Genomic DNA, 135,500 nt, shown 5'->3' on the forward strand with positions numbered 1-135,500 from the left:
TCTCGTCCCGCGGCGGCTGGTGGGGCGCGCGCCCGCCCGCTTCTCCACCCGGAAGAGCCACCTGAGCCGCCAAGTTGAGGCAGTGCACGTCCCGGCGCCCCTCGGGAGCGCGGGGCCGGCAGAGCCGCCCGCGTGGCGCCTATCTCGTCCGGGCGCAAGGTGGGCGCGCTGGAGCCTGCGCGCCCCCGCGGCCGACGGCGCCCCGCGCGGCCCCACGCGCGCGCCCCGCCCCGCCCCCACCCGGGCCTCCTCCCGCCTCTTTGGACCCCGCCGATCGGCTTGAACTCTCCGCGCCCCTCGGCCTCGGGAGCACTGCGCCCTCGGTGACTTCTTACACCGCGTATCCGCCAGTAAGTGACAGCCGCTGCCTTGTTGCACCATTATTATTTTTCCCATAGTGCGTCCCAAGTCTCGCCCACACCCTGGTTAGTTCCAAAACTATTCAACTCTGGGACCAGGCCGGCGATGGAGCTGCCCGCAGCCGAGCCTGGGAAGTGTCAGAGACCTGCCGAATTCTTGTAGGGTACGGGCTACGTCCAGAGACGGAAGTGTGGAAAGCAGTTCTCTGGGCACAAATCGCCTCCACGTTTGCCGAGCGCCCGCGGCGAGCCAGGCATGAAGGAGGCGCCGACCTGAAGCGGGCGGGCGGGGAAGGGGCGGTGCCAGCGGGGAGGGTCTTGGGACGCGGAGGGGCGTGGCTCCCGGAGGGGCGGTGCGGCGGGGGGCGGGCTGGCGCCTGGGAGCCAGCTAGATTGCCGCTGATGCATTCTCCCGGATTTTTCTTGTTGGCAGTTTACTCAAGAGGATAAGGTAGCACAACTTGTCTTTATTGATTTTGTCTTCAAATGTTCCATAAGGAAAAGGAAACGGAACTTGAAAGTTGTAAAACACTGCCACCAATCAATCTGGGTGAGCATGTTTCTAGCGTTTGCAAACTGCTAAGAAATATTTGATTAGTCAGTTGTGTCCAGGTATTGAAAGTGAGTGCTATTTTTTTTAGTGATGCTATTTCAGAAAGACTAGGCGAAATTTAATCTGATCTTAATCTGAACCATGAATTCTGCGGCTGTCTCCTTCCTGCCCTATGTGGAACTGCCTTTTAAATTGCTAAATTTGTGGCTCCAAATTTAATATGCATTTATAGAATCTTAGAGATTATTTTATAGCCACTCTTGGGATTCCAGATTTTTTTTTTTTTTTAGCAACGGCCACATCGTGAATATATTGTATGATTAGCTGTTCCTTCCCAAGTGCTTTTTCTGCTTTATGCTTAGGTGAATTTATATTACCTAACCCAAACTAAATACTTACCAATATAGTGGCCTACACATCTCTTAATCTCACATTGGCATCCTCTAGGTGTCAGGATTCTTGACCTAACTGTGGTATACCATGCCCCTCCCCACACACCTTCTAGTAGAAGGCAAATATTGCTAATAGCACGTGTAATACATATTTAGGATGCTAAACTGTGAATGTCATAATCTTCTTTAATCTTTCTGTTTCTAAAGCCTAGTACAATAAACGTTGGTTGAACGAAATTAGTCAGAGGACACTTATCCTTTGACTAATAAGAATTTCTTAAATGATCCGTTTGGACAGTTTATTTGTAACTGTCCATTGTCACATCTGGGATTATCACTGCATTTAAATTTAATCCTTCTCTTCTTTGTGCTCCTATTTGTATTGCATTTTTGCCACTGTTAGAGCACCGTTTCATTTGATCTGTACCTTGGTTCTTTGAGGGCATAGAGGACCTTTTATTATGCTTTTTTCATTTCCCAGAATAGTGCCTTGTACATGGTAGATATCTACGTGTATACATGAAAATAGAATGGGGGTAAGCCCTTTTAATCTGTAGATACAAATTTAAAAATATATACATATAGCCAGGAATTTAATATACTGTATTTACTTTCAATCATAGTGATTTATTAGAGACCAATTTCCTTTCCTCAGTTTAATGATCTAGTTTTTTTAGACTCTTGACAGCTGTTTTTGCTGAAGCTAATAGTTTTCCTAGGTTAGAAAAAGAAAATAGGAACAAGTTCACCTCCAAATGTAAATTTCTAAAGCCAATTTGTTAACTGTTTAAGTCAGAATTGCTGACCAATCTGAATAGTAGTGTGTGTTCTGTTTAAGTAGCAGAATACAAATGAATGTGCGCTTGCGTGCGTGTATGTAACTAGGTTGTGGGGAGACAGAGAGAAAGATACGTTTTTTATGTGACTAAAATGTAGAACCAGGATGCTTGCAAAGAACTCTACTAGGAGTAACTTAAACCAAAAGACTGGCATTTAAGATTTTATACTTGAGAGCAAACGCATATATGGAATCTGATTAAAGAAAAGGCAAAGGACTTTTACATGACGTATTATAGGGTTAAGAGGAGGAAGTTTGGGGAAAAGATATGGGCAAGGCATTGGACCATTTTGGATTTCGGTTATCAGTACCAACATAATTCTTTGACTTAAAATTAACTTCACTCACTGAAAAAAATAAATTTGATAAGTGACTGTGACTCTGTCAGATCTAATTAAGATTTGAATTCAGATAGTATTTTGAGATTAGAGTGTGGCCCAAAGTCAGAATGATTTATAACCAATCTTTTTGTAAACTAGTGTATAAGTCTAGAAAATCAAAGGTATAATACAGTCCTTTGTCTTTCTTTTGTTACCTAGATCCAAGATGAATAGCGATCAAGTTACACTGGTTGGTCAAGTGTTTGAGTCTTATGTTTCGGAATACCATAAGAACGATATTCTTCTCATCTTGAAGGAAAGAGATGAAGATGCTCATTACCCAGTTGTGGTTAATGCCATGACCCTTTTTGAGACCAACATGGAAATCGGGGAATATTTCAACGTGTTCCCTAATGAAGTGCTAACTATTTTTGATAGTGCACTTCAAAGATCAGCCTTGACAATTCTCCAGTCCCTTTCTCAGCTTGAAGGTGTCTCCATGAAGCAGAATCTTCACGCCAGGATATCAGGTGAATCACTTAAGGATTTTACTGTCATGTTATTGTTTAGAAAGATTTTGAGAAATCCCAACATATATTGAATTTAAGCACTAAGAATTAATTGACATTTATACTTTAAAATATATCCATTATGTAGTTGATGGTCACTTTTGGAAAAGAATCATGATTTTATACTGTTTTCTCTGGACATTTGGGAGGCTGGGGTACTAGCCATGCCAACTGAGAGGAGGGAGAATGTGTGGAGGCAGTATATTTGTGTGCATATATACATATATGTATGTGTGTACAAAACTAGTTCAGCTTTCTGAGCTTTTATGACTCCTGACAATGAAAGAATTGATAATTCAAAGAATTAGCAAAGTGGTAGATGCTACCTAGTGATCTTCAAAACTATTTTAGGAAATTCATTATTTTTATATATCAAGTTTAACATTGTGCTGGCCACCTATTAGGCACTCAATAACTTTTTTTGAATGAACGACAGATAAAGCCTCTTAACTTTAAAGAAATCACAGTGGAGCAATCAGCAACTTGTGGTGTCAAAGCTGTGTCTTTGAATTCCTGCACTCTTTGATTAAGTTGGAGAACACATGTACCATTTTGTTTAAAAATAAATATTTACTTTATAGTATATTTTAGAAAGGTGGGGATTTATAATCAACAAAAATGATTACTGTGATTCCAAAAAAGGTTAGGAGTCACTATAGAATTTCTTGGAGATAAATTAAGATTCAAAAAACTTCCAGACATTTGATTTAAGTGAAAAATTAGTATCTGAGTGAAAAAATAGAATCTGTGATTGCACTTACTGGAATAAAATTATGAAGATTATTAATATTCATGCATCAGACACTAGGTAATCTCTTGCTAGGATCAAGAAGAAATGTCCTCTTCTGATAATGTTGCAGAAGGATTATTAAAAGAGGCTTTAGTTAATGTTATTGAAATGGTATTTAGCAAATGGTTTTAGGCTGTCCTTACATTTAGAAACTTTTCCATGCTCAGTTTAAATAGTAAAGTTCTGTCTGCCTGAGTGACTCTATTGGTTTCAGGTGAATTTAGCCTAGTTCTTCATTATTCTCCAAGAAAGTGAGTTGCAAATTATGTTACTACCATAGTAACATTCATTCTACAAACATATCCCGTGTAGGCATTTGCTAGACACTTGGGAAACCAAAATGAATATGGTATAGTCCCTCATCTAAAGGAGTTCAAGGCTGTAGGGGAGACAGCTATATATTCAAATATTTCCATATCGTGTATGTATGCCCACAGGTATATGCATATGTACATATTAAACATAATTGTAAAGGAGCTTACTGGCAGCTTTTACTTATGTGATGCATGCATCACTCAAGGTACGTGTGAGATATATTAGCTCACTGGGCAGGGAGTGAGTTGTCCTAGGGGTTTCACCCAAAGATTCAAGACTAGATGGTGAGATTAGGGAGGGATGCAGATGTCCCAGGCAGTGAACCAGGGATGGGAAAAGTCTGGTTTTAGGTATATCGCACCTCCATCTTGGACTCCAGACAAGTGAATTAGTAAAACCCAGGATGCCTCTGTGGTTCAGTCTCCTTAGGAACATTGCATTGCTCTTTGTCTTCTGGGATTTTTATTGGTCGAAAGTTTACTTGCTATTCCCAGTGGTTTTGATGAAAGGTATTCAAATACGCAGTTAGCATCAAAGTATTGAATAAATGAGGAAGAAAAAAATAGCCTTCACGTGTTATTTAAAGTAGTGTTTCTCAAACATTAATGGGCATCAGAATCACCTGTAGGGCTTATTAAAGCGCCGATTGCTGGGCCCCACCCCCAGAGTTTCTCACTGAAGAGGTCTGGCCTGGGGTCCAAGAATTTGCCCTTCTCAAAGCTCTGAGGCTGATGCCGATTTCTAGGGACTGCACGCTGGAAACCATGGACCTGAAGTAACTGATCTGGACATGTCTCTAACACAGATGTGGACATGTCTCTGTTTTAAATAAAAATTTATTTACTTATTTTGATCAGTGAATGAGTCAGAGAATGACAAAGGTCTTTGTTGCTTAGCACTAATGGTGGCTTAGTGCCTGATGTACCCTGCTTCACTGGGATAGTTGAAGAACACACTTAGTAGCATATAGTAAGACAGAAAGATTTCTATCAAAACACTGTCCCTTACCCTTTTTTAGTTCTAAGGTTTTGATTTTTGTGGTCAGTTTTGCTTAACATTGTGTTACTTTTATCTCTGTCTTTATATTATAAATTTACTTTAAAACTTCTGATATGAAAGTAAAGAATCTGAAGATCCAAAAATGTACTCACCTCTACTACCCTTTTCTTAAAATAATATAGTTACTTTATTATACAAAATAAACCACTTAATGGTAATGATATCATGTTTTAGACTAATTTGCTTGATTCTAAAAAAAAAAAAATGTTTATCCTAACAGGTACCATATACATGATTCCATTCAGTAAGATAAGAACATTAAGGATGGCATATTGCCCCATATTATAAAAGTATAGAAGATAATGAAAAGCTAATCTTAGAAAAATTGGTTGTAAATGTTTACATAGTTTTTTCTTTAGAGGTGCTGTAATTGGGTTTAGACACAGGCCCCTTGTTGGAGGTGGGCGGCAGGGAATTCACCCTTGCTGGCCACACTTCAGGAGGGACACAGAGAAGGTTGGTGAGCATATGAGGGACACCTATGGCTGAGCCTGACGCCCTCCACCTCTCACCTGCCTTCTTCCTGAGTGTGTAATATCTCTCCAGCACATCTCCTTATGCTGATTGAAATAAAATCAGTATTGCATAGACTTGTCATGACCCAGCATGCACAGGCCTAAGTTATCATGTGCAAGGAAAGGAAGGTGTCTCTGGACCTAAGGAGTATCTTCTTTTGCACTCCTCCTGGCAGAAGTTTCCTCCAGATATAAGAAGCATCTTTTATGCAATGATGCATTCATTTGACCATTTTGCTTAGCTGTTCCATTTGTGTCTGTGTGAGGGTGCTAGCCTGGACTTAGGGAAGTTTTCTTGCAAAAGGGTAAACATGAGTGTACTCTTCCTGGCTGAGTGAACTGGGGAGAGTTCTCCAGACAAAGTAGCATGCCTAAGGAGAGCTACAGAGGTACCACGAAATGCACAGAAAAATTCATGCACTTTGTCTGGACTAGGAGATTGGAGGCCAGATGTGATAAAGGGAAGGCTAGAGAGAGAGGGAAAGCCCATTTCCCCTTCCCTTATTCTCTAATTTTCTCCTTATCTAAAAGTGCTTAATAAAGCACTGGGCTGGGCACAGAGGAGCATGAAAAGGATCTCAAGAAGTGACGCTACCCTCCAGATACAAAACGGTTAAGGAGCAGGCGCAAAGCAATGCGTGACTAAGGTCCTAAATGACTGGTTCAGGCAGTAAGTGATTATGAATGTCCCTATCATGTTGTCATAGCATTTGGGGCAGGTCGTGTAGGATGTGATCTAAACAGGAGCTGAGTAGGCAATAAGAGACGTTAGGGCATTACTATTAAATGAAAGGAGCGGAGGGAGGTTTAGCGACCGTTCCCACAATGTAAGCCCCTTTTTCTCTTCTTAGAGGTATTGATATGCAAGTCAATAGAACTATGGGACTGAGGATTTAAATAAGAGGTTCTTCAGGGTTATTATGTTGAGAAAGTTACAGATCCTCTTCAGAAAATGCAGGTGTATATATATTTAAATGTCTGCCTGAATTTCAAGAGGTTCAGGGCTTTCCTAAAGCCCAGCCATGGCCTCTACTCAAGAATCTGGATTTAGATGAGACATGCATCCTGGTAAGTTACCATCTTAGGGAGATGGGTAAGCCAGGTGCTAGAAGTCAGTTACCACTCATACCAGCACCCTGGGGGGAGGCATGGAGCCTATGGGGGTGTGGTGGGCGGTGGCCAGGATGACCAGGAATCCTTTCTGTCTCCCTTTCAGGAGAGAGGCCCCTCTTTCAACTCTGTGTCCCCTCTACCCTCCATCTACTCTCCTTTCATAACAGTGTTTTGACAGAGTTCATGCCTTCTTTAGCATAACCTTCTCCCATTCACCCTTTCACCTCCACCACACTGAACGCACCCTCCCTCACCTTCCCAGTGGCTGCCTCATGGCCAGACTGAGGGACGAGCGTCGGGATTTCTCTTCCTTTATTTCCCTGCTGGATTTGATACTGTTGCCTCCTCCTCCCCCCTTATGAAACTCCAGCCTTGGCTCCACTGACAGCACTGTCTTGCCCTTTCCTCCCTCTCTAGCTGTGGCTTTTCTCCCTGCTCTGGGAGCCTCTTCCTTTACTGGTCCTGTAGGTGTGAGGTCCTCAGGGTGCAGATGTGGCCATCTGCTGCGTTCTCTTCCTGATGGGGTGGCCTCCATTCTGAACCTAGGCTTCAGCTGCCACTTATAGAGCAACAAGTGCCAACTTGATTGATTGATTGCTTGATTGCCAGAATCTGTCTCTTAAGCTCTGTATTCAGATATCCTCTTGTCCGTCAGATGTTTCAAACTAGAGATATCTTCTTGCAAACGCAGTGTATCAAAAAGGGTAGTCATGATTTCCCTCCCCTCTCTGTGCCCCCCTCCATCTGAAAATCGTATTTCCTTATTTATTCTTTCAATAGATATTTACTGATTGACTACCATGTGCCTTCCAGAATTCCCTGACTTGGTTAATGGAACCAGAGAACTAGGAGTCGCTCTAAATTTCACCCTCTTCCTTATACCTTATCTCTAATTGGTTTCAAAGCTCATGTAGTATCTTTAATATCTATTCCTCCCCTCTTCCTTGCCTTCCTTTCATCTATCTTTCTTTCGAGTTTTTTCTTTTTTAATGCTTACTATTTATAAAGCGATGATAATATAGTAGTGAATAAAATTTACCTCTGCCCTGCCCCCATGGAGTTTATATTCTAGAGTGGAAACATAATAATTATGTATCCTTTTTATTTAAATTGTGGTAAGTGGTATGAAGGAGAAGAACATTGTGTTAAGGCACATAAAAGAGGGAATTTAACCTGAAATGGGTTAAAGAAAGATTTCATTAAGAAAATAATGTTTAAGCCAACCTTTTAAGGGGGAAAATGATAAGATTACATATAAGAACTCTTTAAATGGTGCTTGCTATGTGCAAGTTACTTTTCCAAGAAACTTTATATGAATTCTTTTAATCTTCTTGTGATCCTATGAGGTAGGTTTTGTTGTTATTGCCATATTACAGGTGGGAAATCTGAGAGGTTACAATTTGGCCAAGGTCACACAGCTAGTGCGTGATAGAGCTGTGACTCAACTCACTCATTCGGGCTCCACAGTATGTATTCTGAACCCTTATGTTGCTTCTTAGTGTGGGCATTTTTGAGGGACAGAGTAGGGAGGAGAGTGTCAGGCAAAGGGAACACTGTATGAGAGCATTTGAGTGCCCAGAGGGCTTGGTGTGAGAAGAAGCCCGTCACAAAACGTCCTGTGGTCCAATCCCACATTTGGTTCCTTATTCTTAGATCTGGGAGCAGCATGGAAGGGTTTAAGTGGAGGAGATTAAAAGTTAGGCCTTTGTTATTTCTTGCCTGGATTACTATAGAAGCACCAGGGAATATGGTGTTTCACTCTTCCACTTGAAGATGCTCTTCAGAGTAAGACACAGAATCAATTTAAAAGTAGCTTTTTAGGAAAAAACTACAATAAAATTATACATAGCTTCATTTTTAAACTGAAGTTTGTTTTTAGGACAAAAATAGCAACCATCTAACTAAATGATTATGTTAAGACCTCATTCGTTATATGTATGACTTCATCATACTGAACATCCAGAGTCTGCTGAATTACACTGGCCAGTCTGTGGTTTCACTGGGCATTCTGCTCTGTGCATGGCATCGGAGTAACATAGCACTCTCCCTAACCCACTTCTTGTGATCTTAGTTTTTCTTAAGTTTTAATATACTGACAGTAGAATTTAAACTGAACAATCAATTTGCATCTGAAGCAGAGCTAGGAATGAGAGGAGAAGAAATGGGATGCAAAGTGTTATTTCTTTAGGAGCCAAGAAAGAGAGAATGGATGTTTCAAACATCTAAGTGTTTTCAAAAATATAATTGTTGTTAAGTTCTCTAACCCATCACTTTTTTTTCCTATTCTCCTCCTCACTTTACTCATCTTTCTCAGAAGTAATTTTGATAGATTTTGTTTATACTTTAAGAAGCAAATTGGGTTAATAATCCTGTTTCCCACTTGAGTATCCTTTTACATACTTACAATAGAGAACACTTAGTGATTCTTTGAAAACTTAAAAAGTAAAATTATTATAAAAAGTATATTCAACCCAGCAATCCTACTCCTAGGTGTATGCCCAAGATAATTGAAAACAGGTATTCAAACAAAAACTTGCACATAAATGTTTGTAATAACATTATTCATAATAGGAGAAAAATGTAAACAACCCAAATGTCCATCAGCCGATGAATGTATAAACAAAATGTGGTATATCCATACAGTGGAATATTCAGCCATAAAAAGGAACGAAGAACTGATACATGTTACAATATGGGTGAATCTTGAAAATGTATGCTAAGTGAAAGAAGCCAGACACAAAAGGGTGCATATTTTAAGATTCCATTTACATGAAATGTCCAGAATAGATAAATCCGTAGAGACATAAAGTAGCTTAGTGGTTGCCAGAGGCGCAGGGGAGGGGGTATAGAGACTGTCTGCTACTGCGAACAGGGTTTCTTTTTTTTTTTTTTTTTCTTTGCGGTACGCGGGCCTCTCACTGCTGTGGCCTCTCTGGTTGCGGATCACAGGCTCCGGACGCGCAGGCTCAGCAGCCATGGCTCATGGGCCCAGCCGCTCCGCGGCAGGTGGGATCTTCCCGGACCGGGGCACGAACCCGTGTCCCCTGCATCGGCAGGCGGACTCTCAACCACTGCGCCACCAGGGAAGCCCCCAGGGTTTCTTTTTGAAGCAGTGAAAATATTCTGGAATTAGATAGTGGTGATGATTGTATAACCTTGTGAATGTACTAATAACCACTGAATTATATACTTTAAAAAGGCAAATTTATGGTACCTAAATTATATCCTAATTTTTAAAAAGCATTCATGTGGGGAGCAAGAAAAAGGTAATTGAGAATCTGCAAGCGTTGTGAAGATGTGTTGCCATAATGTACATCGAATTAAGGCCAAGTAAGAAGAGACATCTCCACTTGGTGGATTTTTGTTTCTTAACATTCTAGGATGGGAACTAAAAGAGGACATTGTACCCCTGAAACATAAGCAGTGAGGATATGAGGACTAGACCTGTTCTTTTTTTTTTTTTTTTTTTTTTTGCGGTACATGGGCCTCTCACTGCTGTGGCCTCTCCCGTTGCAGACCACAGGCTCCGGATGTGCAGGCTCAGCAGCCATCGCTCACGGGCCCAGCCTCTCCGCGGCATGCGGGATCCTCCTGGACCGGGGCACGAACCTATGTCCCCTGCATCGGCAGGCAGACTCTCAACCACTGCGCCACCAGGGAAGCCCTAGACCTGTTCTTAATGAAAAGCTTTTGGTTGTTAGTTTGGCTTTTACTTGGTTGTAACTAGAAATATTGATGTGTTCTCAACATTTAGCTACATGCAGCTGAATTAACAGATGCCTGAGATGAGCACTGAGAAATGAATACAGTGGGTATTTTAATGGCTAAAACCTGCTTTATTCCTGCCCCAACCTCTCTGTCTATTCCTGCATGTATGATGTAGCACTGGTGAGCCCCAGGGTGTTTTAATGAAGCGTTCCCTAGGAATTTGGAAATAGGAAAATAAGTTTGTTTTCTGATAGTTAAACTGTAAAGTTGACACAGAACAGAGCAGAGATACACAAAATCATCGTAAGCAAAAGTATGGCTCCCTTACTGGCAAAGTGTGATACAATCCAAGTTAATATAAATAAAGAGTATTTCCATTAGAAAACAGGCAAGTCAGCCTTGGAAGCATAGAAAAAAGAGTCATAGTGGCAAATGTTGCAGTGCCCACCCTGTTTATACAGTATAGGATATATGGAGAGAGAGTCTCAGCCAGCAGCAGAGAAAATTCAGGTCTGTCTGTAGATGTCTAAGCTGTATCACCAGATTAATGTAGGCTGGCGCCTTAAGCATTCAGTTCATCTAACCAGTCTGCTGCTTTTTTTTTTTCCTTAAATTCCTTGCATCCCAAACTGCCTTCTGATGACAGTGATGATGATAGTGATGATAATGATTTGGCTTTCAGAATAGATCTATAAACAGGGAGAAAATGTTCTGACCATAGAAACTTAAAGTGTAATCATGCCTATTATGGTTATTTCTTATGAGCTTGGCAAATCCAATAGATCTGTCTTCAGTGTTCATATTTATCAGGTTTCAGAGCTAAGTTCAAGGACAAGACGGTAGACCACGGGACATGAACCAGTGTAACAAATGCTCCCTTGATAAACCTGTTAGGAGGCAGCCTTTGGCCATCACAGACAGCATCTCTCTACTCCAGTGGTGCCTTGTAGCCAAATACGAGAAAGAGGGCATTTCCACATAAGAATTTTCTTTGGCATTTTGCACCTTTTAAGTTGCCTGTTTATTAATGGTGAAAAACACAAGGTTTTTAAAGGATGAAGTGGTGCTGTAGGTAAACCTCTAGGTAATTCAAAACTTGAAAACACTATCCGATTTATGTATTAATAAATCCTGAACCTAACTAGAAAAAGCACTAGCCTTTGTTCATTCCACTACCATCTCTTTATCACTCAGCTTTGATTTTATGTGTGGCATGTGGCAGTATATTCTTCATTGAATGAGGTTAAAATTATATACTGCGTTTACATCCTACTGAGATAGCCCTCTTAAGAGAATCAGTTCTTTTTTTAATCCAGGTTATTATCAATATATCATCTAGATACATACTTTTATAGAGGTCCATTGATAATTGTTATTTGAAATAATTCTTTTATATTTTCTTGAGTTGATCTTTTTTCTTAAGTAAAACACAAAGATTTCTTTTTCCTGAAATTATACTTTCTCCCTCAGGAAATATGAGAAAAATGTATTGCATGGAGTCACATCCCAAGTAGAAGTTGATGTGTTTTTGTTTTGTTTCTCCATCAGGATTGCCTGTTTGTCCTGAGCTGGTGAGGGAGCACATCCCTAGAACCAAGGATGTGGGACACTTTTTATCTGTCACTGGGACAGTGATTCGAACGAGTCTGGTGAAGATCCTGGAGTTTGAGCGGGATTACATGTGCAACAAATGCAAGCATGTATTTGTGGTCAGGGCCGACTTTGAGCAGTATTACACCTTCTGTCGGCCATCCTCATGTCCCAGCTTGGAGAGCTGTGATTCTGCAAAATTCACTTGCCTCTCAGACTTGTCTTCATCTCCAAGTAGGTGTAGAGATTATCAGGAAATCAAAATTCAGGAACAGGTAAGTGATCAAATAAATGCGAAAAATAACAAATTAGAAGAAGTGTTTTTCATCTATGGGCAAATTGCCAGGACTAGGGAACACATTTGTAATCTGTTACTAAGAAATAATCAGAGGAACCGAGTGATTTGTCTTATGACTAGATGCAGGAAAGAACTGCCTCTCTTTTCTAGTTAAGTAAATGTTACTGTGTTTAGTAGTTGGAGCATGTGTGTATTTTGCCCATCCACAAGGTAGATTATATTTTGAGATATTTTCCATATGGATGTTTTTATTTTATTGTAGTTTTAGTGAATTCTTAAACTGATAGTAGGCACAAGTTTCAAGAAAATTCCACAAATCCCCATCGTAATTAAATTGTGTGATAATACCAGAGAAATAGAAACAGTAACTGCAAGAACTGCTAGGCTTCTGAATACTTAGTATGTATCTGAGCATACTCAGTGTCTGCTTTCTTTTCCCTGCTAGGTTCAAAGGCTATCTGTTGGAAGTATCCCACGAACAATGAAGGTTATCCTGGAAGATGACTTAGTAGACAGTTGCAAATCTGGTGAGAATGTTAGCTTATATAGTAGGTCCTAAAGTATTGACTAGGAAAAGCCACTTTTTATTTTCCCAAGATCACTGGCAAGTGAGTGTGGGGAACTTGAGAACAGAGACTGGCATGAGGAGGTAGGTAATAGCGGGAAAGGAGCTGGGCTGGAGTTCAGCGATCTAGTCTAGCTGCTTGTTTTACAGATGAAGCACCTGATTTGCCCATGAGAGCTTATCCTTTGTGTTTCCTCCTCTTATTCCAAACAGCTTAAAAACTGTTGCTTTTACTGTTTGCCTAGCAATTTCCACTGGCTGTTTAACATTTAATTTAAATTGAAGGTGGGTCAGAAAATGCAAATGATTGTTGTCAACGATTGCCTTTCAACTAACTTCAACATTTCCTGCTTTAAGTATTTCCCACCCTCACTAAGAACCCCTTAATCTCTATTAAAAAAAAAAAACTAGCACCAATGTGTCCCCTGGGCAGTAACAGGTATGTCTGACCTCTTATTTCATATCCCAGTGCTCCCCTACTGGACAAGTCGAAAATGCTTTATGTCTCTAAATTCCATCATTTCCTTTTCTTAACCCTAAGCTTCTTCAAATGCCTCATTTTTACTGAGCTGCCGTTTCATTAAAATGATGAGGCAAAGGCTCTATGGAAACAGAGTTCAGTATCTAGAGTCAAGAATAATTCCTTGTCAAAATATTCTCCCCTTCCACCAAGAATCATCAACCCATAGTTTGAAATTTATGTCAAATATATTAACAGTTCATACTTGTCTAAACAGTATTCTAAGTAAATAACAGCTTCGATCATGGTTTGCCTGCTAAATGGACAAGGCTGTGTCAAAGTACCTTGTTCATATAAGACTCTAGATTTTAACCAGAATCTGTAATGTCTGGATCAGCAAAGCAGTGCTTGTATGAGCTTAGCCAGAACATGAAAATGTCCTTTGATAGAGATTAAGATGTTTTCATGCAGTTCATCTAAACTAAATTCTTTCTGCACTTAAAAAAAAAAAAATCTGGGCTTCCCTGGTGGCACAGTGGTTAAGAGTCCACCTGCCGATGCAGAGGACACGGGTTCGTGCCCCAGTCCGGGAAGATCCCACATGCCGTGGAGCGGCTGGGCCCGTGAGCCATGGCTGCTGAGCCTGCGTGTCCGGAGCCTGTGCTCCGCAACGGGAGAGGCCACAACAGTGAGAGGCCCGTGTACCGCAAAAAAGAAAAAAAAAAATCTTAAGCTCTTTTTCTTCCACATGTCACTAACAATAGAGAATGGATGGAAGCAGTCTGTCATCAGCTGTCTTTCATTTATCCATTGCTACAAACCTCTGTGAGAATCAGAAGACATAAATGGCATAATCCTTGCCCTTCAGGAATTTACAGTCTAGTTAGGAACCCCAGTCTGACGTTGCAGAGTAATAAAGTTGGAGGTTGTGTACTGATAACTGTTAAGTGCTGCAGGAGATCAAAGATGGGTCTGACCAGGGTGGCTGCAGTGGTAAATATGCTGCAGAAGATAGAAGGGACAAAGAGATTGGATTGTAAAAGTAAGAATTTTAGCTTTCTGAAAATAACATTTTTTCCAGTAACATTTACTATGGAAAAACATGCAAGTTTCAAATTAGTATCTATTGCCTTGGACTATCATGTATACCTCACAGTTGTTCTGATGATCATATGAATCTGTCTCTCAAATATCTGAATAAATGAAAACATGTATATATTAAAGGGTGTTTAATGGTATTAGTTGCTTTACAAATGTAAAGTAGGTTTACTATAATAATAGCTAATATTTATTGAGCTTGTATTCTAGATATTGCATGAAGTACTTTATATATATTATCTGACCCAATTCTCACTATAGTTCTGTGATGTAAGTATAATTATTCCCATTTTGTAGGTCAAGAAATAAGCTCAGTTTATTAGGTAGCTTGCCACACAGCCAGTGAGTGGTGGAGCTGGGATTTGAATCCACATCTGATGAGTCAGTGCTCTTGTCCATTCTTGAGCACTTCACATTTTCCACATTACTGCTGCTTAGTAAAGTCAGGTTATTACTAGTGGGTGCAATACCTGAAAGTTAAATTTCTCATTTCACTTAATGTAGAAACAACCTATATATAACCCATTAAAATGACCGTAGTAGAGAATTCTTTGAAGTGCTCATATAAAGTTGCCCTGGCCATTTTCATCTAAAAAATTGGGGGCAGACAATATAGTAAATGATCACTATTCCTGATTGGATTTGAAAACCATCCAGCAGTGGTTGAGGAAGTATCTTGAAAATGTGTGAAGATTTAATGTGTTCATCACCATTTACTGTGAAGTTGCCTTTGGCTAGAAATATGCCTTCTATTCGGTGAATTGCTACCACCAGTTCCATGCATTTAGCATTCACAGAACACTTTTCTTCAGGAAATCAAAAGCCCTGCAGATTACACATTATACATTGACATTTAGAGAGTGAAAGGCATTTTGTATCAGCAGATATCATATATTTGACATAGGCTTGGAAATGAAGACTTGCCTGTTAGTTCAGAGTGTAAATACTAGGATTGGATTTAAGGTATGTCCAACATCTTATGTTCAACAAGATTGAAATCTGGGGGACTAGGATTATCTTTCCTTTTTTGCCCCCTTTTCTCCAGTACCAAAATACCGAATGCCAAGCACTCACCTATACTCGTTAATTGAATTGTATGTAATAATAAAAACAGTTGTCATTGTGCCTGTAAGTTACCCAAGGCCTCTTAGGAAAATCTGTAAAAGTTTAATATTCTACCCATCAATTAGGAATGGGAGAGTTTCCTTAGATGGGAAGGAACCAGCCAAGAAAGAACAAGCAGAGTTGTATCTTCTGCTTGTGGTAGTAGCTTATGGAAAGGAGCTTTGAAGTAGAACAAGTATTCATTCATTTCTTAGTGCACTCATTCTTTTGTTCATTAAAAAAAAAAAAGGCAGCGAGTGAATGTTAACAAATGCAGTTAAGTAAAAATGAAATATACAAGAAACTAAAACTAGTATAGTATCCATTATCACGAGATTGTCTCCTTTCCTGACACCAAATTGATTATGCAGTTGACCCTTGAACAACATGGGTTTGAACTTTGTGGGTCCGCTTATACACGGATTTTTTTCAATAGTAAATACTACAGTACTGCACGATCCATGGTTGCTTGAATCTGCAGATGCGGAACCTCAGATTCAGAGGGCTGACTGTGGACTTGAGCATCCGTGGATTTTGGCATCTGAGGTGGGTTGTGGAACCAATCCCCTGCAGATACTGAGGGCAGACTGCACTTTAACCTTTTGGCTGCAATTCCCACCTCTTCTTTAAGTGAGAACTATATGGTTAGAGATTCTGAGAGGATGAACATTTCACCCAATATAATCATGATGAATAAATCATCCAGTAAACTATTTTCCCAGGGAAAGTTTAGAATTTGGTGTGATTATCATGTGGCAGATTAAGAAAAATTAAAATGCTGGCTTTAGCTTCTAGCCGTGCAAATACAAGTGCCTGTTTAAAAAAAAAAATCGGGACTCTGTGGTGTTCTTTTGCCCCAAATGGTTTCTGGAAGAATGTGTACTACTCTAAACCATGGTGGGGTAGTGGTTTATTTCTTGGTTCTGGTCCTTTGTCGAGTTTGTGCCCAAGCAGGCAGGATGCTACTGCTGGACTCACTCGGTGCTTTGTCCCAGGTGATGACCTCACTATTTATGGGGTTGTAATGCAACGGTGGAAGCCCTTTCGGCAAGATGTGCGCTGTGAAGTGGAGATAGTCCTGAAAGCCAATTACGTCCAAGTAAATAATGAGCAGTCTGCAGGGATCAACATGGATGAGGAGGTCCGAAAAGAATTTGAAGATTTTTGGGAATACTATAAGAGCGATCCTTTTGCAGGTTTGTGTTAAGGGTATAAAGCTGATAATTATTAACGGCATTTTATTCATTAGTTAAATATAATGTTTGTGATTTACATGCTATGTATCAGTGACTGTGTTCAAAGGGAGTAGCATTAGTCAGTACCTCTAGCTGTAGTCTCCCTTTGCAGCCCTTTTCTGGTATAATCTTTTCTATTTAGAGATCTTACTGGAAATTCCAAGAGATTTTCCATTTCAACTATTATTTTAACATCTCTTATATTGCCAAAATAGTTTCAGAGCTTTCTACCTTCTTTACCAATTAAATACATACATAGTTCTGCCTTAAATAGGCAAAACTCATCCTATTAGGAAACTTCATCCTATTAAAACCATTTCTTTTCTGATGTATCTGATACAGTTAAGACAGCTTCACACAGTTTTAGCTGAAGATTTAAAAATATGAAGTAGGAAAGAGATGCAAAAAATAAGCTTTGTCATCACAGCAAAAAATTTTGACTGACACTAAGATGTCATTACACAGATTAAAACATTATAGCCATTGGGTTTGTAGAGTATTTTTTATTTTAAAATCCCAAATGTATAAAACACCAATTAAATCTTCAAATGTCTATTTTCATTCTTCCTTGGAGGTATCTTCTGAGAAAAATAAACGGAAGCCAGTAAAAGACTATTTCTGATAAACCTCACCTCAAATCTAATACACAGTGATTACTTTATTCTTAAATCACATGCTGAACTGGACAGATATTATTTCACAAAAAAAGACTTTCAGGGACTTTCCTGGTGGTCCAGCGGTTAAGACTCCATGCTTCCAATGCAGGGGACGTGGGTTCGACCCCTGGTCGGGGAACTAAGATCCCACATGCTGCGTGGCTCAATGAAATAAAAATTAATTAATTAATTAACTTAAGAAAAGGCTTTCACTTGCCTAAATATAGGCAGTTTGCTTTTATTTTGTGGGATGATTTTATTTTATTTTATTTTATTTTGCTTATGTGTGTAACACAAGTATGGTAGTTACGGATTATTCTTTTATTTGATCCACACAGAAAGAAGCAAAGGTCTCTATGTTGTGGCTTTATTAAGCAAACCTTTTAAGAATCATGTATTTTTAAATAAGTTTTTTTACTTAAAATTGTTTCTTAGGCTCAAATCCTCACAAAAAATCTGTAACTCTTCCTTGGAACGTAATCATTCCTTATTAATTCCAGTGCCACAGCTACACTCCACCTAGTAACAGTGAAGGAAGGGCATCATACAGTGTTCCAACTAGGCCGTCAGAAGTTCTCTGTGCTGGTGATTAGTCTATTTTGTTTTAATTAGAAGGCTATAGCTATACATCTCATTTACTGGATGAAAAGAAGAAATAAATATAATATTCTGTGAGAAGACAGGGAGAAAACGAGGCAACTATTTTCTTTTTAGCATGAACAGATTCTGCTTTCTTCATTTCCTAAGTACCAAGTATCAGCCCACTATATTTTACCATTTCAAAGTGTATGTGTGTGTGTTGGGGGGTGTGGGGAGGAGGGTGGAGGTGGGGAGCTGCATCCAAAAGCGTGTCTTCATTTTGCTGGTCTAAAGCCAGAGATGACTTCACTGCTCAGCTCTGGGAGGTTGGCCTGCTTCATTAAGCTCTGGTGCTGTGAGTATTGACGAGGAGCTAAAGATTTTCTTCTGATCTACACTGATCTCAGGGATCCCCTGGCCCTGATGCATAGAGGCTGGATAGAAACCCAAATATAGGGGTTGGGGTCTTCTGGGCCATCTCAACCCACTCCAGGGTGACTCATTTATCTTAAATCCTAGAAGTTCTCTTCCTTGGGGTAACTGAAGGCCATGCCACAAGAGTGGATTACATGGGCACACTATTAACATGGTCTAGAACCAGAAATTTGAGAGGGAGGGAGGGAAGGAATGGGGTAGCATTCACCCTAATGCATTCTCTTCCATGATATAGTCATGGGAGCTTCTATTGCCATGACCCAAGGAATCAAGTTTTTCAACTTTAGATGACAAATTTAGGGAATGGACCTTCCCCTTTGCTTTTCTCTGGTACCTCAGACCTGACTTCAGAGTGTATCCTTTGTGTTGACCACAGTGTGAGGAAACCTTGAGATGAGAAACAAGCACAAGTAGTACAGGTAATATAATAGTTAACAAGTAAGTAGCTCCTACTGTGTGCCAGATACTATTCTGTGTGCTGTGCACCTATTAGCTCCTTAACAACCCTGCGAGATACCATCATTATCTCCATTTCACAGATAAGGAAATGGAGGTGGAGAGAGTAAGAGACCTGCCCAAGGTCAGACAGCTAGTGAACAGTAGCACTGGGCTCTGCCACCAGAGCCTGTGGGATGTGCTTCCTGTCAGCACATTAGTCACTGAATCCACCTTTACTGAAAAAGCTGGCTCTAACAGCTCCGGCTTGAGTGTCTTCCAGGCCAGTTTGCCTACTTGTTCCCTGCTTGCTGAGGCTATTCTTTCTTTCTTTGTATGTGTAATCTCCAGATTCTGGTCAGAATTTACATACCTGCTGTCGGGTCTTAACTATGTAGATCTCAGACCTTTCATCTTTTTTCTCTAGACTTTCTACCTCAGGAAAGGAGGGATTCCCTCCAGCAGTTAATGAACTTCCTTCCAGGATTTACTAATGCTTCTTTTTGGTTCCCTTTTTACTAAAATGTTTTCTTTCTTACCCATTTCTGCCATCCCAGGTCACATCACCATAGCTTAATTGCCGCTGAGTCAATTTTGATTCGTTAGGAAAAGTAGCCTTTGTGCATAGGGACACAAATTATGGAGGAAGGCCCTTTCCTTTATCTTGACAGAAAAGCTTCTGGAACTGGAATCATCAGCTAAAGTAGTACTTCTATGATTATTTTCCTCCTCAAAAGAGCTATCATTGAAACATGAGTACAAGCTCAGAGTTAAATATAAGAGCCCTCAAACGTGCAGATTAGTTACCAGCATGGGGACATTAATTTCTGGTAACTTGAATGCAGACATACAGAGTACCATCACAGTAGTGAATTCCATATAAGACAGACTCCGTAGGGGCTTGTTAGAGTCTCGTAGATTCTGTGGGCCTCATTGGTTGATTGGCCAATGACAGAATGAAATACCTACTTTATTCATTGATGGCATAGGCAGATCTCAGATTTGGTGTTTGATATTTCTGAAAACAGAACCTAAAACCGTGGTAATCGCTTATGTAAAGCATGTTATCAGAAGAATCCTGAGACCTCCAGCTTGGATTGCTAGAGTTGTCGTTTATAATGATCTTCTAAATATCCTGATACATTGATGCTTAGTCTAGATAAGACAATTTACCAAACTGCTCAGAGCAAATGCTGAATTGACTTGCAGGATGGGTTGATTTTACCTCTCTTATACCTCTGGAGAAGCTCCATGAGCTCCAAGTACCTTTTGTATTTAAAGATTACAGGCTTCTACAATCTGTCTCATTGTTTCTGAGATGGAACACCTTCCTTTTATTTAGGCAGTGGAGTAATTTTACTGAAATTATTGCACAAGAAGTGCAGCTGGTATTATTTTTAAGGGATAATGTTGGTCCAATGAGGGAGAAAAGAGATTTCTTTCTGTCCCTTGTAAAGTACGCTAAATTTATAGAAACAAACAGGGAGCACCCAGGAATAAAAAGAATTTTCATCTCATGGCATTATAAGAAGAAGAGGACTTTTAGGACCAAAACAAAGTTATTCACTCCTTTTAGTCATTTGGAAATGGTACCCTTGATCATTTTAGAGCATAGAGTGTTTCTAAGAAGATAGGATAGAAAGGGAAATTTCAGCTAGGATTTCTTGAAAATTATTGCTAACTCATCTTTCTGCCTTTCCCAGGAAGGAATGAAATATTGGCTAGCTTGTGCCCTCAAGTTTTTGGAATGTACCTAGTAAAGCTTGCTGTGGCCCTGGTGCTGGCTGGTGGGATTCAAAGGACCGATGCTACAGGAACACGGGTCAGAGGTTAGTACCCATTTAAAATTTTTGAGAAATATTAACACACAGAGTAAGAAGAGAAGCTAGAATTTTTCTTTCCTGAATAAAAATTGCTTGTTGAGCTTTATTTTCCAAATGTAATCTTTTAAAACTGACAGTTGTTCACTATGTAATATTCAGTCCAGCATCAGGAACTACTGTGTAGAATACCAGTCTTTCCAAAGACTTTCAATGAGTATATATTTTTGTTCCAGACTATCAGGGTGCCACAAAATAAAACCTTTACATTTCTTTTACTGTCTGTTTTTCATTGGATCCCCAGTCTCTCTCCAAGAGGAAAAGATAAGAAATAGTGCTTTTTAATGTCTCCAAGTCAGTGTCTCTCCATCTGTGACTGTCAGTGTGTTTGTCTCAGACTGCTGCTCTCAGTCATCTGCCTGCTGATTCCCCTTCTGCTGGTGGGTAGCAAACGTGCCATCTGCCAAGAGGTGCTGCCATAGGTCATGCATTCCAGCAAAAATTACTCTAAGTGTGTAATTACATCCAAATGGCAGAAAGCTCTTTTGTGGTTAACACACTTAACTGACCTGACTCTGGCATAAACTAGGTTTATTATGGCCCTCATATAGGCAATATGAGGGTCATAACCAAAGGCTTAACCGAAAGACTAAAAGGACATTATTGTAAATCAGACTGTTAGTAGGGACTCAAAAACCATACTGTACAGTATAGAATAGTAAGTATAATAAGGTTTATGTGTATTGTATGTTTTGATTACCTACTGTTTGCAAGGCCTTCTGCTAAATGTTGAGCTTATGTAGTATTTACCTATTAATGTCTTCAGAAAATACTTGAATATTACTGAATAAATTTGCTTGATCAGTGAGATAACATATGCTGCAGGATGCTCATATGTTCATCTATGTTATGTTTGAAAAATAAGAGTACTTTAAGATAGATATTTCATTAAACTACTAAAATTTTCATAGAATGAAAAGGTTTTCACTTAACTGTTAGAATCATAAGTGATTTGGTATTTATAAAGCACTTATGAAGTCCCAGACACTTAAAAATACTTATAAAAATAGAATAAAATACTTATATGGTGGGATGGAAAGATTTAATCACAGTATTTTGATACTTAAAATAGATTAAATAAAATCAGAAACTTTATAAGCCAAAAATTTTTTAAATGTTAAAGTCTTAAACATCTGGAAATAGCACAAAAATCTGTTAAAAAATTTAGATTTTAAATGGTATTCAGAAATCAATTAAAAGATTGTTATTTACTTTGAAAGTCAACTTTTCTAAGATATTCTGGTTAAATCCCTCCTTGAATGACCTTAAGCAAAAGCACCATATAAAATATAAATTGTGTGGGCATCCCAAGTGGACCATTTTCTTTTTGATTAATTACACTTACGAGTCTTTTCATAGAAATTTAAAACTACATTATTTATATTTTTCTAGGTGAATCTCATCTTTTATTGGTTGGGGATCCTGGCACAGGGAAATCTCAATTCCTCAAATATGCAGCAAAAATTACACCAAGGTCTGTGCTCACCACAGGAATTGGATCTACTAGTGCAGGTATTTTATGTGACAATTTCAATTAATTTAATGTTACTGCAGAAGCTAACACAATGGTTGCTCTCTTGTGAAAAAGTACCTATAACAGGATACATTTCAAGATTTTTGAGTTACTGCCAAAAACCTAAGTAAATATGTAGCATTACTTTTGTAGCTCCAAGAAAATATTTTAAAACCTCCACCTTCACTTAAAGTTATTTTCCAAAAGCTTATTCTATATATCTTTTTGTATCTTAAGTTTTGAATGATCCTATTCAATTTTCTCATTCTCTGATTACTTTCAAACATGTTTATGCAGTATCTGTTATTCTGTGAAGACCCAGCAAACAGTGCTGAAATTAATAGGGGGAAAAATCTCACTTCATAAAAGTACATAGCTGGCATAAAGCTTAAGACATTTTCATGCTCATGGATCTCACGGGCAACAGTAATTCCTACTGAAAATTCTTAGGTAGAAATTTTGTCTTAGTATGTGGAAAGCGTACTTTCATCATTGCAACGTGTAGCTTCATTCATACATTGTAATGATTCTTCAACAAGTATATTTAAAGCCTTTGCTGATATGTCAAGATTTGATTATAAAGTGACTTCAGGAAAAAATTATTTTAAAAAACATGTTTTGATGCCTTTTTGAATTTTTACACTGTTTTGATTGGGGAAATATTTCTCCTATTCTCCTATAATAGGCCTTTGGTTTCACACATTTTAAAAATGTTATTTGTTACTTGTTAGGGATGCCTACTGTCCGTGGCTTGTGCTCAGATTTCTTATGAGAAGCTTATAGTCGAAAACTTATCATAAAACAGCAAATGCTCCATTAATGGTCCTATGTAACAAGAGCCCCATTTTAATGGACTCTTAGGTTTTGAAATATAACTAAACAGTACATTAAGCACTGATAAGAAGGGATTTATGGATTGAGAGGCGTAGACAAGCTTTAGGATACTAGAGGCAAGCGTATATGAAGAACACTTCATGTGCATTTTAAAATTGTTATGACCCAGTGTTCTAGAGTTCTGTATTAAATGATATTAACAACAAACAAATAAAGGTGTTTCCCGAGTAACAATGTGGAATGTTTCCTAAGTTAATTATATGGAGTGTCAAGAAATGAGTCCAATTTGTGGACTATTAGTAACTTCAGAGTATTTGGACAGTTTTAAAGTGAATGGCTGATGAATTCACTGTATTAGCCCTTTTCCTTCTTTTTCTTATTGCCAAATTCATAATCCGAATATGAAAGAAATGACAGGTAGAGGGAATATAAATTTTAGAACTGTAGAAAAGTTATTGCTACTTCTTGTCTACCCAAAGGGCCAGACTAGCCTTTCTTTAAACTGTATCACAACCCATTAGAGGGTCATAAAGTTATTTCAGTGGGTCAAAACCAGCACTTTCAAAATAAAAGATACTAGAATATACTAGTGCACACAGTAAAGGTGCACAATTAAGGGCACATTTTCATGAAAATTGTTAATATAAATACATATTTGTGTTATCAGGTCATACTTAATTTTTTTTTTACCATGGATTACATAAAAAGTTTTGAAAACTGCTGCCACAGGCTTTCTTGGTAAAACTAGAAACCCCAAACCTGAGGGTAAGACCACATGGAAGCCTACGGTTGTATAAGGTTATAAATGAACGAATGCATGCACGTTTCTCAGACTTCTGCTTGTTTTCTCAGCTCAAATGATATCCTCATTCCCTCCAGCCTACGCGCCTATCTCTTTTGTGGCAATAACTAATTTGTTCATGTTTATCTTCTGAGGACACAGCTATTTACTGTGATCAGAAAGGGAAAAAACAGTTCTAAACTTTCTAGCTATAATTCAGGCAGCATCTAGCTAAACAGGAAAAATAAAAAACAACCTGTGCATTACAGCTTCTTAGTTCCTAATGTCTGAATACTAAATATTTTAATTTTTAAAATTATCTTATAGAACCATAAAAATTTTAAATAAGAGATAATAGTTTTTAAGTCTCAAACTTTTGTGAAAATTGGCTGTTGGTTTACAAATTGATATAAAAACCTAACCCTTTGATGTCAGTACAAACCAATCATAATTAATCAGAATAAAAACTCAGCAGTGAATTGATTTGGAAATTTGGCTTATATATGCTTTATTCCTGACAAGCACATATTGTGTTCTTGTTATATTAATCACTGAGCTCTTGGTTGGAAAGTATTACTTTTATTTTCATTTTAATATTTTAACATTTTCTTTTAATTGCAATTAGACAAAAATGAAATTTTCTTCATATGGTTTTAACAGCCGGATGTATTTTACTTTTAAAGTCTATGAACTAGTTAGTGGACAGTATTTTAATTATCTGGTATATTAAATTTCAAAGTTTAACATTTAGCAAAATTTTGCTTCACAAAGTCACTTTTTAGAATGACAGGAAATATATACAACTGAGAATCCATATGCAGACAAATGCCCCTTTCCCTTCCTCAAAATAAGCTTTAAAAAGTGCAGTATAAAAGTTTGAGATATGAAGGCACTGCATAACTCTGCATTATATGGCTAATGTCTTGCTTAGCAGCAAGAGTAATGAGAATATTCTACATTTAATTTACTGGAGCATAAGAAACTTTTTGAGGAAGGACCTAGCTCTCATCAGTGAAAAAGAACTTTTTGGCCCATTTAGTTAATGCATTCCTTTCCAAGACTGCTTTTAAAAAACTTACCTGGAAAAGCTATCTAAAGTATGTCCACCACAAATACGCCTAATCTTATTGTGCATGAGTGTCAGGGGATATGGAGAAGAGTACTACATGTGAAAATATATATAGTTCCAAAATAGTAACTTATCTATTATGATAAAGCTAAATATATCTTTCCAAATCCACTGCTTTTATATAAATGCTGCCAACAACAGATGACCTAGCAAAACAGTTTTAAAGAGTTAAGTTCATAGTATTATAAATCTAACGAACGGAACGAAGTCATTATACTCTCCTGCTCTTAAACTTAGGGAGTTTGTATCTGCTCTTGACCTGCTGAATTCACTGGGTAGTAATGATGTATGATTCAAGGAGTGTTCTGATGTCCTGAACTGTTATAAAAACAAAAATCATAGCCAGAGGACCTTATAAACAATTAACCACATTTGTTGTCTTAGAAACCAAACTGAATGCTGGCTAACATTATATGAACTGAACAGTAGCCGTTAAGAGGCTTCAAGGTGGCCTGGAAAATCAGATCCTAGAGTTCTTGGTAGCATACAGTTGACTTCAAATCCCTTCTTTAAGGGCATGCCGTAAAAAGAATGAAAACTTGCCCCTTAAATCAAACCAAACTATGTGTTATCACAGGAAGACACATTTTAGTTGAAGTTAACTTTGTTCTTTCAAAGATTAGTAAAATAGTGGTCCAAAGATTATTGTCCAAGAGGCTAAGACATCTTTACAACCTGGTCTAATGATTCACTTTTCTTTATAAGTGCTTTAATTACATATAGAGGAAAAGAAAATAATATATATGTTTTAATCAGATTAGTTTCAGAACAAATAAAATAACACATTAGAGGAAAAAATTACTTAAAAATAGTTGTATTTATATTCCACAATTTGCTCAAATACTGGTTTTCTTATAAACTTTCTACAGGATGTTTTTTAAACAAATTCTTCACATTGTATCTTGACTATGGACTTACGGAATTTCAGGGAAATAGTTCTGTGTGTTTTTATAGCTTAATTTGTACTATAGGGATGGCAGGTGGTCACATGCAGTCCATGTGGGATTCTAACATGACATTTAGTGAGTTTTCTGATGTGGACCATCCCTTTGATGCTGAAGGTAATGCATCTGTTGAAAGAAGTGATTGTAGATTTGGATTACTGCTCTCTGCATCTTCCAGTTTTTCTGTGTTATCTTCCCAATTAATGTGGAATCTTGTGACTCTGGGATTGGATGCCAAAATGTTCCTTTGAAGCTAGAGGAAGAAGGAAATATATAAATGGTAAACACTAAGAAAGTTAGATTACCATACACAAATAGACCTTAATAGAATGGTTCTTTATATTAGTACTCCTTAAGGGCTAATTCATATACAAAAGTGTAAGTCAAGTAAAGCACATTAAACATAACATAAACGAGAAATAGGGCCGAAGCAAAGAAATTATTTTAGTCTAATGGAAGCAAGATGTGGAGAACCTGAGGGAATTATCCAGCTCTTTTACTATCCAACAAAATATTCTAACTCTGTACTTGTTTCCTAAAGGGGAGAGAATCTCTTGAACGCTTCAGAGGATGCTTTATTTAACAAATTAACATGCTTTCTAGATTAATGTGGTGTTTCTTCACTAATATTTTCAAGGAAAATGAAAAATATTCCCACATATGACCTCTCATTATTAATAGTTTCCTATCTTTTAATTATTATGGCTCATTCTTAGAAACAATATTCTAGTTTCTTCTCTTTTTGCTATACGAGGATTCATACAGGTAACTAATAAATTTGAAATGGAACGTTCCACATCAGAATAAAAAACCTTCCAGCCTTATTATCAGAAAGGAGAACATTCCATTCTACTCCCATGTAATTTTTCTTGCATGGTCTGGCAGATAGGGTGTTATGTTCAATCTCACAAAAATCACCAGTTACTAAACTATTACAGCTCCCAATGGAAAATCATAAAGTACTTAGTATTTTTGAGAATACCGAATCACAGATTTTCAGCTTCTCACTCAGAAGCTACGCTGTTTTCACCACCAGATAATATTTAAGACCTTTAGTTTAACCTCTGAGAACAGCACATAAAGCAAGGCGTATAGGATTTTTGAGATAACAACGTTCCTATGAAAAACAAACACAAAACTTCCCCCCACAATTTTGGGAAGAGTTACAGACAAAAATATTATTGAATAATCAGTAAAACAAACATGAATTTGAATGTCTAAAGACTGAAATGGATAGAATCATGACGTATGGGGAATGCCACACAGGGAGCCATTACTAGAGACCTGTTTCTTATAGGAGGCACTTTCAATTTTCTAAATCATCAGAGACTCTCAAGGTGCCGAACCAACAGTAATTACTAATGACTAATCTGGAGGTAGGGTTTGAGGTCATCCATGGTAATGGAACAAAGATTAGTTTGCTCAGTTGGCACAAGGACCTCAAATTTATTTTGTCTCAAAGCCATTTTCATAGTGTACCATGAAATGGCAATTGCTTAAAAAAGTTGTATAGTAAAATTAATGAAAAAGGAAAAATCAGAGCATTACCTTAGAAAAGTCTGGTTTTACTGGCGGATTTTCCCTTAATTCTGTCTCAGTATATTCATTATTTACATAATAACCAACTCTAATAAATTCTTGACCTCGATAGGTGCATGTAATTAGCACAACTGTTACACCTACTGCATCTGCATCTGGAATGAGTCCCGGATTAGGTGCATCAGCCTAGAATAATTTAAAAAGAAAAGAAACACACATCACAAAAGGTTGTTAACCATAAGCAAAACTGGAGTTTTGGTTACACTGAGCACCTTTGGTTAAGGGTGCAGCAACTAAAATATGGAAATCATACTGGGAAGGCAAATGCTCACTTTTTTTTTTTGAAACTGACTTATAGCTAGAAAATATAATTCACGTGTTTCTCCACAGTATACCTAAGTACCTGGGCACCTGAAAGCATCACTACGTCTAGAGAAAAATAAAATTCTGGCTACAGTGTGTGGTTGTTCATGAGGGATTATGCAATATTCAATAATAGAACCTTTTATAAAATATAGTAAGCAAATCAATAGTCTTACTAATTCCAACCTTTCCCAGTCATAATTTTCAGACCTAAATTAGTAAATATTCAGTTATCTCCATATAGCCTTTTGGCAGCAAATGTTTGTTATCCAGTTTCCCAGGACACATATTCTCATATCCACTCATCCACCCTTCACAGATATTCTAATAGTAAATTAATATAAAACTGAAAATGGAATGGAAATAGTTATATAGCAGATTTTCAAAAAATACAAATAGTCCCACATATGGAAATTCAATGAAGGTAAAGATTGTTTGAGATTGATCATGTAATCAATGATCTTGTTTTGAATCAAAGTGCTGTAAGCTGAACCTTGAGGAACGCAGAAGGTGGGGCAAGTGAGCTAGAGGTGGCTGAGAACATGAGTGAAGGCTAGCGCCCTGTCCACAGCCGTGTGGAAGACAGTGAGGACACTGGTTGGAAGGAATCACAGACTGGGGACAGGCAGTGATGGTGAGGCATTGAGCATGACCTGAAGCAGCTATTCTGAGTGGTAAAGTGCATGAAGTCCCAGCAGATTGGCTTACTCTTGCTACAACACTAAGGACCATCCCTGGGCCTCGGTGAACACTTCAGCCAATGTCTTAGCTTGGGAACACTTCTGACTAGTGTTCTCAATCAGGCCATTATCATAGAAGACTCATAATTACAGTATACCTACCACATGTAGGTGACACAAAAAGGCATAAAACACTCACCTAGTTACCCAGACTAAAAATCTGTCACCCTCAGCTTCCCTACCTCCTCCATCTAGGCAGTTTCAATGTTTCCCATCTCTGACAGCAGAATTCAAGTCTTTATCTCTTATCTGGAATATTGCTAAAACTTCCCTACTGGTCTGCCCCAGCAGTAGCCTATTTGCACTGAGGCCAGCATTCGCTATCTAAGCACAGATCCATTTCCCATCCCTTTAAAACCTCAGATGATTACCCTCATTTCTGAGATAAGGATCTCAGTTTTTAACTTCATTTATAAGGCCCTTCACAACTGGTCTCCACCCAACATCACAACCCCTTTAACTCCACATCTCTTGGTCTAGAAATGTAGGTTCTTTAAAATGTAATAATAAGCTTTCATGCCTCTGTGCCTTGCATATACTCCTTCCCTAACATTCTGAAAAATTCATCTTTGAAGCTTGCATCAAATGTATCCTTTTTAGTGAAACCCTTTCTAACTCAAAGGTGTAATTAATAGCACTCTTTATGCACTCATATTATTCAACACAAATTCTCTTTTTTTTTTTTTTTTTTTGCGGTACGCGGGCCTCTCACTGCTGTGGCCTCTCCCGTTGCGGAGCACAGGCTCCGCACACGCAGGCTCAGCAGCCATGGCTCACGGGCCCAGCCGCTCCGCGGCATGTGGGATCTTCCCGGACCGGGGCACGAATCCGTGTCCCCTGCATTGGCAGGCGGACTCAACCACTGCGCCACCAGGGAAGCCCACAAATTCTCTATTAATGTATGTCCAATGATCTAAATATGTTTCCCCTTCAGTCTTCTCTGCGATTCTATGCTTTATCTTGGGCAGGCATCCCATCCAGCTCATCTTTGTGATCTCGAGTCCAGCATAGCTCTAGGCACACAGTATATACTTAGTATTTTGAAATTCATTCGTAACTCAGTTCCTGCCCTGACGTGGTTTATGATCTCTCTTGGAGAGATACCAGAATGGGGACAGAGGGCCTGTCCTCAGAATATGCCGTTTGCCTTTGGGTGGAGATGGGAAATAGAGGTAGTTCAGTAATATGGGAACTTTCCCCTCTATTGCTTCCCATCCCCTCAGCAAATTGGTTCTAGGCATGTTTGTGTTTTAACAGTTGTTTGCTAAAGGATTCAGCTTGAGCAAATTCAAGGAGAGAAGCCTGCAGGCCTCTCAGATCATTTAGGATGGAGAAGTGATCAGCAGAGATCTTTGACTCCAACAGGCAATACTAGGCAGACGTCCGGGCACCTTCCTGCTAGCCTTATTCTGAGGCAAAATCCTGGCAGACCAGGGGAATGCTATGGTAGTTTGTTTAAAACATAAAAACTGTTTTAGTTCCTTTCTGCTGATAATGGTGAATCCTAAAAAATGCACAGGCTGAACATATGATCTAAATCACACTGTACTTGCTTTGTACTTTTGGCAACATGTACACAGGATGCCAAGGTAAAAATCACTAGAGGGAAATAGTTTTGAGTAATTTTTTTCCTATGATACTTAAAGCCAAAAGCTAAGGAGTATTCTTAACCAACATAAACACATAGAAAAGATTTTTAAAAGTCTGTTTCAAAAACATGGCATTTATTTGCAAGTTCTGTTTTTTGTTTTGTTTTAGCAGCATAGAAAGGTATATTACTACCTCTCAAATCAAGTTTCTTGTATCATAAATTATCATCTGTGAAGTAGAGGTTCTCCAGGCTTGTGGGTCAGAGCAAATACTGCTTCTCTGTATAACAATTTCAAGAAGCTAAGAGAATAAAAGCTTAGTTCCAATTATAGAAATAGGCACTGTCTGTCAGTGATTATACTAAACTGCTTTATTCCTCATTTAATCCTCGTAACGTTCTTATGAGGTAGGCTAGTATCCACGTTTTAGGGATGACTGGAGTGACTAGGGGAGGCTGGGAGCCTGTCTGAAGTCACAAGTGGCTAATAAGCAGCAGAGTGGGATCTGAACCAGGTCTACAACTGCAGTGCATCCCCACACAGTCACACAACTCAGCTTCACAGCACTTTTAATATATTTGAGCCTTTAGTCAATATATTTAAGCTTTTCTTAACTGTTTATTTAAAATATAGTATTTGTTGCTTTTTATTTAATAAAAAGCACTAGGGCTAGGAGAACAAAATTCTGAATTCTATATTTAGGAGAGGGGAGGGAGCAGTAGCAGCTCTAGAGATACCATATGTCTGAGAGATTCTTAGCTCATATCTGGTGGGATTATTTGACCAACAGTATTTATTTAAATTGGTCCCATCTGTGAAGTGAGCGAAGTGAGAGGTCAGGGAGAGAAAAGTTAGATTTTCAGTGGGTTCTACTTAACTAATGAGACTCTGTTGGGTAGAAATACTTGTAACAAAATTAAGAATAATAGTTTTTTAAAAAGCAATGGCTAGTTACTCTTTGGATTATTATAAATATCTCCCTCTAATAAACATGGATAATTGAGAAGTGACTGAATAGTTTTATACAACAATTTGACATGGATTAAAAGAAGTAATATTTTTGAATGCAGAAGACAATGTCTGAAGACTTGGCACAGACCTAAATACTGTCAGTGGTATCTGAGAACATAATTATGTTAGCAGAATTTCTCCTCACAAATGATAAATAGAGTTGTGGATTTGTAACTGTAATCCTCTATAAGTACTGTAGAGTAGATGCTTTGGTAGACCACTGGACTTCATTTAGTTCCAGTGACCCAAGATCTCGTAGATCTCTATCTTCTAACATACCTGATAACCTAGCTGAGTTATTGATTATGCTGAAATAAAGTTGTTTTGTTATATCATCATCATTCCTAGTGGCTGAAACTATAATCTGAAAATGCATATTACTAACTATCCCCAGTTAGTAGTAAGCATTTTGAATCCCTGTTTGGGGCTGCTGGACAGCCACCCTGAAGGTCTCATACTAAGGGACTATTCACAGGAAGAGCCCAAAATTAACCACCACGTGGTCCTGACAGAGTATAAGGTTTACTGTATGCTGTGCAAACCCTGAAGTATAAACATCACAGTAACATCTCTCAGCACACAAAACCAGGAAGTGGCATTCCTTCATGACACAGAGACTTCTTAAAACATGATAGAAGCAGACAAAAAGTGAATGCAGCAGAACCAGAGTGATTTAACCCAAAAGGAAAGGGTTAAGGACCATTTAGAAATGTATTTGGCATACATGTTTACCAAGAATAATCTTACCTGAAATACAAACATATGCCTTCCTGCAGGAACAGGGCCCACTAAAACAGAGTCTAAAACTTGATCGTATTCTTCACTTTCTGCAGAGCCCACATAGATAATTTTCCATTCCAGGTCTAGGGTTAAAAACCAAAACATTATTTCATATTCATTAATTACATTATGAGATGACATCAAAGACCCTTTGAATGTCCACTTACACCATTTATTGGCTGCTAAAATTGGCTTTTCATAGCAGAAAACCCAGAAAGGCACTGAAGTGCTCCTTATAAATTTTGGGTGTGAAATTCTTACATTTCATAGCAGAGTTTCTCAAAATGCTGTTTTGTGAAATACTGGTCCCTGGGCAGGGCTCCTCACAAACAAAACAACATGGCCAAAAACTTGGGAAATACTACAACCTTCTCTTGAGGATTCATAAAGCACACTGGCAGAGCAAGGGGTCTGAAAAATCCTTCAGTAAGGAACACCAGTACCATTAATCCAGTGTTTCCCAAACTGATTTGGCTAAGGAATCCCTCCCCCCCCTTTTCCGTATGTCATCTTTTAACAACCTGCTAAGCACACTTTTGAAGGGCTCCCCCATGCTATGTTGCACAGATCCAAATCATCAAAGAGCTCCAAAGTGGAAAAATCATTACTTGCAAACTGCTCTTGTGGATCAGAAGCCCCTTAGGGCTTCAACTCATCAACTGTTAAGGGCCCACAGCGGGGTTTTTCCCTCATGGCACCCCTTCATGGCATACATTCTTTACACTGGGAAGAGGAAAACCAAGGATCCTTATACCACTTGATACATCAGAATATTTACAGTGGGAACAGGCACGAGTAACAAGACAGAATAAAGTGCAACCTAAGACGTTCCGTGTAATTCAGACTTTATTGAGCACCCTTTACAGTGTGCTCTGTGAGAAGAACCCAGAGATGAGTCAAATGATTGTTCTTTGGAAGAGGCCTCCTCTTTAGTAGGGGGAGAAAGACCACTCTACAAATTCTCTGAGACCTCCTGGTCCCGTTAGGGTGTTTGGCACTGTGTGGCCTGCCTCTTGGATTCACTCCACAGAGTCTACACCAGCAATCCCAGAGGGTGTTTCTGGGCCACCTGTGGAGAATCCAGTTAATGCCACCATGTATTGTCATTTTTCTGTAACTTTGTAGATATTTTTGTTCCCTAAACAGATAACAGAAGTGTAGTATAGGTAATACTTATTCATACTGTATTACAAACTGCAAGTTATTGAACTAAAAGATCCCTTAGGTTTATATTTCTTTTATTATGTCATGGTTCTCTCCCAGACCTAGACCACTTTATCTCCAGTTTCTAGCACATTTCCAGATGCAGGGTCCTACATCTGACATCTCATGAGATCATCTGTTTGTTGATGAAGATTAAGAGAGGGAACAAGCAATATGAATATCTAGTCAGAAGGAACAGCAAGTACAAAGTCCAGGCAGTAGGCACATGCTTGACATGCTCAAGAAAAAGCAAAGTCACCAGCGCAGGAGCAGAATGAGCAAAGGGGAAAACAGCCAACCATGAAATTGGGGGCAAGAGGCGTGGCCAGATGATGCAAGATCTTGAAGGCCATCATCAAGATTTTAGGCTTTTACACTGAGTGGCATGGGAAGCCACTGGAGGGTTTTGGGTAGAGGAGTGACATGATCTGACTTTCATTTTAGGAGGATCATTTTGGCTGCTGTGTTCAGCGTAGACTGTAAGAGGGCAAGGGAAAAAACAGGAGACTAGTTCAGCTGAGGCAAGAAATTATGGTGGCTTGGACCACATGTAGCCCTGGGGGCGAGAAAGAGTAATATTCTGGATAAATCCCGAAGATAGAGCCAGCAAGAGCCACTTATTTTTACAGGGGGCAGGGGAGGGAAACAATCAGGAGTTCTAGAGATAATGAATAAGTGGAGATAATGAATAGGTCTGGTAAAAATTTAGTTGAAAATAGGTGGGATCCCTAGGGAGTGAGCCTGGGCACTCTCCAAAGTTAAGAGGTTGGGGAGATAAGATCAATAAAGTCACAAAACTAGTGGCTAGTGAGGTAGGTAACCCAAAAGTCAGTTGGAGAAACGGTTTTAAGAAGAAAGGGGTGTGGAAGCTACTAAACTAGCTGAGTAGAGATAAGACTGGGAATTGTCACATACAGGTTTTCATAATGCTTTGTTCATTTCATGTGTATCTGTACCATTCTGTATCGTGCTCTTAGCTCAATTGGTATAAATTGGCATTTGTGGTCTGGCATAGTAACATGGTTATGACTTAAAAACTTACTTTCATAAAATACCTACTATGTGCTGGGCATTGGCCTTGCCACTTCACACCTGTTGTTTAAAACCTCAACAGCTTTGTATCATATGGATTTAATTATACCTATTATACAAATAGGAAAGTTAAGACTCAGAGAGGCTAAGTAACATACCCAAATTCATACAGCTAGTAAATCGAAGAATCAGAATCCAAGCTATGTCTCTGCTTGGACATAAACTCCAAAGCCTGGACCCAACTTGGACCCAACTCCAAAGCCTGGGCTCTTTCCAAAAATCTAAGGAAGATAAATTATTCCTTTTAGTTCTCAAATGAATAGTGAAATAAAGGAACTTAATTGTGGGAGGTGGGAAGGAATGGGTGAGGGCAGAGGCCATGAGGAGATAATCTAGCCTTAAGGAGTATAGGCTGTAACTCAGGGAACACCTGTAGCTTAATTTTTATGCTTATGGATGCTTGCTGTAGCTACTGAGTTTAAAATGCTCAGTACTTATTTATAAATCAGCATCAGTTGTTTTGTCCTTTTTTTTTTTTTGGAACCCAGCTTTCATTCCCTTGTCTCCTATATTTGAAACAAGAAGGGATATGGTCAGATGCTTTGCACAGATTATCACTTGAAGGAGTTTACTCATTTATTTAAAAAGTTAACTTTCATTTAATCATGGTAATCCCAGCCTGCAAATTATCTCCATTTGTGGTAGGAGTGAGGGACGTCACCAAGGGAATTTCAAACTAATTACACTACTTGGGAAGACCTGTGATCTAGGGGGAAGTATGTAGTCTTTGTGAATTAGTACAAGCCTGAGGTTTTAAAGTAGGAAGCACCATTCAGTTCTGGTACATTAGAAGTATTCAACTGACAGTAGCTATAATTATTGATATTGATCAACTTAAAAAAGAAAAAGCTCCATTCAGTAAAGAAGCAGAGAGTCAGCAATCCACAAGGCATAACAAAGAGAGAAATAAAGTCAATCAAAACTTGTACAGGCTTGGTGACCATCAGATCAAACACATCCAAGGTCTCCTATCTCCCAGATTTACAGGAAAGCCTCTGCTTAAATCTGTGGATTGCTGTCCTACCCCTGTATAGGTCTTACAGTAGAAACAAGTATATTCTCTTAAGAGTAAGTACTCCTTAAGGCTTTTTCTGAAGCAAAGCTACAGGGCAGCTTTTAAAGGAAAGTGAAAACATTTGGGGGCTATTGACAACTTAAAGTATGGAAAATGGCGGCCAACCTCTGACTTGGGACTTGAGACAAAATTATAAAGTGAAAATTTCTCTTCAGAATATTCTTTAGTTCAATTTCAAGAACAAATTCTTTTAAAGAACTGCAGTATAAAAGATGGGACCTATAAGAAACCTTTGCTAAGTAAACTCAATTTCCTTAATCCACACAGCCTCTAGGTGGAGTATGTAAGCATGGCACCTTTTTGAAAGATTCCTTTGCAGCTTTGGTATGACTCAGCTTAAACTCTTAAACAATACTAAATAAACACCCAGTATAGATGCCCTGGGAAGAGAGGTATACAAGCAGAAGTAGGTATATTCCTGACATTAGTAAAAACTTTGATGTGATTCAGCTGGGTTCTGAACAGATCCTAGTTAACAAACAGAACACATCAATGGCAGGTTTCAACCATCCAATGTCAAAGCCCTGTAACAACATCCTGAATCATCTAACTTCCTTGTTCAGAACTGACTCCTAAAATGGAAGGTATCACTTAGAAATACCCGTAATTTCAAGAAGTTCTAATGCCTAAAACACTGTAGTATAAGTTGGAAAGGACTCAATAGTTTTTCGTGCATTTGCCCATTTTTATATGCAATTGTTAATAAAAAGAAAATTAGTTTAAAGGGCATGAAAATGGGCCTGGTCGCTGAAGTGCTTATGGTAGTACTATGGGAAAGTAACCAAATAGTTTCAAAGTACCGTAATAAGAAAAATCCCCTTTAATGTTATTACCAATGGCCTATTTAGGAATTAGTTTAATAAATGAATCGTCTTTGAAAATGTGCCCTACTTATATATGTGCATTTGTGCTTTATATATGTAGTAAAACTATATGGAAGAGCACAGACTAAAGTGTTAATTATAGTTACTTTGAGTGAGATGGGGGAAGGTATTGAGTACAGAGGACTGTTAACTTTATATATGTATGTACAACTTTTTAAAAAGTCTATTACAATGAGCATATATTGTTTTTGCAATTTAAAAAGTTAACAAGTTAACACCCTACATAAAATACATTATACAGAGATTAAGAACTAATTTTTAAAGTGAAAGTGCTTTACATGCCTTGATTAGCATATAATTTAAAGTGCATTTTGCTAAACATACTTGTAAGTTCAAAGAAGTATGTCCCCTATTTAATTGTTGAATTACCATTGATGAAGTTAAACTTTTTCCCCCTCAAATTTTGAAAATGGAGCACTGGATTGTTTTAATAAAATCGCAAAGACCTTGGCAGATTTTAGCTTTTTAAATTTATTACTGCATATATTAAATATTTATCTTTTTGAAGACCTTAAAACGTACTTAGAAAAAAATAGTAAAAAATTTTGCATTGCCATCAGGACTTTACCTTTTATTTCCTAGCCCACTTTAGTGTTTTATGTTCAGGGTATTTGGATGTGGAGTTACTGTATTTAGATTTCAACACATTCTTGAAGAAAGTCTTCTTTCAGACTACTTAGAAGCCAGTGATTAAGTCCTGGAAATTATTTAAGTATTTTACTTATTTCTGTTCTCGGGTTAAATGTAACTTCCTAGCTTAGCAATATTTTTCTTCCTGAGAGGAGAGAAGATTTCGGTCATTAAGGATGAGGAGTCCACGCTGGTCTGGGCAAGCCTGAGCGCCAGCATCCCCAGGCGCCCCGAGCATCCCGGGCGCCGGCCGGGGAGCGCCGGCCCGCGAGCACCGGCGGCCCCCGGGAGCACCGGCCCGCGGCGCCGAGGGGCCGAGCCTGCGCCCGCCTCCCCTGCTGGTTGGTCCAGGGAGCCAGAAATCAGCGCAAGGACAGCCTCGCTCTCCTCCCCGAGGCGGCCGGGCATGGCCACCCAGGAGAGTACGGCAACTCCAGCGTAAGCCCTAAAAATGGATCTGCCTCTTGCTCGGGGGCAGGAAGGTGGGCAGGCGGGGCGCCGCGTTCGTCACCCGCGGAGAGGAGGCGTCGTGACGCCGGGGTCGGTGGCCCAGTTCTCTACTCTCGGTAAGATGGCTCCGCTGCGAACTCGCCGGCGCGACCACACACATATGCCTCTGCTTCCCACCTCCTCACTGGGGCCGTGGGGGCCGCGGAGGCCGTTGGCGGCCGGGGGCCAGCCCAGCGCGACCCCCGGCCGGCGCCACAGGCGCGAGTGCGGGTCTCGCGAACCGTCCGCCCGCCAGACAAAGCTGACAACATGGCTACCTCCGCTCGAACAAGTTCCTCGCAAGTTGAGCCGCGGCAGGCGCCCGGGCTGCGGCCGAACGCCGCGCGCGCCTCGCCGGCCGTCGTCCATCAACTTCAAGTTTCCCTCCGCAGAGCCGAGCCCGCAGCCCGCCCGGCGCTAAGCACCGGCCGCCCGCGCGAGGCCGGGCCCGGGAAACTTTCAACGTCTGCAGCCCGCAACTGACAGCCCGGCGGCGGGCGGGCGCCCGACTCACCTTCAGACAGGTCCTCGATGCACTCGAAGGTGATCTCGAACTGGAATGGGTTGTAGAAAGGAGAAGGGTTATCCAGCACCACTACATTGTTCACCTGAACCTTTGCCATATTTTGAAAAAAACACAAACAATGGGAACGGGGGCTTGTTGCGGCACAATAAAGTCCAGCGCGTGGCCGCTCGGGAGAGCGCAGACCCCCGCCCCGGCGCCGGCCCGACGTCGTGCAGCGGAGACTTGAGAAACTTTTTTTTCCTCTTTTTATTTACACGGGAACACTCCACAGTGTTTTGCAGCTTTCCTATTTCACTAAACTACAGCCCATTCTGCTCTGATAACTAGCAGCGTTGTCCACGATTGGCTGCACCCGAGCTCTGACCCTCCTCCTCCAGCGAGGGCCTCCGCGGCGAGCAAGATGGGCTCCCGCTCTCGGAATGGACTCGGAAACTTTAACTGCGGCTCCACCTGCTGGTGTGGATTAGGACAAAGGCGGAGAACAAAGTGAGTGGAATACGGGCTGTGAGGCCCGCGCGGAGGCCGCCGGCGGCGGCGGTGGGAGGGGCGGCTCAAGCCCCGCCTCCGGCCCGGCGGCTCCCGCGCCTCACGTCGGGCGTGGCCTCGGTGGGGCGGGGTCGGAGGAGGAGGCGTGGCCACGGCTAGGCGGAGGGAGGCGTGGCCACGGCGGGGAGGGTTGCTCGTCGTCCGCACGGCGGCGGGAGAGCGCGACCTCCGGCGAAGCCCGCCCCTCGGGTTTGCTTAGTGTGGTTTTTTGGTTTTTTTTTTTTTCTTTTAACGCTTTCTTTACGTAAGTCCAACGGCTGTGCCGGCTCTCTAGCAGATGTGAATTCGCTGTCTACACTAGGTTAGGTTCAGTTGTCTGTATATTGGGTAGTATTTGAGGTACAGGGAAGGGTTGGTTGCAGTGGAAGTAAATTGCATTTTATAGACTGATGCCAGCTCGAAAGGAGCAAAGCCATTTTGGAAATCTAGTTCTTGGCCAGTATGCGTTTGGGCACGACAGCGCCGTTAGTTAAATAGATACAAAATGAAGGGCAAGGAGACGCTTTTCCACCCACACTTTGTGGAATAGGTAATATTTGGGCTGCACCTGGGTCTTCCTCCTCCCATTCCAACCGGAAAGTCTGGAATAAGAAAAAGATGATTAAAGGTGGGATCAGTTACGCCCAGGTTTCTCCCGTGCGGTGGGCACAGCAGGAACATAAAAGGAGAAAATGGAAGTGTCAGGAGACCAAAGGGCAACAGATAAAACAGAGAAGGGAAAAGCAGAGGAGAAACCACAAAAGCATACCAAGACATGCAATTTTCAAAAAATTCATGACCTAAACCGTTAGTAAGTAAAAATTTATGGCAGACACCACAAGTTCAGAGGAACCTTTGCTTGATTATTCTCCATTCAGTGTCAGTGTATTTATGCTGCTTGACTACCTCCTTAGGGAAAGGGAGAGCTTGTAACACATTTTTAAGGTTGTTGAACTGTTTCTATTTACTAAGTGAGAGGGGTATAAAGGGATTTTTTTTTGCTGCTGCTGCATAAACCATTTTTTTCCTTAAGTATTTTGAAATGAAACAATTAAACGGCTAATTAAATTCAGAGAGAAAATTATTTAAGTATCATCTATGCTGGAAGTTTGAGAGAAAATTATTTCTTAAGTATCCTCTATGCTGGAAGTTTTCTCTTAGAGAATTTTTGCAGAGAATTTTTCAGTTATCATGCTTTGGACATTGTTCATACCTAAGTAGTTTGCTTTTGATGACTTTTGATGACTTCTTCATCTGATGGTCTTTTGAAAATTAATATGGGACAGCTAATACCAGGCCTCCCCGCATTTAGGGAAAGTACTTAGAGTGGGGATCCCATTTTATCGTCAGTGGATTAGCAGTCCTATATGACCTACTAGAAAAGGTTGCCTCAAGCCCAGTTGCTTGTGTGCATTAGACTATAAGAGTGATACTGTGGCGACAGATGCAGATTGCGTTGAGTGATAAACTGTATTTTCTGTTCGCTGTTATTAATGCTGGGCCTAACACCGCCTCAGATAAAGTATAAATTGCTGTATGCTGTAAGACACACTGGACATATAAGATAAATAACCATTTGAAGTATAAAACATGACTCCCTTGAGAATGGTGTATGGAGTTTCCTGATTACTGCAGGCACACTTAAGAGGAGATTCTAATCCACTTGCTTTATAAAAATGACCTTATAAGCTTGGTAAAATCAAGTGCATTTTGAATCTGACCATAGGTGTGTCATAATAAGGTGCGTCTTATCATAAGATTCGCTTCTGGTGGTATGCAGCATGAAGAATGAGAAGATTTACTGGATACTACTTGTTTGGCTTATTTTCTTTGAAATCTTTTGTTTAACATGTCGTATATAACAGTATTTAAGGGGAGAAAAAACCCTCCCTATTAGTCCACTGGAAGCCACAGAATTGGCTCCAGGCCTTTCATATTGCCTTTCGCCATCTTAACTCTCTTTGTTACTGCCCCTCAGAAGTATTAAAGAGCCTTTGGGTATGCTCTCCAATAGTTTCCTCACCGCTGACAGTGCTTTCTAGGAAAGGCCAAAGGGATTCTCAGACGTACCCTCGCATACCTCTAAATTAACTGGCATGCCATAGGGGTAAAGATTGTAAAAGCATTATTCTGGTTTCAGAGGCAGTCTATAAGATCTGTTGCTGAACAACTTTTTGGTGACCCTCAAACAGTTAACGATATTGCAACAGATGGGTCACCATGAATGCTGTCATGTCTTAGGTACCCAAGGGGACCCACATGATGCTTGGAGGTCTACATGGAATGTAATCCCCAAATCACTTCTCTCTGTACAGACTGATTGGGGGAAGGATGGCTGAAAAAGGATGCTTTGGCTCTTAAATGAACAAAGCCTAAATTAATGCCTAGGACAGAGATAAATGAACCTAGTTAGCTATCGTTATGGGCCGAATTGTGCCCTCCACCCCCAAATTCATATGTTGAAGCACTACTATGCCCTCAGTCCCTCAGACTGTGACTGTATTTGGTGACAGGGCCTTTAAAGAGGTGGTTAAGTTAAAGTGAGTCCTTTAGGTTGGGCCCTAATCCATTCTAACCGGCATCTATATACAAGGAGGAAATTTGGACGTAAAAAGAGACACCAAGGGCACTCATGCACAGGAGAAAGACCAGGTGAGGACACAGCAAGAAGGCGGCCATTTGTAAGTCAAATGAAACCAACCTTGCTGACACCTGATCTTTTATGTCTAACCTCCAGAACTGTGAGAAAATAGATTACTGTTGTTTAAGCCACCCAGTCTGGTGTTTTGTTATGGCAGCCCTAGCCAACTAATGGAGGTGTAATTTTTCCTCCCAGAATTAAGTTTATTTGGTACTCTAAGTGTGTTTAATCCACGTACTGTCCATCTATCAAGGGGCCATTTAGCCATGCCAGCAGGCCGTGGGGTGGGGTGGGGTGGGGTGCTGTAGCTGTTCCTCAGAGGAAGTGCCTGCTGTAGGGTGTGCACACCTTAAATTCTGAGCAGACCAGATGCAACTCGCGTCTGTGTTCCAAAGCTCATCTACAGAGGGCTCCTAAGTATCTTAAACTTGAAGTTAAATTGAAGTCACACACAAAACTAGATGAAGGAGTGAGTTAAAATGTACTAGAATTAAATTGGATTAAGTTAAAATATACTGGATTAGGGACTTTCCTCGTGGCACAGTAGTTAAGAATCCACCTGCCAATACAAGGGACACGGGTTCGAGCCCTGGTCCGGGAAGATCCCACATGCCGCGGAACAACTAAGTCCGTGTGCCACAACTGCTGAGCCTGCACTCTAGAGCCAGTGCTCCGCAACAAGGCAGGCCACCGCAATGAGAAGCCAGTGCACCGCAGCAAAGAGTAGCCCCCCCTCGCCTCAACTAGAGAAAAGGCTGGGTGCAGCAACAGAGACCCAGTGCAACCAAAAATTAAAAATAAATAAATTAAAATATACTGGATTAAAATGTATTAGAACTAAGAATTAAATCAAAGTCTCAGACCCTACCTGCTGCAGAAGTTATCATAGGTATGGAAATGCTGACCTCTTGCCTTTGTTCAAATCCTAAATTTCACCTGGGGTAATTATATTATCACTGTCTTGAATTCTCTTTGAGAAGACATTTGCGTTATCGTCCCCATCTCTTAAAAAAATTCTCATGTAAGGCTTGTTGTAATATGATCTTTAGTTAGTTTAAAGGGCTCCCTATTCTTATTATAGGATGTCAAAATTTCACGACAGTTTTAAATGAAAATTTCTGTATGAATGTAGAACGTAGAGATTTGCTGCAGTTTACAGACATTTCTAGAAGGAATAACTCCTAGAGTAATGATTTTAATAATAATAACTCATTATATATGTAGAGAGAGAGTATTTATGATGTGAATTATTGTGCTAAGCTCTGCGGAATATTCAAAGACAAAAACGTATGTGGACATTATCCTCAAAGACCTTATGGTCCAGTAGGAAAGATAACTACGTAATCAAGTCAGTATGGTACAGAATAGAAAGTGTTAGATGCAACTTTAACAGTAATGGTTAAAGTTCTATGGGAGGCAAAATATGGTATCACAATAAAGGCTGTGTGTGTGTATATATATACGGTATACATACAGATATATGGCATATATGTATATACCTATGATGTTTTCTTTACTATTTGTAAAAAATTTTTAAATAACCTGTTTTTGAGCCTTGTAGCAAGCACACTGGTATGGTAGGAAGGTAAAATATTATCATCTCCAGATAACAAATGAGGACACTGGTGCTCAGAAACCTGCTCCTTTAAGTGCTGACTTAGTGCTTCTCTGTTTTCTGTCCACTGTGTCGGATAATATTTAAAGTGGACTTTACGTGGTGCAGAAAAGCAATTGGTATAATTTCCTGGAAGAACCCACAGGCTGGCAGACACTGTAGTAATGACTTGATGAATGAACTCTTGAGGAACAAAGCTCCATGAATGAGGTTTGCTCCGGTATATACTGGGAGTGAGAGGAGGCTGCAGCCAAGGCAGAGCTGTGGGAGCCTCCCCATTGAGGCTGCAGATGCCAAGTCTCCTGTTGCGGGAGGAGTGATTGGGAGGTGGGGAGGATAGATCCTGGAATGCATCATTACACTCTTAATAAGGTTTTTATGTTTGTTACATAAAGTGTGTCCCCCTCCTCCATTCTCTGTAACAGTTTCACTGTTTTGTGTTCATTGCTACCCACCATTAGGTTACAAATTTGTTGAAGAGAAGCTGTGTTTGGCCCCTTATCCATAGCTGGACTATACTGTTAAACAACTTTTGGATGGACTATACTGTTAAACATCTTTTGGATCACTGTCAATACTAGTCAGCTTTCTGAAGCACCATAATCATGTTTCTTGTGGACAGTCTGCTGATGTCAATATCATGGTATTGTTTCTGACCAGAAGAATATGGATGGACATGCTTGATAATTATATTGTTTCTTTCTTTCTTTTTTTTTTTTTTTTTGCGGTACGCGGGCCTCTCACTGTTGTGGCCTCTTCCGTTACGGAGCACAGGCTCCGGACGCGCAGGCTCAGCGGCCATGGCTCACGGGCCCAGCCGCTCCGCGGCATGTGGGATCTTCCCGGACCGGGGCACGAACCCGCGTCCCCTGCAGCGGCAGGCGGACTCTCAACCACTGCGCCACCAGGAAAGCCCTATATTCTGTTTCTTGTATCTAGTTTTTAACCATGTGTTCTTAGTCCTCTTATAAATGAAGCTCCTTCTAAACTCGTTTCCTTTTGAAATCAGTCTCTACTTGTAGTCCACTGTCTTTCATGTTTTACATTCTGTCCTTTTCTCTTTCACCCTCCACCTCTCCTGTTTGTCAGAGGCTCTGTCCTTTCCCTAGTACCAGGAAGAATTCAGTGCTAAGTAGAGAGGGGACTCAAGTCTTTAAAACATCTCTAGGCTGGACCACTGCTTGCACAAAACCTCTGCTAAGCGCAGCAGCTTTTTTAGTCGGTTACTATAGAGACAAATGACGTTAGATGGAGTCACGCTTGACGGAAGGTAGGCAAGTCAGCTTCCTGAGATTGGAGGCCTTATATGCAGGGTTTTTTAGAAAAGGTAGAAAACTAGCAAGGATAGGAAGTGGAAAGGTTTCACAATGAACTGATAGCTAATTAATTGGTGGATCTTGTTGGTAGAATTTGTGCCCGTTAAGGCCTTGAATCCAGCATGCAAAGAATCTATCTCTAAATACCCCCGGTATGATTACACAGTGATTTTTTTTTTAATAACAGATATATTGCTATCAACATTTGTATACAGATTTTTGTGGGGGACATATGTTTTCATTTTTCTGGGTATATGCTTAAGAGTGAAGTTGTTGGATCATATGGTAACAAGAAGCTACTAGACTGTTTTCCAGAGTGGCTGCACCATTTCACGTTCCCACCAACAGTGTATAAGCTTTCCAATTTCTCCACATCCTCACCAACACTTGTTACTATGTCTTTCTGATTATACCTTTGGGTGCTGTGAGAAGTCGTTCTCACTGTGGTTTTGATTTACATTTACCTGGTGGCTAAAGGTGTTGAGCATTTTCCATTTGCTTATCAGCCATTTGTATGTCTTCTGTAGAGAAATGTCTCTTCAGCTCCTTTAGCCATCTAAAAAATTGGGTTATTTGTCTTTTTTATGGTTAGATTGTGAGTTATTTATATATTCTAAATATATATAGAATATATAGTCTCTGATAAGAGACTTGTATTTACCAGGTTTGCAAAATTTTTCTCTTGTAGTGTAGCTTATCTTTTCATTTTCTTGGGGGTGTCTTTTGCATCACAAAAGCTTTTAATTTTGATGAAGTCCAATGTCGTAATGGCATAACGATATAGACCAACAGGACAGAGTTGATTGTCCAGAAATAAACCCATACATTTATGGTCAGTTCATTTTTGATAAGGGTTCCAAGACAATTCATTAGGGAAAGAATCGTCTTTTCAAAAGTTACTGCTGGGAAATTGGACATCCACATGCAAAAATATAAATTTGGATCCCACTTCACACCATATGCAAAAAATAATTCAAACTGGCTCAAAGACATCAACGTAAGGTGCTAAAAGTATAAAACTCTTAGAAGAAAACACAGGCATCAATCTTCTGGCCCTTGATTAGGCAGTATTTTTGAGAGATGATAAAAAGCACAAGCAAAAAAAGTCTGAATATGGGGTGTTTTTTATTTACATCATTTTAAATTTCTTTCAACAACGTTCTGTACTTTTCACAGTATAAATTTTATATATTTCTTTTGTTAAATTCATTCCTAAGTATTTTATTCTTTTTGATGCTTTGTAAATGGAATTACTTTCTTAATTATATTTTCGTATTCTTCATTGCAAGTATATAGAGATACAATGGATTTTTTAAAATTGATTTTGTATACTTCAACCTTGATGAACTCATTTGTTAGTTGTAGTTTTTAGTGATTTCCTTAGGATTTTCTATATGTAAGATCATGTCATCTGCAAACAGGGATAGTTTTCCTTCTCCCTTTCCCTTCTGGATGTCTGTTATTTCATTTTTTGCCTAATTGCCCTTCCTAGAACCTCCAGTACAGTGTTGAATAGGAGTAGTGAGAGTGAACATCCCTGTCTTGTTTCTGATCTTAACAGGGAAGCATTCAGTCTTACATCAAGAATGATGTTAGTTCTGGGTTTATCAGGTTGAAGAAGATGTCCTTTATCAGGTTGAAGAGGTTCTCTTCTGTTCCTGGTTTGCGTGTTTTTTAATGAAGGGTGGTTGAATTTTGTCAAGTGCTTTTCCTGCCTCTATTGAGATGATCATATGCCTTTTGTCCCTAATTCTATTAATATGAGGATATTACATTAATTGGTTTCCAGATGTTATACCACCAATCTTGGATTCCTGAGATAAATCTCACTGGGTTATGGTTATATAGTCCTTTTTATATATTGCTGGATTTGGTTTGCTAGTATTTTGTTGAGGATTTTCGTATATGTAGTCATAAGAGATATTGATCTTTACTTTGATTTTTGGTGTATGGGTAATACTGTTCTCATAGAGAATGAGTTAGGAAGTATTTCCTCCTTTTCTACTTCTAAAGATGAGTTTGTGAAGGATTCATATTTGATTCTTTTAATGTTTGGTAGAATTCACCAGTGAGGCCATCTGTGTATGGTTTTCTCTTTGTGGGTAGTTTTTAAATTACTAATTCAATCCCTACTTATTATAGGTCTGTTCAGATTTTCTTTTTTTTCTTGAGTCAGTTTTGGTAGTGTCTTTTTAGAGTTTTGTCAATTTCATCTAAATTATCTAATTAGTTGATATACAGTTATTGTTGTGTCCCTTTATAATACTTTTTATTTCTGTAAAGTCATTAATAATGTCCCATCTTTTTAATTCCTGATTTTAGTAATTTTATTCTTCTTTCTCTTTTTGGTTTGGTCAGTCTAGCTAAAATTTGTCAATTTTTGGATTCATTAATTTTCTCTGTTGTTTTTATATCTCTGTTTCAGTAGTTTCTGTTCTATATTATTTCCTTCCTTCCGCTTTCTTTGGGTTTAGTTTGCTCTGCTTTATTTCCAGTATCTTAAGGTGGCAGCATAGATTGTTGATTTGAGCTCTATCTTCTTTTTTAATGTAGACGTTTATAGCTATAAGTTACTCTCTGAGCACTGCTTTAGCTGCATTCCATTAGTTGTGGTATGTTGTATCTTCATTTTCTTTCATCTCGGTGTTTTCTAATTTCACGTTGTTCAGCCACCTATTCACTGCATAAATACGTTTCTACACTATCTCTGATAACTGGACTTTCCACTTTTACTTAAAGATTACTTTGACGAACAGTTTATTCCTTTGCAAAGTAGCTCATTCCTTTTTAAACACCTCAAGGTTTCCAGTAGTTCCCTGTAAAATTCTGCACGTTGGTCTCAGTAATTTCTTTTGAAGCCACCCCAAATTAGCCTAATTGCTCTTCCATAGGATAGTTCTCTAAATATGTAATAATTATTACTTTCTCTTCTCTAAATCTTTGTTTCAGGCTAATCATAGCCTATGCAGTAAACTATTTTTTAAGTGGCATTATTTCCATGTCCTTCATTATTTGTTTACTTTCTTTTTTATTAGTATTTCTTTTAAAATTTGATGTCTCAATGTAGATATTAATACTGTACATCAGGAGTCAGCAACTTTTTTCTGTGAAGGGCCAGATATAAATATTTTAGATTTTTGAAGGCCATTCAATGTCTGTCACAACTACTTGACTCTGCCATTGTAGTGTGAAAACAGCCATAGACAGTATGTAAATGATGAGCATGACTGTGTTCCAGAAAACGATTTTTACAAAAACAGGTGGTTGGGCCAGATTTGGCCCACAGATCATAGTTTGCTGACTCCTGCTCTGGATGTTATCTAACCAGTGCAGAACTTAGTGTGATTTTATCTTCACTTCTGAATGCTAGTCTTGCCTTAATGTATTTTTTAGATTGTATTGAAATATTCTGAGGGGAAGTTGGATATAATTCTCATTTATGCTCCTCTATAGGTAAGGTGGTTTTTCCCCCCCTCTGGCTTTTTTCAAGACTTTTTTCTTTACCTTTGATTTTCTAAAGTTTAAATCATATGCATAGGTATGGTTTCTTTAGTGTTTTTCCTGCTTTATAGTCTCTGAGTTTTCTGGGTCCATGGTTTGGTGTCTGACATTAATTTTGGGAATTTCTCATTATTGCTTCAAATACTGCTTCTGTTCTCCTTCTCTCTTTCTTCTTCTGGTATTCCCATTACATACACTGCACGTATGTTACACCTTTTGTAGTTGTTCCGTAGTTCTTGGATATTCTGTTCTGTTATTTTCCATGTTTTTCTCTTTACTTTTCAGTTTTGGAAATTTCTACTGAGTATCCTTATTCTCAGAGATTCTTTCCGTAGCCATGTCCCCTCTACAAGTGAGCCCATCAAAGGCATTCTTCCATCTCTAGTGATTTTGATCTCTAGAATTTCTTTTTGATTTTTTCTTAGACTTTTAATCTCTCTGTTTACAATGTCAGAGACAAATTGTTGATATTCAATGTGAGAACCTGGTAGAGCTCTTGGAGGTGAAACTCACAGAAGTGTGTGTACCCACCCCCTCCATGACTGGGTTCCTAAGGAATTTTTAATTCTCAGAGTTGTCCACAAGGAGGCTCCAGCAATTTGTCAGTTACAGTTCAGGGTTTCCTGTCCCAGTGCTGGTGCCCGTAGAGGATTCTGTTCTGGTAAGTTATAATTCTCTGTCTTTCCAATTTTGGGGGCAGCAGTTTGCCCTGTGAGCTCATTTTTTTTGATGGATCTTAGAACAATTGTTGATTTTTCAGTTTGTTTAGGTTTTCACTTTTTAGGATGGATTAGCAACTTCTAAGCTCTTTAAGTGCTGCACCAGAAACCAGAGGAGCTCACATAGCTTTTTTCCTATTTTCTTCTATAAGTTTTACATTTTTCATTTAGGTCTTTAATTCATTATGAGTTAATTTTTGTATTAAATGTGAGGTATGGAGAAATAATGATTTTTTTTCTGTTTGCATAAGGATATCCAACTATTACAGCACCATTTGTGGAACAGATTATCCTTCCTCCATCGAATTGCTTTTTCATTTTTATCAAAAATTACTTGACCATATATTTGTGGGCCTATTTTTGGACTCTTATTCTATTTCATTATTCTGTCTGTCTATATCTTTTCTCCAATACCACACAAAATTGATTACTTCAGCTTTGTAGTAAATCTGGAAATGCGTCGTGTGAGACCTCCTAGTTTCTTTTTTGGTTTGATTCTTCTATTTCCTTTGCTTCTCCATTTAAATTTTAGAATCACCTTGTCAATTTCTATAACAAGAAAAATCCCACTAGGATTTTGTTTGGACTTGCATTGAATCTATAGAGCAGTTTGGGGAAACATCTTAAAAGTATTGAGTTTTCAGTTCATTCCATGAACATGGAGAATCTCTTGATTTGATTACATCATCTTTGATTTCCTTTATCAATGTTTTGTAGTTTTTGCACACAGATCTTGCACATCTTCTTTAAGATTTATAACCAAGTATTCATATTTGGGGGTAATATTATAAATATATTATTTTAAAATTGCAATTTCTAATTGTTTTTTCCTAATATATAGAAAGATAGTTGATTTTTGTATATTGACTTGCACCCTGCAACATTACTACACTTACTTATTAGTTTTAGTATTTTTTGTAGATTATCTGGAATTTTCTACGTAATCATTTTCTGCAAATATGAACAATTTTAATTTTTCCTTTTCAACCTGTACATTGTTTATTTCTTTTCCTCGTTTTATTTCGCTGGCTAGAACCTCCAGTATGATTTTGAATAAGTGATGAGAGCTGATCTCCATGCCATGTTCTGATCTTGGGGGTAAGCATTCAGCCTTTTATCATTAAGTATGTTAGCTGCAGGATTTTTGTAAATACCCTTTTTCAGATTGAAGAAGTTCCCTCTGTTCCCTAGCTTTCTGAGAGATTTATTCTTTTCTTTTTAATCGTGAATGATTGTTGAGTTTTATCAAGTGTTTTTTCTGTATCTGTTGAGGTTTGCTTTTTCTTCCTTAGTTTGTTGATATGATGAATTACAGTGATTAATAGTTGAATGTTGAATTAGCCTTGCATTCTCAAGGTAAACTTCATTTAGTTATGATCTGTTATCATTTTATGTACTGTTTGATTTTTATTTTTTCAGGGTTTTTTGCATCTATATTAATGAGGGGTACTGGTGTGTAGTTTTAGTATATCTTTATCTGTTTTGGGTATCATGATAATGCTGACTTCATTAAATGAGTTAGGAAGTGTTCCTTGTTTCTCTATATTTTTGAAAGCTTTGGTATAATCGGTATTATTTCTTCCATAAATGTTTGGTAGGTTTAACCATGAAGTCATCTCAGCCTGTACGTTTCTGTTTTGCATCGTCTTTAACTATAGAATCAATTTTCAAAGTAGATGCAGGATTTTGCAAGTTATCTATTCCTTTTTAGGTAAACTTTGGCAGTTTATATATTTCGAAGAATTTGACCATTTCATCTAAGCTAGGACATAGAGTCATTCATTGTATTTCCTTAGGGCCTATAGTGATGTCCCCTCTTTCATTCCTGATATTTATAACTTGTGTCTCCTCCTTTTTTTTTCCTTGATCAGTCTAGCCAGAGGTTTATCAATTTTTATCAACAGTAGTTATTATAATTACTCATTGTGCTCCTTTCAAAGAGCTTTATTTATATTCTATTTGAAAATCTAAGAATCTGTTAAGTATTTTCTATTGTTATCCTTTTTTTATAGATAAATAAACTGAGGCCTGGATACACGGGCATACCTCAGAGATACTGCAGGTTCAGTTCCAGACCACTGCAGTGAAGCAAGTCATGAATTTTTTGGTTTCCCAATGATATAAAAGTTATGTTTACACTATGCTGTAGTCCATTAGGTCTGCAATAGCATTATATCTAAAAAATAGTACATACCTTAATTAAAAAATAGTTTATTGCTAAAAAATGCAAACCATCATCTGAGTCTTCAGTAAGTCATAATCTTTTTGCTGGTGGAGAGTCTTGTCTCGATGCTGATGCTGCTGACTGATGAGGGTGGTGGTTGCTGAAGGTTGGGGTGGCCATGGCAGTTTCTTAAAATAAGACACCGGGGAAGTTTGCCACATCAGTGGCTCTTCCTCTCAGGAATTCTCTGTAGCGTTCGACAATATTTGGTAGCATTTTGCCCACAGTAGAACTTCTTCAAAATTGGAGTCAATTCTCTCAAATCCTGTTGCTGCTTTATCAGCTAAGTTTCTGTAATATTCTAAATCCTTTGCTATCATTTCAGTAATCTGCAAAGCATCCTCAGTAGCAGTAGATTCCATCTCGAGAAACCACTTTCTTTGCCCATTCATAAGAAGCAACTCCTCAAAAAGTTTTATCGTGAGATTGTAGCAATTCAGTCACATCCTCAGGCTCCACCTCTAATTCTAGTTCTCTGACTATTCCCACCACATCTTCAGTTACAGTAGTAACAGGAAAGATCACCGATCACAGATCACCACAAGAAATGCAATAATCATGAAGAAGTTTGAAGTATTGCGAGAATTACCAAAATGTGACACAGAGACATGAAGTAAGCAAATGCTGTTGGAAAAATGGCACCAGTAGACTTGCTGTACTCAGGGTTACCACACACCTTCAATTTGTAAAAAACACAGTATCTGTGAAGTGCAGTGAAGCACAGCTCCATAAAACAAGGTATGCCTGTATTAGGAAACTTGTCTATAATATGACAGCCAGAATGACAGATCCAAGGTTCAAATCCAAGTCTAGGTAGCTCCAGAGCCTTTGCGTTTGACCAGCTCTGCTTTATTGACTGGTATAAAGGATGACTCAAAATCTGATAATACTTACGAAGGGAAATTCTCCTTCACACTGTGACTGGCAGCAAACGTTTCATTTTCATCATTGGACTGCAGTACCTACTGTTCTCGGTCTTTGGACTCTTCTCTGTAAACAGCATATAGTTCAGCACTTATTGTCATAAGATCTCTGGAGATCAGTTTGCTCCATCTAAAAGTTTAGACTGCTCAGTGACCGTACCTACCAAGGAGAGACAGAAAATTTGGGGACTTCTGTCTGCCACAAAATACTCAATAACACATATTAGATTTTCAGAACATAGAATCTCCCGAGATCTTCCAGTGAATGGATACCTGAAGTAGCTGTCCTGATGCCATCTGTTGTTGGTAGAAATTAAAGCCTTGACTCTATCCCCTTCCCTTTAAAATATAGGAATTTATTTACCTTCTTAGTTAAAAGATATGCTTTCGAAAATAAAAACTAACATAGCTTGCTTGTTTCCTCAGGTCTGACAGTAACTGCTGTAAAAGACTCAGGAGAATGGAATTTGGAGGCTGGGGCGTTAGTCCTTGCAGATGCAGGCCTTTGCTGTATTGATGAGTTTAATAGCCTCAAAGAGCATGACAGAACCAGTATCCACGAAGCAATGGAGCAACAAACCATAAGTGTTGCTAAGGCCGGGTAAGAATTTATTTTCTTTAAAATGTATGGGAATAGTGAGATTAGTTAATATATGACTATGGGAAAATGTGAACCATATTGAACTGCAAGGTATGTTTGGTCCTCTAAGAGATTATCAACTGTCACCGTTCAACACACATTAGTCTTCCCATGGAGATACGTGAAGAAGTAAATTGAGGTGTTGAGAAAAGTAAGGTAAGGCTAAAGTATAAATGTAAGTTGACTTAATTCTTGCAGGGAACTTAAGAAGAGCTTTCAATGCAACATTCAACTCGTCCTCTCATTTAGTAATTGTGTGTCTACTCTGGGCATAGTACTATGTTAGGAATTTTGAAAGATTCGAAAAGAAAAAAAATGTAATTTCTGCTTTCGATGGCATTCTCCTTATATATCCTAATGGAAGGTTTATCACTGCATATAGAAACCTAAATAATATATATTAGCATAAGATGAAGTACCTACTGTGACTCAAGGAGATTCAGAGGTTCAGGTATGTGAGTCTCTGGCTGCACGTGACCAATGAGGAGCAAACTCTGCCCCACACCGCCACATGAAGCACAGGGTAATGACAGCTCAGCATAGAGAGAATTTGAAGTCTGTGCTGCACTAAGGGTAAAGATCACAACAGCAGTGCCAATCCCCAGACTAACTGTGATGGTCTTGCACTCTACCTGAAGTGGTATGGTATTATTTGAAGTTAGACTGTAACCAATTAAAGATACAAATGCTAGAACAACCACTAGAAAATAAGAGACAAACTAAAACTAGGGCTTCCCTGGTGGCGCAGTGGTTGAGAGTCCGCCTGCCGATGCAGGGGACATGGGTTCATGCCCTGGTCCGGGAAGATCCCACATGCCGCGGAGCGGCTAGGCCCGTGAGCCATGGCCACTGAGCCTGTGCGTCCGGAGCCTGTGCTCCGCAACGGGAGAGGCCACAACAGTGAGAGGCCCACGTACCACAAAAAAAAAAAAAAAAAAAACTAAACTAAAACTAATATGTAAGTTGTGGAGGTAAAATGCTATCGTAAATAATCCAAAAGAAGGCAGGAAGAGAAGAAAAAGGGAACAAAGAATAGATGAGACAAAGAGAATATAATTAGCAAGATGATAGATTTATTTATTTATGTATTTATTTATTTGGACTACATCAACATTTAAAACTTCGGAGCATCAAAGGATGCAATGGAGTGAAAAATTAACATGTGGAATCAGAGAAAATATTTGCAAATAATGTATCTGAAAAGGAGTTAATAGCTAGAATATATAAAGAACTCCTACAGCTCAGCAACACAAAATAATCAAGTTAAAAACTGGGCAAAGAACTTGAATACACATTCATCCAAAGATGATACACAAATGGCCAGCAAGCACATGAAAAGATGCTCAGCATCACTAATCACTAGGAAAATGCAAATCAAACACGATATCACCACACAAATGTTAGGAGGCTACCATAAAACAAACAAACAAAAAGGAAAGAACAAGTGTTTGTGAGGGTGGGGAGCAATTGGAGCACCTGGAATCCTTGTGGATTATTGGAAATATAAAATATTAAATGATGCAGCCACTATGGAAAACAGTTTTGCAGTTCAGTTTCAGTTTTGCAAGATGAAGTGCTGGAGACTGGTCACACAACAATTTAAACACATTTAACACTATTGCATGTACACTTAGAAATGGTTGAGATGGTGAATTTTATGATATGCATTTTTACCATAATAAAAAATAATATACAAATTTGAAAAAATATAACCCATTCACATTGTTGTACAACCATTTATGTACTTTTCAAAAGAGTTTTCTAGCCAATAGGAAAGTGAGGGTGAGAAGATACTTATGACTCTCCAAACTTACTTACTTCATTTGTATATGAAGGTGTTCACAGGGACTCCTTGTGTTTATGAACTCAGTTGATTCTCCAAAATAGTTTCAGAATTATTACCCCAACACCATTGCCAATAACAACAACCACAAAGAAACTAAGTAATATTTAAGCCTTCTTTGCAGTTCTTTTTGGGTTTAGAGTATATTCCACTAAGGTTATATATGGTCAGAGTGCATGTTCAAAAGTTATTTGAATTAATTCTTTTCTTTGTGTGGTCATATTACTGATTTGGTATACAGTTAGGAAACAGGTCTTTAAACCTATGTTTGTGTACACTTTTAGAGTTTGCCTTTTGATTAATTTTGTTTTCTGAATTTGTAAAACATATTTCAAAAGTCAAAACTATTATACCAAAGAAGTTATACTCATATCCCTTCACCTTCTATTCTGTTTTCTCCTATCCCTTTCATAAACCTTGGTTTCTGATTTATCCTTCCTATATTCCTTGTTTTAGCAAAAATAGTCAAAAACACACGTGTGGGTATTTGTGCACACTCGCATGCGCACCTCCCCTTTTTCTTATGCAAAAGATAGCATAATATATATGCTCTTTGTCACTGTTTTAATGGTATCCTGTAATTATTATATGTAGTGTTCTCATTATCATTTTTTATATGTTTTTTATAAATTCTGCAGTTTTGGTTTGTACATCCCCTTTCTCTCAAGGTTTTTTTTTGTTTTGTTTTTTGTTTTTTTTTGCGGTACGTGGGCCTCTCACTATTGTGGCCTCTCCCGTTGCGGAGCACAGGCTCCGGACGCGCAGGCTCAGCGGCCATGGCTCATGGGCCCAGCCGCTCCGCGGCATATGGGATCTTCCCAGACCGGGGCACGAACCCGTGTTCCCTGCATTGGCAGGCAGACTCTCAACCACTGCGCCACCAGGGAAGTCCCTCAAGGTTTGTTTTAAAGAGTTTTTTAACCTCCAGGTAGAAGGACCTTTTGAAAATTATTTGTTTTTCAATGGTGCTATTCATTTCTGGTTTTATTGCATTGTGGTCAGAGAATGTTGTTTGTATTATTTCTACTTTAAGGAGCTTCATGAGTGTTTTTTCTTTGTGGCCTCATGTTAGAACAATTTCATGACTGGCCCATCTTTGCTTGAGAAGTTATATTCTTTATAATCAAGATGTGATACACACACACACACACAAACACACACACACCTATAAACTATACCTTATAAGGTCTTCTATATCTTTATTTACCTTTTGTCTGTTTGATGTGTCTTAGGCTGAAAGTGGTTTGTTAAAGTATTATTACTGTGTGTCTGTTGTTTTCTCTTTGCATGTCTCACATCAGAAACTTTGCATAAAGTTTCTGCTTTATCAAGGTAGTTGCTGTGGCTTTAGCATTTGCAGTTTGTGTTAATGCTGTGTGGCCTGAATTTTACCTTGCCTGGTATCAAGATCACAACTCCTGATTTCATATTATTTACATTTGCCTAATATATCTGCCTCTTCCTTTATGTTCAGCCTTTTGATTGCAATTTGTTCTCTTGTATACAGCATAAAGTTGGTTTTATTTTACTTTGCTTTGTCTTACAAGTAACCTGAAAATCTTTTTCTTTTAATGTGAGTTAAGCACATTTACATTTATTGGTATTACCAATATGCTTGGTGTCAAGTGTTTCATTTTTTAAAAAACTTTGTTTCTTTTTCTATTTTTTTGGCATTTAGGAAGGTTTGCATTCTTGTTATACATTAGGGGTTGGCAAATTTTTTGTATAAAGGTCCAGATAGTAAATATTTTAGGGTTTTGTGGGCTATATAGTCTCTGTTGCAACTACTCACCTCTGCTAATGTAGACAATATGACTGCATCAATATGTCTATGATGTGGACAGAATAAAGAAGCCATAGACAGTATGTAAAACAATAGGTGTAGCTGTTTTACAGTGAAGCTTTACTTAAAAAATAGGTAGTGAGCTGGATTTGATCTGCTGGCTGTAGTTTGACGACGCCTGTTCTAGGGCTTACCTATAAATACCTTTTATAATGCCTGCAGCCCCCTTTATCTTCCCTTGGGAGCTTTAAATAATATCCTTTGACTGTACTTCATTACCCATTTGGTAACCAATGAGCATATGCTACTTTCCCTTTTCTCCCTTCTCTTTACTATTAAAAAATTGTTATATTATTTATACTTTGTCAGGACAAATAACACTTATATGTATATACTCTTCTACTTTTATACCTTCCTTTGTTTTGGTCTTAGACCTAAAATTAAATATATTCAGGGCTCACCAACAATCCTTTGGCCAGAGTATCACTGTCATCTCTTGGCTGAATGAAGGTCTCCTCTAACAGATTCCTTGGGAGGGGTTCCTGAGTACTGTACTGAGTTTGTGCAGGTTTAAAGCTATTAATATTTTTCATAGCTTTGATACTTGAAGAACAGCGTGACTGTATATAAAGACCTAGCCTTATACTTTCTTTCCTGTCATCTTGCTTTGCATGTTGCTGTTGACAAATCTAATGCCATCCTGATATCCTTTGCTTTGTAGGTGATTTGATTTTCTTGCCTGAAGGCCCAGGAGGATTTTTCTCTTTGTGGTTTAAGTGTAATACTTTTACTAGGCTATATCTTAGTTGATTATCCTTGGTCATTTTTTCTAGATGTTAGTGAGCTCTTTGAAATGTATCAATAGAAGACTTCATTTCTCTCTGGAAATGTTTCTTGAATTATAGTTGCACATATTCTGTTCTTTGTTTTGTTTTTATTTTTCAGAAATTCCAATTACATGTATGTTAGGTCTTCTTTGCCTAGATTCTATAGCAACCAATTTTTTTCTGAGACTTTTTAGCTGTTTTGTTTTTATTCTCTTGGCATTTTTATTCCTCCCCTTAGCACCCTTTATTATATTTTCATTCCTGTCTGTCCTCTCTTTGGATGCCCAGATTTAAATGTTCATTTCTGAAATTATTTTGTCTCCCTCCCTTCCCCCATTTTCTTCCCTGAGTCATCTCTGGATGTTCATCTTCCTCTTTTTTATATGTTTCTGTTCTGAGTTTTTGAATTCTGATTTGGAATGGTTCTTCATACGTACAAATGTTTGTTTAAGAATATTTAATTTAAGTGAGTGTATTAAATACAGATTGCTTCTGCTTTGTGGGCTTTTTTAGGGGGAGGTGGGGTGGGGGTTTTACCAACTAAGGTATTTTGATTCTTGTGGTAGTTTTGTACTAATAATGCATATTATTTCCATTCATTCTGAAATGTCTTATCTTTTCCTGAATCAGTAGTAGTTATTCTGTTAAGGTGGTGGTCAGAGGTTTGGATGGTGTACTAGTTTTTAGTTCAGAGTAATCTCAGCTCAGTGCATTTTACTTAATAGAGTTTTTTCCTAAGGTTTAAGGGGGGCAGGTGATGTGTTCTGATTTTGTGTTTCTCATTTGTGCTATAGGATCTTTAATATACTGCTTGCCTCCTTCTCCTGATTGCCAACACTCCAAGGGACCCTTGCCCCTTGTAAGTCACCTCTATCCACTCCAGGACCCTTCCCAAGCCTGCCACCTCTGGTCCCAGGAACTTTCACGTTCCTCTTTCTATTGCCCAGTAGTCACTGCTTTGATGAGGTCTCAAGGCTGTTCTCAATATTTGCCCGCTCCGTGTGGGATTCCCTCCTTGTAAGGGTTGGTTTTATCTGTGTTCCTCCATCATGAGGAACCCATTGCCCTCTCCTCCTTTTCACTCAGTCTCCACCCATCTTCCTGTTCCAACATGGGCTCTAGATTAGCTTTGCTGGTTTCTAATGTCTGTTTACATGGAAATTGAAGTTTGTAGTATTCTGTCTCTCCCTTAGCTAGCTTTCAGTTTTGTTTTACAGGTTTATTTGCTCTTCTTGTTTTTCCCTAAGGTCTCTGGAGCATGTGTTGAGAGATTTGGATATAAGCAGCTGCCATTATCCTATGGAAGCCTGGAAGTCAACATTTTGTTTTTTAAGCTATTCTTTCTGTTGTTTAAATAACACCAACTTTTTGCTGTATATTTTTAAAACATTGCCTGTGTTTTCCTTGAACCATTTCCAGAAAAAGTAATTAGATTGTTATCTGCAATCATTTTGAAGGGCTCAAATATAGATATGGAATTAGACTTGTTCTATATTCTTTAGAATCAATGGATTGAAGGTTCAGGGAAGCATATTTAGAATCAGTACAAGCAAGACTTCTCAGTGGCTAGAGCTGCCTAGAGATAAGTAGGCTGCCTATAGGGTTTAGAGGTCTTCAAGTTCATCTAGAAAAAAAATTATATAAGGAATTCAAGCATCTAATGAGTAAATAGATAACCTTTAAGGTGCCACCTATGAGATGCTGCAAATTATGGGCTGGCCCACAAACTCAGCCATGATGAATGAATTCAGCTGCTGGCTGGTTTATTGCAGAATATGTACAATACGGTTTCACATTATATCATGAAATATGGAACATGATCTGTGCTAGACATGGAACAAGTTCAGGAAACTGCATCAAGAGCTCTACCTTTTTAAAATGACCACAAGAATGTATTGGGTATTGAAAGAATTATCATAATGATGAAGAGCAAGAGTCCCCGAGCTAGTCTGGCTGGGTTGAGGTTCCATCTCCACTTCCTGCTAGCCAGGCATATCACCCGACTCCTCTGTGCCTTGGTTTCCTCATGGTACAATGGTGAGAATTGTTCTATCTGTTTCATACGGCTGTTGTGAAAATTGAGTTAATCCAGTGAAGTGCTTAGGATAGAACCTGGCACATAATAAGTGCCATTTAAGTGTTAACTATTATAGGTCTCTAATTCCTTTCAGAAACTCTTGGGGCCCAAATGCATGTTGGAGTTCAGATTTTTTGTTTCAATTTTAAGAAAGCACTGCAATGCATGTGTCATATATTATGAAACCCACTAGCAGTGTCTGAGACAGCACTCTGTATTCAAACGCCTTAATTATTTAATTATTTTGTGAAACCTATAAAACTTCACACTAAATGGGATAAAGACTCACATCAATTTAGGTCAGAGTTTGCTGCCAGATTACCTATGAAAACCTTGCCTTTTTTAAGAGCTTTTTGGATTTTGAAATTGTTATAAGTGAATATGGGCCATTGTCACCATCATCATCAGGTCCCTGCTTTTGTCTAGGATCCTTGAGCTGTCAGCCAAAACATGGTTCTGCTCCAGGATGAAATAGTGAACGCTACAAGGTGGACGATAACTGTAAAGGTTTTTTAAAGTTATAATGAGACTAGCTCAAGTTACCTGCAGTAGACCTTAAGCCAGGCCTGCTAGGGTATGTGGGAGAGTAAAAGCTGCATTTGGGTGTGACTGGAACATAACTTGGGGGATGGGAGTTTGTAGATATAAAATAGCAGCTATATTATCTCATTGCCACCTTAGCATCAGAAGTATGTTCATTTTCAGACCTGCTCTCCCATTGTTGTGACTCAGATATTTTCTCTGTCTTTGATTTATCTGTGTGTTTGTGTGTCTTTTAGGCTTGTTCACCTCTCTTTAGTAGCTCAGCTCTCCCTCTTGTGTCCATTTCAGATACCCTCAAGAGAGGCCCAGTTAGATATTGTCATCTAGATTTATGCAAGAGCAGCCCAGAGACCTCTGGCCAGTTTATGGGCTGACTGCTCTTGGGTCAGGTTCCAACATCAGGCCCAGCCAGTCATCCATGTAAGACAATTTACGTACAAGGGATTGTGGAGTTATGTGCTTGGTGGGCATTCCAGTGGTTGGCCTGTCCAGGACTATAATGAGGACAAAGGATCACTTAAGAAATATACCAAAGAACAAGTCATATGTCAGTTGTAAGTATTAGTAGATTTGTCGGTGCTGGGAAACAGTTTGTTTACACAGAGTACCCTGGTGAATCAATCTAAATAGGAGGTAGCTCTTCATGAGAAAAGTCTCGAGCTCAGTGGATTTCAAAGAGATGGACAAAAAGGATGGCAGGGTTTTAAAAGACAGTACTTAGTCACATGTACCTAGTGAGTTGTAAACTCTTGGTCAAGCTCTGTAGTTTGTAGAAGTTCTTATAGTTTCTCCCCAGATCATAGCTCCCACCAATTATGTGATCTTTATTCCTCCATTCAAGTTGTCCTTTTACGTTTTTTTTTTTTTAACTTTTATTTTGACGTCACTGTAATAGCTGTAATACCACTTACAGAAAAGTACAAGAATATGGTACATGTTGGTTTTGCTCTTGGGCTGGCAGTTAAGCGTGCCCTCAGTTACCACTGTCCATCTGTCATCTCCTTGGTGGTGGGAACCAAAGAAAACACTCTTCAGGTTCCACTTAGCTCATGTGTTCATTTTTCATAGCACTTACTCTGGGCCACTCTACAATTTAAGAAAAAGTTGGACCTGCTTCAAGCAGTTGCTTATCTAATTTTGTGGCCAACAGTGTTCAGAATCTTAAGTTCACTCTCCCTAATTAGAAGCCTGTTAATCTTCCTGATGGAAAGTATACAGTTAATTGCCAAATGCAGAACTCTTTCAGAAAATGTCTCTAGATACATAAAGCATGTCAGGTTGTTCATTAGTAAGCAGGTAAGAAGGGTTAAGTATGAAAAGGGAATACTTAATCATGTATTCAACTAAAATAAAATAAGGATACTCTGAATTTTCCTCTTGAAACACCTTACCTACTCCTCACTCCCCAGTTCAGACTTTTCTTCCTTTGGCTTTTGTCCCCTAGAATAGGAGTCCTTCAATGAGCCGTCATCATCCAGATGTTCTGGGCCCATTCTCTAGGACCATGTCAGGATTGTCTTTGAGATGTTTGATACCTTGCAGCATCATTTTTAGGAACTCTTTGATATGTATGCTTTTGTTTTCTCTCTCTCTCTCATGTCTCAAGTGACTAAAGTCTGATTGACTTATGAAGGAATTTTTGTTTGAATTATAATCTCCCTTAAGGGTATCAATGTGAACTGCTGGATCAGAATGGCTGGCCACCAAGGCTGCAGGGAATCTCGCAGAGAGGGTGTGTGTGTGTGTGTGTGTGTGTGTGTGTGTGTGTGTGTGTGACTTTATATACATTACATAGAAGTAGAGAATTCTTTTAAAAAATTGTTGTTCCACGTAACTGTGCCAGTTCCACAAACTGTTTTTTAAGTTGAGGTTAAAGTTTATCCATGTGGTGAGCATATACCTGTGAGGGCATATCATAAGCCATATAGCCACCATTCAAATGCACAAGGGGCTGGGAGAGAATCAGTCAATATGATTTCTGTGGTGTAAAAGCTTGTTATGGGCAGTCAGAATAGAAAAAAATGCTAAAACACTCAGGATGTCTACTACGGATGTCTACGGTCTACTAAAATGTAACTTACAGTGTTAGTACCAAAATATAGGTCTTATTGAATCCATATTTGTTTGAAAAGACCAATAGTTTTATTGTTCTCTGCTTATGTTACTTAAATCTGAAAACATTTTTAAAGTTTGGGAGTTTAACACTTTACATTTGTCCTGGCTGCTTAATGAAAGAGAAGAAGAAACCAAGAAGGAAAGGATGCAGTGTAAGCTTAAAAGGGGGTATCAGTATTTGAAAGTACCTGTTTAAGCTGTGCAAATCAGTCCCTGCAACTGGCAAATGGCAGCTCAGTGCCACTGTGTGAAGTCATTTGAGAGAGCTTTACGTGGTGATGATCTTTAAGGCTGTAGAATGCTAAACTAAATAATGATTTGGGAAAGATAGTGTTTCATGTATTTTCCAGGTTGTTTTCAATCCTAATAGGATAGCTTCTCATCAAAGGCAGGGTATCAGATTCTTAAATAATAGAGGATACCCTCACTATTTGCTGAGGACACATTTTAGGAGAAAATCTGACATTGCAATTATATATTTGCTGCTACCCAATTATACTCATATGCCTAGGTGGAAGTACGGTCTAAAATTTAAAAGATGGCAGATTCTTGTTTTGCTCAGCAAACATGTCTTGAACACTCAGCAACATCATGGTCTCTGCTAGCTACTGATACCACAAAGGTGAAAAGACAAGGCCTTTGTTGTCAAGATGCTGACAACCTTGTAGCGAGACAGACAAGTAAACATTTATTGTGCACCTCGATTCCAATAGCCATGGAAGAGCCACAGCACCAGTCCCCACTGGGCTGATCTTCAGTCTTCTAGCCCACACCAGGCCTACCAGTCAGAATCTCGGAGGTGGGACCTGGGAATGTGTATTGTTAAAACCCACCTGGGTTCTCATCGACAAGCCAGGCTTGGGAACCATGGCTCCAGGGGAAGATGCCTCCACCCCTGGCACCCAGCTTGCCTCCTCCTCCCAGGATCTTGAGAAGCTGCTTCTCTGGTAGCATCCTTCACAGACTAGCCTCAGGTTAAGAGGGGGAAACAGAGAGAGGAGGGAACAGATTGAGAAGTGTTCCTTAGAGGCATCCAAGCATGCCACCAAGATGTGAAAATCTAAGTGCAAATCAGGTACTCGGAGAGTGTCCTGTTCTTTCTAGACGATACGTACGAGCAGTACTTTCACCCCTTTCCTCTTTCCTATTCCCATTGCCTGTGCATCTCTTGTTACCACTCATTGGGTCAATCTTGATGTGAAAGGTAACTTGTCAACTTTATCGACCTTGTTAGAAAGCAGGGGAGGGTGTGTGTACCTCAGCGTTTAAGATTGCCAAAAAGAATGTAATGGATTGTGAGAATATCATTATTATGTTTTTGCTTTGTATAGTTTTGTGGGTGTTTTCATCCCATTTTTGGGGGTGCTAAACATTTTTATTTTTAAATCGAGGGCCTATTAATCTAGAAAAGTTGGATAATCCGGAAACTGATATGTGAATGCTGCATCCAGGCTGTTTTCTGGCCTGTTTCTTTAGGTTAGGAGGAGATCACTTAAACACTGGGATGGTTATTGTCATAGCCAGTGGATCTGGAGCTCAGTAGAGAGATGTGCTGTATATTAGTCAGGTCAGGCTACGCTAACCACTATAGCAAACCGTGGCTTAACACAACCTAAGAATTAATCCTCAACTACTGAGGGATCGTCAGTCAGTAATCTTTGCTTTCCCATCCCGGGGTGGCACAATTCTAATGTATGTTCCTCGAGGTTCCCTGGCAGGACTGAGCCCCAATTTCCTGCCTTAGTAACTTGCTCATCATTGTACTCTTTATTGGCTTTTCTCTTTTTCTGGTCTGACTCTCCCCACTCCTAGGGTTGCCTCCCAAATAAACTCCCTGTTCCTAAATCCTTATCTCAGAAGTCAGCTTTTGAGGGAACCCAGCAATGCACGGTCGAGCTGAGAAAGACAAGTATGTTCCCACCCTACGCAGTATATACCATGGTGGACCAGACTGGTTGATCACAGTAACAGCCTCTACTTAGAAAGGGGGAAAACGGAAAATACATGGCAGGCACTGGATTGTAGAAATTCTGGGGTCCTGCTGAGCGGGCATTGTTAAGGGAGGTTTTGTGATTAAACCCTGGTTCTAATTCTAAGATAACTCCTTTTGCACTGTTCTCTGGCCCCTGGCTCAGCTCAGCACACAAAGGGTTCTTCTTGTCCGTTATCCTCCTTTGGCCACATCTGAAGGCGGCACCTGAGCTTCCCAGCCTGCATCCTCCTGGAGCAAGCTTAGGGGACCAAGATTGTTATTGTTGTTTGTTTGTTTTTTACAAACGTACCATTTTATTTTGATTCTTTCCTCTGACTTTTTCTCTTAACAGCTTTGAGGTATAATTCACATACTACATAAAGTCCACCCTTCTGAAGTATACAATTCTGTAGTTTTTAGTATATTCATAGAGTTGTGCAGGTATTACCACTAGTTCCTGAGCATTTTAGTCACCCCAAAGAGAAATCCCATATCCTGTAGCTCTCACTCCCCATTTTCCGTCTCTCCCAAGTCCTTGGCAACTACTAATCTACTTTCTATCTCTGTGGATTTGCCTGTTCTGGACATTTCATATAAATCGAATCATATAAGATGTGACTTTTTGTGTCTGGCAACTTTCACTTGTTTTTAAGGTTCATCCGGGTTGTTGCATGTATCAATAGTTTGTTTCTTTATATGGCTGAATAGTCTTTCTTTATATGAATATACCACATTTTGTTTATCCATTCATCAGGTGATAAAAATTTAGGCTGTTTCCAATTTGGGGCTATTATGAATAATGCTACTAAGAAGATTCAAGTACAAGTTTTTGTGGGGACATATGTTTTCATTACTCTTGAGTATATACATAGGAGCAGATTGCTGGGTCAAATGGTAACTCCATATTTAACTTTTTGAGGAACTGTTTTCCAAAGCCACTATACCATTTTACAATCTCTCGAGCGATGCATGAAGGGTCCAATTTCTCTACATTCTTGCTAACACTTGTTATTGTCTTTGTGATGATAACAGTACTAGGGTATCTAAAGTCGTATCTCACTGTGTTTTTTTTTAACTAAAGTGTAGTTGATTAACAGTGATCCAGATATATATACAGTTATATATCTATATATCTATATATAGATATATTCTTTTTCAGATTCTTTTCCCTTATAGGTTATTATAGAATATTGAGTATAGTTCCCTGTGCTATATACAGTAGGTCCTTGTTGGTTATCTATTTTATATACAGTAGTGTGGATGTGTTAATCCCAAACTCCTAATTTATTCCTCCTACCCCCCTTTCCCCTTTGGTAACCATAAGTTTGTTTTCTATGTCTGTGGGTCTATTTCTGTTGTTTAAATAAGTTCATTTGTATTTTATTATTTTTCAGATTCCACATATAAGCAATATTATATGTTTGTCTTTCTCTGTCTGGCTTACTTCACTTAATATGATAATCTCTAGGTCTATCCATATTGCTGCAGATGGCATTATGTCATTCTTTATACAGCTGACTAATGTTCCATTGTATAAATATACCACATCTTCTTTTTCCAGTCATCTCTGGATGGACATTTAGGTTGTTTCTGTGTCTTGGCTATTGTAAATAGTGCTGCCATGAACATTGGGATGCATGTATCTTTTCAAATTATAGTTTTCTCCGGATATATGCCCAGGAGTGGGATTGCTGGATCATATGGTAACTCTATTTTTAGCTTTTTAAAAAACCTCCACACTGTAGTGGCTGTACCATTTTACATTCCTACCAACAGTGTAGGAGGGTTCCTTTTTCTCCACAACCTCTCTAGCATTTATTGTTTGTAGACTTTTTGAAGATGGCCAGTCTGACCAGAGTGAGGTGATACCTCCTTGTAGTTTTGATTTGCATTTCTCTCATAATTAGCAGTGTTGAGCATTTTTTCATGTGCCTGTTGGCCATCTGTATGTCTTCTTTGGAGACATGTCTGTTTAGGTCTTCTGCCCATTTTTTGATTGGGTTGTTTGGTTTTTTTGATATTGAGCTATATGAACTGTTTGTGTGTTTTGGAAATTAATCCCTTGTCAGTAGCATTGTTTGCAAATATTTCCTCTGATTCTGTAGGTTGTCTTTTCTATTTTGTTTATGGTTTCCTCACTGAGGTTTTGATTTGCATTTTCCTAATGACTAAAGACATTGAGCATCTTTTCGTATGTTTATTAGCCATTTGTATATCTTCTTTGGAGAAATGTCTATTCCAATCCTTTGCCCATTTTTAACTGGGTTATTTATCATTTTATTGTTGAGTTCTAAGAGTTCTTTGTATGTTCTGAATATAAGTCCTTTATCAGATATATGATGTGCAAATAATAATTTCTTCCATTCTGTGTGTGGGTTTTTTCACCTCCTTGATGGCATCCTTTGAAGCATAAAAGTTTCAAATTTTGATGCAGTTTATTTTACCTATTTTGTCTTTTTTTTTTACTTGTGCTTTTGGTGTCATATGTGCAAAAGGTTGTTTTTACAACTTGAAAGCAATTGTCAGTGAAAAAAAATCAGTCGTTGATCTAAGAAAGAAATAGAAAATTTTATTTGAGCCAACCTGAGATTATAACCTGGGTGACAGTCTTTCAGGAAGCTCTGAGGACTGTTCTGAGGTCAAAGCACAGTTATGTAAGTTTTTGACACGATGGGTTATATGTCAAATGATGTATTATTGACAGTTTACACAATCCAGATCTACACATACAAAGTGAGCTGTGGGTCATAGGTCATCGTGGCCCCTTACAAGATTAAGAAGGAAGGTTATCTCCTAAGGAGGTCTGCTTAATGCAGATACACAATACACACTAAAGGGGAGGGAGGAGGCCCAAATAGGCAGAGAAGAGTTTTATGTTTAAATTTTCTTGTCTTGCCATAAAGTATGAATTTTATTCCATCACAGCAAAGGCTTCTTCAGACTGAGTTTGTGGTTTCTTTGGCAGTGCAGATCCCGTAGTAATTCAGGTCTCTGATCCCTTTGCTTCTAGTCAGTTGCATATGCCAGTATCCAGAATTCCTTTCTTGACATATTTCTCAAGCTCAGTTTGTTGGGTTTTGGGGGTTTTTCCTTCTTTGCCTTGGGCTGCTATAACAAAATACTGTAGACTGATTGGCTTAAACAACAGACATTTATTTCTCATAGTTCCAGAGGCTGGGGAGTCCAAGGTCAAGGTGCTAGCAGATTCGATTCCTAGTGAGGACCCGCTTCCTTGCTCTGAAACAGCTGCATTCTTGCTGTTGCCCACATGGCCTCCCCTCCCTGTGCGAGCCCGAAGAGAGCGCTCTTGTCTCCCATCCTCTGCTTTCAGGATGTGAATCCCATTATGAGGGCTGTACACTCATAACCCCATCTAAACCTGGTTACCTTCTAAGCTCCCCAACTCATAATATCAGCATTTTGAGTGTCAGGGCTTCAAAATAGGGATTTTGGGGGGACACAAACATTCAGTCCATAATGCTCTCCATTTCATTTTTTTAAATTGTGGTTAAAAAACAAAAAACATGTAAAATTTACCATCCTAATTTTTTCTAAGTATACAGTTCAGTAGTGTTAAGTACATTCACATTGTTATGTAACCGATCTTCAGAACTCTTCATCTTGCAAAACTGAAACTCTACACCCATTAAACAACAACTCCCCATTTTCCCCTCTCCCCAGTCCCTGGCAACCACCATTTTACTTTCTGTTTCTGTGAATGTGGCTACTCTAGAAACCCCGTATAAATGGTATCATATAGTATTTGTCTTTTGTGACTGACTTAATTCACGTACCATGATGTTCTCAAAGTTCATCCATGTTGTATTTTGTGGCAGGATTTCCTTTCTTTCAGGCTGAATAACATTTCATTGTGTGAGTATATTGTTTATCCATTTATTCATCCGTGGACACTTGTATTGCTTCCTCCTCTTGGCTATTATATAGCTGCTGTGAACGTGGGTGGGCCTTCGTTCCATTTTTCTTCAACTTAATGGTGGCTACCCTAAGGCCATCTAAGCTGAAGGCTTCGCACAGGCTCCGGACGCGCAGGCTATGGGATCCTCCCGGACTGGGGGCACGAACCCATGTCCCCTGCATCGGCAGGCGGACTCTCAACCACTGCGCCACCAGGGAAGCCCACAGCTTCACTCTTAATCTGAGTCACTTTATACTACTGAGAAAATTGACTGGGCCTTTGTTGTTCAAAGCCTGTTTCAGTCTTTTCCCTTACTTTCTGGGGTCTAGAGGCAACTGTCTTTTCCAGCCCTTCAAAGCCTCAAATTCCTGAGCTGTCTATTCTCTTTCGTTACTCCTTGAAAAGTGGTCACTTCTCTCCTGTGCTCATCTCTTCCTGCAGTGTTTTGCCAGAGGGAGTTTTTCTTGCTTGAGTCACAGTCTGATGTGGGTGGTGGGTGAGGCGCTGTGCTCCGTAGTCCCTCAGGTGGCTGTCTGACTCCAGGGCCTTATCCTCACCTGTACCAGCAAAGAGAGAGAGAAGCGGGGAGGGTTGCACAGGAAGGCTTTTAGGAGCCTGACCTGGAAGTAGCATATGTTCTCCTACCCCCATTCCATTGGCAAGACTTGTTATTACAGCTCTCCTTAACTGGAAAGGAGGATGGGAAATTAAATCTTGCTCTGTCCCCAGGGAGAAAGGAAAGCAAGGTTTGGTGAGCACAGAGCAGCCACTGCCACAGGCTAGAGCTAAATTTGGAGGTGCAAGCCTATAGGTAGTGATTAAACCCATGAACAAAGATGGGGATCACCGGTAAAGATGTAATGAGAGTAATGGGGGACCATCACAAAAATAAGGGCACTATCTGGAGGGCCTGTCATGGTAAAAATAATTTATGTAACTTAACTTTACGATGTTTAGAAAAAGTACTCCCATGTATATAGGAAGTTTTAAACATGTGGATTAAAAATGGAAAAATAGCTTTTTCAGAAACTGGAATGTTTTCATTCCTTGAAGTTAATACAGAAAACAAAATATATTAGCGTGATTATTTTATGACTGATGAAGCCTGTGAGTATAAAATGACTCTGAATTTTAGAAATACTGTACTAAGTAAAGTAAAGATTAATTTTTGTTTATCACTTATTCAGTACATGTTTATTGAGCATCTAATATGTGACAGACAGTGTGAGCATTATAACAGTAACTCATAGGCCCTCAAGGGGGATCAAATTAAGTAGGAAAAAAAAAAAAGGCAAGGAGGGCTTCCCTGGTGGCACAGTGGTTGAGAGTCCGCCTGCCGATGCAGGGGACACGGGTTCGTGCCCCGGTCCGGGAGGATCCCACATGCCGCGGAGCGGCTGGGCCCGTGAGCCATGGCTGCTGAGCCTGCGCGTCCGGAGCCTGTGCTCCGCAACGGGAGAGGCCACAACAGTGAGAGGCCCATGTAACGCAAAAAAATAAGGCAAGTAATGAATACCTAAAACATGAGGCAGAATCTTCAAGACCACAGGAAGTGTTTAAAATGTGACACCACCAGGGTGGCAGTCTGGAGATGAAAGAGCATTGGTTTTGGAGTTAAGCAGATCTGGGTTTGAATCACAGCTCTGTAGCTCTCCACGTAACCTTGGGGAAGTTATTAACAACTTGGGACTTCTAGTTTCCTTATTTCCAAGTTGGTGATAATAATATCTACCTTTCAGGTTGTTGTGAAGATTAGGGGTAATATGTATACACAAAGCCTAACACAGTGCTTGGTATTACAAATATGGTAGTTATCTTCTTATTACTGAGGAAGGTAGAGCTCGTATTGGATTGGAAAAATGACCCTTACCTTCCACTAATTCATGAGTTCCTCATTCAGTAGTATTTAGCGAAGCATTACTGTGCACACAGTACTTAGACTGTGTGAGTATCTTTGTTCGCTACAGCCCCATTCAGTTTGCAATGCAGTCATGTTCGTACACAGGTCTGCAGCCACCAGGTTTATATGCTGTCTTCCCCTCTTTCAAGTGATCGAGACCACTCTGTCCCTTCTGACGCCGTCCCCATCCTCCTCTTTGCTATTGGCAGCTGCCTGACTTACTACCCCACACAGTCTTCTCTTCTGCCCACCGCTCTACCTTCATTGCTTGAATTTCCACAAGCTGCCCCTCAGGAAACCTGTTTTCTTCACATATAAATCTTCCTTAGCCCCCTTCCCTAAGCTTCTCCTTTCATTTTTTCCCAGTTACCTCAGGAATAACTCACCACCTTTTTTCTGTCTTGGCTTGCTCATTTTCCTTCTCACGTCATGGATATCGTTAAGAGTCTATGTCTTACACGTATCCAGGCATCTCCACAGAAGTCTCTCTTTGTGGACACTGACGCTGACGCCAGCTTCCGTTGCACACGTCCTGTCTGGCAGGCGCCGTGTTGAGCCTCCTTATCCTCCAGCAGTCCTATTGTAAACTAACTGAAGGCCAGGACCAGCTATACACCCTTCTCATTTCTCAGTACAGTCCTCTGCACACAGGAAATGGCTTGTAAATAGCTCTTGATCAGAGAAAGGAAGAACAATCAGTTTTACCTCTCAGAAAATAATTTTTGAGAAATTAATTCATATACAGTTGTATTTTGTTTCATTGCCAGTATTGCAGCAATATTCCTTTTTTATGATAAATGCAAACAGCCTCGCTTCAGTATTGGATTAAGTGTGCTTTTTGTGGGATTAGTTAGGGACCATTTATTACATTGTTTTTATGGCAAACTTGAATCTGAGTTCTAAACAGCTGCCTTTACAAAGTCATTTTGGTGCATAAATGTTAAGATGTGGACTCTCTGTTCAAAATTTTTCCCTATCAATAATTTTTTTAAAAAGAGGATTTAGTTTTCAGTGAAAGTGCCTCGTTTGTCTTTCTCTTCTGTATCTTCTTGTGCCATTTACCAAAAATAAAAATTCTCAAACTTTTTCAGTCTTCAGGCATGAGGTAATTGCTAGAGCCAACTGGAAATAGATCAGGGATTAACAGACATAGCACATGTTTGCCGATGTCCCAGGGTTTTGACTGCTGAGAGGCAGACATGCCGCTGTAACTGAAAACAGTCATCACTAGAGAGCATACAACTTTACAGAGAAAGAATGCTGTACTTGTTGTTGTCAGTGAATGTGCCGTATTATTTTGAGGGCTTGCCCATCATAAACAAGTTTAAAAACAACATCTAAGTTATGTCACCTCTGTATCTATCCTGTCACTGCTCTGTTGAAGACCTGAGTGCCTCTTCCTGGGCCACTGCCCTTGTCTCTCCCATATGTCCCGTCCGTGGTCCTTCCCCATCTGACCAGCCCTCCTCCGCAGCCTTCCCTTCACTGTTGCTCCTCAAAAACACTACGCTTATCAACCTTTCTTTTTCCTGATTTCTTCTTCTTTTATCCCTCCTTCCCTCCCTCCCTTTCCCTTCATCCTGTTTCTTTCACTTTTAGAAAACCGAAACAAAGTAGGTAAACGCACAGAACAAGTCCAGATGTCAGGAAAGGCCCAGTTCAAAAACTACTTCGTAATGTTTCTCTGAGTGTCTCTTCCATCCACATAGATGAATACACATCATCTTTATTTCCCCTGGGAAATTTATGTTTCTAGAACTTACCATATTCTCCCTTGTCTTACCATTATAGCTAGTGGACTGCAAGCTCCCTAAGAGCAGTATGCATGTGTGGTTTAACTTTGTACACCTCTTAACACCCCTTAGCAGAGGGGTCTGCTCATACTCAGGGCATAAGAAGTGTTTGTTAAATACTTACTTCTCTTCAAGATAGGCTAGTATAAATGTCCTTCATTTGAACTTGGTGTTTGTATCATTCACATTCTCTTTCACATGAGTGTAGATTTTCAAGGTGCAAGAGCAGTCCCTTTCTATTAACAAGTTTAATCTTGCTTTTCATTTGAATCCCAACAGTCAGTGAATTGTACCTTCTCTTTTGGTAGCCTCGTGTGCAAGCTGAACACAAGGACCACCATCCTCGCAGCAACCAACCCCAAAGGCCAGTACGACCCCCATGAGTCTGTGTCAGTGAACATTGCCCTTGGCAGCCCACTCTTAAGTCGATTTGACCTGATCCTGGTTTTGCTTGATACCAAGAATGAAGACTGGGATCGTATAATTTCTGCCTTTATCTTAGAAAACAAAGGTACGTGGAGACGAACAAATCATTCAAATTGACAAAAAGTAGACGTAACAAATGAAATTTTCCTTGAAGAAAATTAAATAAATACCCAAGGTACCGTAACTAATGGGCAGTAGAGAGAGGCTTAGATAGAAAGCAGTGAGACGAGTCAGTTAGTGAGCCCAGAATAACAAACGGAAGGAAAAGGGTCTTTCTCTGCTTGCCATTGATGAGGTTAAAGTTGGTAAATGTGTCCTTTGTGGTGAAAGGGGGCAACCTTATGATATATAATTACCACGTGGTTCACCTCTTGCACCCAAAAAAATGGACTGAGTTTATGAAACAGAATTCTAAATGTGGGACTGCTGTCAAAAACTTAGATTTACCAAGTACTATTTATTTCTGTATATGGCAGAACAGAATTATTCTGAATAATTTAAACCTCTGTAGGAAGCTTACCTTTATTAAGCTTAGCGCCTAAGACTGTTTATTATAGAACTATATGCAGAGACACATCTAGATTTCAATGGCCACAAAACCTGAAGGTCATCTTTTTAAAAATGAGTACAAGAACTTTAGCAAAACCCTTAATATGAGATGTTTGCCTGTTCTTAGAAATTACTGACCCAATACGTGATATATACAGGTTATCCAAGCAAATCAGAGAAGCTCTGGAGCATGGAAAAGATGAAAACCTATTTCTGCCTCATTAGGAATCTGCAGCCCACACTGTCTGATGAGGGTAATCAAGTTCTCCTCCGGTACTACCAGATGCAGAGGCAGAGCGATTCCCGGAACGCTGCCCGGACAACCATCCGCCTGCTGGAAAGCTTGATACGATTAGCAGAAGGTTTATTTCCTTCAGCAGATAATACTTTTATCGGGTGTCCAGTGTGAGCAAGGCATGGGGCTTGGCACCGTGAATTCAGAGATGAGTGAGGATGACCGCTGAGGTGCTTGCTCATAGTTGCTTAAAAAGTAAAAACTCTGAGCTATGAAACCACTCTTCTGGGGACGGATTATAGATGTTGAGTGGAACGAAGCGTCGTTCAGAAAGAGGAATCTCTGTGACATCTCAGAACCTCCCATAACTTAAGACGTCATTCATGTAGAAGGTCTCATTTACGGATGTTTGTTTCTCGATGGCTTCTGTTAGCACTTGGGGTGGAATACTCCCTTACTGGGAAATATTTCCTATATAGCACCCTGGGTTATTTCTCACCAGTTGCCACTCACAGCCCACCACTAGCACAATAATGCTGAATTAACAGTACCACGCTCTATCCCATCCCTAAGGTATGAGACTTACATGCATACTTGCAGCTAATATGCGTCTCCAGACGTTTTCTTTTTTTTCTAATACTGGCTTTTACATTTAGCCCTTATTAAACAATCCTAAATTTTTTTCACATGAGCTGACTGTATCATATGATGATATAATATATGCTTACCAAAAAGTTCTATAAAACAAAAGTGCCTCCCTCACTTTTTCAAGGATTTATAACGAATATTAAGGCAAGAAATACCCAAGATTCAGGCTTGCAAATTTGGCAGTTTTGAAAAGCTCACAGATAAAGAGATGTATCAGAGATGAGAAATGAATATTAATTTTAATTTTGTATGATTTATAATAGATTAGAAAGTAAGGATTAAAAGTCACTGAATATTAAATATATGCCGCATAGCACCTTTCTTTGCTGGAGCCCAGAGTACCTTTTCATGTAAATACACAGAACTGCCATGGGCTGTGCAGAAGGATTAGGCCCATTATTAGAGAAACAACCTTAAAGCTAGTTGAAGTTAGACTTACGTGCTTGCTCTAGTAAAATGTATTTGTTATTAGTAGCTCATTTATAAAATACAGTTTTGGAATGGGGGGATCCAGGAGAGTATTACATTTATCACCTCAAAAATTCATAAAAATAATTCTCCATAATTTCAAATGCACCTTATTAGCTCATGCTCGCCTGATGTTCCGTGACACAGTGACTCTGGAAGATGCTATTACAGTGGTGTCGGTAATGGAGTCCTCCATGCAGGTAAGGATATTTTGTACCTGATGTTTTGTTTTGTTTTGTTTTGTTTTTCCGGTACACGGGCCTCTCACTGTTGTGGCCTCTCCCGTTGCGGAGCACAGGCTCCGGACGCGCAGGCTCAGCGGCCATGGCTCACGGTCCCAGCCACTTGGCGGCATGTGGGATCTTCCCGGACCGGGGCACAAACCCGTGTCTCCTGCATCGGCAGGTGGACTCTCAACCACTGCGCCACCAGGGAAGCCCTGTACCTAATGTTTGAACCCTAGTTACAAGCATTGTTTAAAAGAGACAATTTATAGCCTATCAGGAGTTATAAAAATGATCATATTCTAGACCTAGTAATTCCTGGAAATATATCCAAAGGAAACTATTTAAAAGAAGGGGTAAAAATTGTCATAGAAACAATCTCTGCATCAGTAGCATTGCTTTACCCACTGGTATAAAGCAGTGGGTCTCAATCCTTTTTCTCCTCAACACGCCTGGGAGATGCTTATGGTCCCACTAGAGACAGTGTGGCTTCTCAGAGCAATGCGTGCCACCAGGAATTGAGGGAGAGGACCACTGAAATTTGAAAAAGGCTCCCAGGTGATTCTGATACTGTGATGGGGGTGTAGAGGGCTGGTCTCAGCCATCTGGGATCAGTGGCCTCTGGTGTGTACTTCCTGTCTGCAGGCTAGCCTGGTGACTCTCCCTGGCATTTCCCATTTTCTCACCCTTTCAGGGAGGTGCTCTGCTGGGAGGTGTGAATGCACTCCACACATCCTTTCCTGATAACCCTCTGGAGCAGTACCAGAAGCAGTGTGAACTTATTCTGGAAAAGCTGGAGCTGCACAGCCTCTTAAGGGAAGAGCTAAGAAGACTTGAAAGGTGAGAAAAGAAAACCAAGAAAAGCATGTGATGGAAAATGCTTGTTTGGCATTTAGTGAAATGGAAGAAGTATCAAGTAAGTGGAAAATCTGTCTGTACTCTCAGTAGGGGATTTCAGTTATCTAGTACTGTATAATCTACTACCTCAAAGCTCAGTAGCTTAAAAACAAAACAAAACAAACAAAAAAAGACACCACAACTTTTTAGTGCTCACTTTTCTGGGAGTCAGAAATTCAGGAGCTCTCAGTGGGGATGGCTTATCTCCATCCCACATAGTGCCAGCTGGGGTCACTCATACGCCTGCATTTATTTAGCTGGGAGCTCAATTGGAATTGGAACATCCAAGATACCTTCCATGATGCGTGGTGCCTTCGCAGGGGTGGCTTAAATGGCCGGGGGCTAGCTGGGCTCTCTCTACGGTAAGGTAGTAAGAATTCTGAGGTGGTAGCTTAGGACTCAAGTAGCTTAGCAAAAGTGGAAGCTGCAGGCCTCTTATGGGCCGGAGCTGACTCAGCATCACTTCTACCACATTTTGTAGTTCAGAGCAAGTCACAGGGTCAACCCACATGCAAGGTAAAGGGAAATGGACACCACCTCTCGATGGGAGAAGTGGCGTAGACATATAGGAAAGAGGGAGTTGATGGCCGCCTCTTTGGAGACCACCTTCCACAGCTGCATTTCCTCGGCTTACTGGTTTGGTGAGCCTCGTGGAGAACACTGACTGGTCCTTTACTATATGTAATAAACTGGGTCCTGATTATATGAGAAGCACCAAGGTGTGCCACCTACAGTTTACACCCAATATGACACACAGTTTCCATCAAGAAACCTTGGTGAATGGGCTGTATCCTGTTTACTGCCACTTTGCCTTCTTCTCTTTCTTTGGCTCAGTATAAGAAGTAGAGCAGTGCTATTCGGAGAGGTGGCTGGGACTGCTGTTGAGGAAGAGGAAGTTGGCCTCTAAGGGAGTGACCTATCCCATCCTGGGCCAGACCCAGACACAAAATATTTTATAACTTGGCAGTATCGTTTTTCATCACCAGGAGAGGACATGTGCAATGGCCTTTACATAAAGAATCTTAGTGCTTATTAATATATTAATTCTTTTCTTACTGTTTGTAAAGCTCTCTTCAAAGCATAATAAATATTTGATCATTAGTCATTATATATCTCTGGTAGAAGAAAATCGCAGGTAGAGGCCCAGACTGCTCTCAGGCCAGCCGGTGCTGGCGCACTGGGAAGGTCACAGAAGCAGAAGTGGAAGTACTGACTCTCACCCAGGAAACGCCTTCCTGGTCCATTAGCAGCAGCACTGACTTTCCCTTCAGCATCATGATTTCCTTCCCTACATGCCCCAGTCCATGACTTTTAAAATTTTACAATTTAACAGTCAGACTAAAAAAAACTCCCCAGTGAGAATGAGGTATTTTATGTTAAAGAAGGAACTGTTTTTCTTTTTTTTATATAAATTTATTTTTTGGCTGCATTGGGTCTTCGTTGCTGCGTGCAGGCTTTTCTCTGGTTGCGGCGAGCAGGGGCTACTCTTCGTTGCGGTGCTCAGGCTTCTCATCACGGTGGCTTCTCTGGTTGCAGAGCATGGGCTCTAGGCACATGGGCTTCAGTAGTTGTGGCACGCGGGCTCAGTAGTTGTGGCTCTCGGGCTCTAGAGCGCAGGCTCAGTAGTTGTGGTGCACGGGCATAGTTGCTCCACGGCATGTGAGATGTTCCCGGACCAGGGCTCGAACCCGTGTCCCCTGCACTGGCAGGCGGATTCTTAACCACCGTGCCACCAGGGAAGTCCCGACATTTATTTTAAATATTCTGTTTTAGTATCAGGACTCAGCACAGTGCCTCACATGGACTACTGAATAAATGACTGATTTTATGGCCTTATTCACACTGGGATTTTGCCACCAGGGAAGACCATGAAGGAACTGTTTTTCATCCTACAGGGGAACAACTCAGGAAGGACAACAGCAATGTTTCAAAACTCCCCTTTCTAGTGACTTGTTAAAATGTGGACATGTGGGAAGGAATGTGTCACACACATTACCTAAAGAATTTTTGCCTGAACTTTCACGTTTGCATGCTCCCTAAATACATGAGCTTCTAAAAAGCCTGACTTGGAGTCTGTGCCTGTGAAGCAAGAGTGAGGAATGGCAAGTGTGTCCATCGGGCCTCTTCCTTGTTCGTGTGAGTGGGTTAATGACTGACCTGAATCTGGTTACCGGTGTTGATCTCAAAGCTGGGGGCTGGTGAATGGAGGGCATGTGGGAGCAGAGCAGCTGCACAGCGAGAATTTGGGGAGCACACTGAGATTATTGACTGTTTAAGTAAAACCTTGAGAATTCTTTTCCTGGCATTTCTCTCCTATTTGCTCACTCTCTTCATCCAGCAGTGTTCTTGTTCTGTTTATAAAACCTCAGCACAGCCTTTTGGGGAAGTGTGGGGACTGGTTTTGTCCCACTAATACCCAGGTGCCAGCCTGCAGTAAACTTGCACTTTGTCTAAAATCAGACTCTTTTTTTTTTTTTTTTTTGGTCTCCTGGCTTTTTCACGATAAAAGCTCTTCCTCTGGTTCTTTTATAGTTTGATGTAGCTGATCCTTTTCAGGCCTGTCCTGGGTTTGGCTTTGCTTTTGGAAAGGCTGCTCATTTTGAGTGGCCAGAACCTGGTCATTTTGACTACCCTAAGCTGACATGCTGGATTCAGGAAAGAAGGAATGTGAGGCTCAGAACCAGTGTTGTGTGATAGAAAAATAGCAATTGGACTTACCAAATTCAAGATGACCCTCCTGGAGGGAAAGAAGGGAAACAAAAAAAGAGTAGGTGATGGTCTAAAAAATAGACCTTAAAGTGGCCTTTGAAATGTTTTTTTTCTTCTGGTATTTCTCTGTAATGCAAGGGCATGTTCTGGAGCTGATCCTCACAGCAGCAAAGCCAGGTGTCCCACAAAGGAACCTCCAAGACACACTCTAAAGCCAAGCTTAGCAAGAGGGAAAACCCCCAGTAGCATGTGGGTTTATCCCCTTGGGAAAGAGTTTTCTATTTCCTAAGGAGAGCACATGTGAATAATAAAGCTGTTTGTATTTTTATCACTTTTCTTTGGGAAAATGCTTTACTAGTGACGGCCAGCCTCAAATGGTGGCTGTTCTACCCATCTCAAAACGACCGAGCAATCCCACTCCTGGGCGTATACCCTGAGAAAACCATAATTCAAAGAGTCATGTACCACAATGTTCATTGAAGCTCTATTTACAATAGCCAGGACATGGAAGCAACCTAAGTGTCCATCGACAGATGAATGGATAAAGAAGGTGTGGCACATATATACAATGGAATATTACTCAGCCATAAAGAGAAACGAAATTAAGTTATCTGTAGTGAGGTGGATGGACCTAGAGTCTGTCATACAGAGTGAATTAAGTCAGAAAGAGAAAAACAAATACAGTATGCTAACACATATATATGGAATCTTAAAAAAAAAAATGGTTATGAAGAACCTAGGGCCAGGACAGGAATAAAGACAGACGTAGAGAATGGGCTTGAGGACACGGGGAAGGGGAAGGGGAAGGTGGGAAGAAGTGAGAGAGTGGCATGGACATACATACACTACCAAGTGTAAAATAGATAGCTAGTGGGAAGCAGCTGCATAGCACAGGGAGATTATCTCGGTGCTTTGTGACCACCTAGAGGGGTGGGATAGGGAGGGTGGGAGGGAGATGCAAGAGGGAGGAGATATGGGGGTATATGTATATGTATAGCTGATTCACTTTGTTATAAAGCAGAAACTAACACACCTTGTAAAGCAATTATACTCCAATAAAGATGTTTCAAAAACAAAAACAGCGTGTAAAGATGTCTTACGAGGTATAGTAAAATGCAGAATTTAAACAGTGGAGAAATTAATTTCACACATCAGAATCAGACTAAGATAGTAGGGCTAAATTATTCTACCCTTAAAATTCCCATAAATTTTTAAAGTTATGGAGCGTTAACAATTACGAGTATCCCTGACCTCAATTTGATACTGAAAGTATACTAGATAGTAGTAATTTTGAAAGCTATTTGGGTTTTTTTTTTTTGTTTTGCCTTTGTCTGGCTGTGACTACAAATGAACCTAGGTTTTCCTGTATTGATGTTCCCAACTCTACCAGTGACTATAGTCCAAAATAATTTTCGGGTATTTTTTTCCCCAATTGTAAGCAATAATGCACGTTCTTCATAGAGTATTTTGAAAGTATCAATAATAAATGAATAATGAAAAAATCAAACATAATCTTATTTCCCAGAGAGAGCTATCATTAACATGTTAATGTATTTAAATATATTTAAGTTTAAAATCCATTTAATTTTAACGTATTTTCTTCTGTTTCTTTTTCTATGATTACCCATGAGCTTTAGAATAATTTACTCATCTGCTTTTTGGTGTAGTTTCTGTTTGGATTTAGTGCATGGAAGCAGTCATATTGCCCCTTATACTGAGAAGGCATTTCTAGGTTGTTAGGAGGGGACATGCTTTTGAGAAGCTACAAGCCCTGTTAGAAATTGGTCCTCTGGCATTATTCCAGTTTAAAACGAATATCACAAGATGAGCTCCGCCTTCTGGGCAGGTCAGTAGGTTTCAACTCTGTATCAGTCTAATGGAGAGTGGCTGCCCAGAACACATGCTGAAACGTGGCTGGGCTAGGCAGGGAAGAGGTCACAGCTGCCTGGAGGAGGTCTACCATGCAGGTGGCTGCCAGAGGGGCGGGGGCCACAGCGTGGAGGAGTCACAGTCTGTTTACTCCTGAGGAAGGTGATTTTTCAGAGGCACGAAAATTCAGTACCTCAGTTAAGTCAAGAGATGTGAGGAGCTCGTAAACTATAGTCTTTCACTTTGGTTCAGATCTGAGGACTGGCTACCAAACAACTCGAGCCACTTCTCTTGGTCCATAATCAGCAACGCTGCACATAGCCACCAGTCTGTCTTGTAGGGGAACATTTAACACGAGAGAGAAGACTGAGCATTCTAAAATGAATGAAATGGACTTTCAGAGAGATCTGAGAATATGTACACAAACCTGCTACTTCATTTTCTTTATTTTACTACCGTTTTAGGTCAAATTAGAACGATTATCAGAACACTTGAATTCTGTCCTGATGAAAGTATAATTTCCTCCTGCTGCTCTAAGGGACTGTATGTGGTATTAACCCGGAATTATATTGGACTTAAACCCTCAGATGGCATCTCAGAGAATAAAGAAATGAAAAGATTAAAGCAGTACACGTTTTCCTTATCTTCTACAGGTTACAGAATCAGAGTGTGTGTCAACACCGGCCACGGGCAATGGAAGCAGAGACGACTTCAGGGTCCCTGAGAGATGATCCAGGGGAAGAATCAAAGCTCAGCCCATCAGCTCAGCAGGAAGTGAACTGCAGCACACATCTGTCCTCTACTGGAGGCAGGCCTGGGGGAAGCCCACCTCTCAATCCCCCATCCCATCTGGGGCCCGATAGACTGACAAGTAGAAGGCATTCAGCTGAGCACAAAAATAGCCAAGATGACAGTTTGGACCGGTTTGACTCCATGGCAACTCATCCGATGGAACCTAAAAACACCGTTCCTGTGTCTCCTAGTCCCAAAACAAGTGGGGGGGAAATGGCTTTGAAAATCTCCAACAACAAATCTCAGGGTAAGGAAAAAAGGGAGCCAGGCCAAAGGAGCAAATTGGAAACTGGACCGCTTCCAACACCAGAAGAGACAGAAGCTCCATTGAGGCCAGACAGCCTTGAGGGTGAAAAGGCAAAAAAGGCAGCAATGGTTTCTGAAGCAGCAGTATCTGCTGATGAGCCAGACTCAGTACTGACTCATCACGTCCCCAGGAAACTGCACAAGCTGCGCAAGGAGAGGGCCCAGGAGTGGTGCAGGAATCCCGCCAGGCCGCCCTCGCAGCCCACAAGCTCTCCTCATCCTCGGCCCACTCCTGTACAGAGCCCAGAGAGAGTGCTTGGAACTCCCAAAAGAAAGAGACAGAAATCCCTTGCTCGGGTGCAAGAGCCGCACCTTGAACGTGTTGAGAGTCCGGGTCCCCCTGTGGCCGAACTAGCAAAGTTTACTTTCAGAAAGAAGTCAAAACTGATCCACTCTCCTGAAGACTGCAGCCCTGTGTCTCCTGGCACGAGTGAAACAGCAGTTCAGAGTCCTGAAATTCCCCAACGTAGAGCAAGAGGAAAAGCAGCTCTGCCTGGGAAGGGTCCAGACAAGCTGGCCTCTACCTCAGAAGTCAGAAGCCCAGCTCAGCTGCAAGATAAGACAAAGGAGGTGTCACGGCAGCCACCGGACAGAGACGGCCCGAGAGAGAAGAGGGAACGTGGCCCTGCAAAGGGAGCTGTCCAGCCTGACTTAGAGCTTGGGAGCAACACTGGGCGTTTGCATCTTGCTTCTGAAAGAGACAGAAAGGAAGAGGTTTCGTGCCATAGTAAAAGTGGCAAGGTTCGTGCTTGCACGTTAGCGAGATTGGCAAACTTCTCCTTTACTTCCCCCTCTGAATCCAAATCAGAATCCCCTCCTCCTCCTGAAAGTAAGAACCTGGGTGAGGGAGGCCCCAGCCCTCTTCTTGTGACCGCAGGTACAGTGCTTGGCAGGAAAAGGAAAACTTTTCAGCTGGGGGGATCCACCGAGAGACTGAGTCTTTCCAAAACATCTCTCTTCACTTTACCGGAACTAGATGATGAACCATTAGACTTTGATTGGGATGAAGAAATAAGAAAAAAGCCATAATCATGAAAAGCTTTCTGGTCAGGTTTCACCCTCATCCACTCAAGCCCGCACCTTCAGGATATCAACATGGTGTTTATGGATATATAGAAGTATTGGCCATATTGGGTGCCATTCTGAACACCAGCCCCCCCATCAGGTTTTATAAATTCAGGTTTATCTTCATGATTTGAAAAGGTGTGTAATCAATGAAGGTCAGTGTGATACCAGTACTTGAATCTAATTGAATCTAATTAATTAACAATTGTGCTTGATTTTGCAAACAGAGTACTTATATTCCCAAAGATGTTTCTGTTTGTTTTGTTTGGGTTTGGTTTTATTTTTTTAGGGGGTAGGTTTTCCTGCAATCCCTTCATTCACTCAGGAGCAAATGCCAGGAAGGTAACACTCACAACCCTGACAAGTCAGATGAACTCTTTTTCTGTTTGTTTGTTTTTTTCCTTTGTTGTTTTTTTTTTTTTTTTTTTTACCCAAGATGTGCTGAGTGTGGTAAATATTTATTATGATTTGCCAAAATCATGTGATTTTTTAATAATTTTTTTGTACTTATTCTCATGCATCAGATTAAATATGACTGAAGCTTTTGTTTCTTTGAGAGGTCTTCTCACAGTTCCATGATAGTCATAGAGATGTGGCCACTGGTCAAATAGTAGCTTTCTTGGGGTATTGACCTTTTGAGTCTTCCTTTCTTTCTTGAGCCAACAGTTTGTGCTTCAGATTCTTTTTTATGTCTTGGTGACTTACCTTCAATACAATTTAAATCCTACAGTTGGAAGAAGAGAGTGTGCAGTAGTCTCAGTCATATATCATGGCATCCATCCAAGTGGTTAACATGGAAACATGATTCCTACTAAGTTATGATTCATTTGTCTTTAAAACCAAGCAATAACTGTGTTTGGTAGGAAAAGACCACTCAAGCTTTGTCTTTCTTAAATGCTTTTAGAGTAACTTTTTTCTTTTAGATTCTAGCAAGGGTTGTTAGGATTTCATAATTATAGACGTTCTCTTCTGAAGTTTGAACTTGGAAAATGATAATAGAATCTTTCATTGTCTGAGGGACTTTAGACATGAGGAATACTGAAAACTATATGTACTTTGTCTAATGATCACTTCATTAAATTCATACAGAAAAAAAATTAGGAATCTAGTTTTTCTTGAGCGTTTAAACATTAATTCCAAAATTGACTAATTAAATTTTCTGAAAAATTTTAAACTATGAGTACAAATTTAGTATGGATGAGTCTTGAAATCCTCAAACACCTTAAGCAGCTGATGAACAACATACATAAGCAGTGATTATAAGTTATTATTGCACATTCACATAAACCTATCCTAAAACATCAAGGCTATGGTTTAGGTAATTTCTTCATTATTTCTGTACTTTACTAACTTCCCAGTGTAGTATGATTCTTAATGTGATATAGTCCTAATTTTTAAGTATTAGTACTTCCCTGAGTTTTAGCATTCTTACGAGAACTAAAGGAAAAGCAAAGCATCTGGGTTGTTGACTGGTGATTCTTGGCCTGGATATGGTCTGATTGTGAAGACTAGGGTATTTCAAACTTGAGCCACAGTGTCGAGCTGACTTTTTTTATGGTAAACTTTTAAGTTCCTTTCTTATAAATTATTGTCTTTGAAACTTGGTATCTTTTGCAGTAGTGATGTATGAAGCTGGGCATGGCTGATAATTCCTAACCTATTGATTTGCCATTAGGGTATTTTGATCTGTTCTGTTTTTTATCATTTAATATGGTTGTATTCTAGAGCTTTCATTTCAGTCTTGATTGTAGAGCACTTAGTTTCATGTAGTTAACTTGTCTCTTCAGGACACTGAGTAATTCACATTTTAAAATACAGTGTTGAATTGTCCGTCCTCCTTAGTTACCGTATATGACCGTCTATGCCATCTTCTACCTGGTATTATCTCACCATATGTCCTATTATTTGTGCTAATAAATCCACCCTACTTTTTTTAGTACCTTCTTCTGCCAGGATCATTTGGTCAAGTTACAAGTTCCATGTGTTTATTCTTCAGTGCTTACCCAGAGAGCAATGACTATATATGTAAATATTATAAACAGACATAATTATTAGAAGAAATAAACTACTCAATATGACTGCTCCCCTACTTATTAAAAAAAATAAACTTCTGTCACAGCTTAGTTTCGTGTTATGACCACCTCTGTACTTGTTTTTGATGTGCAAATTCTTACAACTCAGTCAGTGGGAAGTCCCTTTATGTTCACACCAATGTCCTTTTAAGACTCTGATTTTCCCAAAAGCACCCAAGCTATCTGAAAACAACAGCATGTTCCAGACTCATTTTATTTTTTTTCCCAACTCAAGTCATAGAATCCACTACCCCTAAGGCACTTTATTCCTTTAGTGACAAACAGTATTAAAGGCCGAACACAGGGCTTTGGGGATGCATGGGGAAGTCAGTACTGCCACTACTGTGGGGTCCCTTAGTTTCAGAGCCGAAAATGTTTAATGTCCTGAGGTCACATTTTATCCTGCTGTGTCCTACTTTTTTTTACACTGTGTGATTTCACAACCACTAAGACTTTCTCTTATATGGTATTTAATGTGTGTACCAAGGAAAAACACATGTCTCAGGGGAAATGTGTACAGTCTCAAAAATCATATTTTTAGTCAATAAAGGAAAGTATAAAAATAACCTTTAATTCTGAATCAACATGTCAGGATATAGTTTTTTCAGGCCAGTGGACTCCTTGAAAACATTGTAATAATGTAAAATTATATAAACACAATAAAAGCTGTACCTAATTTTCTTTGTGAGAGGACCAAACCAGGATCTTAATTCTATCATAACTACATAGAAGAGTTGAGTTTTCTGACATTGTTAAAGATATACTTTTCAGTGTATATGTGGTATTCTAAAATTTACAATAGGGATTTTATTATTTTAATTTTTAGTGTTTCTTAGAAATACAGACAAAACAAGCATGTTATTCTGATATCTTTAACTCTTTGGCTTAACTCAGCCAAACTGTAAACTGTTTTTTGAAGGTATACCAAAACTATAATAATAGAGATCTATTCTTGATTGACAGGTTTTAATTCTTGCAAACCTACGTATTCTTTATGTGTGTATTGCATTTGATTTCTATGCCTTCCCCTAGTGCTAAATCTGCCTAGCTGGTGGAATTACTGGAAGAACAGTTCTAGAGAAAATCTTAGGTCAGCCACAAGGAAGATCCCTAGAGCTCACTTTCAGCCAATCCACAACACTTGGGTGTTCAGAACCTACCTACCCTGATGAATGTCTAAGTCTAGGGACTACCTGGGACCAGGTTAACCTTTCAGATGCAGCTTATCAGACACCCTAGTTCCAAATCTGACAAACTCAAAATGTGGAAGGCGAGGCCAGTGTGTATTCCTCAGTGTTCAGAATAACATTTTCCATGTCTGCTTTCCATATTGTTAACATTCAGGAAAGGTAAAAGAAGGCTCCTGGCTCACATTAGTACTCTCTCCAGTAGAGGTTTTGCTGTCTATGACCCATCTTGCAAGTGGCGAAGCAGCCCTCCACCCCAGGTATACGGGGGAGCATTAACCACACTCATTCCCTTCACTGCCACCCAGAGGACACACACAGGAAACTGTGGTAACTCTTCTGTTGTTCTTATATCAGTTCCACCGTCTTCCCTCTTAAAGGCTTAAAAATGCATCTGAAGGTAATATTTGTAAACATGAACTTGACAGAAATGTTAACTTAAACTCAAGTAAACTGTTCATGTGTCTGCGTAAATACTCTGATGCAAGATATAGAACAACAAGGGAAACAGGATATGCACGCTGGGCCTGATCTCACTAAGGAGTAGGGTGTAAGTTATTTATCTTGTGAGTGTAAATGGTTTTTAGGCCGCTCTTCTTTAGGTTTCGTTGGAACCTTAAGCCTTGGCTGGATCGAACCACCAGAAAGCAAGTATTTGCGTCGGGCACACTTCGATGTGGGGGCAAAGTTGGTTTAATTTAGGGCTTCCGTAATAAACCGGTGTTGAAAGACCGCTTAATATTTCAGATCTAACTTTTTCAGTGCCTACTGATACATCAAGGAGACTGGTAGCACAGCAAAATTGGGAATCGGGCGAATTGGGTTCCAGGGCTGAATGATCACTGAGCAGCAGTTATCTTACTTGATTTGGTGTGGCTGACTCCTGTCCCCTCCCTGGAATCCTTTGTCACTTGGCCTCCAGGACATCACATGCCTGTGGTTTTCCTTACTAACCTCTTCTGGTCTCAGCTTTTCTTCTCCTTACCTAGTTTCTCCTTCTCTCCCAGACCTTTAATGTTCTCATTGAGTCTTAGGACTCCCCAAACCTATTGGTCAGCTGATGATTCCTTTCCTGAACTCCAGACTCCTCTATCCAACTCCTAGTCAATATACCTCCACCTCAACATATTTCAAATAATACTCTTGATCTTGTCCCCATCAAATGTGTTCATTTCCCAGGTTTATCCATCTTGGGAAATTAGAGACTCCATCCTTCCAATTGCTTAGGCCAAAAACTTGAGTCATCCTTGACCATTTACTTTCTCTTGTACCTCACACCCCATCTGTTAGCAAATCCTGTGCAATCTCTATTTAAAATATATCTAGGGACTTCCCTGGTGGCGCAGTGGTTAACAGGGGACACGGGTTCGAGCTCTGGTCCGGGAACATCTCACATGCCGTGGAGCACCTAAGCCCATGCGTCACAACTACTGAGCCTGCGCTCTAGAGCCCGCAAGCCACAACTCCTGAGCCTGTGTGCAACAACTGCTGAAGCCCTCACACGTAGAGCCGGTGCTCCACAACAAGAGAAGCCACCACAATGAGAAGCCCGCGCACCGCAAGGAAGAGCGGCCCCCGCTCACTGCAACTAGAGAAAGCCCATGTGCGGCAACAAAGACCCAACGCAGCCAAAAATAAATAAATAATAATTTTTTTTTTAAATGGTCCACATCAAAAAAAAATCTTTAAAAAGAAAAATATATATATATCCAGAATCTGTACCCTTCTCACCACATTTGCTGCCCTCACACCAGTCCAAGCCACTATACTCTCTCCCTGTGCTTCCCTACAGGCTATTCTCAGCACAGTAATCAAAGTGAACCTGTCAGTTAATACTACTTCTTACCTCAAACCCTCCAGCAGCTCTCATCTCATCCTGGGTAAAAGCCAAAGTCCATATAATATTGATCTCTAAGGCCCTGCACATCTGGCCACGTGCTACCTTTTTGACATCAAACGCTAACCATGCTGGTTCCTATAATTCTCCAGACATGAAGCAGCCCCAGGGCTTTTTCACTTGCTCTTCTGTCTGTGGAGTGCTTTTTCTCTGAAGGTAATCACTCCTCACTTCCTTCAGGATTTTGCTCAAATGTCACTTCAATGAAGACTACCTACCTTCAAAATTGCAAAACGTTCTTCCCCTTCCTTAATTTTTCTGTAGCATTCTTATCCTCTGACATACTATAACATTTACTCATTTAGTTTATTGTCTGTCACAGGTGCTAACCAAGGGTGAGGGAAATCTAGAATGGATGGTAGAGGAGAGAGACCCTGAGTATCATTTGCTGCCTCCAGATCAGCTGCTGTGGGCAGGGGGTGGGGGGGCTGAGGGGTAGGCGCGCGGCCGTGGCTTAGACCACATCTGGCACAACAGCTGCCATTGGCGCTACAGGTTAATGGAGCTTGGGGTACTCTGCTGACGTTTCCCCGATCTAATTCTTGTAGAGGCCAGACTGATGAATTAAATGGAAATCGATGGGGATCACCACTCTGCTTCCTTTAGGTCTTTAAGGGTGGCGCTACTTTCTGCTGTTTGCCTCGGGATGTGTGTACTTTGCAGCCTTGCTCAGAGGGGGAGTAGAGGGGGAGCTTCAGAGGCCCCCACTTGTCCTTTCCCACGTTCATTCACAGGCTAAGGAACCAGTGTGGATATGCAATTGTTCTGGCAACTTCCAAGTATTATCTATTTCAGCCTACTCTGGAGTAGACCTGGGTCCATCTATTACCTGGCCCACACACACATTTTTTCTACCGGGGGAACGTGTTTGTATCATACTGGGTATCATTTTTCAACTCAGACCTTGTGTCCAATGGTTCTCAAAGTATTAAGTATTGGGCTATTTCCTTTCCCCAGGGTATAGTTACCCAGGTAAATACCTGCCAGTCCCTTTGTAGAAGGACTGGGGTAATCACTGTCATATAGTCTTGCCAAGGTGTTGCAGGGTACTTCTACCTAAGGACCTGACCTTTGCTTCAGTCAATGGGCTCCAAGTCCAAGACTTAATCCAGGTCCAGAAGCTGGTCAGAGAATTCTGACTTTATTGGCACAGCTGCCCTCAGCCTCTTCCAGATCCTTTCTCGTGACCAGTGCATCTGGAGTGCCTGGAGGCCGTGTTAAACTACAGATTGCTGGTCCCCACCCCCCAGAGTTTCTAACTGAGTAGGTCTGGGCTGGGGCCTGAGAATTGGTTTCTGACAATTTTCCAGGCAATGCTGATGCTGCAGGTCAGAGACTACACTCTGAAAACACTGTGTATAGTTTGATCTCGGGACTCATCTCCGGGCTCCAGCCATTTCCACAGCTCTGTGTGAGTGTCTCCCTGCTGTTCTGACCCTGCTCCTCAGTGAGGCGATTACTCCCACCTTGCTTCTGACAGTTAAGCATTGTCATCTGGCCTCTGGGGTTCCGGGATCTTCTTTCTCTACGTGGATCAATCATCGGATGTAGGCTGCCCCTGGGGAGAGGGCCTGTCCTTGGGCTAGGGCTCTGCGCTGAGGGTAATCTCCGGGGGCGGGGACTCAGCTGTGAGCTGTCATTGCGGTACGCGGGCCTCTCACTGTTGTGGCCTCTCCCGCTGCGGAGCTCAGGCTCCGGACGCGCAGGCTCAGCGGCCATGGCTCACGGGCCCAGCCGCTCCGTGGCATGTGGGATCTTCCCGGACCGGGGCACGAACCCGTGTCCCCTGCATCGGCAGGCAGACTGTCAACCACTGCGCCACCAGGGAAGCCCTGATGCAATACTTTTAAAAGTCAAAGCGCAAAAAAAAAAAAAAAAAATCCACGAGGAGCAAAATATCAAATTTTTAAATAACGGCGGGATCAACGTTACTGATCTTTTTGCCTCAGCATGCATGGCACCGTCTGTCTACCCTCACTAGAGTGTAAGCTCCTTGAGGGCAGGGGTTTCTGTTTGTTTTACTCACTGATGGACCAATTCTTAGAAGAGTTCCTGGCACATAGTTGATGCTCGATAAATATTTGTTGAATGAGACATTTAAGACATTTGAGGGAAGAATGACCATTTGTCTACACTTCCCCATTTCTCTCTCTTCTTTTCCCAGTGTTTCTCAGTTAGTGTTGACTAGACACAAGAGGCTGCTTCTCCTTGGAGCCAGGAGACTCGAAGGGAGCTTTGTGCCGTGTAGGGAAAGCACCTGACAAAAATAGGATGTATCTTATCATTAAGGTCAGTTTTGAGATGTGTGTGTTTGAAAGCCTTTTCTTCATTGATTTCATCATCGGATTTAAGGGATAGATGTAGTGCATGTCATCGTGCTAACTAACCACAGCTAATTTGTTGTCAGGCTTGTATAATTATGAGAAACAGAACTGCTCCTACAAAGTTGCCCTGCCCCCAAGAATAGAGGGATTTAGGATTCCAGGACCCAAAGCAGAAGAGCAAATCTTGATGCCAAGTGGAGAGTGTAAAGGTCGGCAGGCTGCTCTCCTTCCCTGCTTTTTATCTCCTTGAGACTTACAATTATCCGCACTAAGGTTGGTGTTAGCACGTGGAGGGAACGCCCTCCAGGTGTAGCTGAGATGAGAGCGTTTTTGCACGTGATGCTGGAAGAGGATGTGATCAGAGCTGCTGGGCGCTGACTCTAGTGAGTCCCCTCCTTACTGGAGGGCCTGTTGTCACCACACCCGGCCCTCTTAGCACCCACGACCAACTCTAAGTTCTTTTTTAGTCAGTGAAGGGAACTTGGGAGTCTCTGGGTCAGATGAGAATCTCAGGGGGTTAAAGGCAACTCCCACTCACTATAGAAAAATGAGATTGTTTGTGTCCTGCTAAGGCTGGAGTACAGAAGAAATCCCAAGCACCAGATCTCCAATGTCGTTTCCAAACAAGCCAAAACAGACAAACAGAAACAAGCCTGCCAAATACAAATTTAGACCTGAGAAGTTTCAGAAGCAGATGCACTGAGTCTGGTTGTTCACTCCTCTCTGGAGCAAGAGCCATATATGCAGATGCCAGGGTGGTGATGGCGTCCTGCCTCATGACATGTATGGACCGCTCTTCTCCCAGGCACAGAGGGATCTGGGAGTGGACGATTGTGACGATATGGGGAGGTGAAGGAGCTGACTTGAGCACCTGCTATGTGCTAGGCATCCTATTAGACACTTCATGTATGTGTGTGAGTCCATATGTATGAGATACAGATAGATGGTTAGATGATAGATAGATATTTAGTTCTCACAGCAATTCTGTAAGAAAGGTATCATTAACCCTGTTTACAGATGGAAACATGATCAGAGGGACTGTGTTAATTTTTCAAGGTCACACAGCTAACAAATGGCTTCTGGAGGAGGCACTGTTTGATTTCAAAACCAGTGCCCCGTCAGCTATATCATGACAGCTCCCAAAAGAAATGTGACTGTGTCAGGGCAAGGCCAAAGTCATAAGGGCGTTGGCTCATCTCCCATTTAGTCATCATGTGCTTTCAGAAGGAAACGTGTGGGCAGCCCTCTCCTAGCGTCACTAAGCCAGGGTGACAGTGCTGGGCTGAGCACAGGTCCCTTTCCTCTACAAGCAGACTTGGGCAGCTGCTCCGTATCCGAAGCAGGGGACTCCTCCACACCTCAGCCCTGGTTCAGCACCTAAGAAGATGCAGTAACACTCCAGGGCAGTTGTACTTCGCCACGCCAGGAGGGCCGTCACCTGTGCTGGGCTCTGGGCACCGTCCACGTAGAACACACTGAGAAGGCTGCCGTGGAGGACGGCGAGGTGTGGCCCAGCCGAAGGGCCCTTTTTATTTTCCATCAAATGTGTGCAAATACTTTTTTCCTGGAGGACTTTTCCTCATTAAAAAGCTTTCAGTCATGGGACCCTAGATAACCCTCCGGAAGGGGTTTTTGTCTGTCCGTTTCCTGTGCTTACTTGCCTTGAACAAACGTGGCTCTGACAAGCCAAGTCCCCCTGAAAGGGAATGTAGGCCAGCCTGTTCTGCTCACACCGCTAGGGGGCATGAAGGATCTCTGGCAGGGGAACTGAAAAGGCTGGAATGCCTAAGCTCACCAGCAGAAGCTGAAGACCTGCCTGCATTCAACTCTCATGATGAAAACACTTCTTCCGCAATCAGCCTCCTCGGGCACTTCCAGCAGCAGACACACAGGCCACCTGAGGGGTAGACCAGAGCAGGTGGGAGCACCTCAGCGGGCACCCCATTCGGTCGTTGTGGGACAGGTTCCATCTTCTGAAGACTTTGATAATGTGTGCCTGAAGAGCCGGCGGCAGCAGGGCTTTGAAACCCTCTGAGCCATGAGGTCAGAGTCCGTTTCATAGAAGCTGTACTCTGAAAGAATATACATTCCATCACGCGATTCCTTTGGGAGATGGGGACAGAGAGTCAGACTCCAATCCACAAGGCCCTCAGATAGATTTTTGTTAATCAGAAGCTTTAAAAAAGTGCCCAGAATCTCCCACAAGCAATAGCCTGCATTATTTTTTTGTCATTGAGGTATAATTGACATATTACATAGGGTAAGTTTAAGGTGTACAACAGTTGTTTTGGTACATTTATATAGTGTGTGATTACTGCTGTGGAGCTAGCCAGTACCTCCATCATATCACATAATTATCATTTCTTTTTTGTGGTGAGAACAATTAAGATCTAATCTCTTAGCAACTTTAAAGAATCTAATGCAGTATTATTAACTGTAATCACCGTGCTGTGCATTAGATTTCCAGAACTTATTTGCCTTATAACTGTAAGTTTGTAGCCTTTGACCAACATCTCCCCATTTCCTCCACTCCCCAGCCCCTAGTAACTACCTTTCTACTCTTTGTTTTTATGAGTTCAGCTATTTTAGATTCCACATATAAGTGATATCATTACAATATTTGTCTTTCTTGGTCTGGCTTATTTCATTTAGTATAATGCCCTCGAGGTTTATCCATGTTGTTGCAAAGGGCAGGATGTCCTTTCTCATGGATGAATAATAGTCCATTGTTTATGTGTACATCTTCTTTATTCCTCTATTGATAAACTCTTCAGTGGTTTCCATATCTTAGCTACTGTGAATAATGCTGCATCAGACATGGTGGTGCAGATCCTGTTTTCATTTCCTTTGTGTATATACCCAGTAATGGAATTGCTGGATCATGTGGTAATGCTACTTTTAATTTTTTGAGGAACTGCCATACCGTTTTCCATAGTGACTGCACCAATTTACATTCCCACCAACAGTGCACAAGGGTTCCCTTTTCTCCAAATCCTTATCAACACTTGTTATCTCTCTCTCTCTTTTTTTTTTTTTGATGATAGCCATTCTAATAGATGTGAAGTGATAGCTCATTGTGATTTTGATTTGCATTTTCCTGATGATTAGTGACATTGAGCATCTTTTCATGTACCTGTTGGCCATTTGTATCTCTTTGGAGAAATGTTTATTCAGCTTCTCCATTTTTAAATCGTTGAAGTTTTTTTCTATTGAGTTGTATGATTTTTTAAATGTATTTTGGATATTAACCCCTTACCAGGAGTATGATTTGCAAATATCTTTACCCATTTGGTAGGTTGCCTTTTCACTTTGTTGGTGGTTCCTTTTGCCATGCAGAAGCTCTTTAGTTTGATGTGGTCCCGCTTGCTTAGTTTTGCTTTTGTTGCTTTTGCTTTTGGTGTCAAATCCAAAAAAATTGCAAAGGCCTATGTCAAGAAACTTACCCACTGTTTTTTTCTTTTCTTTTTTCCTATTTAAAAAAATTTTTTTTATTGGAGTATAGTTGATTTACAATGTTGTGTTAGTTTCTGCTGTACAGCAAAGTGAATCAGTTATACATATGTCCACTCCTTTTTTAGATTCTTTTCCCATATAGGTCATTACAGAAACCACTGTTTTCTTGTAGGAGCTTTACAGTAGGTGTGGGTTTGGCCCTCAAGGTGTTAGGGGTACCCACAAGCCAGTTGGGGGATCCTCTGGTGAGGTTTCCCCAGCAGTTCATAAGCAGGCTTTCTGCTGGAGTTTAGAACACAGTCAGCAGGAACCGTGTCCCTTTAATGCCCTCTGATATGCTTATCTGCCTCTTTCCCAACCTCCTCCCTCCCCCTAATCATGGAACTCTTGCTTCAGTACTCTGGGTGCCGCTCTGGAGAGATGGTTTCTTTAGCAGCGTCCTGCACAGCTGGGACAGCCAGACGCTCACTCACCACTCCCCCAGTCCCCCACCAGAGGGATCCCTGGGCTCTTCCTTCTCTAAGCTGGGCTGCCTTGGAGGACAGGAACTTGGCAAAGTTCCTCTTACCCACTCCAACACATCCAAACTTGTATTTTTTTATTTTTTATTTTTTTGCACCAACAGAGTGCTGGAACTTCTCCTCTAGAAACTTGAACTTCTACTAAGGCTGTCTCATCCATGGGTATCTGCCACAATCAGCATCTTCCAGGTGCTCTCAGACTGTGGCCCAGAGGGGTTGGAGCTGGTTCACAGGCTCCTGCTGGCTGCACAGCCCATACCAGTGTCTTCTGCCTGTTACCCAATGCACGGGTGGGTGAGATGCCTCTGGCTCCCTTGGCATATGGTGCTGGATCCCATAGCTCCCAGAGGCACTTTTGTCCACGGATAGAGGCCGAATCTTAGATGTTAAAGGGGGATAAAAATAAGGGACATCTTATTCTGCCATGATGCTAACATCACTCCTCCCAATAGCCTGCATTTTGGCAATCCAGATTTTAGCATCCATGCAGGTGTGACAATAGAAAGAGCGTGGAGTTGGGTGCCAGACAGAGCTGCTACTCACTAGCTTTGTGACTGCCAGAGGCACTTGATCTGAACATCAACAAAACGGCACAGTTTCACCTTTGTAGGACTGTTCAACACCAACAAGTATTTATCAAGGGCCTACTTACTGTGTGCCAACACCGTGCTAGGCACTGGGGATACGATAAATGGTAAGACAGACGTGGTTGGTACCACTCTTGCACATCACAATCTAGCAAGGACTGTATCACTAGTAGGGATGAGTCTAAAGTGTCTGCACAGTGCCTGGCACATCCCAGACACTTAACACATATTAGTGTTTTTTTCTCCCATCCTTTCCCTCCCGTCTCCTTCTCCTCAAAAATATGGATTGTAGGGCCAGGTCGAGACTCCCCTTTGGCAAAGTGGGTTTCTGGAGCAAATGGCAGGATAGGCTCCTTTCTCATGGCTGAATAATATTTCATTGTATTTACTTAAGCATATTATGCTAAGTGAGACAAGTCAGACAGAGAAAGACAAATACTGTATCTCACTAAAATGTGGAATCTAAAAAAGGTAACCTTGTAAAAAACAGAGTAAAATTGTTACCAGGAGATGGGACTGGGCAGGGACAAGTTTGATGTTGTTTAAGGGTATAAACTTGCAACAAGTAGCGAATAAGCCATAGAGATCTAATGCACGGTATAATGAATGTAGACAACAGTGTTGTACTGTAATTATGCAGTGTGATGAATATCTCTACAATGGGAATCATATTGCAATATATAAATGTATCAAAGTAACACACTGTATACCTTAAATGTACACAATGTTATATGTCAAATTTATTCAGTAAAAAAAGAGGGTTTCTGGAAACACAGTTAGAGGCGATTCATTCATACTTTACTTTTTAATCTGCCTTTACTTAGCACTTACTGTTTGTCAGACTGTGCTAAGCCTGAGGGATCTGTAGTAGATATTTGTTATTGTCTGGCCACCATTATCTGAGCCACCCTCCTTATTTGAGGAATTACCTCACCATCTCTGACCAGGCTGGAAACATCAGCTACTCACCTTCATTCTGAGCATGGGCGCTTTGACTGAGGCTTAGCCAATCAGGTGCGTGCACCCTGGTGCACCTGGGAGCCAGAGAGGCCAGGAAGTAGGGCGAGGTGGGTAATCCAGCAAGGGGGAGGCCTGCGGCAGATGCTGCAGCAGCCCGTTGTTTCCAGGAACAGTCGGCAGTGCCAGTGGGACGACAGTGCATTCTGGACATCAGGTGGCCTGGTTTGGTGGTGTGATTCTGAGTGTGGTCCTGGTTGCTTTTAGTTTCCTTTTTTCATACCTACTTTCTGATTTTCCCACTGGTTCAGTGAGCTACCCAATTCCTTTTAGCAAAATCCTTGCATACTTAAAGCAACACAGATGGGTTTTGTTCTTCACAGCTAAGAACCCTGATTGACAAAAGAAGAAAAACAGTTAAGTCTGACCCCTGTCCCTCAAGAGCTTAGCACACAAGTGATTTCAATACAGCCTGTGTCCTGGAGGAAAGACAGGACTCGTTTGGAACATCTACTGTGCTGGACAGTGAAATTCAGTAATGAACACACAGGACTTCTGGCGGCAAGGAGCTCAGTCTGTTGGGAGAGATGGAGCCATCAACAGATAAATCGTATACCAGTGTCGTAAGAACAGTGCTGGAGACGTATGCAGGGAGTGATGGAAGCACCAGCTCAGGCGAGGCAGGACTGCTGACGGACGAAGGCTTAAGAGAGGAGGACGCGATGTTTGAGGCAAGTCTTTTTTTTTTTTGCGGTACGCAGGCCTCTCACTGCTGTGGCCTCTCCCGTTGCGGAGCACAGGCTCTGGACGCGCAGGCTCAGCGGCCATGGCTCACGGGCCCAGCCACTCTGCGGCATGTGGGATCTTCCCGTACCAGGGCACGAACCCGTGTCCCCTGCATCGGCAGGCGGACTCTCAACCACTGCGCCACCAGGGAAGCTCTGAGGCAAGTCTTAAGAGTAAAAGCAAGTCAGACAAAGGCAGAGGAGCCTGGGAAAAGAAGGCATTTTCTGTGCAAGAGCAAAGGCCCAGAGGAGAGTCAACGTGGTGTGTGTGGAATTAAGCAGTTTGGTGTTGCTAGAACCACTGTGTTCCTGGTGAAGAGTAAAAAAGTTATCAGGGGCCAAGAGAGAGGTGTGCTTTGAGTACAAGACTTAGATGCAGAGGTAAGAGTGGGGAATAGCTCCCTAGGGGAATGGGAGATGATGAGGACCAAGGATAAGGAAAAGATGCCGTGGTGCAGAAGGCCCAGGAGAGGCTGGAGATCATGATATTTTAGTAGAACTTAGCCATGTGGTCAGAGATTTTCTCCAGAAAGACTTAGCTACCAGTGTATAGCAGTAAAGAAGGATATTGGTCCAGAATTAGGGTTTTGCTGTAAAAATGAAGGCATCTGAATTTGGAGAGCCTGATCTTGGACCAGGTCTGCTCAGGTAGAACAAGCCACACACTTGAAACCTGCCTTCAGTTTGGATGGAGGAGAAGATATAGGACTGGGGTGAAGACGGTGGGAGGGTATAGTCTTGACTGAAATCTGCCACATATGGCCCAAATCCATTTCATGCCCTAACACAAGAGTCATTATATATTTTGAGTATAAAATTACGAATGTAAAAGAAAATTTTAAAATAATCGTCTCAATTCATGACACTGGGGATCAAGATGTTCTTCACATTTTTATAGTACATTTACACAGCATTCATTTCCCTTATGAGGAAAATCTACAAGTCCTCTTTAAGCATTTTAAGGAAAAAGCTTGAAATAATTGTAGCAAACATTTATAGAGGGCTTTCTATGTATAAAGCACTTATTTACTCTTCATAAAAACCCCCTGAGGGGGGCATCATTATTAACCCATTTTACAGATGGAGGAAATAAAGGGCAGAAAACTTAAGTGACTTGCCCAAAGTCACACAGGGGGAAGTGGGAAAGCTGAGATCTGAACCCAGACGGTCTGGCTCTGGAAGCAGTGCCCCTAACCATATACTCTACTGCCTCTCCCTCGAAATGTCACCACATCCTCACAGAGGCTGAATTGTGTCCCCTCAAATTTTATATTTTGAAGTCCTAACCCCTAGTACCTCAGAATGTGACTATATTTGGAGAAATGGCCTTTAAAGAGGTGATTTTGCTAAAATGAGTCCATTAGGATGGGCCCTAATCCAATCTGACTGGTGTCCTCATAAGAAGGGGAAATTTGGACACAGACAAAGGTCAGATGATGTGAAGACACAGGGAGAAGATGGCCATGAAAAAGCCAAGGAGAGAAGTCTCAGAAGAAACCAATCCTGCCAACACTTTGATCTCAAACTTCTAGCCTCCAGAACTCTGAGAAAATAAATTTCTGGGGTTTCAGCCACCCAGCCTGTGGCACTTTGTTACAGCAGCCCTAGCAAACTAATACCCTCATAGACCATGAGTTAAGAAGGAGAGGGAAAAGGGGGAGGCCAAAAAGAAATTAATCTTGCAAGTGAATTCCCCTTCTCATTTAAAATAAAAAATATATGCATTTCATTAGATAATAAAAGCTTTAATTGGATCGTGTTTTAAAAGAATTAACTTGGAATTCAGTTCTGTAATGGGAGTAAAATAAAGCATCAACCATCAACCGTCTCCATTGATATTGAGGTAGTATCACAGACAGGAAAAGGCAGCTTAATTAAGGCCAAAGTGTGCTTGTTAATTGGCTGTCATCCTCTCCAGGGAGCCTCCCAAGGGATGCCGTTTACAATTAGAGAGCATGGGTTTGTTGACCGAAGATGAGGTAAGCTGGGCGTTAAGTGCACTGTGTTTCCTCAGAGGGCGGCAGTCCTTCATTAATAATGAATTCAGTCTTTTCTCATGTCTTCTGAGTTTCCCACTAATACTGGAATCATTGGTGTGAAACATGAGGCCTTCCAGCAATTACAGGCAATCGAGAGATTCTTAGAAAGTGCAGTAGTATATTCCAGGGTAAAACTAATTTCCAGCATACTTATTTTTTCTCTAATGAATTTCAACCCACGTGTATTCAGTACTGACTGCCTGCGAGGTGGTGCCGGCTGGCTCTGCAGATCTCACTGGTGTCAGGATTTGGAAGCTTTGTAGCCTGAGGCCCTTCGGAGGTCTGTTTTCTGAGAAATAAATTAGGGAACGTCCCAGTCACAGGTCTGAATCGTTTTAAAATCAAAAAGCCTTGTTTGTAGATTTGGAAAAATTCAAACTTTGACCAGGTTGTCACATTTTCAGTTCCTGCTCCATGCTTTATAGAGCTATGCGTTTCATGTTTCAAAGTTTAAAATCAGAGAGTAAAATTAAATGTCTCATTTTTACATGTATTTTCATTTTTACATTGTCTCGTTCCTCTCTGCACCTGAGAGTCTGGGTTCTCCTTTTACCGACTTATTTCTCACTAGCCTTGAAAGGCATCAGCGTTCTGTGTATATCAATATAGGGTTGACATGATGAACGTTTCTGGAAAACTGCATCCCGGGTCAGGGAAATAGTCAAGAACATTTTTTTTCTCAAGGGCACTGAACTTTCAAAGATCAACTGAAGTACCTGCATGAAAAAGCTACTTGATTCAGAGTTGGGGGGAAGAGGAATTTGATAATTCTTAGAAACAATATACAGTGGTTGCCATTTAATGTAACTTTGAATAAATGAATGGGAAAAAAGGAAAGTGTGGGAAAAAGAGGCAAACACAGAAGAGACAGATGGAAATAGAGACAGTTTAAAATAAGTGATGCAGGGGTTTCCCTGGTGGCGCAGTGGTTGAGAGTCCGCCTGCCGATGCAGGGGACACGGGTTCGTGCCCCGGTCCGGGAAGATCCCACATGCCACGGAGCGGCTGGGCCTGTGGGCCATGGCCGCTGGGCCTGCGCGTCCGGAGCCTGTGCTCCACAACGGGAGAGGCCACAGCAGTGAGAGGCCCGCGTACCGCAAAAAAAAAAGAAGTGATGCAGGAACAAAAGCATAGCAAGATGTGCCCAGGCCCAGAGACACAGGCAGACATGTATGTATTAGAAAGAAATACACAGAGTCATATTAGCGTCATACCCAACTTTCATGACATCTCATATCTCGTCTTAAGATACTATTACTTTAAAAGCTGTGTCACATTCTTCACACCAAAACGAAAGCAAAAACCCCAAATTTAAAACATAAACAAGAAATAAACTTTGTTCCACAAGCCAAAATAAAATAACACTGAAGGCCAAATCTGACTGGGCTAGGGATTTCTCACTTCATGTTTTGGCCACATGTGAGCATGTACATGAGCGCACACACACACACACACACACACACACACACACTCACACACACACACCCCTAATGGTTTTGGACGATGAGAGAAGCTACTGCTCTGCTGTCATATGGCTTGGCAGCGTCATTCACAGTGAGGAGACGTACAGTGATGGTGATTTATATCAACCAGAGCAATGGCCTGTGGTGGGTTTGACCGTGTGTAGAAGTGGCCATAGGCTATTGGTAAACAGACTCAAAGCTGCCCTCATTCTTGACTTTTCTTTTGTTTTAGGAGCTGGCCTTGGATGTCCCCTCCCAGGCTAGGCCCGTTCCCCGTCTTTCTTCTCATCATTGCTCTCTTTATTTTACTCCCTCACCAGTCAGAAAACCCAGGCTATATGGCCTGAACGGAATGAGAACTGTTGAGTAAGAAGAAACATCCAAGTAGAAAGAAAAGAATTTTCAAATTTCTTGTCCGACACTGGGCCTTCTTGATTAGCCTCAGCAATTGGGATCAATCCAGTTATTCCCATGTAGCAATATTTTTCATTCCCCAGCGTTTAGAAACCATCTCTGTATTCCTCTTATAGTCTCTGGTCTTTTGCATCTCTGTCTCTCCAGATAGCTTCCTTTTTTTAAAAAAAAAAATTTATTTATTTATTTTCTTTATTTTTGGCTGCGTTGGGTCTTCGTTGCTGCGTGCAGGCTTTCTCTAGTTGCCATGAGCAAGGCTACTCTTCATTGCGGTGCGCAGACTTCTCATTGCGGTGTGCAGACTTCTCATTGCGGTGGCTTCTCTTGTTGTGGAGCATGGGCTCTAGGTGAGCGGGCTTCAGTAGTTGTGGCTTGCGGGCTCTAGAGCACAGGCTCAGTAGTTGTGGCGCACGGGCTGAGTTGCTCTGTGGCATGTGGGATCTTCCAGGACCAGGGCTCGAACCTGTGTCCCCTTCATTAGCAGACGGATTCCCAACCACTGCACCACGAGGGAAGCCCCCCAAATGGCTTATTTTTTTTAATTTATTTATTTATTTATTTATTTTTGGCTGTGTTGGGTCTACGTTGCTGCGCATGGGCTTTCTCTAGTTGTGGCAAGCCAGGGCTACTCTTTGTTGTGGTGCGCGGGCTTCTCATTGCAGTGGCTTCTTCTGTTGCGGAGCACAGGCTCTAGGCGAGCGGGCTTCAGCAGTTGTGGCACGCGGGTTCAGTAGTTGTGGCTCACGGGCTTAGTTGCTCTGCAGCATGTGGGATCTTCCCAGGCTAGGGCTCGAACCCGTGTCCCCTGCATTAACAGGCAGATTCCCAACCACTGTGCCACCAGGGAAGTCCCCTCGATACATTTTAGAGTGTGTTTGCCCTTGGCACTATTCTGAAGGCAGCAGTGAATAAAAATTCTACTGGGAAAAATACAGTAATATTACAACTGGTGGTGAGGGTGAATTTGTAAACACGTGTTTGTTTTCAAGTTTTCTGCGCCCCAAGGCATTCCCAGGGCTGAGAAGTTTGGTGAATTCAAGGAAAACAGAGGAACCTGGAAACCTGGATGTTCCACCACCTGCTCCCAGACCACAGGGAATTTTGCAGCCAGTACATTTGCGGAGGCTGGTGCCAGGGGGACTGAAAATGAAAGCGGGCTGTGGATTTTTCTGTCTTTTCATTCAGCTTTTTTTCAAACATTCTTCCCCTTTCAAGAAACATTGATGTGCCTTTCCTTTAAAGTTAACGCTGTAAGGAATCGAAGCCTCATTTCCTGGAGATACAGAGCTGGACGGCAGCCATCCCTCAAACGGGCCCCCACGGAGAAGACGTGGAGACGTGAGCTCCCAACTCAGGCTTCCGGCAGATGCGTATTGAACCCCTCGGACTGGAAGCTGAGGTCATGGATTACTTTCTCATTGGTCTCAAGGGTCAGTTCAACTTATACTTCCTGTCATTGTTGTCTTAGACCACGCATAACTCAGTCTTTCTCAGCCCATTTCCACACACACAGATTTCTAAATCAGTTGTGAAAAAATACCATTAATATCTCTACATTCAAGAAGAGATGCTAATGGGAAAGGGGCAGAGGAACTGCTGTGGATTGGCAGTAATAGGGGTCAAATAAAATAGGGCAGCAAATCAGGAAATGGGGTAGTGGCAGTCGCTTGAGGAGAGGAAGTTAAGCAAACTGGCCAACACAACCACTGCAACATTTTCCGTTTTCCCTGGAAACTTCATTTGCATAACTGGGCCGGCAGGAGCTTGTGGTGAGAGGAGTGTGAGCTTTGCTACCGGATAAATACAGGTAGGAATCCTGCCTCTATCGCTAGGTTCTGTGGTATTGGACAAGTTTCTTAACCCTTCTCAGCCTCAGGTCAGGGATACTTCCTAACTTCCAAAACTGTTGTAAGAAACAGATCATGGATTGCCGAGTGGTTGGTATACAGAGGCACTCACTACACTGTAGAACTCATGGTGTGCCCCGCAGTGCACTGGCCTGATGCTCACTTTGATGGGGGCAAGGAAAGAGGAAAGACAGCCAGGAGGCTAGCAGGACCCTGACGAGAGCAACGTTAAACTCACATTAGCTACTTAATTTGCTTTTGTTGTCCTTATCACGTCCTCACCAGCATTTCCCCCAACCTCAAGTCAAATGATGACCCAAAGAGATGACAAGACAAAATAATGTCAATATCGTGAGGAGTCTGAAATTTTTACCCTCTTTGCAGGCTAACAGGTGAGCCAGTCACAGCTTCACTGATGCTGACATTGACATCCCCTGGTCAGAGACAAAGGGCATTATTACTCGCAGCACAGCAGGCAGCGTGAGCTTCACATTCTCATGGCTTCCTCTTGAGCCCCGAGTCCCATGGGGGTGATGCCGAGGTGGGCACAGGCGGGTGCTATGCACACAGTGGATTTATGTCAAAGCTGAGGAACTGTGAGCTTAGAGAACCTCCGATCTTATAGTGGGCTCTTGGCAAACCTGCCTAACCTTTGTTCCAGAGACAGACATTACCTTTATTATCCTTGCCAGAAAACAAATCTGCCCCCAGCCCCTGAAAGAGACTCCATCTCTATCCTCCAAGGCTTTTTTGTGTACAATATCCTTGGAAAGACGGTCTGGGACAAGAGTTGTTACAACGCACGTAGAAACGACACAGAGAATTACCCTCCATCCCACAACAAATAAGACACGGCCAGAGGCAGAACTCAAAAGAAGACAGTGTGATTAGATGGGAGGTGTTTAAAAATTTATTAATTTAAGCAATACAATTGATAACTTCCCGTGGAACCTTAAATAACATAGCTCTCAATTGCCTGAGAATATAGGGAGAGATGATTACTGCTCCCTTACATGCTAGTTTGGAAGCCGCCGCCTGCACCAGTCATAGCACCTCAGCTGTGGGGACTTGGCTCCTACCGATCCCATCTTGGCTAAAGGGCCTGGACTGATGCAATTTCCAATTAGGTTGGAAATGGGATTTTAGCCTATTGAAAAGAAATGCATTAGGGACTTCTTTTTCCCCTAGTTAATGCAAAGGAAAGAAATAAGATAGTCCTTTCTGAGTTTCTTTGGACTTTATGAGATTAAAAATGGTTTTGGAAAAAGAATTCCTTCAGAGGCCACATGTGGAGATTGTGGAATCCTGAGATTTATCCAGATAAATCGTCTTATCAACGTGTGTTTGTGAGGTCAGACATGGTTCTCGTAATGACTTGAGGACCTGGAACACACCCCACCAAAGAGCTTCCAGTATTTCAGGTCCTACCTCGGAGCACACCCTTTGGAGTCCTAAAAACGGAACCATCTCGAGGACCTTACACCCTTATTTGGAGGCACAGCCCTGCCTCCACTTTTAGACCACCCAGGGATCTGGTGTCCTATGTTTTGGTTCAAAAGTATTTTCAATATTTGCCGTGGGGCTTCCCTGGTGGCGCAGTGGTTAAGAATCCGCCTGCCAATATAGGGGACGCGGGTTCGTGCCCCGGTCCGGGAAGATCCCACATGCCGCGGATTGGCTAAGCCCGCGAGCCACAACTGAGCCTGCGCGTCTGGAGCCTGTACTCCGCAGCGGGAGAGGCCGTGACAGTGAGAGGCCCGCGCACCGCGATGAAGAGTGGCCCCCGCTCGCCGCAACTGGAGAAAGTCCTCGCACAGAAACGAAGACCCAACACAGGCCAAAAAAAAAAAAAAAAAAAAAAAAAAATGCCGCAAAATGAAGTAATTGTCATAGTAAGGAATTCAGGGGCTGCCTTGTTTGAGAGTTTGATGACAGAGCAGCCAGGGCAGGTGGGGAGTGAGAGATGGGTGATTCAGGCAATGTCCTCCTTTCTTTCACTTCAGAGAGAAGGATGCAGGAGCCCCAGATCTGCGAGGCCAGAGATCTGGTTCTCAGCCCTAACACTTCCTTCTCCCTTGCTTTCCACCTCTAATCAGTCAAAAAGTATTGTTGGGGCTCCTAAATGTTTTTGCAGCTCTGCCCACAGTCTTTTTTATTTTTTTTTTTACTGAGAAATTCTCTTATTTTATTCCTTTGTGGTCTTATTTGTTTACATACAAAAAAATCCATCTGAAATATTTCGTTTTTGTTGTTTCATCCTGTGAGGTAGAAATCTAATTGGATTTTTCTCAGGTTCCCAAGAAGAGTTGTCAGTGCTTCCTTCCTATCCCTAACACCTGCCCACTCCACCTAGAGCACACCCAAGACACCCCAGAAATGCACCCAGAGGGGAGACAACCCTTACTTTCATTCTACTCAAGTTCTTTCCAGTTGCCCAGAATTCTGTTTCCTTCAGTCATCTCTAGGTGTCATCCGAGAGGAGCCTCTGCAGGCTGGATTTTCAGCACAGACACAGAGGTTTGGCTGGCCTAGGGAAACTGGGATGCTTGGGGGTCCTGCCCCGCCGCCGGTGCCGAGCCTGAGCTCTGCCCCAGTGCCGGGCCCCCAGCTCTGTCTCCTCCCAGCACCTGGGGCCGGGTGAGTGGCCCTCTCGGCAGAGGGGAGCTCCACCCCCAGCGTCCCTCTCCCCAACGAAGGAGAATTGCCCTCTGTGATTTTACGTGGAATCTGCCAGCAAAAGCCGCCTGAGAGACTAGACAATGGAGCTCTCTGTGTCACTGCAGGAAAGGAGAACAAAAATGCTGACACTTCAGTGATTACATCTGGTATCCGCAGTCACCCGGGAGCATCCCAAAGATGACCCAATAGATGAGACGTACCTTTTCTTCAGAGCTTAAATTAGCTTTCAACTATCTAAAAGGTTAGAGAATATATCATTTAATTAAAGGGAAACTTCGCTTCCTTCTCCATCCCCATAAAGCACTGGCGTGTGTGTGTGTGTGTGTGTGTGTGTGTGTGTGCATGCTCGCGTGCCTGTATGTGTGTTTTCCTTTGCATTTTTAAAAATTCTTTTAAATTGAAGTATAGTTGATTTGCAGTGTTGTGCCACTCTCTGCTGTACAGCAAAGTGACTCAGTTATGCACATATAGACATTCTTTTTTTTTTTTGCGGTACGCGGGCCTCTCACTGCCGTGGCCTCTGCCGTCGCGGAGCACAGGCCCCGGACGCGCAGGCTCAGCGGCCATGGCTCACGGGCCCAGCCGCTCCGCGGCATGTGGGATCTTCCCGGACCGGGGCATGAACCCGTGTCCCCTGCACCGGCAGATGGACCCCCAACCACTGCACCACCAGGGAAGCCCTAGACATTCTTTTTACTTTGTATTTTTTGCACGGCTTTTGCAATGCTGGGAGCTGCAAATAGCTACAGGCTTTCTGTACTCTACATAAGGTGGCCACACATTACGACAAGTTTTGTTTTTTTTTAATTTATTTTTGGCTGTGTTGGGTCTTCGTTGCTGCAATGGGCTTTCTCTAGTTGCAGCGAGCCGGGGCTACTCTTCATTGCAGTGCGCGGGCTTCTCATTGCGGTGGCTTCTCTTGTTGCGGAGCACGGGCTCTAGGCACGTGGGCTTCAGTAGTTGTGGCTCATGGGCTCTAGAGTGCAGGCTCAGTAGTTGTGCACAGGCTTAGTTGCTCCATGGCATGTGGGATCTTCCTGGACCAAGGTTCGAACCCATGTCCGCTGCACTGGCAGGCGGATTCTTAATCTCTGTGCCACCAGGGAAGTCCCGACAGTTATTTTAAACATTCTGTTTTAGTATCAGGACTCAGCACAGTGCCTCACATGGACTACTGAATAAATGACTGATTTTATGGCCTTATTCACACTGGGATTTTGCTAGTAAATATGGATACACAGAAAACCCATTTGGTAAACATTCCTTAATTCTCCCTTGGTAAAACAAATTCCCATAACTCCTGCGCCTCTTCACTCTTTTGTCTAGCAGGGATCTCACTTGTCAGCAGACGTGAACCATGTGGTCGCTGCCCGAAGGCCCCATGTTATGCATTGTCACTGCTTTGCACATTCACAGCAGATTTGTTTCCTCACCAACCGTGAGAAGCTGTGTCTTAAACAACTGGAGCAAAATTATATTTGTCAAACATCAAGAACAAAGTGCATTTTTGTAAGTCAGTAGTCTTGTTTATAATCAACTCAGTTTCCTGAATATTTGAAATTCAGTCATCTGGCTGGAGGTTTCTGGCTTATTTACATAATAATGCTTAATAAAGTTCAGAAACCACTTTCAGCTCTATCTTTGTACTATGAGTCCAGCAGACTGAGGAATTACACTAGTAGTTATGTCATCCCTCCTCCCGATGCACGTGGACCCCAGGGGTCCCAGTATTGGCAGCTGCGGTTTGCCCGCCTGCCCTGCACCACAGCTCCAGTGTGTTACCTTCCAGGTGTTCAGTCCATGACTGAAGAGCTGGCAAGGGCCTCAAACTCGTTGCACTGTGCCGCAGGTTAGTTTGATTAATGCCAGGTCCAAGCCTGAGGCAGCTTGATTCTGACATGTGTTTTGCACTGGGGGCTAGGACCACAAGAGTTTGAATTGCATGATGGTTTTTTTGGCTGAAGAAGAAAGGAAGAACTTCAAAAAAAACTTTTTTTTTTGGCTGCACCACACAGCATATGGGATCTTAGCTCCTGGACCAAGGATCAAACCTGTGCCCCCTGCAGTTGGAAGTGTGGAGCCCTAACCAGTGGACCACAAGGGAATTCCAGGAACTTTTCATTTTTTCGTATGCATCTGGGAGAAAAATTAAGATGAGAAGGACTTGTAACTCAGACACCAGTTCCTTGGTTAATCTCAAAGACCAGGGGACCAGGACAGAAGGTGTTTGGAGCATGTGAAGACCATGCCGTGGGCTTTCCCGGGGATAGCTGTGGCAGTCACGGAGGATACGGGTTGCCTTCCTGTGACTTCATGAGCGGCCAGCATCACAATGACGGTTGGAATTCTTGGCTACAAGAGAGACAACATCTAGGACTCTCAGAAAAAAATTGTGAACTAGGGAACAGGCTGAGGCCCTTCATATAAGAGATGGGCTAAAAGCCAGTGAAACTGGAGCTGTTAATGTTGTTGGGGAAAAAATCCCAATGTCCTGCCCTGTCTTCTATGGTGTTGTTGTCAGAGAGCAGAGACCAGCCATCAAAAGCACATTAATTCTGGTCTTTACTGGTATCTCTCAAGTGACATTCAAAAGGAAATGCAGGGCTTCCCTGGTGGTGCAGTGGTTGAGAGTCCGCCTGCCGATGCAGGGGACACAGGTTCGTGCCCCGATCCGGGAAGATCCCACATGCCGCGGAGCAGCTGAGCCCCTGAGCCATGGCCGCTGAGCCTGCACGTCCGGAGCCTGTGCTCCGCAATGGGAGAGGCCACAGCAGTGAGAGGCTCGCGTACCGCAAAAAAAAAAAAAGGAAATGCAGTTTACAGTCTGCAGCCTCACTCACTGAATCTCCTTTCCCCTTCCTCCCCAGCTCCCACTCTCTCACTCAGGCCTCCTGCTCCCCTCTTCCCTTTCTCAGCCTTTTCTGAGATAAAACTTCCCTCTCAGTGGTGCTCCTCGCACGGATTAATCTGATCTGAAAGACGGGTGTGAATTTTTATCAGGATCGGGATGATGTGGTAGAATGCTAAGCAGGAAACACTAGAATGTTCCTCCAGGGGTAAGGAAGGGACAGCTGTGAGTACTTATGCATTCATAATTTTTGTCCCCATGTGTTGATGGGATTCTAGTTGTCCCCCCAGGCTAGAGAGGCCTGGAGAAACTTTGGTTACATGAAATTGTGAAATTAAAGTTTGTACTTAGTTCTCCAGCTTTGCTTTTCCACAGATTTTCCTCAGCATTCAATTGCTCATGCATTTAGAAAACATTTAGGGAATGCCACTTCTATGCTAGTAGCTCAGAAAGAAAGAATCTAGAGAAGGAGACAGAGAAGTAAACAAGTAATTACATTAGTATAATAAACACTATAAAGGGGTTATAAAAGTATAATATAAAAACAATGACTGGTTTTTGCATTTCCCCCTTCCAAAAATTCAGAGGCTTAAATAAAAAGTGTATTTCTCTCTTATGTATCAGTACAAGAGTAAGTGGTCAAGGGATGCTATGAGGTTCTGGAGTTTCATTGTAGCAGGGACCAAAGCTGTTTCTCTCTTGTGGCCTATTCATCCAGGTCTTGCCCTGGTCCATATGGGATATGGTTCACCACCGTATCTGCTGGACCTGCATCCTGGCTAGCAGGAAGCGGGAGACGAGGAAGTGCTTCCTTTAAGGAGGTGACCTGGAACTTTTATTCTGCTCACATCCTATGGGCAACAGTTTACTCATTTAATCACATCTCGCTGCAAGGGAGCCTGTGCAATGTAGTCTTTTGCTGGATAGCCATGTGCCAGCAAAACTTGGGTTTTGTATTTAGGGGAGAATGGATTTGCAGGAACAACTCATGATCTCTGCTACAATTGATAGCTAATTCACTATTTCCTAAGACTGTGTGAGCCAAGCAAAATACTTTGTTCTCAGCAGCAATGGCTTTTAACCCTGTAGTTTCCCTACATTCTTCAACATGGCCACAAGATATGGCCCAAATCTGGAAAGGCCACAAGACACTCAGAGGGAAACTAGGAGACAGATTCTTCTGGTATAGGCAGTATGAGGTATTTGCCAAACAGTTCAAGGCTCTAAGCTAAGGAATCTGGGTGGCAGATACCATTTGGCTCCCTTCCCAGCACACATGTTCCACCTGCTCATGATGAAAAAGGAGACACTCCCTGGAGGCTTGAGAGTTTATCAGCATGGGGCGTTCTGTGTACATCTACTCCTATCCATGTGGGTGCACATCACCTTCAGTGGCTCCCCACAGTCCCTCCCAAATTGCATCTTATACTTCATAGGCAACCTCAACAATGTTCCGACAACCTGGTGGAAGACATGCCAAAACTCCTACCAGAACCAAGACCTAGAGCAGTAGGAAGGGTGTGGGCCAGAAGGTGTTCAGAACAGCTCGGCTCCCCGTTCAGAAGGCTGCACACCAGGTGGCTGAGATGCTGCCATTTCGATGTGGATACTTAGATTTGGTCATCTTAACCAGAATAGCACCAAGCTACTAATTTTTCTTTTTATTTTCCAGAATGAAAAACTGCTGTATTATCTTCATCTAATGACAAAAATAACAAATACCCATTTTAAAAGAATCAGACAATGCCAAAATAATGACATTACAAACCATCCAGCACAAAATACTTGAATATTTTTTCCAGAATTTGTTCACTGGATAGGTATAAAAATCACTGGTTTGGGTTTTCTGGGAAGCAGATTCTGAGATGGAGTTTATTGTGCAGGACATTTCTTAAGAACTGTCCTTGGGGTCAACACCTGTGGAAAGAAGGGGATGAAAGCAGAAACAGGTAGAGAGAGAGAACTTGAGATGTGTTGCAACCTTGGCTCACCAGACAGGAAGCTCTGGGGTGAAAATGGCCCAGCAGAATTGCTCTCTGTTGAGCTAAAATGACCGGCCTTATACCCTTACCTCCATCAGGAAGTACCCACCCTCCCTGCTCGGGAGGGCAGGACATTGGGAGAGGTAGCCCTGCAGCTGGGTCAGTTCCTGACCGCGCTGACAGCAACAAGTCCTCTTTTGAAGGGGCATCTGGGTGGTGCCACTTCACATCCATCACCCAGGCACACACACTATTATTTTAAACAAAAATGTAATCATATCATCTATGCTATTATGACCCTGATATTTTTTATTTAGCAACACAATGTAAACATTTCCTCCATGACCCCAAATATAGATCACATTCATTTTTAATTACTGCATATATTGCATTGAATAGATGTACAATACTAACGAAATCCCTGTTGAAGGGCGTTTGAGAACCTTTCTATTTTTTTGCTGTTATGAGTACCTCAGTCATGAACATCCTAATGTATATATCTTTTCACACATGTCTAATTGACATAAAGTAATTCCCAAAAATGGAATGGGCCAAAAGGTATCCATATTTGCATTTGAAGTGTAGTGCCAAATTACTCCCCAGAACGCTGTACCAATTTACCAGAGCACTGAAGATAATCAACATCGATCTTCTTAATCTTTGCTAATCTCATAGGTGATAAATAGCTCATTGTTTTCTTAATAACATTTATTAGTAAGTAGCCAGGTTAAATGCTGTTTCAGATGTTGACAGATTGTATCTCTTCATTTATTTTTCCTCTCATGAATTATCTGTACCCATCCTTTGCCCGTTTCTCTCTGGTTTGTGTCTGTTACATTGAGGATATGTACCTGTTTGGTACATATAATATAATGTTATTTGCTAGTATGTCATCTGTGTCTTATTTTTTCTTTTCCTTTTTCTTTCTCTTCTTATTTTATTTTATTAAACTAACCAAGTCCATTTATCACCTCTTTCAGAGTTCTGGTTTGGGCATTATTCCTAACAAATTTCTCTCTACCCAACTCTACATAGATATTCTCGTGAACTTTCTTCTGGTAATTTTGTAAATCCTTACACTTTCAAGTTTTCTATTAGTAAGTAATGTAAAAAATAGACATTCTCTCCCCAGCCCATTCCTTAATCTCATCTTATTCCCCAACCGTACTGAATTACCTATGATGGAGAAAAGCTAGGAAGAAAACACAGTCTTTATATTTCCAAATGGTCGTTTTGACGCAACTGCATCAAGTTGTCTGCTTTAATGGTCTTCCCTCCATCAGAAATGCCCCTGAATGGTCAGACTTTCCGTTTGGAGTTCATGGAAGCCCTGCCTCTACCTGCAATAGGAATCTGAGCCGGGAAGCAGTGTCCTTTCTGCCTCTAGACTGCGGACCTCAGGCCACCCACCTAGGCACGAGCTATGGACAACGGAAAGTGGACAAAATAAGTTCCAAACTGCAGCAGCTGTCCTAGGCATTTTTCCTGCTCACCCCCATCCGAGCTCCACATTCACCTTTCCTTCTACCCAGTTTCCCAGGCTTCCTAGCTCTGTACCTACATTTACGAGTTATCCACTCTGCTTTTCCCTCCTGTTGTTTTTTTAAAAACACCTTTATTGAGGTATAATTTACAGGCCACAAAATTCACTCATTTTTAATATACATTGCAATGGTTTTTAGTAAATTTACTGTGTGTGCCACTATCACCACAATCCAGTTTTAGGACATTTCATCACCCCACTAAGACCTTTTCTGTCCATTTACAATTAATCCCCACTCCCATCCCCAACCCCAGGCAACCACTAATCAATCTACTCTCTGTCTCTATAGAGTGGCCTTTTCTGGACAATGGAATCATATACCCCTCTAGTTTTGACATTGCCTCTTATCTCCAATGAGAAATGCCAGATTGAACTTCAGCTCTGTGGAAACTGACCAGCTAGACATAGGTTCACAAAACTGGTAAGTGACAGAGCTCTGACTCAGATCCAAGTCTTGTGATTCCAAATTCTTTCCACTCCCTCCTGCTTTCCTGATCTGGATACACTTTCAATGGTGAATGGAAAAATTTAGTAATGGCCACTTTAAAAAGCCTCAAAGCTCACTGGCCTTCTGAGTCTGGACACAGCTCCTGACTCTTCTCAGCCACCAGAGGGTGCCCCAAAGATCTATCTTTGAATTGGCTTTTGCTTGTCACAGTTGAGCATCTTAGGAAAAATTATGTGAATTGTGACCTGAGTGAGATCTTTCTGGGTGGTATTTTTCTTACAGTACTTTCCCTCTCTGGGTAACTGCAAATAGCAATGGAGAATAAAAGCTAGAAATGTGTTTGGTGCACATTGAAAGTTTTCTTTCAGGCTTCTCATACCAAGATTTCTTTTTTAAATACAATAAAAAGGGAAACTACAGATTTGATTTGGGAAGCTGGTGAAGTGTTCTTAAGTTATAACAATCCAGCATGACAGGTATCAGTTAATCATAATATTAAGGTGATTTTGTTAATCTTTTGCATTTTTACATAACTAAATTGATTCTTTGAGGGAAGGGAACTGGAAACATGTTTTTAAATTGTTACCCTGGGCTTCCCTGGTGGCACAGTGGTTAAGAATCCGCCTGCCAATACAGGGGACACGGGTTCGAGCCCTGGTCCGGGAAGATCCCACATGCCAGGGAGCAACTAAGCCCGTGTGCCACAACTACTGAGCCTGCGCTCTAGAGCCCGTGCGCCACAACTACTGAGCCTGCGCTCTAGAGCCCGTGCTCCGCAACAAGAGAAGCCACTGCAACGAGAAGCCAGCGCACTGCAGTGAATAGTAGCCCCTGCTCTCTGCAACTAGAGAAAGCCCGCGCAGCAATGAAGACCCAATGCAGCCAAAAAAATATAATAAATATATAAATGCAGTATCTGTGTAGCTAGAATTAACTGGATAATCATTCAATATGACAATTGAATTTATCTTTGAGAAATAATTTTATTGTGACATATCACCAGCTATCCGGACAAAAATGGCTGAACTCAGTTGTCAATTTAGCCTCTAAGAGGAGTCTCCAGAATCCAGAGGGCACATGTGCCTCCGGGCCTCCCCCAGCTGAATACCTCCTACACTCCCCTTCATCCTGCACAGAGGATGGATGGATGGATGGATGGGAGCTGATCAACAGCCAGGATGGGAGCTCCTGGGAGGATCTTCAGGGGCGCTTAATGATGACTGTGCTGAGCACCACACCTGCCTGTTGTCACCGTCACTGGAGCCGTATGTCTGGTGGTGCCATGTCCCTGTCCCCACCATGAACTGCATGCTCCCCAGAATCCGGGCTACAGCTATGGAACCAGGATTAGACTGGGGCCACAGGACAGGTTTTAGGACTGCATCTTCCCATACCTAGCTGTGTCACTTATCCTTTCTCTATCTCAGTTTAAAAAGTCTGTAAAATGGCAATACTGTTTGCCTTAATCACCCTCTACCTTACAGGGTGGTTTCAAGGAACGCATGGCAAGAAAAGAATGCTGGACAAATGTGAAGTATGATTATTATAACACTGTGCCTGTGTGAGAAAGAGAAATAGGTGCTGAAGCAAAGGTCGAGGACAGAGAGAGAGAAGGAAATTAGGAGAGGGAGAGAAGAAACCACAGTTCCATAGGCACGACTCTTCCTGAAGTCACATGAAGACACCTTTCCCTATCTTTAGTCTAGTCACCCTCCTCTGAAAAATAGAAAATAATCCATTCCTGTGTTAGGAGATGATTTTGCCAATATTTTTCAAGCACCAGAAGTTCAAAAACATTTTAATGTTTTTCCAGGAGAATTAATTTACTTTTAAAATATAAATGTCCCAATTAAATCCTGGTATGGGACACAGCCAATCAAAACCTTCATTAACTGGAATGAGAGGTTGAGAACAGACTCACAAGTGAGAAGATGTGTCTTTTACACCTATCCTTCTCTTGACAACTAAGCCATTTGTGAAAACCCTGCCTTTAAGTGATGACATTGAAAGGAGGGTGCTTAGAATTTCAAAAAATGGCAAACCTTCAAGTACTTTCAAAGCATCTAATTCTATGCAATGAATTAATATGCTAATAAGGGAGCACAGCATTCTGGTCACCTTAGTAGGGTCCCTGCTACCTAAGGAAGGGAGCATTTTATTGGTTTCTATCTCCAAATGGCAGCCCGTTAAAACCTGGGCCACCTGATACTCTCCGACTAGAAAATATTGTCTATATAAATTGATGAAACTGTGATGTTGAAATAGCACTTTTTTTTATCATGCTAAAACACACACAACATAAAATTTACCATTTTTAAGTGTATGATTCATTGGCATTAAGTACATTCAGGGTTGTGTAAACATCACCATTAGCCATTTACAGGACTTTTTTGTCATCCCAAACAGACTCTTCACCATTAAGCAATAACTCCCTATTCTCCACCAGTCCCTGGTAACCACGATATATCACTTTTATATTCATTTAGTATGTCTGGGGATGAGAAAGTCATTTTACAAAAAGGAAAAGTGGGGGAGTTAAAAAATGGCAAAACTCTGCAGAAGTCATTATAGTGAAAATCATAAATCTGTCCATCTTTTCCGAACACAGAATGAACATCAGAATCGGCCTGTGATGGGGAATGCTGCTACACACAGACAGTAAAGATGACACCCAGTCCTAGATGTGTTTGCTGAGCACTGAGGACGCTCCCACAAAGTAAGGACGTTGCAGAATCTCCTGAGAACCCAGAGAGGGCTCAGGCAAGGCTGGTAGGTGTGGGCGTCTGCCTGGGGTCAGCAGCGGCGCAAGGCCATGGTCTCAACCTAAACCTTCACGCTAATTATCTGAACTCTGAACATTTTTCCAAAGCTAAAAATTTAATTACTACCAAAAGGGACATTATTCTATAGTTTGAAACACCTACACAATTACCTCTTAAATAAAATTCAACCTCTAAACCAACCACAATTCATACTTTTTAAAAAGCACATAAAGAAAAACGTTAATGAAGATATTAATGATCTGTCTTAAATCTGGACTCACAGAGTCTCCTCTTTTGTGCTTTATTTACAGTCTTAGGCGCTTAATCTAACTGGCCTCTTTCCAAGACCCAGCTTCTTCTGAAAGCACATGGATTTCCTTGTGAAGGAAATACTTACACTTAAAGCCTTTCTAGGCTCCCTTCCCCCAAGGCATTTTGCTAATGTGTACCAGAACAATCTTGAAAGGAGAAAAAAGGAAAAAGAGAATGAAGTGCTTTGTGTAGAAAAGAGTCTGCCTTTGGGCACATCTAGCACAACTGCCTCCTGTCCTATTCATCTGCAACCTGGTTAAGAGAACCAGAAATAATTTACTGTGAGTGGTGCTTCCTATAATAACAGCTAACATTCATTTGAACACTTGCTATGTGCCAGGCACTATGCTACATTCTAAGGATAATCTCATTTGCTCGGCACAACTACCCAATAAGTTAGGAATCATTTGTATGAATATTGCATATATTGAGGAAACTGAGGCTTTAAAGACTTGAAGCAACTTGACCAGATTCACACAGCAAATCCGTGGTTGAGCCAGAATTTGAACCCTAACTAATCTGACTCCAGGAGCCCCCCGATGACACTGATCCAACTCATGCAAAATCTCTAGGAGATGTTAACTTATACTGTACAGGTGAGAAAACTGGAGATTAGAGCAGTTAATTGATCGGCCCAAGGTTGCTGCTATTATGTGATTGAACAGAGAATCAGGCCTGGTGTTTTGGGCCTTCAAGCCCTTGTTCTTTCCAGTAAAGACGCATGTCCCATTCCCCGAGGCCACTTTAAAAACAGAAGGGAAACTGAACTGATGTACAACAAGAGTAGTTGAGTGGCAGCTTATCCCTCCCACTGACCTTGTACTTCTAGGAAGTCTCCAGGGTCTGATAGATCTTTGCACAAATTCCCGGCCTGCCTGCAGCCTCCTGAAGCCACTTGACACAAATTAGGTGATCAAGGTTCAGTTACTGAAGGGGATGAAAATAATACAAATTGTAACGTTTGTTTACACGCTTTCTGGCTCTGATAGGAACCGCCAACCAACAGGTGTTCCCCGTCCACCTGAAAGAACAGAGGACATGTGAGAATAAATTTACAAGTGTTGTATGGAATGTTTTAAGTGCTATTACCCTTAAGCACTTGTTTATTTCTCTCAGGCAAAGCAACTCCATCCAAAGACCTACACTGTAATTTAGGACAGGAGGGTCTCTTTACACTCCATGAAATTCTTGCAAACTTACTTTCCAAACCAAACTGTGATGTCGAATTTTGACTGAGAAAAAAATCTACAAATATGTATACATATATATATATATATATATCCCAGGATGTTGATTTTTATCTATGTGACTGTTAGGAGAAAAGAATGGTTATAATCATTGAAATGAACATTACTCTCAGGGAGCCAGTCAATTAATAATTATGGAAAACCTATGTTCAGTACATTTTAAAGATAGTCTATGGTGATACCATTTAAAATGAGCAACTACTTTGGCAAACATGAACAATTTATGCTTATTTGTCTGTTTTTTAAAAATTAATTTTCTTGGGAATTCCCTGGCGGTCCAGTAGTTAGGACTTGGTGCTTTCACTGCCCTGGTTGGAGAACTAAGATCCTGCAAGCCACGCGGAGCGGCCAAAAAAAAAAAATATTTTTCTTTTCTTTAATTTTTTAATTGAGATATAATTGACATATAATATTATATTAGTTTCAGGTGTACAACATAATGATTTGATATATGTATATACTGTGAAATGATCTGCACACTAAGTCTATTTAACATCCACATCACTACACATAGTTACAAAAATTTTTTTCTTTGAATGAGAACTTTTAAGAATTACTCTCTTTGCAACTTTCAAATACACAATACAGTAGCTCTTGTTTCAGACTGAGATTTAAAGGCCAAGAACAGGATGTTGAGAAAGTAAGTTGACTGCCCAAACTAGATTAGAAAAAATAATTCCAGAACAGGGACATGAAGAGCTTCTCTCTTTCTCTGGTTAGCAGGGACAAGAAAAGACAGCTAGGATACCTGAAGCTTAGAACTCAGTAGGGCAACCAGAGCTTTCCTTTGAAGGAGCAGTAAACAGACAGCAGGTGAAAGTATGTCCTTATCAGAAACTGCTGTAAGGAAATGCCTTCTCATTACGCATGTCACCTAAGCCAGGCGTTTCCAATTGCCTTTCCCCTGAAAGTTTCCGCTGGTCTTATTCAGAAAGCCATTCCCTCTGGGGTAAGAGGGAAATAAAGACACCTAGAAGTGGGTCAGAAAACTGCCTCAGCCTACTTGCTACGTGTGGCCATTCTTTTGTTTTCTGGTTTATCTTCATCTTTTCCTGCCCCTCCCTTTCTTTTAGACTCTCAAGTTTGTGGAGGGTTTTTTTGTTTATTTTTTTGAGAACCACTGAGCTGTTTATTTTTAATTGAACTATAGTTGATTTACAATACTATATTAGTTTCAGGTGTACAACATAGTGATTCAATATTTTTATAGATTATACTTCATTTAAAGTTATTATAAAATATTGGCTTTATTCCCCATTCTGTACATTACATCCTTGTAGCTTCTTTATTTTATACGTAGTAGTCTGTACTTCTTAATCCCATACCTCTATTTTACTCCTCCCCACTTCTCTCTCCTCAGTGGTAACCACTGGTTTGTTCTCTATACCTGTGAGCATGTTTGTTTTGTTATATTCGTTCATTTGTTTTCTTTTTTAGATTCCACATATAAGAGCTAACATACAGTGTTTGTCTTTCTCTGATTTATTTCACAAGCATAATTACCTCCAGGTCCATCCGTGTTTGTGCTCTTGAAACTGCACACTCAGGCATCACCCATGATGTTGTCTCCATCTCATTCTTTCTCTTTGACATTCTGCTCTATTTGACTGTGCCGATCACTGTTTTATTCTGCAGTGCAGGTAGAACCCCAAAGCATCTGCCAGGAAGCTCCTTCCTAAATGAGAAGGGGCCAAAAGCTGGCCTTTAGACAGAATACCAGAGGTCAGTGTGGTCAAGGTCAAGGCCAGGAATTCAGATTGTTGGAATTGAGAAAGTGGGAAGGACAAGTGGAAAGTTGGAAATAACAGAGCTCAGACTCACTGGAGACCACTGGGATAAGTCAGCGCCCGAAGTGGAGTAACTAGGAGCAAGAGGGAGTCTTATGTCAGCTGTTGTGCATAGTGCGGTGGGGATGCAGGCAGAGTGGAGCTGTAAATGAGACGCCTACAAAAAGGCCCATAACTCTAGCCCGTAGGGCCAAAGGGCTTTGGAGGTAGAGGCCGAGGCTCTGGGTCCATCACTCTTGTTCATAGGATGATGGAAGCCCTGCTGAGCAGGACACAGGGGTTCAGTTCTACTGCCTAATCCTGCCCACCAGAACTTACCTTTTAGATTCTGTACATTATATTCATTATTGTCTCATCCTACCCCTTTGACCTTTGGCCTTCTTTATCTTCATCATCTCTCTTCATCCTAACTTCATCTTTTTTTCTCTGTAGATCCTCTCTTTTTTCAGCATCCCTGCCTTCCTTGTTCACTTCCTTGTTCACCCCGTGTTCTGGGATGTCTACATTCCAATTCTCTGGCTTGAACAGCCTCCCAGACCTTGCCTGTGGATATCCCACTGTCACTTTATGGGCTCATCCTGGACAGTCAGCTCTCACAGCAGAAACTTCTAACAGGAGTGCCACAGTTGGACTGAACTAGAACACTCTCCTCCCAACCTTTGGATTCAAGGGATGGGTTTTTTCTGGTCCATGTTCTGGAGGCTCATGGTCCTTTTAACCCAGAATACAATCACTATGTTGGAGTCAGCACTACTCTTAAGGGATCCTGTCTGCCAGGGAATTGCTAGACCTTGTAGTCACTCGCCCTGAGGAGGCAGAGTAGGGCCACTCATTTCTGGGACCTCTGCAGGTGGCCAAGGTCACTTGCCCAGCAGTTCCTGCCCGCTAGGTTGCGAAGAGCACTTTCTTTCTTTGATCCTCTACGTCCTGAACTCACAATCGGGGTATTCACAGATCGATCAGTTCTCATTTATCCAAAATCCCCTGACCCCTTCTGGTTTACCTCACATGGGACTTTGGAATTTCTTTGTCTCCTTCTGTCACAACTCATTTCTGCATAATTCTTTCAGCACAAAGGTCTAAAAAGGTTTTGCAAATTTTCACTTTAAAATCTATGCAAGAAATATTACTCTTAAGACACTTGGAAAAATCTTCCAGAAAGAGTGAAATGTTAATTATATCGGATATTTATGTGTCCTTCAATGTAGAATGAAGACTGCCTAGTACAAACAGTGCTTTCTCCCATGTCTTTTCTTTTTCAATAAACTTGAATTCCCTTGTAGCTTCTTTTTTTTTTTTTTGGCCACACTGCACGGCATGTGGGATCTCAGTTCCCAGCCCAGGGATTGAACCTACACCCCCTGCCGTGGAAGTACGGAGTCTTAACCGCTGGATTGCCAGATAAGACCCCCTTGTAGCTTCTTTTTTTTTTAATTAATTAATTTTAAAATTTTAGGTTTATTTATCTATCCTCCCCCCTTATTATTTTATTTTATTTTATTTTTTTGGCTGCTTTGGGTCTCCGTTGCTGTGTGCAGGCTTCTCTCTAGTTGCGGCGAGCAGGGGCTACTCTTCGTTGCAGTGCGCTGGCTTCTCATTGCGGTGGCTTCTCTTGTTGTGGAGCAGGGCTCTAGGCACACGGACTTCAGTAGTTGCAGCGTGCAGGCTCACTAGTTGTGGCACATGGGCTTAGTTGCTCCACGGCATGTGGGATCCTCCCAGACCAGGGCTCGAACCCATGTCCCCTGAATTGGTAGGCAGATTCTTTTTTTTTAATTTTTTTAAATTTATTTTTTTATACAGCAGGTTCTTATTAGTCATCCATTTTATACACACCAGTATATACATGTCAATCCCAATCTCCCAATTCATCCCACCCCAACCCCCCACCGCTTTCTCCCCTTGGTGTCCATACGTTTGTTCTCTACATCTGTGTCTCAATTTCTGTCCTGCAAACCAGTTCATCTGTACCATTTTTCTAGGTTCCACATATATGCGTTAATATACGATATTTGTTTTTCTCTTTCTGACTTACTTCACTCTGATTCTCCCAATCCAAGAACATGGTATATCTCTCCATCTGTTTGTATCATCTTTGATTTCTTTCATCGGTGTCTTATAGTTTTCTGCATACAGGTCTTTTGTCTCCCTAGGTAGGTTTATTCCTAGGTATTTTATTCTTTTTGTTGCAGTGGTAACTGGGAGTGTTTCCTTAATTTCTCTTTCAGATTTTTCATCATTAGTGTATAGGAATGCAAGAGATTTCTGTGTATTAATTTTGTATCCTGCAACGTTACCAAATTCCTTGATTAGCTCTAGTAGTTTTCTGGAGGCATCTTTAGAATTCTCTATGTATAGTATCATGTCATCTGCAAACAGTGACAGTTTTACTTCTTTTCCAATTTGTATTCCTTTTATTTCTTTTTCTTCTCTGATTGCCATGGCTAGGACTTCCAAAACTATGTTGAATAATAGTGGTGAGAGTGGACATCCTTGTCTTGTTCCTGATCTTAGAGGAAATGCTTTCAGTTTTTCACCATTGAGAATGATGTTTGCTGTGGGTTTGTCATATATGGCCTTTATCATGTTGAGGTAGGTTCCCTTTATGCCCAATTTCTGGAGAGTTTTTATCGTAAATGGGTGTTGAATTTTGTCAAAAGCTTTTTCAGCATCTATTGAGATGATCATATGGTTTTTATCCTTCAGTTTGTTAATATGGTGTATCACATTGATTGATTTGTGTATATTGAAGAATCCCTGCATCCCTGGGATAAATCCCACTTGATCATGGTGTATGACCCTTTTAATGTGTTGTCAGATTCTGTTTACTGGTATTTTGTTGAGGATTTTTGCATCTATATTCATCAGTGATATTGGTCTGTAATTTTCTTTTTTCGTAGAATCTTTGTCTGGTTTTGGCATCAGGGTGATGGTGGCCTCATAGAATGAGTTTGGGAGTGTTCCTTCCTCTGCAGTTTTTTGGAAGAGTTTGAGAAGGATGGGTGTTAGCTCTTGTCTAAATGTTTGATAGAATTCACCTGTGAAGCCATCTGGTCCTGGCTTTGGTAGGCAGATTCTTAACCACTGCGCCACCAGGGAAGTCCTGTAGCTTCTTATTTGCCTTAATATCCAAACTTGGGAAAGGTTTGTGATTTTGAAATGCAGAGCCTTTCTGAAAATTGAATGAAGATATTACAGTTTTACAACTTGTCCTAGGGGATAAAAGATTATGAGAACATTAAATCCAGAGTTGTAGGGATTGGTGCACTTTGCAAAGAATGGTGACTAGCATTGAAATGATATTTATGGCTCACTGAGTTACTTTGATACCAGCAAAAATTACCCTGGGAGCCTCTAATACATCACTTATTCTGTTTGCTATTTCTCACTAACTATAGGCCTCAAAAGTTTACAATTCAAATACTGTAAGTTTTGATGTATGAGGATTGGAGTAAGCCAAGGAGGACTTGATGTGACTTATAAAGTAATGAAATGCTGAAGCATTTGTGCCATTTGAGAAGTCTTAGAATATTCCTGTTATTTTCTATAATAATTTGTATTCATGGCACACTTTACATTTTACATTATAGATGGAGTTGAGACCCCTGTATACTATTTCCTTCCCTTCCACCCCAGAAATACATACTACAATGAATCTGATATTTAACATTCCTGTGCATGGTTTCCATTTGTGTTATATATTAATTCATCTATAAAAATACATATAATATTGCTTTCCATGTTTTGAAATTCTCTCAAAATATAACATACTATATAAATCCTCTTTCAACTTGCATTTTTTTTTTGCTTAACATTCTTTTAAGATTTAGTGTATTGATTCATGTAACTCCAGTTTATTTATTGAAATTTCTATATAGTATTCTTTTGTATGAATAGACCTCAAATTATTTATCCATATTTCCTGTTGATGAATATTTAGATTGTTTTGATGTTTCTCATCATTACAAACAGTGTTGAGATGAACATCTCTGGATATGTTTTCTTGTGCATGTTTGTAAAGATTATTTAAGGTAAATACTTAGGAGTCAAAGTATTCTGGATCGTAAGCTATTTTTTTTAATTTTACTAGACAACTTTTCTATCAGGAAAGTTTTTGATTACAGGATACAGAAAAGCTCACCAACAGTTGTTTGTGAAATAAAGATTGAATTATCTAACATTGTCAACAAAGGACCCAGTCACTTTCAATCCTTCAACTCTTACTACCTTAGTGTGATGGCTTTGGTCCTCTTGATTGTCACCTCATGATCACAAAATGGCTTCCACAACTCCAGGCATCACAGTCTCATTCCAGTGTCCCAAACAAGAGAAAAGAGTATGTAGAAAAGGGGGCTTCTTTTTTTTTTTAGGGAGGAAAAACCTTCCTATTTTTCTAAGGGTAGACCACTACTGACTTAGGATGGGGACATGTTTGAAGAATAAAGGGAACCCCCCCACCTCTACCCCCACCCTTGGGGACTCTCGTGTCCTAGCAACCAGAAGTTCTTCATCAGACTTCCCTTTACATCCCATTGACCAGAATGGGGTTGCAGCCTCTTGGTGTCAAGGAAATGGGAAAACATATCTAGCAAAATGTTATAGGATGGTTATGATTGGCTCCAACCAGACATGATTCATACACTGAGCCTAAGGACATTGCTGTTCTAAAAATATTGGGGTTTGGTAAACAAGGAAGAAGAATGGAATGTCTAATCTTTAGGCGATTGGCCACTTCCATACTTTGCAAAGACGTTGTACCAGTTGACACTCCCAGGATCAGTATATGAGCATTCCTGTTGTGCCATATCCTTGGCAATACTTGGTATTTTTTAAATTTCAGTTTTCTTGAGGTATAACTAACAAAAGTATAAGATATTTAAAGTGTACGTCATGGTGATTTGACATACATATACCTTGTAAAAGGATTCCTCCCTTCTAGCTAATTAACACATCCAATGCCTCACCTGTTTATCACATATTTATCTTTTATTTGATGAGAACATTTAAGTTCTATTCTCTTACCAAATTTCAATTATACAGTATAGTGTCAGCAACTATAGTCACCATGTTTTACATTAGATTCTCAGACCTTATTCATCTTTATAGCTGAAGGTTTGTACTCTTCTACCATCCTCTCCCTATTTCCTCCACCTCCTGCCGCCCACCAGTCCTAGCAACCACTTTCTACTCTGTTTCTATGAGTTATGACTTTTTTAAAAAAAGATTCCATGTGTAAGTGATATCATGCAGAATTTGTCTTACTCTGTCTGACTTATTTCACTTTGCATAATACCCTCAAGTTTCATCCATGTTGTTACAAATGACAGGATTTCCTTCCTTCTCGTGGCTGAATAATATTCCATTGTAAATATAAACCACATCTTTTGTACATTCATCTGTTGAAAGGCATCTAGGTTGTTTCTGAACGTTGGCTATTATGAATAATGCTGCAATTAACATGTGAGTGTAGCTATCTCTTCAAGATCCTGTTTTCATTTGCTTTGGATATATACCCAGAAGTGGAATTGCTGGATCATATGGTAGTTTTATTTTTAAATTTTTGGGGAACCTCCATACTCTTTTCCCCAGTGGGTGCACCAATTTACATTCCCACCAACAGTGCACAAGTGTTCCCTTTTCTCCACATCCTCGCCATTTGTTATCTCTGTCTTCTTCTTTTTTTTTTTTTTTTTTGCGGTACGCGGGCCTCTCACTGTTGTGGCCTCTCCCGTTGCGGAGCACAGGCTCCGGACGCGCAGGCTCAGAGGCCATAGCTCACGGGCCCAGCCGCTCCGCGGCATATGGGATCTTCCCGGACCGGGGCACGAACTCGTGTCCCCTGCATCGGCAGGCGGACTCTCAACCACTGCGCCACCAGGGAAGCCTCAGCATTAAGTTTTTCATTGTAAATATTTTCAGTTTTTTTATCTGCTATATCCTTTTCATTGCAAACTCTATTTCTACTTTCTCTCTTTTTTCTTAATAAATATTGCCAGGGATTTGTCTACATTATTAGTCCTTTTAAAGAAACAGCTTTGGTTGTATTGGTAATCTTTATTGTATCTTTGTTTTCTGTTTTCTTAGTTTTTGCTCATACCTTTGTTAGTTCTTTCCTCCTGTTTTCTCGGGGTATATTTTGATACTAACTTCTCGAATGGGAAATTTAATTCATTAATTTTCTGTGTTTTCTTCTAATGTAGGAGCTGAGAAAGCAAATGCAGAGCCTCCACCCCTGCCCATTTTCCTGCCACGGGCCCCAACGCCATGTTTCCAGGACTCACTCATGACCTTCTGTACTGACAGCCCCACAGGGGAAGCTGAAGCCAGACTATAACCCAGAGAGTCTGTTCAGCTGATCTCCAAGGAGCGGCAAACCGTCTTCTCCATACACAGCTAGGCTCGCGTTTTAAAGTCCAAAACCCAAAACCAGGTTTGTCAAAAGTGAACACTGTATTAAGATACACACACACATATATATCTACCTATATATGTATGTGTGTGTATGTATGTATCTACCTATACATGTATGTGTGTGTATATATGTGAAAAAATCACAAAGAAAAGCAAAAGAATGATTAGTTCAAAGGCCAGTACAGCTGTTCCCTCTGGGAAGAAGGGAGGAGACGACGTAAAAGATGCAGGGAGATTAATTGATAGAACAAGTGATTAAATATAAGAGGTAACAGAATCAAGGCCAAAATGAAAGAGTTAATCTTTGAGATAAGCAGGGAAACTTTATTTTCTATAAATAATGATGGGGAGGATGTCTTTTAAAGTTGGGAATGTGAGGGAGAAGATTGAAGAACTTCGCATCAATCATTTCGGGAAAGTGGAATAAAGGTCATCTGCTAAGAGGCCAGGGAGCAGTGGGGGGTTGGGTGTCAGGCTCCAGTGTCTGGAACATTTTCTTGCTCAATAAATGTGGGTTGAATAAATGCTGAATACGAGTTTTTAAAATATTGGAATAAACACTGTTGGTCATTTGCTAGGAAGTAAACCATGAAAGAATATAAGAAGAAAAGAATACTTGGACAGCTCTGCAGGTTCAAGTGAGGTTAGGTAGCGTGAAACTATTGTAGTAAAGCCAACTGGCAACCCAAGAGCTCTGGAGAAGAAAGAAAATGGTGGGCTTGGGAAGGAAGGAGTAACAAAAGGGATGCATTGTAGGGGGTTAGTAAAAGCATAACAGAAATAGCGAGTCATGGGACCAGGCTGGCTAACAAGGGAAATGAAGCAAGGAGGGAAATGAAACCAGGCAGGGAGGAAGAGAAGGGTTGAGGGACTAGAGTTCCCTCCACTGAAGTTTCTCTACTGGCTCATTCCCATCACCATACAAACTTGCCGTTATTTCTCTCATCTTTAAACCAAACCAAACAAAGCCCTACTCTTAACCTCAATTCCCCTGTCGGCTTCCGCCCCATTTCTCTGCTCTACTTTGCAGAGGACGTCCTTCAAAGAGTCTCTTATACTCACTGTCTCAAATTTCCCTCCTCCAGTTCTCTCCGAAACCCACTCCAACGAGGCTTCGCTTCACGGACCTCCACTGAACCCACGCTGGTCAAGGTCACCAGTGACCTCCATTTCGCTAAATAGAGTGATCAATTCTCAGTTCTCATTTTACCAGCGCTATCAGCAGCATTAGACACAGCTGATCACTTCCTGCTGCCTAAAACAATTTCTTCACTTGGCTTCTAGGGCGCCACACCCTTGGCTTTTCTCCTTTGTCTCTGGCTGCTCATTCCTAACTCTTTTTTGTTGGTCCTCCTTTTTCCCCTGACCTTTCAACCCTGGAGTATCTTAACGCTGAATCCTTGTTCTTTGTCTCTTCACCGTCTATACTCACTCCTTGGCATTACTATCTTGTTCTAAGCCTTTAAATGCCACCTATGCCTTCCAAATCTATATCTCCAGGCCAGAACAGGCTCCTAAAATTCAGACTCATTCATCCATCTCCTACTCGACATAATGGATACCTGAAGTTCAGTTTGTCCAGAACTGACCTTCTGACTGTCCCGCCCTTCCCTTCCCCTGCATCTGCTCCACCCAGAGTCTTCTACTTCTCAAATGATGTCAAATCCATCCTTCCATTTGTTCAAACCAGAAGTCTTAGTGTCAGCCTTTACTCCTTTCTCTGACACTGCATGTTCAATCAATTGGCACCTCCTGTAGGTGCTTTCAAAATATATCTAGAATCCAGCCATTTCTCACTACATCTGTTACTGTTACTCTGAGCCATCACATTTCACCTAGGTAAATAGACTACAATATCTAGAATAGTTTTGCCTTGCTTGTACCTTTTCACTTCCCATCAACTCCCCACAACTTAATCTATTCTCAACATACCAAAGTGGTCCTTTTAAAAGTACATTAGGGACTTCCCTGGTGGCGCAGTGGTTGAGAATCCACCTGCCAATGCAGGGGACACGGGTTCGAGCCCTGGTCCAAGAAGATCCCATGTGCCGCGGAGCAACTAAGCCCGCACGCTGCAACGAAGACGCAACGCAGCCAAAACTAAATAAATAAAATAAATGAAAAAAAAAAGGCACATTAGATCCCACATTCCTCTCTTCTAAAACCTCTAATAGCTTTCCATCACACTCAGAGTAAAAGCCAGAGTCCCCCCAGTGGCCTACAGCATCCTCCACAATCTGCTCTAAAATTACCTGGCCCGGTGTGTCTTTACCACTCTCCTTGTCTCTCACTTTCTCTGCTCTGTCCACTGGACTCCTTGCTCTTCCTAGGACACCCCCAGCCTGCTCCTTACTTCGGGCCTTTGCAGTGGCTCTTCCATGGCCTCAAATGCTCTTCTCCTAGATGACATATGGCTGAAGGCTGACTCCCTCACCACATTCATATCTTTGCTCAAATGTCAATGTTTGATCTAAAATCACACCAGTGGTATGCTGGTAAACGTTTATCAGCTGCCTCTCTGAGAAAAACAAGCTGCACTTTGTAAGATCTGCACATTTCCACGGTGCGAATACTTTGCTGTTTCAGGTTACCAACGTGATGTCACTGAATTGATGCTGATGAACATGGAGCTGGAGAAGAGATGCCACAATCAGCTCCTGGAAGCTGATTTTCTAGAGCACGTATCACCGCCTTGCATAGCAAGGTACTTATCCCCAAGTAGTGTGTATTATCTGCCTCCTCCCCACCAAGCCCCCAGGGACTTTTGTCAGTTGTGTTCTTGACGTCCTGTAAGAACGATGCCTAGCACAGAGTAGGCTGTCAATACCTCGTTAAATGAATGAACGAATTTCCTAATGAGGGTGATATAGTGCAGATATGCTAATATTGATTGACTAGGAGAATGTTCAGGCCGAGAGCTGTGGTCAGAGGGCTTTATGAGGTTGAATAGCAGCTCCTTGTTTTGAAGCTCTATACTTAACTTAAAGAGCATTATTTCAGACTGTTATTATTATGGGTTTGAATAAAAAGCATAATGTGCATTGAAAACTAACAAAGGAATTTATAGGTGTGCACTCATTAAAAAGAGAGAGACAGAATTATTGATAGTTTTAGGAATTCTTTGCTGTCACTCTTCTTTAAATAATCTGCCCTAGAGACTTTCTTTTATTCAGTGAATGTGTCAGTGTGACACATTCTTCACATCCTGATCCAGGGCCTTGAACATCTGGATTTTTCTCCTCTTGCAAATGTATGCCCTCTTAAAATTTAGAAATTCCGTTTACATTGAAGCTTCAAATAAAACTTTTTTCTTAATATACCACAGAAATCTATTTCTTCTCCATACATTCACTGACATAGGACCATGTCAGTGAGTGTGTCGTTTTTATGAGCTCAAAGACTAATCATTAATTAACCGTCCTGCCTTTCTGAAAGTGGTGTACTGTTCTCACACTTGGATATAATCGGCCTCTGCCTACACTGCCTTCAATTTGAAAGGTACTTAGCCTATTAACAGCAGCCTCAAGCCTTTATAGGCACATTTCCTACAGCAAGTTGTTCTCATTTATCCAGTTTTTTCAAAGGATATCTTCCATGAATGACATAAATGTTGAGTGCCATTTAATATTCTCCTCTGACACGTTGTTGGATTTGCTGTTTAGGTACAGCGTGGCCAGGATGGGAAATATTGATGTTATACTTACGTTTTTCTACTTAAAATTTAAAAAAAACAATTCATGCCCAATGTAAATTTCCAAAATCAGAAATGAAAGGAAGACCGGAATACAGATGATAAGTGTAAGTGCTGGTTCTTGGCACTGACAAGGAGTGCAGACCTCTATAAGCATCTCCCGAAGGACATTATAGTCAAGATCTCCTGGAGAATCATTTTCTGCAGCTGTTTATTTTGGCCTTGCGAGAGCTGTGGCATGCCGAGTGTGGGCTGCGGTGGGGTGGCTGCCGTCAGCAATATGGCTGCTGTGAATTCCTTCCCTAACTTGGAATTTTCATCATCCAGGGCTGGCCCACGGCAAGGCCCCCTCAGTGCATCCAGGATGAAGGTCTTGCCCTCTAATGCGCTATCCTGTGCCCTTCTCCCTGATGTTTGCCAGATGTTTCCCTGTGGCTCACTATCCGTCTCACATGTCCCTACCCTGCTAGTCCTGCCTATTGCTTCCCGATAAGCTTTCCTTCTCCAAGTAGGGACTCTGCTGATCTGAGCCACGCTGATGAGACCCAGGCCACAGCTTCAGTTCTGCCTGATGACTCCATGCTGCCTCTGGCCAGTCACCACCCCAGAATTTGTCTTAGTCACAATAGGGACCAAGCCACAGATGCCACTGGATCAGTCCAAGCTGATCCCCCGTGCCCTTTCCTAGGAAAAAACCTTAAGGTCCTCGCTTTAGTAATAAGTTCATTCAACAGCTATTAATTTGATCACCTCATCCTGGCATCTGCCCTCATGAAGCTTATGTGGGAAGTCAGGAGATTAATGGTTAAAAAATAAATTAAATTGTAGAGACTGCTGAATGCTATAAAGCAACTATGGCAAGGAGAAGGTGTCAGTGGGAGAGGGGGGCTCTCAGAGAACATGAGGATGGGAGTCAGGAGTTCAGCTAGAGCACAGGGTTCCCAGATTCAAAGGCAGTGTGTGCCTCGAAACCAAGAACGACAGCAGTCCTTGGTACAGTGAAATCCTACTGCACACACGTCAGGATTTTGTTCATGAAAACAGTCAAATGAGAAGACAGAAATGGTGAGAGGTAAAGTACAGTGTAAATGTTAAATTAAGATGAGCAAAGGAACACACTAAATTCTAAGGGGAGACATATATACGAAAAGCCACAGCTTCAGGTTAGGGATTCTAATGACTAAAGCCTCGCGGGTTCCCCAGGTGATGTGGATGTAAGCGTTCACGACCATCAGAGGCATAACCCTGCCATCACCTGTGTCAGAACAGAATGTGCGTGACGTCTGCTTGCGGCGGGAAGCTGTCCTGCTCCCAGCCCCTAGGCTAGTCTGTAGCGCAAGTGGTCCTGCTGTATGTCACTTGACTCTGTCGCGCTCAGAAACAGGAACCAGGAGTATGTACCTGATCCTAGGACAACCAATCCAGAGGCTGACCAGTGGCCTGTGAGCCAACTCAAGGCGATAAGCTCTACGCCAGCAAGGTGCATGCTCTCTCTTTCTGCTACTAGGAAATATGGTAGCAGGAGGAAAAGCAAGAAAGCAGAGACCGAGAGAGAGGCTGAAGCACGTTAACGCTGACCACTGGAGAGACCATCCTTCCTCAGCTGTGGTGAGTAGGTATCGGCAGTATCTGCCCACTCCTCCCCTCCCCTGTCTCCCTGCCAGCCCTTCAGCAGCTCTGACTGACGCCAGCCGCCAGTGTCCTTGTCTCCCAGTCTAAAGATCTTATTTCCAGAACCTGTAGCAGGCTAGAAGTATGAGTGAATTAGCACCTCTTAGGACCAGTCCTCAATCAGTGGCTCACCGGAGTTGCTCTATAAGTACTACCGCAGCTCAATCACCTCTTGGCTTGCGTAAAGCTTTAGTCACCCACCGTGATAGTGCTTAATGACACATCCTTTATTGCCTGCCTGCTACTCTATTCTCTTCCTTACTCGCCCCACGAGTATTTCCTGCACTTCCCAAATAAGGGAGTTGCGCTTTAATTCTTGTCTAAGATTTACTTCCCTTAGGAGGCAAGAAGATGATTTAGACCCTGAAGCAACTCAGGTCTTGAGCACCAGTTGCCAACTCACTCCTGAAAAGCTGTGGTGGTGTCTTGGTTTTCGCTTTTTCCTTTTTTCAGGCAGATCCCTATGTGGCAGGTGTCCTTTACTAGTGACCAGAAGGGCCTAAATTCTCAAGGCAGGAAACAGGTGTCTGGGGAAGGAAGAAGTTGGTGGTTTCTTAGAGATAGAACCATATCCTCCTTTAGGAAGTATTTTTGGTAGCTATTTGTTTCATGCTGGGATGTTCTATCAAAGCAAAGGCAGGTTCCTAGTCAAAATATTTAATTAGGGCTTCACAATGCCCTGTCTTTGCGAATATCCTATGACTTACTGCCATATGAGCATGACAGCATTAAAGATAAGAGGTGACTGTCTAGTACCATCTGTTCATGACACTGTTTTGGGGGAAAAAGCTACTATCCTATGATATTGGGGAATTCTTTGGGAATAATACATGGTTGGTTGTGGAATGCTTATCTAATAGACACTACTGAAAGAGGGCCGGAGAACCAGGTGATTCTATTATATTTATTCTGAAGAGAAAACTTGTCTCCACAACTTGAATCTAGACCCATTTGTGTGTGTGTGTGTGTGTGTGCGTGCGCGCATGCGTGTGCACACGTGTATAGAGAGTGGTTACATTATAATACAGTCATATAATAAATATATAATAAAATATTAGTTCAGGATTCCAGGAAAAATGCAGAAGACCTTGAAATGGGTAAAAATGACCTCTGAGTGTCTCGTGTAGCCCGCTCTTCCAGCTTATCTCCACCTTTCATGGTCTTTGAGGTATTTTGTATTCTAGGTTGTAGAAAATGATAATAGTGGAAATGACTGGTGTCCACAGAAATGCAAATGAACGGTGTCAGATGTAATTCATTATCACCTGGTGGATCTTGACCAGTTTTTCAGGCATGTTAAATTCATTTCAGCATTTCAGATTGCCTATATATGTATGGTACTTTGAATTCTCCTTTGAACTAGTTGTAGTATCTTACTGATTCCATCTTTGGTTAATTAGTCAAATAAAATCTTTTACTTGTATTCATTTTATAATAACATAAGAGTCATGATTTTACCCTTTAAAAAATTGCCCTTTGACAACGACATATAGGTAAGGGAAAAAAACCAAGTTGTGCATTAGCATGAATTGTGAGATCAAGCTTCAAAGTGTAGGGGTTTGTCTGGAAATTGTTGGGAAGTAAGTTCAGAACCAGAGGAACATCTTTAGGGTGAAGACTGTGAGACTCCTCACGGGAAGGTGGCCTGATGTGGAGTTAAGCATGTAGGCCTGGGAATCAAGCAGAGATAAGTCCAAGTTCGGATCCTACAATTTACTAGCTTTATGGCTTTGGGCAAAACTCTTAACCCTTCCACACAGCAGTTTTCCTATTTGTAAATCAGCAGTATCTTAGGGTTCTTGAAGGATTCATTGGTGCACCTTACACCTTTCGTTTTGCCCTCACACACGAATATGTGGTAACTAGCTATAACGAAATCTATTACCATGTGAATGGTCAGAATGTTGCAAGAATAAAAGTGGTTGAGAGTAACATGTGGGAAGGCTCTTCCTGGGCTGGGCCGGTCAGGGCCAGTCATGGCCAAGGAGATGCAGGGGAGCTGTGTGCTGGTGGGGTGAGAGGCGGTGGGCTGGATAGAAGGAAGTCACCAATTACGAGGTGAGCAGTTGGGAGGCTCTGGAGGAAGATGAAGTAGCCAGTGTTCTTCCTTCCTCTAGAGAGGCCAGTACTGTAGCTTCTAACACAGATTGCAAGGTCTATAAAGCCAGACTCTGAATGCAGTCAGAAAAGCCACACAGAGCAGGAAACTGAAAGAGTTCCATGCTTGGGTTTTGTGTCTATCCAGAGTTCTTGCCAGGAGACCAGGAGAGGCAAAGGTAGGAACCAGAAGCAGAGCCCGAAGGCTAGACCTAAGAGTTCATGGTGTCAGAATTAGGGAGCTGGCCCAATCCCTGTCCTCCAGCCACAGGTGAGCGGCAAAGTCCTCATCCTTTCATTGTAAACTGTGAGTGTTGAACTCTGATTCCCTAAGGCTCCCCAGCCCAAAGATGAGTAAAAGTAGCATGCACCCCACGCATGCATAAATGTGTACACACACACACACACACACACACACACACACACACAGAGTCACACACACTCCCACAGTGCTTCTGAAAGTGCCAGTGAGGGGCAGCCAAGAGGCAAATTACACCTGATAGGAGTAGCAGCGGCGGCAGCAGCTGACTTTTGAAGCCCAGAGTCAGGGCTCCCGTTGCTCCATTTCTTCTCTTCATAGGGTTTTGGGGAAGCACAGGTCACTCGCAAAAGAGGAAGGCATGAAAATATAAACAGGAGGCCTCTTACTGAGCAAGTGACAGACGTCCCTAGGACACCATCACTGTTTCACTCCTGGGTGCTTTTTTCATTAGATATATTCACCCTTCTCCTTTGTCTGTCTTTCTTTCATTTACAGAAAGGTTGAAAAATTCACATGCAACAGTCCATACAACCGCCAAAACAGAGTTCTCTGTTTAGCTGGGCAAATCCTCCTTTTAGCCTCCCTTGAAAGTATTTGGGGGAAGGGACATCACCTCGCATCTGCTCTGAGCCTGTTCCACACTGCAGTTGCTTCTCTCGTGCTTACTGGGGCTGCTGGTGACCTTGGTGCTGGTCACTGCCTGGAGCCCCTGGATGGCTGTGCTACTTGGCACACGGATGCTGCCCCTGCATTGTTGTCAGCGGAGAGGTGCATGTGGGACCATGCCCTTTGTATTTCCCCCAACACTGTCACACAGACTGTAAAGACACCTCAAACTCTGGACGGGTTGGGGAAATGGAGAAGGTTGACATTACAGCAAGAAATCTACTTGGAGCTGAACACGGGGTCCAAGTCCCATGATCTGTAATTCTTAGTGCCAGAAATCTCTGAAAACTGATTTAAAATATTTGTATTCACCCATGAAGGCTCTGCTCTATGACATCACTCTTTGGTTATGTTTGCTGGAACTGTTTCTGGCTTCAAGAAAGAGCATGCTGTCAGAGAGTGTCAGAGTTAACATTAGTGCTAGGAGCTCACATTGGTGGGAATGACTAGAGCCCGACTTGGCTATACACCTGTGAATGAAGCAGTAACATGGTAACAACAAAATAGTTTTCTAGAAACAATGAACCTGATAACATGCTGGCAAGAGAAGTAAAAGAGAAAGAGCCTGAGGATTAAGGGCCTTTTTGCTGTAGTGTTTTAACTTAAAGCAAAATTTGTTTTCCCCACCAGAGAGCCTTCTGCTGGCAGAGGTAAAGGTGTTTATTTCAACCAGCTGTCTCTTACAATCACAGTGAATCTTCCTTGGCAACAAAAGTTCACACTGGAGATTAGTCAAAGATAAGGCTAAAGAATTCACTTAGGGCATAAAGGTTTGTGCCTTGAATGGCAAGTTTAGGAATATAAACTTTGTAATAATGAAGAGCTTTTAAAAGTTTTTAAGCAAAGTATACAAATTCAGTCAATTCTCACTATTTTCGGTAGTTATGTTTTATAAAATTGTGGTAACACTGAATTAGTGAAGACTGACCCATTCCTCCTGGGGAAATACAGGGTTAATGAAAATTAATTTCAAAAATTAATGTGAAAAAATCCAAATGCTTAATATGGTTATATAAATGTGGCAGGATAATGGATATTTTTTCCATTTTCAAATAGAAAATGTATATTAAAGGTGAACTTGATAATAAAAAATATGACTTGGTTAAAAAAATGAAAGAAAAATGTTCATCTATTATAAGTGGAAGTTGGTAGCTGTAAGGAGAAAAACACCTAGAGTTAGTAAACGTGGTTTGCCCTCAGCTTTAAAATGCTCTTAGTACTTTACTTTTACATGCTGTCACCTTGTCTCTGCATTCTTAGAGCAGGAACATGGATGGCTGGGTAGGTTTCCACATCTTGTTGTGATAAACAAAGGGAACAACATGGAAATTGACTTTCCATCGACTACCGCATCTTAAAAGAAAGTGACTACATTTTGCTCAATTTTTTTCCTGTCTGTATTAATTCTAGATATCTTTTTCATTGAACTTGATGGCAAAAATTATTCTATGGTTTTACTTTTTAAAAACTCCATTACTCGCAGTATAATCAATAAAAAGGGCTCCTTTGCTGAGAATACCCACATGGCTGAAAAAAGAAAAAATATTGTACAGTAACAACAAATGGATTTCAATTGTTTCAGCTTAGGTTACTCAAAAGTCCCTTGAAGAGAACTCTAGGGATTTTTTTTTTTCTCTTTTAAGAGGAAAATGAATGAATGAATGAATGAGGAAGTGAGTGAGGGAAGCTTGCCAATCCTGCTTTCTTCAAAGGAAATGCTTGCCATGTGGAAAGTAAAGATGACAGACAACAGTCGCTCCAGCTGTAGCAAGATAAAAAATGAATATTAATGATTGATTTCAAATTAGCCAGCCTTTTTCTTTTGCCTGCAGCTGATGCTGAGGGGATACTGAGTCTCAAGAGATTCCTGGAATTTAGGTGGCTGTCTTTCATCCAATCACCATTAAAAAGAAAAGTCCTTGTTCTGTTCACTTTCATAAGGCTTCATGTTTTTAGCATTTTAATTGTGTTTGTTCACTCCGGTGATGAAACAGATTTTTTTCCCCAGACTGCTTTCCGTCTGGTTGTTTTGTAATCATAAACTATGTTAGAAGTAATTTTTTTTAAAGCCAAAACTCCCATTTTCTATTCTATTTTATGTAGGTCAGCACTTGAATGAAATAATTTTCTGAATTTCTTAGTGCACATTTATTATTTAGGGTGTGTATGTGTGTGTTTAAACATATACATATATTGTATATAGCTGTCTGCTTATACTGGTATACACACATATATAAACACATACATTGATGTGTATATGGATATATAATACTGATGTATGCAGATATGTACATACACACACCTCTAGTTTTTTTTCTTTTATTTGCCCTTTAAAGATTTTCTGTTATGTTCTTTTAGACTGTGATAGTTTTAGGACTCAGCCTGTGACCTCAGGTGTGTGGCAGGAGGCTGCCATCACCAGTCCGGGGAGACGGGGTTTGTTTTGATTACTGTATCAGGAAGGAAAGAAGTGCTTAGATGTGTCCTGGAGAACTCAAGAAGCATGTCTGATGCACTGAAATCACCTGGGTCAATGGTTAGTTGCTCCCACGGAAGCCAGGCGAGGCAGCGTCCTCCGCACCGTCACTGTCCCTTGAGCCAAAGCAGAGAGGACCTCGGGATGGCCCCCCTGCTGGGTCTGCCCTCAGGATGAACTCACATCAGAGTGGTTCTTTAAAATCACTCCTGTCTTCGATGCAGTGGGGCTGTGAGGGGGAGCTGGTAGAGGAGCTGGGGTGAAGGATCAATGTGCAGCCTTCTCTCTGTTCTTTCTAAATCTGCCCACTCAGCCTGAAAGCTCTGCTTTCGGGAAGGATCCTAGGGGCTGGGGATGGTCCTGTGTCTGTCCGTGAGCAACCCAGGCCAGTGCTCCACACTGCCAGCTGGGGAACCCAGAAAGATGCCTCTCTTTCTGCTCTCGGTGGCGGCCAGGTGCTGCCTGGTCCCCGCAGCCACACACCGGGACCCTGCAGAGCCCCAAGCAGCGCTGCTGCCTGGCAAATTTTGCACTTTAGTGCTCCTAGATAAGGACCTGATTAGGTGGACAGCTGTGGCAGCAGGACTCTGAACGGGCTAGGAAGGCCAATCTGGGTCCTGTTTGTACCTATATGTAGTCACGTATGAGTACATTTTGGGGGATGGGAGAAGACCAGAGTGAGAGTGCAAAAGGGGTGCAGGAGGAGGAAAGAATAGGCATCTCTTGCTCCCTGTTATATAACACTCTCCGTGAGACATATATGCTACCCTATGCCGCTTTTGAATTTGGATGCTATTTTAGTGGTCACTAAAAAAAAGGATAGTGAAAGAAAAGCTCGCTCCTAAATGCATACCCAAGCTGTCCTTAATTTGCAAGACTCTCTGCAGTGACTACAGGAGTCTCCCCTCCTGCCTGCTTCAGAACTGGGCTCCATCACCTATCATCTCTTCAAATCTTCAACTTCCTTACATTTCCAGGCTCCTTTTCCCAGGTGGCTAGCCTACAAATACTTGCAAGAATGCATGCAAGGATCTATCAGGCAAAGGAAAACATTCACTTGAACTTGTGCTACCTCTATCAAGTGCCCCATGGCTCCTTCCTTTTTATACAACTTCTCAAAAGAATAGTTTACACCCACTATCTCTACTCCTTCACCTTAGGTTTGCTCTCAGGGCGTTGCAATCTGTCTTCTGAGCTTATTGCTATTGGAAGGCTCTCATTGTTTACCAAAGCCAATCTAATTTTCAATCCAATGGACTCTATCCTTTATCTATCTGGACCTCTTTGCTGCACTGACATCAGAGCGTAAATCTCATCTGGGCAGGGATTTTTGTTGTTTTGTTCTCTACTGTATCCAGAGCATCTGGAACGGTGCCTGGTACGGAGTCTGTGCTCAATAAGTATTTGTTGAATGAATAAACTGACGAGTTCTTTCCCAGGATTCACTGAAGGGTCCACTCATGGGCTTCAGTGACTGGGCACCCTCCTGGCTCTCCTTTCTGACCATCCTTTTTGCTTCCTTCACAGACATCCTTTCTGTGAACATCCCTGCGTGTCGCTATTCCCCAGGGTTTCTTGCTGGTCTCCATCTCTTCTCATTCTACATACTCTCTCTGAGGAATTGCATCCACTTTATATCTTAGTTACCCATGTAAGCTGAGGATTCCCAAATTATATCTTCCGCCCTGACATTTCTTTTGAATTTCAGGCTTAAATATCCAAAACGTCCGTTGGTCATCTTTCCTTTGCATTCTATAAAGTGCCTCAAAAATTGACATTTCTAACACCGAATCCTCAGTCTCATCTCCAGATCCGCTTCTCCTCTTGATCTCTAGTTTGGAAGCATCTGCAGCCACCTTATCACCAAAGCTAGTGTAAGCGAGGACTTTAGTATGAGCCCCTGCTTGGAGTTAGACACGTCTTGTTTGCATTCGTCAGACTGGAAAGGCGGGTCTGCCTAGGAAACCTGTTTACACAAGGGATTACAACTTCTCTTGGGAAAGGACTCATCCTAAGGGAGGGA

At 41.2% G+C, this 135,500-nt stretch overlaps 2 protein-coding genes and 1 long non-coding RNA gene across 5 annotated transcripts; 2 read left to right on the forward strand and 1 right to left on the reverse strand.

The window, feature by feature from the left end:
- Window positions 1-235: 235 nt before the first annotated feature.
- On the forward strand, window positions 236-83,162 carry MCM9 (minichromosome maintenance 9 homologous recombination repair factor). Of its 2 annotated transcripts, none has more exons than XM_060167345.1 (13): window positions 236-350; window positions 2,682-2,992; window positions 12,080-12,396; window positions 12,865-12,946; window positions 16,642-16,842; window positions 20,690-20,815; window positions 22,259-22,378; window positions 51,879-52,053; window positions 71,170-71,372; window positions 71,995-72,198; window positions 73,305-73,387; window positions 74,106-74,251; window positions 79,540-83,162. In XM_060167345.1, exons 2-13 carry the CDS (start codon window positions 2,689-2,691, stop codon window positions 81,011-81,013), a joined length of 3,435 nt encoding a protein of 1,144 aa, XP_060023328.1. In that variant the 5' UTR covers window positions 236-350; window positions 2,682-2,688; the 3' UTR covers window positions 81,014-83,162. The 2 variants fall into 2 exon arrangements, with proteins under 2 accessions (XP_060023328.1, XP_060023329.1); XM_060167346.1 differs by having other exon boundaries at window positions 71,995-72,090.
- On the reverse strand, window positions 24,592-38,446 carry ASF1A (anti-silencing function 1A histone chaperone). Of its 2 annotated transcripts, none has more exons than XM_060167348.1 (4): window positions 37,741-37,915; window positions 32,057-32,172; window positions 27,616-27,792; window positions 24,592-26,320 (listed from the first exon to the last, which is right to left on the reverse strand). In XM_060167348.1, the coding sequence occupies exons 1-4, from the start codon at window positions 37,829-37,831 to the stop codon at window positions 26,108-26,110; spliced, it is 597 nt and encodes a 198-aa protein (XP_060023331.1). In that variant the 5' UTR covers window positions 37,832-37,915; the 3' UTR covers window positions 24,592-26,107. The 2 variants fall into 2 exon arrangements, with proteins under 2 accessions (XP_060023331.1, XP_060023330.1); XM_060167347.1 differs by lacking the exon at window positions 37,741-37,915 and adding an exon at window positions 37,977-38,446 and having other exon boundaries at window positions 24,595-26,320.
- A 26,296-nt stretch (window positions 83,163-109,458) lies between the features above and the next one.
- Window positions 109,459-125,933, forward strand: LOC132530615 (uncharacterized). Its single transcript, XR_009543836.1, has 4 exons — window positions 109,459-110,068; window positions 112,704-112,864; window positions 122,404-122,633; window positions 125,201-125,933. It is a non-coding gene; the product is annotated as an uncharacterized LOC132530615 (long non-coding RNA).
- The last annotated feature ends 9,567 nt before the right edge of the window (window positions 125,934-135,500 follow it).

Source organism: Lagenorhynchus albirostris, chromosome 12 (assembly GCF_949774975.1).
Source record: "Lagenorhynchus albirostris chromosome 12, mLagAlb1.1, whole genome shotgun sequence".
NCBI classification, from domain to species: Eukaryota; Metazoa; Chordata; class Mammalia; order Artiodactyla; family Delphinidae; genus Lagenorhynchus; species Lagenorhynchus albirostris.

Excerpts from the sequence above, each read along its gene's own strand:
- ASF1A (XM_060167347.1), bottom strand. The coding sequence starts at position 38,085 with ATGGCAAAGGTTCAGGTGAACAATGTAGTGGTGCTGGATAACCCTTCT. Across the intron at positions 32,173-37,976 it reads CATCGAGGACCTGTCTGAAG|ACCTGGAATGGAAAATTATC; the intron begins GTGAGTCGGGCG and ends TTTTAACCCTAG. Across the intron at positions 27,793-32,056 it reads GGCATATGTTTGTATTTCAG|GCTGATGCACCTAATCCGGG; the intron begins GTAAGATTATTC and ends AAATTATTCTAG.
- MCM9 (XM_060167345.1), top strand. The coding sequence starts at position 2,689 with ATGAATAGCGATCAAGTTACACTGGTTGGTCAAGTGTTTGAGTCTTAT. Across the intron at positions 16,843-20,689 it reads TAAGAGCGATCCTTTTGCAG|GAAGGAATGAAATATTGGCT; the intron begins GTTTGTGTTAAG and ends TGCCTTTCCCAG. Across the intron at positions 20,816-22,258 it reads TACAGGAACACGGGTCAGAG|GTGAATCTCATCTTTTATTG; the intron begins GTTAGTACCCAT and ends ATATTTTTCTAG.